Source organism: Rosa chinensis, chromosome 2 (genome assembly GCF_002994745.2).
Source record: "Rosa chinensis cultivar Old Blush chromosome 2, RchiOBHm-V2, whole genome shotgun sequence".
In the NCBI taxonomy this organism is placed as follows: Eukaryota; Viridiplantae; Streptophyta; class Magnoliopsida; order Rosales; family Rosaceae; genus Rosa; species Rosa chinensis.
Window position 1 is genome coordinate 70,435,112 of NC_037089.1, and position 140,462 is coordinate 70,575,573.

The 140,462-nt window shown below is 38.9% G+C and overlaps 5 protein-coding genes and 2 long non-coding RNA genes across 11 annotated transcripts; 3 read left to right on the forward strand and 4 right to left on the reverse strand.

Moving 5' to 3' along the window:
- Positions 1 to 23,191: 23,191 nt before the first annotated feature.
- On the reverse strand, positions 23,192 to 23,668 carry LOC112184897. Its single transcript, XM_024323134.1, has 2 exons — positions 23,591 to 23,668; positions 23,192 to 23,524 (listed from the first exon to the last, which is right to left on the reverse strand). Exons 1-2 carry the CDS (start codon positions 23,666 to 23,668, stop codon positions 23,192 to 23,194), a joined length of 411 nt encoding a protein of 136 aa, XP_024178902.1.
- Positions 23,669 to 39,162: 15,494 nt separating this feature from the next.
- On the forward strand, positions 39,163 to 42,104 carry LOC112190293. Its single transcript, XR_002932340.2, has 3 exons — positions 39,163 to 39,386; positions 40,281 to 40,357; positions 41,885 to 42,104. It is a non-coding gene; the product is annotated as an uncharacterized LOC112190293 (long non-coding RNA).
- A 7,776-nt stretch (positions 42,105 to 49,880) lies between these two features.
- Positions 49,881 to 51,847, reverse strand: LOC112190292. Of its 2 annotated transcripts, none has more exons than XR_005805642.1 (5): positions 51,595 to 51,847; positions 50,677 to 50,731; positions 50,475 to 50,587; positions 50,175 to 50,274; positions 49,881 to 50,045 (listed from the first exon to the last, which is right to left on the reverse strand). It is a non-coding gene; the product is annotated as an uncharacterized LOC112190292 (long non-coding RNA). The 2 variants fall into 2 exon arrangements; XR_002932339.2 differs by having other exon boundaries at positions 49,881 to 50,048.
- A 389-nt stretch (positions 51,848 to 52,236) lies between these two features.
- Positions 52,237 to 54,520, reverse strand: LOC112190291 (WAT1-related protein At5g07050). Of its 2 annotated transcripts, none has more exons than XM_040515705.1 (7): positions 54,228 to 54,520; positions 54,011 to 54,073; positions 53,784 to 53,897; positions 53,448 to 53,688; positions 53,202 to 53,357; positions 52,963 to 53,114; positions 52,237 to 52,875 (listed from the first exon to the last, which is right to left on the reverse strand). In XM_040515705.1, the coding sequence occupies exons 1-7, from the start codon at positions 54,467 to 54,469 to the stop codon at positions 52,746 to 52,748; spliced, it is 1,098 nt and encodes a 365-aa protein (XP_040371639.1). In that variant the 5' UTR covers positions 54,470 to 54,520; the 3' UTR covers positions 52,237 to 52,745. The 2 variants fall into 2 exon arrangements, with proteins under 2 accessions (XP_040371639.1, XP_024185494.1); XM_024329726.2 differs by having other exon boundaries at positions 53,784 to 53,900.
- A 21,000-nt stretch (positions 54,521 to 75,520) lies between these two features.
- On the forward strand, positions 75,521 to 79,386 carry LOC112188389 (RCC1 domain-containing protein RUG3, mitochondrial). 3 transcript variants are annotated; one of them, XM_024327493.2, is made up of 7 exons: positions 75,521 to 76,169; positions 76,666 to 76,805; positions 77,040 to 77,234; positions 77,759 to 77,887; positions 77,998 to 78,153; positions 78,504 to 78,684; positions 78,764 to 79,386. In XM_024327493.2, exons 1-7 carry the CDS (start codon positions 75,655 to 75,657, stop codon positions 78,792 to 78,794), a joined length of 1,347 nt encoding a protein of 448 aa, XP_024183261.1. In that variant the 5' UTR covers positions 75,521 to 75,654; the 3' UTR covers positions 78,795 to 79,386. The 3 variants fall into 3 exon arrangements, with proteins under 3 accessions (XP_024183261.1, XP_024183262.1, XP_024183260.1); XM_024327494.2 differs by having other exon boundaries at positions 78,776 to 79,386; XM_024327492.2 differs by having other exon boundaries at positions 79,002 to 79,386.
- A 1,518-nt stretch (positions 79,387 to 80,904) lies between these two features.
- Positions 80,905 to 82,536, reverse strand: LOC112189558 (LRR receptor-like serine/threonine-protein kinase RGI5). The gene has a single exon (XM_024328903.2). It carries the CDS (start codon positions 82,323 to 82,325, stop codon positions 81,087 to 81,089), a length of 1,239 nt encoding a protein of 412 aa, XP_024184671.1. The 5' UTR covers positions 82,326 to 82,536; the 3' UTR covers positions 80,905 to 81,086.
- Positions 82,537 to 114,330: 31,794 nt separating this feature from the next.
- Positions 114,331 to 118,564, forward strand: LOC112189432 (ABC transporter G family member 1). The gene is made up of 8 exons (XM_024328769.2): positions 114,331 to 114,758; positions 115,371 to 115,450; positions 115,543 to 116,010; positions 116,105 to 116,191; positions 116,837 to 116,962; positions 117,060 to 117,251; positions 117,456 to 117,542; positions 117,676 to 118,564. The coding sequence occupies exons 1-8, from the start codon at positions 114,419 to 114,421 to the stop codon at positions 118,393 to 118,395; spliced, it is 2,100 nt and encodes a 699-aa protein (XP_024184537.1). The 5' UTR covers positions 114,331 to 114,418; the 3' UTR covers positions 118,396 to 118,564.
- Positions 118,565 to 140,462: the final 21,898 nt, after the last annotated feature.

The following is a 140,462-nucleotide window of genomic DNA, read 5'->3' on the forward strand; positions in this document are numbered from 1 at the left end:
CCTTCCATATATATGTTTATAAACACACACCGACACACACACACAGATATATATATATATATATATATATATATATATATAGGAATTTTCTCAGGTGCGGACATCCGTACCGAATTTTCGGTACGGATTTCCTGTTTTCGACCACTTTCCCGCCACATTTTTACATCTTAACCGTTCAGTTTTTAGATCCTAGTGTATAGATCACCTCTACAAAATTTCAGCCAATTTGGTGATCGTTAAGGTATCCAAAACTGCATTTTACACTAACGGACCGAATCTGTCGAACCGGAACCGTTCGTATTTATAATGGTAAATTGCAGTTTTGGATGCCTTCACGATCACCAAATTGGCTGAAATTTTGCAGAGGTGATCTATACACTAGGACCTAAAAACTGAACGGTTAGTTAAGATGTAAAAATGTGGCCGGAAAGTGGTCGAAAACAGGAAATCCGTACAGTCCGCTCGGTACGGACGTCCGCACCTGAGACGGACTGTATATATATATATATATATATATATATATATATATATAAACACACACACAAATATATATCTATATGTGTGTGTGTGTATATATATTTATAAACACACACACACACACACACACACACACACACACACACATATATATATATATATATATATAACACAAACACATATTTATAAACACACACACAAATATATATATATATATATATATATATCTATATGTGTCTATATATATATATATATATATTTATAAACACACACACACACATATCTACATATATATATAAAATATTTTACGGGCCGGGCCTAGCGGGCCTTTGGAGGGCTGGGCCTACGGGTCGGGCCAGGTTTTTGCGGGCTTTTTGCGGGCCGGCCCACTACCCACCGAGGCGCACCTTTGCGGGCTTTTTAACGGGCCGGGCCGGGCTTTTAGCCCTCAGGGCCGGCGGGCCTCCATCGACCCACTTGATCCGCGGGCTTTTTGATGAGGCCTAACATATTCCAACGACGTGGCCCTGCACGCCAAAATATTCTCAAATTCATAAACCAATATGCGAGGTTAAAGTAAATCCATGAATCCCAAAGAAAATCCCATTTTTGGAGATCCTTTAGGAAACTCAAAATCGACGAATGAAAATAATAATTAATTCCGCAAATCACCTCGGAAAATAATTCGTCAAAAATCAATATGAATCATAAACCAAAATGATAATCAAAATAAATCATAATTTTCATAAATCAACAATACAAGCAAATGCATAAGATATCTCGAAATCAATTTCCCAAAAACAAATTATAGCAAAAATGATAAAATGATAAACAAATAAGTAAAGTGTTATTTCGGGAAAATAATCGCATGCATCAATTCTTAAAAACAAAAGTTCACTCACAGTATACGGCTAACGTGGTATCCAAGCATAAGGATCCTCGTCGAGTGATGAGTCGGTACCTCGTCCTGTACACAATCATTCGTACATAAATAATTATTGGACGGAAAATAATTTTACGATAATTAAAATTCAATCCCATAATCTCAACTCCTTCAATCCTCTTCGATATCCATCCAAACTTCACCAAACTTCAAATATAAGTTCTACGACATTTCTAGGATTTAACTAGCCAAAAATTGCAATTAAAAAGTTGCCCTACGCGCCGCCGCCGCCACCAGCTCCAATGGCCACCAAACTTTGGTAGCAGCACCTACCCAACAAACCCAACAACTTTCTCAACTGAAACAAAGTCAGAAAATGAGTAGAAGTACCTCAACAATTAAGGAGAAGGTTGAGCCCGATTCATGAATAGTGACCCAGAATTTCAAATCTTTGATTCTTCCTTCTCGCGTCAAATCGCTGTAAAAGGTTCGAGGAGCATCATCTACGTCCCAAGGCGCTTCCAAAGAACCTAACTTGATCGTCTGGGGTGGCTGGAATAGGAAGAAACTAGCGTTGACTCAAACTACTACAGTAAACTTTCAAGGCTCGATGCGTCGTTTTCCTGCCAAGCCGCCGTGAGCCACTACTGCCAGCGCTGAGAAGAGGAGGAGACGAGTCCAAAGGTACTAGCCTTGCGCCACCAGGTGGCCAGAAGAGAGAGAGAACGCCGGAGTTGCAGAGAGCGTCGAGGAGAGAGAGAGAGAGAGAGAGAGAGAGAGAGAAAGAGAGAGCCACGGGAGGGAGGAGAGAGAAGGAAAATAAAGAAATTACCATGCAACAGTAAAAATTCAAATTTATACTATCAACCATGAATATTAACTTTGTATTTCGCTCATAACTTTCTCATACGAACTCCGATTTTTACGTACCATATATGCACGCGCTCGCTTTAACATCCTCTAAAACTTTCATGAAGGAAATTTTCTCAAATTTTGACCTGAACAAAAAGTCAACTTTTAGGGCAATTAAAAGTATCGAAACAAAGTAAAAAGTGAAAGTAGTTGTCGTTTACCGTCCAAATAACTAGTAAACAGGTAAATTGAGATACGGGACGTTACACTTATAAACTCATTTGCATCCAATGGGTTGTTGGTCAGCTGGTAAAGGACCCATGTGTTATTTTTCTCTAAAGCCTGAAGTTCAGCAGCCATAGCTTCTTACCAACGAGGATTGTGTTCAGCTTGCGCAAAGGTAGTAGGTTTTGTATGTACTTGTTGGATCATAATTTATATATGGGCTAAATACTATTTACTCCCTGAACTTTCCCCCAAAAAAACACTTCAGTCCCTCGCATTTTAATTTGACATGTTTACTCCTTGTTCTTTCAATTTTACACCCAATAGATCCATTCTGTTACTCTAAGTTGAAAAGCTCCGTTAACTCCACATTTTTAAGGCTAAAATTACTATAATAACCCTGACTTTCTCATTCTTTATTTTTTTAAAATTGTTTTTAGTCTCTCTTTTTTTTCTTCTCTTCGACATCAGATCTTCATGTACCATATCGAACCCTAGATCCGACATTACTGATCCATCTTCTAGCCATGGCATCACTGAATCACTCTTAGCCGCTGACTCCTTAAGCCAACCCCAGCAACGATCAAACTCATCCTCCCCTTCCTCCTCCCCAGAATCCAAACCCAAGCAGGAAATCCACTCGTAATTCGACCCAAAAATCAACCCCTTCAAACTATCAGTCTTCGATCAAAACTCATCAAAATTCCACAATACCAACCTCAAGACTAACCCTCAAGACCTTTCTTTTTCTATTGATCTCTTCTTCTTCCACGGTTCCACCTCTTTCTCCTTCAATATCAAGATTTCTAAAGCTATCAAAGAATCAGTCAAACAAAACCTCTTTTTTTTTTTTTTTTCCTGAAAGCATTCAAATCAGACAAAGAAAAAACCTCTGTTTTCTGGTCTTTGAATTTCAAGCTTTTGATCTGCTTCAGTGGTGGCCAAGACTGAAGGAAAAGCAATAGGCATCGACCTCGACACCTCTCTCTCCTTCTTCACCGACTTAATCTTCCCCACTTCCTCCTGTGAGACTCCTCAATGTCGTGCCCTCAATTCCTTACTTCCTTACTCTCTTCTTAAACCCCTATCCTCCATTTCTCTTCCTTTCTCTTGCTACAGGTTTTTTGACGAGGGTGGACGAGTTGATCTCCCCTCTGGTTAAGAGCCACCCAATTCCAATAGCCATGGCTGGTGGGGACTTGTTAGCTTGTGCTCAAATTAAGTCTGGAAAGACAGGCGACGTTTTGCTTCCCAATTTGTAGCTTAAGGCAGGTGCCGTAGTCCTTGACCTTGTTGATGAAGGAGAGGACGTGTTTGGATTTTGGGGCTGATCCAATTCATTTTTGGATTTTGGGGCTGTGCTTTGTATCTAGTTTCTGATGTTGCTGAGAAAGGCTAGGTTTGGAGTTTGGTGACTAATTGCTTGTTTGTTTTGTCAATTTTGAGTTTTTGTTTGTTTATTGCTCTATCTGGAGGAAGAGAGTTTTACTGGGTTTTTAAAGAAATTAGTCTTGTGTTGAATTATGACTATTCTGATTCTAGTGTGTGAACTGTATGTTTGGTTGAATGGAATCTTTATCATGATATTGGATTCATATGTGTTAATGATTTGTTGGAAACCAAAATTGAAAGGAGAACAATAGTTTATGCTCTGATGGGGTTTCACTACGTACCCTTTTATCTTAAACACATATGGCGAAGTTGAAGGGGAGAGAGATGGAAGAAGAAGAGATAAACAGAAAAAGAGAAAAAAGAGAAAAAAAAATAAATAAATAAATTAAGAAAAAAGAAGAAGATGAAATGAGGGTTCAATAGACATTTTAACGGGGTAGGGATTGCCACGTCACCTAGTTAACAGAGCTTTTCAATGGAGAGTAATGGAATTGACCTATTGGGTGTAAAATTGAAAGAATAAGGAGTAAACGTGTCAAATTAAAAAGCGAGGGACTGAACTGTTTTTTCCGTGAAAGTTCAGGGAGTAAACAGTTGTTGATACCCAAAAAAGCACAAAGCATGTCGTACGCGTATTTCAACCCCAATAAGGAAATACACATGCAAATTGCATTTGAAAATACAAAAATTACATATCTTCTAAAATCGTCATGCCACGCATGTGGACCTAAGCCACAACTACTTTCTTGGGGCTTGCAGAAGTGGCTATGGTGTGGAAGGTTGCATAAACACATAATGCTCGTCTATTGATTTAGCGTCATCGTGGTCTCGGTCTTGGGCCTGACATCCAAGCCCGATAACTTGAATCAATAGCGAATTGGTGAATATGAGATTTGGGCTAACCTCTTTTCCTTAAAACTCAAAGCCAAAGAAAATAGGCAGCCCAAGCCTTCTTTATCCTTCTGCTAGCTTCAACTTCTTTCCCTGCGGCTGTCAAATACACCGCTCAACCCAAAGATCCTTGAGAAATATCGATCCCTCCTATTAGTTGGCAAAGAAGAGACTTTCTGACCAGTAGATAGATATCCTCTTCTTCCTTAAATGATGGGCTCACAATTCTCAAACTTCCTCGTCAACCTCGTTCCAGGTTTTGTGCCACTGCAACTGTTTTTGCTGCAATCTTTGTCGACGGCAACAACGACCTTCTCTCTCTCCCAAAGCTTCATCTCTCAAGTAAGCTTTCTTTTCCCAGACTTTAAGACATAAATTGTGTCTAGGTTGAAGAAGAAATGTTTTATCCAAAAATCATGTGTTCCCAATGAAGCCTATATAAAGGGAGATTTGGGACTGTAATGAGGAGAGCTTTGCCAGTGTAAAGAAACAATCTAGCATAATCGAGCAATACCCAGAATACTTAGAAACACCTACAATAAATCAAGTTCTCAAGCCTTTAAGAACAAAACCCAACTCTTAGCCATTTTCTCCCAAAACCTCCTTCAAATCAGATTATTGGGTTGATTTTGGCCTAGTCAATTTTAATTCAAAAAGACCCTCACAACAGTATTTAGCCCTTCACACACATATATATATATATAGTGTCCTAAAACATAGAAATTACTTGTTCTAAAAGTTCAATTTAGTGTTGAGTAATCTAATTCCATGTTTTGTAGAAAATCTTGACAAGAGGAGAAAAAAGTGAAATTCCGGCGATTTTTACATGCACCACCACTTTTGGTGGCATGAGTACTTCGTGAAGCAATCTCAGAAAAATAGGAGTTTAAATGGAGCAATGAAGCCATGGACCATGAAGTACTAATGCAAAGGACTAAGTTTGATCACTCATTTGGCCTGGAATTACAAGGGAAGTATACAAAAATAGTTATGCAATACAGTTGCTGCAAAGCAGGAAACTGCAGTTTCAGAATCAACTTTTCGGGAATAGTATTGGAGAGCGTTTCTTGCATTCTTCCAACTGCATCTTTACAAAAAGGGCTAAAATTCTTTAAAAATATGATGTTGTACTTCAACATGAGCTAAAAATCAGGTCAGAATCATCAACGAGGCAGCATGAAATCAAGTGCAAATTAGGCTTCTCGATATGGTAGAAACTGTCAGCTTTTCACGAAGCTTTTTGGGAGATCTTTTCCGGCCACTTACTTGGAGTTTTTCTAGAATTATATTTATCATTCTTGAATATATGATGTCATAGATCATGGATAAGTCAAGAACCATCCAGAATCACAGCAATATCAAGTCAATCCTTGTCCAAGAAGGAAGCTTCAGAGAAAGAAAACGTATCCTAGTCAAAATAGGGCAGTTTGGCCTAGAACCTTCTTTGGGTGGATTGCTTGTGCATTTTTGGAAGGTCTATGATGCTGCAATTATCAAGGAGAGTCCTAGAAGAATCCTACAAGATTATGGTAAGATTAATCCATCATATTATCCTTTGGGTAATAGGCATCCCTATGCACATTCTCTCCTTTGGTTGTCACATTGACTTTGTTGACCCAAAACCACCCCAACACTCTTCATTTTCATTTTTTCCATGCACAATAAAGAGAGCTAGCTGCTCCTCTCTTCTCCTAAGTCATCATTTTCTACTCCACACTCTCATAGCTCATCATTACTTTCCTCTGTTTACTCCATCTCTTCCTTACCTTTTTCTCTTGTTTTTGGATCTATTACCACCCTCATACTCGACCTCCATGCTTCTTACAATGCTTGAGCTGCTCCATTTTGCTTCCATTAATCATTTTACTCCTCTCTTTCTTCTCTATATAAGCATCCCTTCATTACACTCATACCACCCTATTACATCTTCTTTCTCTCTATCTCCACCATAAAACGTCCATCTCCACCTCCCAAAATCCAAACCCATACTATCCATACTACTCTATCTCCCCCATCACCACCACTATTTCTTATCCTCTACCTCCAGTAACATCACCACTACTACATCATTTTTCCACTCTCTTTTCTATCATCATTTTCTCTATCTACTCCACCTATTCACACAATACATAATACAATATTCACTATCTTTAATCATCAAATCTTCAAGAGCAAGAAGGAGAGGGATTCACCACCACCACCATCACCACCAAGAAGTGAGCATGGGGACCATCCGACACACCACTAAGCCAACTCTATCCCTTTTACTCTAAATTATATTTTGGTGTTTAATTTGATTATGAAGTTAGTATATGTAATTATGAGTGAGTAGTACCTCGTTGGAGTTAGGGTTGAAAGCTCTAGCTAATCTTGCATGAATTGATGTTATAATATGATGTGATGCAATTTTATTTAATATGCCTACATGCTAGTTCAAGAGTTGAATGCACACTACAAGAGAAAATGTATCGGCGACAACCCAAAGTTGTCGTAAAAAATCTAAATTTCTTGCTGAATTGAAAATGCGATGACTTTGGGTTGTCGTCTTATGTGTTTTACTGATTGTCAAAAGTGACGAAATTACATGATTGTCGCTTTTTAATATGTAACGCAATCGGTTCCTGGCATATCAGAAATTGTGAGACACACAAGTGTGTTACCAAAAATTATATGTGAGACTTTATATTTGTTACTATTTTTAATATACAAAGCTTCATTTACGTCACATTTTCCACGTACGGGGCTTGCATGTTTGTCGCATTTTCAATAAGCGACATAATTCGTTCCTCGCATATGACATCTTGCGAGACACGTAAGTGTGTTACAAAATGCTATATATGAGACTTTACGTTTGTTACAATTTGTAATATACGAGACTTCATTTACATTGCATATGCCGTCTGCGAGGTTTATAAGTTTGATAAAAAATTTATATGCAAGACTTCTTTTTGTTGCAAAAAATAACTGCAAGGTTTCATTTTTGTTGCATATATTAATCTGCGACACATATATATTTGTTGTAGAAAATTATATGCTAGACTTTTTGTTTGTCTCTTATAATATGCGCATATGCTTAGACTTTATCACTTTGAGTATGTGTGTTTGCTATGTCATGATATAATGTTTAGAGATTGATAACCTTTGAATGTTAAAGCATGAAAGCACCCTAGGTGTGCATGTAGGGGTTGTGAATTACAATCACTTAGAGATAATCTTGGTTGGTTTGTATGATTTCTTCATCTCCAAACTTTATGCACTCAGGGTAATGCACTAGATACCTAACTGGATTGAAATGCATGACTTAAGTAGTTAAGGACTACACTCGAGAGGGGCTACTTGATATTACAAAAGGAGCATGTCCCTTGTTATACCCAAGAGGGATGCAAGGAGAAAAATTGGTTGATTAGTTTAGCATCATTCATATTGAAATGTATCAATACTTGCAAGGGAGGTTAGTGGTAGACACTTTCATCCATTTGATCACTAGTTTAGTTTAAAGTAATTTAGTTTACATTTGAGCATCTAGTTGTTTTCAATTCAAAACTATCTTCAAAAACCACAATGATCAAATCACTACTCTATCTTGCACATACTCGCCATGAGCCTAGATTTTCTTGTGAATTTAGGTTTGTGATTGTACATTTGCATATTCTAGCTCTCCTTAGGTTCACACCCTAGCTAGTGAAATGAATCCAATTCTCGTGGATTCGACAACCTTTCTTGAATCCCTATACTATTATTTGTACCTCTTATACTTGAGGGTGGCTATTTGGCTAACAGTACTGAAATGACGGCTAGAAAGGAACAATGCGAAGGTGATAGACGAGAATACAAAGGGTAACGCGTACCTTTGACATGGTTAGGTTCCGAGTCAAATAATGGACCTTGAGTATGTAGCATGGACTTGGATATGTGGTAATCCTTATGCAAAACAGGAACTTGGCCATTACACGTGGACTAACGTGTGGGAACAGATGGAAGAGAAGATTGGGGAATGGAAGTCTCTAGCATTGATGGTAAAGAGACTGGTTATGGTGAAAAAGGGCTTATGGAGACACTAGTGTTGATGTTGGGGTTAAAGAAGTGGTGGCAAACTGGCAACTTAGTATTAGATGGTGACATAGGAAAAGATGGGACATGTGGTATATCTAATTGTGGAAATGGAAACAGGTAAATCAAGCTGGGTGTTACCATCTTGAATAGAAAATGCCAAAAAAAAATGTTTTATGAAAGACAACACCATGACTGATGAAATAAAACGCTTGGATGTCATATCACAAAGACAATAACCCTTATAACCAAAAGGATACCCAATAAAGACACACTTTTGTAGTCCATTGATCAAATTTTGTATGGGATGGACGACAGATGCATAACAAAGAGATCCAAAGACACGAAGATGATCAAAGGTTGGAGGACGATTGTAAAGAAGTTCATAGGGTGACTTTCCTGCCAACAATAGAGCAGGTAATCTATTGATGAGATAAACAGCAGTTAAAACACTTCACCATCACCGCTACCAAAACCAATATCCCCATTCTCTATTCCCCCACCACCATCCAAAATGACGGCGTACCCACCACAGTCCTCCAACTCCTCTCATGGGGCTGAGGCACCTTCGACCTTAACCCAGTTGATTCCATAGGAATGTTGTTGAAGAAGATCAATGACAATGCTTATATTGTTGCACTTCTTGAATCCATAAGTATTTCTAACACCTTTAATATTGCTGATCTGCATGAGTTTCGTGAAGATGATGTTCTTTATCATGATGAGAACTCGGCATCGAGTTCTTCGAAGGTGGTGGAGACTGATGTAAAGCATTTGGCTGAAAGGATTGAAGAGCAGATTGATCGAGGAAAAGGTAAAACAAAAGCACTACAGATTTGACATTCGGTGTCAGAATTCTAATTATTATATCTTTCCTAGAAGAGAACGAGGTTAGGGAATGGGGTTAGGAGTCAAACTCGTTGCTTTTTCACGAGGTGTGGGCTTTTCCAAGCTTCTGAGGTCGTTTCGTTCCTCAAAACTGCATTTTACTATTTTTCCAACAAATTAGGTTTTCTAGTTAGTTTTGGATTTGTTTTGTTTTCATTCGTGGGCTTCTAGGCTTGATTGTTAGTTGTCTAGTGTTTGTTTTCTAGTATTTAAGCAACTTTAAATGGCTGCAAACTGCTATCTTTCATATCATTATCAATCAAAGTGAGAGTTTTCTCATAATCTCTCGTGGACTCCAAATTTATTTGTTTTAGGGTTTATAGCTTGTAAACCCGGTCACTTTTGACTGCGTCAATAATATTCAAACAATAGTAACTATGTACTCCTGATCGTCCTGCTACAACAGTTTTGGTGAATGGTGGATTGGATGATGATGATTTCCCACAACAGGTATTATACTACAATACATAGTACAACCCTACTATGAAAACCAAGAAAAATGAATGAAATCATTTTGTCACCTTATACAGATTACAGATACTGATGTACTTGGCACTGATTAATTTTTGTATGGTAGGATGGGAGTTTTATGTGGAACGCCGTGTCGCACTATGCAACATATATATACCAATATCTTTCCATTGTGTGCTCTCGGAGAGTATCTGATAGGGTAGTAACCCTTAGAGCTAGAAGAAGATAAGGAAAGAAATGAAAGAAGTAAAATAAAAACAGATTTTCATTCAGTGTATCGGCAAAGGTTACAAAGAGCTCTAATATACCCACTCAGGGTTTCCTACGATTCTGACACTTGTCAGCCATCTAACACGTTAAACTAACCCTAGCAATTACACAAAACAGCCACGTGCTAGCCATGTGCACGAGCCAATATTATTAGATAGATAGATCAGTTCCAAACCACAACATTTCACCCCCCCCTGCAAAGAAACTTGACCTCAAGTTGCAGAATCAAAACTGGGAAATCTGAGGAGAATGTCATCAGTGTATTCCCACGTGGCCTCCTCCGGAGTTGTACCTAGCCATTGTACTAGCCACTGAGTAGCCACAGCACCATTGCGTTTCACCATTCTTCGTTGGAGCACAGTAGCTGGTTCCCACTTGGGGTTGGCTGGGTCCATGATGAGAGGTAAGTGGTCGCTCACTTGAACATGCTCTCCTACTCTCTTCTTCAAAAGTGAAACATGGAATACATTGTGTATTCTGGCACTAGCTGGCAGCTCCAGCCTATAAGCCACAAAACCAATTTTCTCCAACACAGTGAAATGACCATAATATTTAGGAGAGAGTTTATGAAAAGAACCTTGATGATCAGTTTGTTTTCGGTAGGGTTGGAGTTTAAGAAATACCATGTCACCCACCTCAAAAGTCCGGTCAGAGTGTTTTTTGTCAAAGAAACTCTTCATTCTAGCTTGAGCTTGCGTGAGGTTTCGCTTTAGCACAGCTAATAACATATCTATGTCCCTCAGTTGGTGGTCTACTTGAGCAATAGATGAAGAACCTGGTATGTAGGGTATGACAGATGGGGGAGCATAACCATATAAAGCTTCAAAATGGGTCATTTGGATAGCAGAATGGTGAGCTGAGTTATACCACCACTCTGCCCATGGAAGAGCTTGCACCCAGTTTTGTGGTTTTTCTCTAACTACACATCTAAGGTATTGTTCCAGGGTCCTGTTCAGATTCTCAGTTTGACCATCCGATTGGGGATGATAGGCGGATGATTTACTGAGTTTGGTGCCCTGTAACTTAAAGAATGCTTCCCAAAAGAGGCTTAAGAATATGGGGTCCCTGTCAGATACAATTTCTTCTGGCATGCCATGCAACTTAAAGATGTTATGTACAAATACCTGAGCCAAAGTGGCAGCTGAATATGGATGGGATAATGGTATGAAATGAGCATACTTGGTCAGCTTATCTATGATCACCCAGATGGTGCTCTTGCCTTCAGATTTAGGTAAAGCATCAATAAAATCCATTGAGATAGTACTCCAAGCCCTGTCCGAAATTGCCAACGGCTGTAATAAGCCTGGTGGTTTGATGGTCTCATAATGGTTCTTTTGACACACCTCACATTCAGCCACAAAGTGTTTGATATCCAACAACATACCTGACCATGCAAAACTTCTATGAATTCTCTTGTGAGTTCGGGTTCTGTTGGCATGACGCCCCATAACTCCTCCATGAAACTCAGTTATTATCTTTTTTCTCCAACCATCAGCTTGAGGCACAAAGATTTTGTTTTTGTAAAACAACTGTGAGTTGTGTAAGGAGTAATGTTTCTTACTTGCAGGATGGTGTTGTAATGTCTGTATGATATGTTGATCTTCAGTATCGTTTAAACAAGCTTGCTGAATTTCAGACACATAAGTGTGCACAGGCTTAGAGATTCCAGTGATACCATAGAGATGGGGTGAACGAGACAATGCATCCAGAGCAGCATTGTTTTTGCCCGACTTGTAATGTATGGTATAATTATATCCCATCAACTTCACTAGCCACTTTTGTTGCACATGCGTTGTAACTCGTTGGCTCAAGAAATGTTCTATAGTCCTGTGGTCTGTGAAAATCTTGAAATGGTGGCCCAGAAGGTATGGTCTCCAGTGTTGTATAGTTGCTACCACTGCAAGCATTTCTTTGTCATAAACTGAATGTGCTAAATGCCTCTAAGACCGTGCCTTACTCATGAATGCAATGGGATGTCCTTCTTGGGAGAGGACGGCACCAATGCCTAAATCTGAAGCGTCGTATTCGACCATAAACTCCTTGGAGAAATCTGGTACAGCTAGTACAGGAGTAGAGATGAGAGCCTTTTTTAGCTCTTCAAAGGCTGCCACTGCCTCCTCACTCCAGTAAAAAGCATCCTTTTTTAATATGTCAGTTAGGGGTTTAGCTATGACCCTAAAGCCCTTAACATACTTTCTGTAGTAGCCAGCCAATCCGAGGAATCCTCGCAACTCCTTGAGAGTTTTTGGTTTTGGCCAGTGCTTGATACATTCTATTTTTGCCGCATCTACAGCCATACCTTCAGCCTTGATGATGTGGCCTAAATATTCCACCTGTGGGACTCCAAAGCTACACTTGCTAGCCTTGATTTTCAATGAATGTTGCTGCAGCCTTTGGAACACTTGCTCTAGGTGGTTTAGGTGCTCAACCACAGAAGTACTGTAAATCAAAATGTCATCAAAGAATACTAGGACAAATTTCCTCAAGAAGTCTCTCAAGACATCATTCATGACCGATTGAAATGTTGCAGGAGCATTTGTCAAGCCAAAAGGCATCACTAAGAATTCATAGTGGCCTGAATGAGTTCGAAAAGATGTTTTGTTGATATCCCTCTCATGCATTCTTATCTGATGATATCCCGACCGTAAATCTAACTTTGTGAAGATTACAGCTCCATGGACCTCATCAATGAGCTCGTCCACTACAGGAATGGGATACTTGTCCTTGATAGTAGCAGCATTCAAGGCTCGATAATCTACACAAAGCCGCCATGTTCCATCTTTCTTTTTGACCAGTAGAATTGGAGAGGAGAAGGGACTCACACTGTGCCTGATAACCCCATTGTCCAATAACTGATAATTCGTTCAATCTCCCCTTTTTGGAAATGTGGATATCTATATGGCCTCACGTTGACTGCAACAGTGTTTGGCAAGAGTTCAATTTTGTGATCCTGCTCTCTAGTGGGAGGTAAGTGTTTTGGTGCTTCAAAGACAATTGAGTACTTATTAATCAACTTCTGAATATCTGGGGAAGTGTTGAACTCAGAATGTAGAGTTGAAGGGCCCTGTCCCTGCAAGAAATGAATAGTTTCACCACACATAAATTTCATGGTCAGAAATTCAAAGTTCTAAGTAATATCCCTGAGTGTTTTAAGCCAACTTCCTCCCAAAATGATCTCACTGCCTGAAATAGGCAATACATAATAGCTGGCTGTGAATGAGTACCTTGAAGGTTTACCTCCAATTCAACTACTCTGGAGGTCTGTAAGATATCACCACTAGCTAGTCTCACTCTCATTGGTGTAATGTTCCTCGTGACAGCCCTCACATTTTTAAGTAGTATAGGGTGGACAAAATTATGTGAGGCCCCTGAGTCAATCAAAACATGAACCTTCTTTTTGTTGCAGAACCCCTTGAGTTGCATTGTATTATTGCAAGAGCCATCTCCCATAGTATTGAGTTGTGCTTCAGGAATTTCCACTCTTTCATTTGCATTGGGTACCTCATCTGCCTCATCCACGTTATGAACATCCTGTTCTATTTCTTCCTGTAAAACTTCCATCACCATCATAGCTTGTCCTCTCCGGCAATTATGGCCTGGTCGAAAAATCTCATCACAGAAAAAGCATTGATTCCTAGCCCTTCTTTCTTGGTATTCCGCCTATGTTAGCCTCTGATTTCCTCCCCCCAAGTTATTGCCACCACCTTGAGCAGGATGTCTAATTTGAGCTGCTGGGTGGGTAGCTTTAATTGGGATAGGCTGAAAACCACAAACACATTCCAAATTCCAAAAGCATGTCTGTAAACCACAAACACATAACGGTTCATGCCCTTGTCTAGAGCGACTTTGGAGTCCATAGTGTACCCTGCAAAGCATACATTAGAAAATATACAGAGGATGTAGGGTTTCGACTCTTCAATAACTGTATCCCTCCTACTGCTTCTTTTCACTCTCTCTTCTTGCTCTTCCATCTGCATTACTTTTTGCATATTGTTTCCAACTGTTTCCATCCTCACTTCCTTTCATTTTATATCGACTTGGGCGTAGTTTGGGATGCAAATCATCTAACTAGTGCATATATTTAGTTCTCTTTCTCTCGCTCCTATTATCTCACATCCTACTCTGATTCCACTTCATTTAAAACAAGGCAAATGCAAGGTGACTAGGACTCGTATGTTGTAGTCACCTCAAGAACTGCTTTCTTTTGCCAATAATGGCCTCAGTTATTGTCATATGAATCGTATGTCTACCATATATAAATACCTTGGTGAGCTAAGTAGGTTGCTTTTACAAACTCCAAAGTCTCCTTTCTCCATAGAAGAATAGACGAGGTAGTCTCCATTTTCCACAATACTGAAATCGTTCAAGAGTCTGTAAGACACCAAAGTATCGTATTAGCTTCTTCTTCACTAGAAATCATACATATACTTTTCAGTTTGTTCTTGTTGTTAGCCTCTTAACCAATTAAAAGCAATTTGGCACAAAACTCATTCAAATAAAATAGTTAGAATCTCATGGTGCAATTGTTCAACCGAAATGTAACAAATCATATGTCTATGCTATTCAAAAAAAAAAAAATCATATGTCTATAATGGAGAATATACCTCCTAAGTTCTTCACTTGCTTATTGAATCTTTAGGCATTCGACTCAAGAATGTTGACCATCGCAGTGCTGCATAGACCATAAAGAATATGTGAAAATAATCAAAATATAAACGACTAGTCTCTCATGAAAAATTCTACAGTACTTCAAAGTATTATAGATTAGTCAATATTTGCGATGTGTCTCATGAAAATTCAATAAATTCATACCACTATAGAACACAATGTCTTTCATGGACACATGATATTTCAGGTCTTTTGTATTTTCTTTGTTCTCTTTTTTGAAGTAATTTGCTATAATTATTTGGCGGCGTGACCAGTTATCCAATTTTAGCCCATTATTTCCCCAATCACTCCACCTTCAACAGTTTGTGCCCACTTACCCAATTCAACATTGTGACGACTATTATGGGCTCCGAAAAAAAAAAGTAATTATGCTAGTGCCATTACCCACTAACGCACGACTCGTCAGTTTCCTTCTGTCTCAAAAGTCAAATCGATTCAAAACTCTTCCTCCCTCCATACCCAATTCTCTCTCTCTCTCTCTCTCACACACACACACACACACACACACACCTCGATACTCACCGTTCGACGGCGACGACGCTTCAAGGTCCGGCAACAGTTTTCCCTTTTTTGGCTTCGAAGATATCGATACAGGTAAAAACTCAATTTCCGACTCCTTTTTTCAATTTTTCATGTTCTCTGCGGAATCTATTACATAAATCTTCGCTTTAAACTTGTTAATAGCTTCATTTGGTTCCATGTCTGTGAAATTTGTGATACGACTTTGCATGTGCTAAAATCTCTGAAATCTAGGGTTTTTGGTTCATACTTGTGAAATACTGTTACGAATGTTGTTTTTCGATTATAAACTGTTAATTAAGTGAGAATGAGGACTGATTGAAAGCCTATTGTGGAGTCCTAGCCATAAAAGATATCACATTATTGACCCCTAGTAGACTTTGTATTGGGGGCCAATGATCACTGCGATGTTCATTGAAGTACAGTAATCTGCCATTCCAAAGTAAATGGAGAGTTTTCTTGTTGGTCTACTAGGGGCAATAGACAGATTATTGGCTCCCAGAAATGTTTGGACTGTGGTTCATAAATCACTTTTAATTAAGGCTTTGATATGTATTCTATTTTTGAGTTTGTTCTGGTTTTTGAAGTTTCTTAAATAGCAGTAGTTGGTAAATGAAAGGACTTGTGTGGTTTTTGTTGGTCTAGTGGGAGGCAATAGGTAGATGTGGGCTTTGAGACATTATCTGTTGTTTTGTGTGTAAAGAAGTGCAATAATATGTGAAACCTAGTTAGTGGTGTAATTTTTGATGGTCTACTAGGGGGCAGTAGACACATTGGCAATAATGTCTTTAATAAGGTCAGTAATCTTCTCTTGTTGATTATAAAATGATCATTTTGGTTTTGTTTGTGATAAAGTGCAATACTCTGTGAATCCTAGAAACTAGTGCAAACCCTGATGGTTTAGTAGGGGGCAGTAGACATATTATTATCCCCCAATAATGTCTTTTTTATGGGTCAGAAATCTTCTATTAACTATTTTAAAATGATCATTTTGATTTTGTTTCGGTGCAGAATGGGTAGACCGAAATTCACCCTGATGAGTGACTTGCAAGAAGATGTCCGAAGTTCAGAGAGTTCGGATATCAGTAGTGAGTTCATGTTTAACCAGCTCTTGCAAAAAAAATTTGACGAAATTAGAAAGAGGAAGCGACAATAGGTAGAAGAGATTTCAGATGAAGAATCTGCTGAAGAAGAAGTCAATGAAGATTCAAAACAATCGATTGAAGAAGAATCAGAATCAGAAGGCGAACAGACAACGAAGAGGTTTGTAATCAAAACACGACAACAGCCGAAAAGGAAAACAGTTCAAGAGGAAGAGGATTCACAAGAAGAAGAAACAAAAAGGAGGAAAGCCAAGAAGCCAAAGAAAGGGTCAATTAAGAAGGAATTGCATAAGAAAGAGACCCAAAAAGAGAAGATTAAGTAGAAGCAGTAGAAGTGCAATCTCAGTTCCTTCTGGAGAGTGGTCGACGCACACAAGGATAGAATACCGGACGAAACAAAGGAGATATTGAGGGGTACAGACTTTGGTGAAATGATCAAACCATTCTATCAAGACAAGATAACCGAGATCCAGCTCCACAAGCATGAAGCGGACCTGGAGATAATCATGAGGCACTTCGACTGCACAAACAACAAGTGGAAGTTTAGGGATGTTGTTATGGAAATAACGGAGGAGGATGTCACGGCTTTATTTCACCTTCTGGTTGAAGGAGAAGTGTTCAATGTGAACAGGAGGGTGGTGAGGGAAGAGATGGAAGACTCCCCAATATTTGGCAGCCCTTTAAAGATACAGACTGTCCTCAGAACAAAGGTGGAATCGAATCTGGTAATTGAGTTGACAAAGCTAGCAAAACAGAAAGATGCTCGGAAGATAGCCGTGCTAATGATCACGTATCTATTCAGCACATTCTTCTTCAGCAGAACTGGAGCTCAGATTACATGGGGGTGAACAGATTGAGACCATAAACATGTACAACTAGCCAAGACTGATTCTGGACTTCTTGATGGAAGGGCTACAAAAGTATAGGAGAAACAGTCCATCTATAATGAATGGATGCCTTCTTCTCATCTATTACTAGTTCCTTGAGAAGACCAAGGCAAAGATCTGGATAACTGGAAAGCAGAATGAAACTCCACGATTCATCAAATGGTCGATAAAGGAAATATTTAGCCTGGAGCAGCTGTACAGGAATGAGAACTTAGCCGTGGTAAGAAAAACACAAAAACATTACATGGATGTACATATCTGATTACTACACCGAACTGACTTGTTAAATGTAACGGGTGATAGGAGCATTTTAATGCGATGTTTTAATAGTTATTTCCTCATATTTTACTTAGTTATTTCCTTAAATAAATAAATTTTAATTTAGTTTTTATTTTCTAGGTACATTGGAATAAATGAAGAGAAATGGCAAAAAATGAGGAGTCCTGATGACAATAGGATACCTGGGTGGACTAGGAGAGCTCAAGAACAAGGTTAAGATGTCCTCTACAAAGGTGATATGGATTGGGAGTCATTTTTGGCAAGAAAATATGGTTAAAAATCAGATTTTGGGTCCGTATTAGATGCAAACTGATTTTGGCCGAATTTCAAGAATATATATGGATAATGACATCTCAATTAAATCCTAAATGCATGATTATAACCAAAGGGAGACTTCGACAGATAAGGAAGGAGAAATTCAAGGGATTACAACAAGCAGAAAGGTTGAAAACAGGTCCAGATACATTCTTTGATGTCCACATTCATTCTTGGCCAAAATTGAGGAAATAAATCATAATATAATCATGTAATTAATTCAAAATAATCTCCCTAAATCAAGGTGTTAAATTGGAGGCTTCTCATTGGTTGAGTGATATGGCAGAGCTGATGTGGCATTATTTGATTGGTTAACGTTGTGTGGATCAATCTTGAAGACTTGGAGATTAAGTTGTCATCCTCCTATAAATAGGAGCATCATTGAACACCACACCACCACAACACACCTCTCTCCCTCTGAAAATAAACATCAGAAAAATTCTCTCCATTCTCTAGTCTCCAGAAGCCCTGCGTCTCAACCAAGGAGGAGAAGAAGTCATGCAATACATCAAGATCCTATCCGCATCCACCCTTGTGTCGTCCCTAGAAGATTGCTTGCTTTTAAGGATCTTCGATTTCTTCGTCTCAAGGCCATGTCATCCATCTTTCACGGTGTATTTCATACTTTCTTCTGTTTTCCTTTGTTTGATTAGTAGAGTTATGAATTCTAGTTAACGTGACGTTAAGGGCAAAGTTTAAAGCTTGTTTATATGTTTTGAAATAAAATTGTGATTTCTATATGTTGATTCATATGTTGCTTATGTGAGATTGCTTGATTGATTTTGTTTTATAGAAAACTTTTATATGTATGTGTTCTTTGGCGGCCAACTTAGGATATATGCATGTAATTGGAGCTAATTTAAGTAGTAAAGGCTTTGGACAAAAGTCCAAATCAATTAAGGAGGATTGCAAATAGGTGAACTTATTCATAACTAGGTTGTGCACTTTGGTTGAGATCATTTCTTTGTTCTTCATGCATTGAATGTGTTCTTGAGTAACTAGCTTTCTAGACTATGATTGCATGTTCAATAGGATGGATTTAGGTATTTTTACTTAGATTAATTATTGAAGGAAAGTAAAATATGGGAAATCGTTTTTGCTTTCTAACGTTTCACATGGTCAACTTCTTTCTCATAACATAGAAAATCAACTATAGGAATTGTGATTGGATTTCTTGCATACGAATGTGGTTTTGATCTTTATTTCTTGCGTTCAACCGGTCTATATATGTTTTTACATTTTCTTTATTTTATTTATTTAATTTTTAATTTAATAATCCTAAAACCCCATTGTGTTTGTTTTATTTTTGTAAATAATACTTTATACTTATTTTAATTCTTTATTTGTTGTATAATGACAGGTGTACTCTCAATCCCCGGAATAGAACGATCCCTATTTACTATATACTAACGATGGCATTTTATAGGGTTAAATTATATGCTTGCTTTAAGCGTATCAACATGATCTAATAAAAACTGGACCTTGGTCTGCAAAACTTGGACGGGAAGACCTCGAGCTGGGAGATGAGGTGTAGGACACACCAAGCTTTGACAACTGGGTGAGTATCACGGCTGATCTTGTCTACTGCCAATTATTGGGGGGCAATAGATACATTATTGGGGACCAATAATGTTTTGACACTTGTTCAGTAATAACTTAAACTAGGTATTGGAAGTGAAAAACTGATGTTTGTGTGTTTATTTAATACATTGGCTTGTTTTCCATGGAAATATGAGCTTTTATGGTGGTCTACTGGGGGCTATAATATTATTATGGGCCCCCAGTAAACACATTATTGGGGACCAATAGCTTACAGGTTTTGGTTATATTTTTTGTAGGTGCCACAGGCAAGCCAAGCGGAGGAGGAACAAAATGAAAGGCTGACATGGAATATCAAAAGACTAATCTGGGAGATAGAGGTAGCCATTGGTGAGACAAAGCCCAACAAAGAAATTGAGGCAAAGCTAGGAAGGCTTGCTAAAGCAAACAAGGAACTGAATGCACAGAACAAAGATCTATGGGCCAAGCTAAAGGTTGCCGATGAGAGGATTAAAGATCTGGAGAATGAAAAGAAAGTGAAAAATAACCTCACCAGGGCGTTGTACATTGGGCTTGGAAAGGAGAAAGAAGAGGTCCCCCTACCACAAAGATAGCTTGAGATAGTTCCTTTCATGCCCAAAGTGGCCCCCCAATATGAAGTTTTGGATGAAAATCCAAACTTTGGACCAAGCGTCAGAGAGGAAACCCATTATGCAACCAGTGTGGGAAAGTTGACGAACACTGTGATGTCAATGTTTCCTATTGCAATGGAAGTACCTGAACAACAAGAAGAAAGCCATTTATAACCGGGGCAACTAGAAGGTGGGAATCAAGAAGAAGATGAACAGCTTGATAACATAATAAGGATGATTGCTGAGAAAGAAGTGATGGTAGTAGTTGGAAAGGAAAAACAGAAAGAAAGGACCCATGCCGAACAACAAAAACAGAAGAAAACTCTGGAGATACATTCTATAGAGAAGAACGTGAAGACGTACATGAGGGCTGCCAAGAAGGCCAGAGAAGAGGAGTGGGAGTATGACACTCCAGAAGAAGCAAAAATTAGGAAGAGAGCTGCACCTAAGAAAGCTGGAATCATGCCGCAGACCCAGAGAAAAGTGGAGAACAAGATCAAGATGGAGGACACTAGACCCAGCAATGGCAAGGCACTATCGAGACTTCTTCAACATTGCTATGAAAGACACGTAAGTACACAGCCTAGTTTAATATGGTACAACAATTCAATTTCTGTATTTCATACTGATTACATCTGCATCAGTATTGAAATCAAATGTTCCTATTTGAACATAACCGAGGACTGGAAAAGCATCGATCTTCTAAGCTGGATCACTAAGCACGACCTCAGAGTAATCATCCAAGAGAGGGATGTTGAAACTGATATAAGTCTTCCAATGAAGGGATCCATTTAATGTATTATTGGGGGCCAATAGAAAGATTATTGCCCCCCAAGAAATATGGTTATTTGGGCAATTTGCTTTAATCTTGTTCACTGATATGGTTCTGATGGAAAATGAAATGACACACTTGTTGAAGTCTGATATGCCGCAAAGAGAAATGCGCAAGTGGGATTTCTGATTGTAGACGCTACAGTAAGTAGCCTAAACCCAGCACATCGAATTTTCAGTTTATTAAAGGGTAGTAGTGTGTAAATAGGGTTAAAATGGAGGGCTTTTGGTTGGTCTACTGGGGGGCAGTAGGCATATTATTGCCCCTAGTAATCTATTGACTCTACATTATTATTCGTCCGAATTATGTTTTTGATAGCTGATACGTTTATTTGTGTTTATAGAGTGGAAATGAAGTGTACCATGTTGGTCTATTAGGGGGCAGCATTCACATTATTGCCCCCCAGTAATGTGATTTTTTGGAGTCATAATGGCTCATTACCCTACAGTTTTTAGTTTTAACTTGAATTAACTTGGTTATGTTGTCTATACTGTACTATACTCTAAAGTATGAACAAAACAAAGAAAAAGATGAGGATACTAGACCATTTGAGTGTGGTGTCGAGACAATGTTTTATGAACCTTTGTGGACAATCTTCCGTTTCAAAAAGGTCCTAGTACCAATTCACCATAGTACAAGCATGCACTACACTTTGCTGGTAATCGACAATGAAAAAAGGAGCTTCACTCATATGAATTCAATGAGGCCATCAATCGATGAATTCACCAACAAGGAGAAGTACCACCTGAATGTAGCAAGAGTGGTATGTAATCATTTCACAATGCTTGTTTATGTTGTTAATAATGTTTAGCATGCTGTTGAAGAACTAAACTTTTATATCTGCCAAAAAATAGGCAAAGCATATCAGGAAGTTCAAACATGTTGTGAACTTGACTAAGATGAGAATCCCAGGTGACAGCCAAGATCTAGAGGTAACACGAGAAAAATGCAAAGGCGAAGATGACAAAGAAAACCTAATTATTGTTGAAGAAGAAATGACGGAGGAGGAAAAACAAACCAGAAACTGGATATTGAAGAAAAACGTTATGGAGACAGACTATGAACTCTATGAAGACTTTGAGTGCCCGCAACAGAACACAACATCCTAAGTAGCTCAAACAACAATGTTTGACGTTGTAGATGTGAAACATGTTGTTATTGACAAGATTTCTGAATGCTGCAAAACAATCTCTCTGTTTATTGCCCCCCAATAAATTTAACATAAATTTATTTACTTATTTGCAGTGTTGATTGCGGACCCTTTATGCTATATTTCAAGGAGAGCATAGTAAATGGCGAAGAACCTGCCAAGGAAGGCGGGGACAACATGAGGAAAAGAATGCTTGAGAGGTTCATGCACCTTCTATTGGGGAGAAAGTGAAGAGAGAAATTAGGGATAACATATGTAGGAATTTAACTTTAGCATTCGAAAAGTAGGGATCGTAAAGTTCTCGTACTAAACTTATTTTGAAATTATGGTCAGATGACATGTAGTATTGGATGATATTTTGCTGACATCAATTTATAACAGGTCCTTTACAGGAATTATGGTCAATTTACATGCAGTATTCGATTCATGCTCCATAGTAGTCAGGATTATTGCCCCCCAATAATCTTCGTAATTTTGGACAGAAGAGTGTTGGGCCCCAAAAATATTTAACAAGATGGCAAGAGGTATCTCTGTAGGTAATTAAATTTGTTGGCAACCGATCAGTTGGGTTTCAAATCACATGAAGATCTAATGTTCTTGAAATAGTCAGACATTATTGGGGGTAATAATCTTTCTATTGCCCCAAGAAACCTCCCGTAAGCAATCATTGGAACTTAAACCTGGTCAAAATTAAACTTCATTCATCTAAAAGCAATTAAAAATCAGTCCAAAAGTAAAAATCTGTCATCCTGAAAAGAATAATTGTTGTTTGAGCCTGGATATCAACAATTATGGCCTCCCAATAAACCTATTACTGCCCCCCCAATAGAAAAATGTAAAAACTATCAATCCTTTACAGACACATATACTACTGCTGAACAAGAGGTTCTGTGCAGCTCAACTTGTTATGAGTGCCCATTTTGCCGCAACGGCCACAACGAATCATCTTCTTTTCAACCTCCCTAACCGACTTGAACCGCTTCACGCTAGGCCTCCCGGGTGGCCTCTTCGCAAGGGGAGGTAATATACAGTTAGTAGCAGATTCAGAATAAGACATATCAACATTGGTTATCGGCCAGATGGGAAAACTGTAGCTCTTCTTGAACATATCAACATGAAAGTACTTATCAATATAATCATAGACATTTTTAGAGGCAGCTTGTATTGCAGCAAGGCCTTGAGGACAAGGAAAACAATTGATCTACCATTTCACACATGAACATGAATGATCAGAAATGTTGACTACATAGGAAAGGTCAGATCGAACCTCGTAAACTCCAAGGCTAGAATAATGGACACTGAAACGACGAGATTTCTCCATCTGCACCTTCAATCTTTCCTCCATTTTGGGAGTTAGTTATGTGGTCCAACGTTGTGCCTCATCCCTCCTCTCACCTATCTGCTCCATTTGTTTTATTCTAGTCTGATCCAGCATACAATAGACCAGCATCAAACGCTAAATTACAATCCAAGAGTTGAATGATTTAACAATCCCATTTACCATAATTCCATATCGGCAGCTAGTATAAAATGCACGGCACCAATTTTCCACAGGGATTTCAGCAAGAAAATGGTCAATAATATCGGCACCACCAAATGCTCTTAGCAACCGCAAATTGAAACGATATTCCTTCTCAGTAGAGGAATATGCAACCTTAAAAAATTTCTGCTTAACATCTTCTATCAAGACAGAATTACCTTCACTCCTATATTTACTGGCAAGGTTCGCCACCAAATGCTTGTAAAAAAACCTTATCGAAAGCACTCAACAATCCAGTACCCCAATCACTAATAAATGTGATGTCTCTTCCTGAGGTTCAAGCAAACTCTTCAAATGCTTGAAAAAGAATGTCCAATTTGCATATGTCTCAGAATCACAAAATCATATGGCTAGAGGGTAGAAACCCGCATAAACAAGATAATAGAAAAATCAGTCTACTGGGGGCCAATAATGTTTTAAGGGTTAAATACTTGTTACTCCCTGTACTTTGCACCGAAAAACAGTTCAGTCCCTCACATTTTAAATTAAACAATTTAGTCTTTATTCTCTCTAATTCTCACACAATAGGTCCCAAAATGACCATTATACCCCTCACTTTCTATTTTTTTTCCTCTCTTTTTTAATTTGGTTTTTATCTTTTCTGCTTTTCTCCCTCATCTCTCTCTCCCCCCCCTTACTCCTCGGCGTTTCTCTCCACACCGGCCAGTATCCACTTGCAACAACCCGGTGGCATTAGTCAGATTTGGGGGCTGAGGATCCATCTTCGAGCTTGGATCCAAGCTTCTCGATGTCCATGTAGGTGCAGAAGATGTCATCTTCAGAGCCGAGATCCTTGGAGCTGTTGGATGGTCGTCGAAGGGATTCTAGAGCAGATCCAGGTCATCAGGGATTCGGAAATGGACCTCTGATTGGGCGTGGTGGTGGTAGGAGACTAGGGATTCGGAAATGGACCTCTGACGAATGGGATGGAGGCCTTTTGCATTGGTACGATTGTCCACCACTTTTTGCACATATTCTACGACCTCACCCTCCGTCGCTTCGCGCTGGAGGTCATCAGGAAGAATGGCTGCCTCGTGGTTGTCCACCTCCCCAGAAACCTTCCGGTCAAGCTCGATTTGCAAGATCTGCTTCAGCTTGGGGATAAAGGGTTTTACTTTTTGTTGCCGATAAGGAGTACTCTGGGTGGACCTATTAAGCCCAGGCATTAGGCGGTGGCGGTCGAGGGCGGTGGCTGTAGTGGAAAGAAAATGAGGGAAGGGTATGATGGTTATGGGTATAGTGGTGGGCTGGGTTGCGGCGATTGTGTTGCTGCAGGTGATAGGTCTCCACAAAGGAGAAGGTTTGGGTGCCCAGAGAAAATTCTGGGTACCTGTGTATCGGCACGTGGGCCATTTTCCGGCATCGCCGGATGAAGCGGAGGCCGGACCAGACTCGTCGAAGGCCGGTGAGTACACTAGTAGTAGAGGTGAGCTGCATGGTGGTGTGAGAGACTAGTCATGTAGGAGAGAGAATATGGGAGAGCTTCCGAATTGGAACTCCAATGCGCGGCTTTCGGCTGTCCATTGTTGCTTTTGGGTTGTTTGCTTCGATTATAGCAGCCATTGATTCCTAAGGTAAAGCTTCTGAATTGGAAAGTTCAGAGCAGAAAATTGATGAAGTAACAGATATGTAATCCTGAGAGAGAGGGAGGGGGAGAGAGCTATTACAACAGAAAGGCTTTTTAGCGACTAAGTTTTCTGCGAGGAATTTATTTTCCTTAGTAAATGTCACTTTTTAAGAGGAATATTTCGATTTCTCATTAAATGTCATTAGGTTTTCTGCGAGAAACATATTTTCCTCACTATACACCACTTTCTACGATGAATATTTTAGTTCATCACTGAAGGTTACCATAATTTGGTCTTCTAAATCATCATGTTATTAGCAAGGAAATATGAAACATAGGTGAGGAATGTTTTCATCGCGAAAACGACATTCAACGAGGAAATAACGATTTCGTCGTTATTAGTTTGGCGCAAAATTATGTAAAACCCGCCAAATTCAATAGCGACAAAACTATGGTTTCCTCACTAAATGACAAACTTTTACGAGGAACTATTTCCTCGTCAACAGAAGTAATTAGGGAGGAAATAACGATTTCGTCGTTATTTGTTTGGCTGAAAATTATGTAAAACCCGCCAAATTCAATGGCGACAAAAGTATGGTTTCCTCGCTAAAAATCTGTCTATTACGAGGAACTATTTCCTCGTCAAAAGAAGCAATTAGGGAGGAAATAAAACTTTCGTCGTTATCTGTTTGGCGGAAAATTCTGTAAAACCCGCTAAATTCAATGGTGACAAAGTATGGTTTCCTCACTAAAAGACAGACTTTTATGAGGAACTATTTCCTCGTAAAAAAGAAGCAATTGGCAAGGAAATAACGATTTCGTCATTATTTGTTTGGCGAAAAATAATGAAAAACCCGCCAAATTCAATGGCGACAAAAGTATGGTTTCCTCACTAAAAATCCGTCTTTTACGAGGAACTATTTCCTTGTAAAAAAGAAGCTATTAGTGAGGAAATAACAATTTTGTCGTTAATTATTTGGCGGAAAATTATGTAAAACCTGCCAAATTCAATGGCGACAAAACTATGGTTTCCTTGCTAAAAGTCCGTGTTTTACGAGGAACTATTTTCTCGTCAAAAGAAGCATTTAGCGAGGAAATAACGATTTAGTTGTTATTTGTTTGGCGGAGCATTATGTAAAACCCGCCAAATTTAATGGCGACAAAACTATTGTTTCCTTGCTAAAAGTTTGTGTTCTGTGAGCAACAATTCCCTCATCAAAAGAAGCATTTTCATAGGACAATTACGATTTCGTCTTTGTTAGTTTTGTAGAGAAAATTGTATAAAACCCTCCAAATTTAATAGCGATGAATGATTTCCTCGCCATCAATACATTTAGCGAGGATCTATAATTTCGTCGTTGTAGATTTTGGTGGGAAAAAAATATAATTAGGGGGGGAATTGGCTGTATTAAAAAAAACAGACTACCATTTTATTTTTTGGCGGGCACCAAAAAAAAAACATAAAACAAAAACCAATATTATAAATAGATAACGACCAAACCCTAACATTAGTTTTCTCTCATAGCAGCTTTCTTTGTTGATCCAAAAAATAATTTTGCCACAATTGATATAGAATCATAGAAAGTTACCCAAAAAAAAAAATACATAAAACAAAGCTAGACAAAAAAAATTCTATTCTACAGGTAAAAGAAATAAAAAAACTGCACTGTTTATAAAAAAATAAAATAAAAGACATAGAAAATGTCCACGAAGACAGAAAAAAAAATAGAGAATGAAAAAAAAAATCATGAAGGTCTTCTAAGTGATTCGAACACTGAAGAATTGTGCAGCGGTCTTACTAACTGAACTAGCAAGGCATTCGTTATACATAGCTTCTAATATATACATATATGGCTCTTCTATTGATGGATCCCTTTTTTGGGTCATGTTAAGGGATCACTTATTAGACCCACTTTTCGAACATAAATTCATATCTTAACTGTTCAGTTTTTAGATATATATGAGTAGATCATCTCTGCAAATTTTTAATCAAATTGATAGGCATTAAGGTATTCATAACTACGATTTACAATTATGAACACGAACGGTTCAGGTTGACAGATTCAGTTCGTCCATTGATTTAATCTAGTTCGATATCTTAATTATAATCGATTTGGCTGAAAATTTGCAGAAATGATCTATACATTAAGTCCTAAAAACTGAATGGTCGAGATATCGAAATACGATCGATAAGTGGGTCTCATAAGGGATCCCTTAGTGGAAGTGCCCTGTGTGTGTGTGTAGGGCACTTCCACTAAGGGATCCATTTTTTAGTCTTTTCTAGGGATAAGGCATTAGAACAACTTTTCGATTACATTTTGCAATCTCAACCGTTCAGTTTTTAGGTCCTAATGTGTAGATCACCTCTGCAAATTTTAAGTCAAATCGGTGATCAATAAGGTATCCAACTAGATTAAATCAATGGACGAAATGAATCTGTCCAACCTGAACCGTTCATACATAGAATTGTAAATTGCAGTTTTGAATGCCTTAATGATAATCAATTTGGCTGAAAATTTACAGAAGTGATCTACACATTAGGACTTAAAAATTGAACGGTTGAGATGCCAAAATATGATCGAAAAGTTGATCTAATGCCCTATCCCTAAAAAAAAGACAAAAAAGAGAGAGAGAGATATATATATATATATATATATATATATATATATATATATATATATATATAGGGCTTCCACTAAGGGATCCATTTTTTTGGTCTTTTATAGGGATAGACATTAGACCAACTTTTAGATCATATTTTTACATCTTAACCGTTGAGTTTTTAGGTCCTAATGTATAGATCACTTCTGCAAATTTTCAGCCAAATTGGTGATCGTTAAGGCATCCAAAACTGCACTTTACAAGAACGGACCGAATCTGTCAAACCGGAACCGTTCGTGTTTATAATGGTAAATTACAGTTTTGGATGCCTTAACGATCATCAAATTGGCTGAAAATTTGCAGAAGTGATCTATACATTAGAGAGAAAAAATAAAAACCAAATAAAAAAAGAGAGAAAAAAAAAGTGAGGGGTATAATGGTCATTTTGGGACCTATTGTGTGAGAATTAGAGAGGATAAGAACTAAATTGTTTAATTTAAAAGGTGAGGGACTGAACTGTTTTTCGGTGCAAAGTACAGGGAGTAACAAGTATTTAACTCATGTTTTAATTACAGAGCAGTATCCTATTGCAACGTGCCACTGCATAGCAAAAATGATATCAATAACAATGAAAGAAACTAAAACAAGAAATATTAAACACAAAGATGAAGAAACTATAACAAAAGTCAATATTACTGGGGGCCAATAATAAAATTATAGGGGGGGGCAATAAAGTATACAACTACCATGATTTCCATTCCTTCCAGTTGCAGAAAGAATCTGACCTTTGTAAATGCTTTTACCAAACGTTCCATCAACATACAACACAGGCAAACAGAATTGGAAGCCTTCAACACAACCTCCGTAAGCTACGAAAAGCCTCTGAAAACGATTAGTAGATGGGTCAACTTCCAACACAAAAGAAGAGCCCGGGTTACTATACAAAACAACTTCCTTATACCAAGATAACTTGCTGAACGAGTCTGCATCGGAATCATAAATCGCTTCCTTAGCCCTATGCTTTGCTTTCAAGGCAACCTTGTAGGAAATATCAAACCCATATGTTGATTTGAACATGCTTATAATCTCCCTTGGCTTCAATGAAAGATTATAGCTAACATCAGCAGCAATGCAAGTCTTGACAACCTTGGATCCCAAAAGCTTGAGCTTTTGAGTCCTAACTACACCCTTGCAAGTGTGAATATTATTCAACTCTATTATATAAAGGCAACCATTGACAGATGATGAAAGAGCGCGAAGATGCCAATCACAACCTTCGGTTCCAACATTTGAACAGATTGCATGAATACGGTCCAAATCATTTCTCAAGAATACAAACTCGAAACCAACTGCAATTGCATACTTCCTGAGCTTCTCTCGGAGCTCGGCAGCACCATGAAACTTCTCCCCGACATGATGAATATAAGAAATCCACTCATCAGACAAATACGTCTTGTGAACTTCAGTCTGAATGCCTCCTCCAAATAATCTTCTTTATCAACAACTTCCGAACAACTATCCACTGAACAAGCTCTGCTGCACCTTCCACCAATCTTTAAAACAGAAATCTCAACACATTCTAACTTATGTATTCTAGCAGCACAAAACATCATCTGAAAATCACGATCGTTACGAAGAAAACAAACTTCACAACCAGGAACTGAATACTGAAGCTCAATAACTTCACTTGGAAAAAACTGGAATGTACGGAAAATGTCTTCATACAACTCAGAGTAGGTCATACATTGATTCAAAGGAATCACATAACCTTTGCCAGAGTAAAGGCACCTAGCAACCAGAGGCTCAACCATAATCCTGGGGGAAAAAACACTGGAGAACGAATCTATTATTGACCCCCAATAAACAGATTACTGCCCCCCCCCCCCCCCCCCCCCCCCCCAAAATGATTTAATCAAAACTACCAAAACACATTAGAAGCAGTACCAAAGTACTTTTAAAATAATGAAAAGGATAACTAGACAATAATTACAGCGACTTAATAACACATAATAAACATTACTGCCCCCCAATACACAGACTATTGGTCCCCAATAATATAGTCAAAACTACAAAAACACTTCGGAAAATGTAATAAATTGCTATGCACACAAATAAAAATATCATTAAACAACAATTATAGAGACTAAATATCATTTAACACACATTATTGGCCCCCAATAGAAATATTATTGCCTCTCAATAATATAATCAGAACTACAACAACACTTCGGAAACAGCTCAAACCCAACACGAAGCATGAATTCACCAAAAACAACATGAAGTTAATATAGAAATTCAAAACTAACACAATGCACTCAAAAAGACCTGGAAATTCAAATCAAAACTGCAAAACCAATTCAAAACCAAAACAAACATAACACGAAGCTCTGATTCAGCAAAATCAGTTCGAAATTAACACAACAATTCGTACACAAAAAGACCTAAAATCAAAAAGATTAAATCGAGCTAAAGTCAAACAAATTAGATCGAGCTACAGAAAAAAAAAAAAAAAAAACCGCAATGGAGGAACACAAAGAAGATCTCCATCTCGCTCCATGTGAAAATCGCAGTAGATCTTCTCTCTCTAGGAATCGCAAGTCTTCTATCACTAGCTCTAAATACAAATGGCAGAGCTTCACACACTGAAATCGCACAGCTCCTTTCTCCAATCTCTAGAAATCGCACAGCTCATCTTTCTCTCTAAAATGGTAGAGCTCCACTCTAAAAAAACCAGGGAGCTTCTCTCTCTACAATTCCAGCTGATCCTCTCTCTCTCTAAAATCGGAGAGCTTCACTCCCTAAATCATGTTTCTGTTACAATTTGAAAGCGTTTCAGTTATAGAAGGGAAAAACGGTCAGAAAAAATGGATAAAAAAGGCACGTTTTGAAAATGTTGGGTAATTGGGGTTTAAAAATGAAAACTGTTGATTAAGTGGGAAATCTCTTAGAGTGTTTGGGTAAGTGGGGTTAAATAACCCCAAAAATGGGTAAATGATCATTTCCCCTAATTATTTTGTAGTCATGGTTATAACTTATAACCTTTTTTTCTTTTTCTTGGTCAGATGGTTAAACCATTTTCTAAAACCCTCCAAATCAAGGCCCTGGCCTTCACTCTCTCACTCTCCCCAAACCAAAACTATTCGATTCCTGATCAAACCATCAACAATGATCGATTAAACCACCAACAATGAACCCATGTCTCTCTCTCCGACACCGCTCTCTCGCACACCTCACGCGCCACTTCTCCACCACCGTCACCAAAACCAAAATCCCCACTCTCTATTCCCCCACCACCACCCCAAACGACACTATACCCACCACTGCCCTCCAACTCCTCTGATGGGGGCTGTGGCATCGAAGAAATCCAGCTCTACCCATCTCCGGTGGCCAACCTCGCCGTCCCCTCCTCCTCCTTCACCCTCTTACCTACTCCAGGCGAAATCCAAACGCCCAAAGACGGTAATGGCATTTTGGAGGTGGGCATTTCTTGTGGGTTGTTTCACCCTTCTCTATTGGTGGACAGCAAGGTTTGGATTTGGTTTTGGGCATGAAAACTCTGCGTTTCTGCCCACATTGAATCCCTATTTAGAGTCGATACGGTGCGTTTCGCTTGGTGGCCGGGTTGCATTATGTTTTCCTCACCTCTCTCGGGGACGTCTATAATTGGTCGGTACAATAGTAAAGACTTCACATTTCTAGCATTTCATCAATTACATTCTCTTGTTTGTAGAAAAGTGTGTTGCTTTTATCATTATCACATTGGCTTCATGGTTTGCATTTATAGAAAATATAACTGCATAGCAGAAAAGATGCATGGTTGAGTACGACTCAAATTTGAATCTTTAGTGACTTCTGATGTCAGATTCTTGTAAACAGTGGCGGAGCCAGAAATTTAAGTCTACTGGGGCGCAGAAAAAAACAAATATAAAAACATACAAAATCTTTAAGTGTAAGTTCTATCTATTATAATGATAATTATTCTCGACGAAATTTCATATTTTGAAATCATTTCATGATAGTCTCATCATCTGTACTAGTAAAAATATCTTTCCCAATATGTGAAATCAAGCAATTATTCATAAACTCGTCACCCGTTCGACTATGTAAATGAGTCTTCACAATGTTCATAGTAGAATCTGAAACCAAATTGTGATTCTTTGCCACTGCTACCAGAGTTAATTGTAGTTGATGAGCAAACAATGCACATAAAAGGCACATTTATTTTCATTCAAAATAGGAGTAGTGAGAATCAACATAAACTACTGCGACAATATTATTTGGAAAAGAATTGACTGAGAATTGTTACTTAACAATATATATACATGTTATTGATGTTAAAAATATGTAAGTAAGAAGAAATAAGAATCATTAATTATAATTAATTCTACTATATTAGAAAATAGAAATATTATATAATATATGAAATGATTATCGAGAAGAGGGACACCATTTACCGCTCAAACCGCAGCCAATAAGGGGAGCACCTCCAAAAAAAAGAAAGAAAAAAAAAAAGGGAGCACGTGAAGTCGTGAAGATTGGGTCCATCAGGTGAGAATTAGTTTAAAAACATATATCAAAATCTACATTTAATATAATATTAGTAAATTATATGTATACATATTATTTTATTTTAGAAAACAAAAGTGGGACATGGGACCCAGTAGACCCCTGCGTCCCTCCGCCTCTACTTGTAAAGTTCGCATCTTGTCAAGAATACTAGTTTCTAGTCTCAACTACAGGAAATAACGAGTCGCATTTGTTATTTGCGAGGAAACGATGAGATTACATTTACATATTATCTGTGGAAGGCTAATTTGCTATTTAACTCTCAAAGCCACATGAATGCGACCGCTGTTTAACGCCATTACATTTAGAGCAACTCTAACAGCTTCCCCATATTTTGATTTTTTTTCTCTACTTTAGGGAAAAATGAGTCTCTTTTGCTCCAACAGATTCCCTATAATTATCCATATTTTAGAGAAAGTAAGTAAAGAGAAAATCAAATTCCTTATATTTACAGCAATCTCTAAAATTTAAGGAAGAATATGAAGATTTTAGAGATTGCTATAAAATAGAGAATCTGTTGGAGTTGGAAAATAAAAAGATGTTAAAGCTTTGACTTTTGCTTCCCTATTATACAAAAATTATAGAGAAGCTAGCTATCAGAATTGCTCTTACATGTTATCTGTGGTCATATATATAATTAAGGACAAAGAATCCAGAAACTACATTATCCTATTACATATATGATATGATAAAAAAATAAATATCATGTGAAGAATTCTAAGGAAATTTGTCAAACATGTATTGGTGTGACCTACCTTTCATTAAAGGGCTCTTCCGAAATAGTCAAAAGATGGGGGGTATCTTCATCATCCTACCATCACCAACAACTTGGATAAGCAAATTAGCAGTAGACAAGGAGATGTGAAAGATATAGTATTCTTGCCTTAATAGCAATATTATTTGTCTTCACTTCGTTTCCTTTGCATGATCTAAGTTCTTATTTATGAGGATCATCTGGTCTCCTAAATATGATGTAAAACAAAATAATTAATATGAATATAATTTTAAGGGGAATTCTATTCATACTTTTTTTTTTTATCAATTGTTCTATTCATATCTCTCAAATTGTTATTTGGACCTCTCTCCATATCTTACACAATAAAGTTCCAAATTTACCCTTTTTTTCCTCTACCCCTTTCTTTTTCCACCTCCACCCCTAGCCACTAGCCACATCTCTCCATATCCAACCTAGCTTCATTCCTCGGCACCGGTGAGACACCCCACCACTTCCAATGGTGCAACATGATGCAACACCTAAGAAAGCATAGTTTCTATACGTCATCATTGTTGAAAAAACATAGGCTTGGAGAGTATTTGACTCTTCTCTACATTACATATCTTGTAAATAGTTCTAAAATCATATGTCGTTGGGTGTAATCAAGGTCATAACTAAAAGCATCACAACTGATCATTCATTTAATCTTAGTAGTGTACGCTTGCAATTCCTTCAATTAAATTCATGATTTGTTTTAATTCCCTATAAAAAATCAAAACAATCCAGTAATTTTGTTTATTAAAGACTTGAATACAAAAAACCCATATCAATGTGAGATGTAATTGGTGTGCGTGGTTGATGTTGAGATGACTAGAAGATTTGCTCAGGGGAGAGATGGAGGTGCTGAGCTTCAAATAGCCATGGTAGCCTCTCATCATCTCTCTCTGTTTTTTATATCCCACATTTTTCAAAAGGTAAAATAGGATTTAAAAAAAAAAATATGGAGGTCTACATACTAAATATGAAAGTATGAATAGAATCACTCTAATTTTAAAATCCACACGGTAGATGAATGACTTAAAAATAAATAGAGAATGCTTGTACAAAGTAGAGGAAAGAATCAATTACAGGACATATGCATGAATGAGATAAACACTATCCAGAATCACCAAGAGAGAAGTGAAAATTGATACACGACAAAAATTCAAGGGAATATTTACTTTGCGCAGAGATGTCAAAATTATCGCTTACCATGATTAAAGAACAAATGCCTATAGGAAACTAAATGGATAACAATCAAGAAACCACATAATGATGCCCACTATGTCAAGGTGATACGAGATACCCTGATGACCCTACATGATAGAAATACGAGTAGAATTTTAGGCTAATTTGTTGAAATATGTAATAATATGGCTGACCTTTCCTTGACAGGCTTTTCTAAAATCGGCAAAACATTTAGAGCACCTTCGTCGTCCTACAATTGCCAACAACATAATTACACTAACAGCAAACACAGAGAAGTAAAGGATCTTTCAGTTTCATAACTCATAAGCATGACTATTTACCTTCAATATTCTTCTTCTTTTCCTTGAATACGTTATATAATATTTTTCATTTGATGTCTCAGGATTGTCTCCTCTCCTGAATATTGCCAGTATATAAAAGTCAATCAATTAGAGATGATAGAATTTGGAATTTTGCATAGAAGGTCAATCATTACAAGCATATAGACAATACTCATCACAGTGACAAGAGCACTTGAAGACTATCATAAGACATGCAAATGTCAAATAAACCATATCCAGTTAAAACCACCAAGAGTGCAATTTGAAGTACAAGAAAAAGTCAAGGGAATGCATTGAACAATTCTCAGAATCATTGTTCAACAACAGAACAATTGCAGAGAAGGGGAAAAAATTAAATGTGCAAGAATTTAGAAAACAAATAATGGTGCCATAAGCTAATGTGGATAAGGTACCTTGATGAACCTACCATGTGTGCAAATTTTAAGGTAAACTATTTAAACAAGTATTGATGTGACTGACCATTCATAAGGGGGTTCCTCTGGAATAGATGGAAGTTCGGAAGGATCTTCATCATCCTACAATCACCAAATATAAATACACTTGTAACAGACACAGCGAAGTAATATATATCTTATTTTACCTTCATTCCTTTTCTTTTTCTTGACTTCGTATAACAAGTTTTACCATTTGATGTCTCAAGATCTACTGCTATCCTGAATAGTGTTTATAAAAACCAAATGATCAGCAAGTATATAATTTGAAATACACATGAAAGATAAATGATTAAGTGTACGCTTGTCCAAAATAGAAAGAAGATTATTCTAACACACATGCAAGAGTCATGTAAAGACTAGCTTTCAATCCCAGAGTATCTTCACAATCATGTTCAAGCCACCAAGGAAAAGTAAACTTTAAAGTGCATGCAAAAGTCAAGGAAAATTGAACAACCATGACAAACAACAAATGCAAGACCAAAGGCCTGGATTAATAATTGAAAGCATAAGAATCCAGAAACCACATGAACCTGCTATATGTCAATGTGTATATAAAGTATTCTAAGGCAGATTGCTCAAACGTAATGTACAAAGCTGTTTTGAACTTCTTTCGGAGACAATAGCTGTTATAAGAAGTTCCACTCAACTTTCGTTTTGAGGAGTAGTTCAGACTACTTCAATGCGCAACAAAACCAAGCTCACCTGAAGCTCTTGGAGAATAGATCGAAGACTGAAAGAGACCAACACTGGTGAGAGGAACGTTCAGATTTGTTAGCGTGAGTCATGGCATAACATTAGGGATGTAATATATTATAATTGTATCATAGTTAGTACTTACCTTTCCTATGTGTGGTAGAGAATAGAGATGGAAGTCAATTGTATTCTTGTAGATCTCTTTATATACCTCCACTGTGAGATGAATCAAATATCATACAATTCATTCTCTTAATCTTGTTATATCTAACTTGGTATCAGAGCAAAGATCCGAAAAGGACTTTGTCTCTTTTTTCTTTAAGTCTTTTCTCAATCTGAGGGAGACAGTTGGGTTAAAACCCAATTTTTGGGTCAGTCTCTAAAACGACGTTGTTCAGACGTCCTCTCTTTTTTGCTCGGCTTTGTCTTCAGCCAAAGACTGTCGTCCTTATCTTCACGTCAATCCCAGATCGTTCAGTCCTCAGATCGCCGACGCTCTTCTCTTACCCAGACCTGCCTCGTCTCTTGTCCAGAGCTCCTTCGTCTGCCTCCGACACCAGAGACCGATCTCTTCAGTTCGTCTCCCAATCTCTCTTCAGTTCGTCTGTGTCCAGACTCGACCCAGTCCTCGTCCGGCCACCTGATCCATCTCCGGCTGTGCTCCAGTCCACGATCGTGCCCAAACTCAACTCAGCCCGGCGTCGCAAGTAAGCCCCTATTCCGGTCGCTCGCCTCCATCTCGGTCAGCCACACTAGGTCAACTCGGTCAGCCCAGTCAACCCGCCTCACTCGGTCAGCTAGCCCAGTCAACCCCAACAGGTTACCCTAAAAAAAAAAAAGAAGAAAGAACGAAAGAAAAAGAAAAGGGTTTCTGTTATTGTTCTTTTGGAGCCTTCTGTTCTTCTTATTTTCGCTGCATACTTTGGATTTGTGTGTTTTTTGCTATTGTTGCATTGGGTAGTGATGATAGTGAAGGTCAGGGTTCCAAGATCAATGACGTCCAGAAGGTTGAGATTTCTGTTCGAAGTTCAGACGGTGGTTCTTTTGGAGGTACTAAACTCAATGGTACCAATTTTCGAACGTGGAAGAAGATTATGCCTGTCCATCTTCATGGCATACACAAGATGGGACATGTGACTGGACCAACCAAAGCTCCGAGTGAGGAGGAAGTGTATGCCTATGCTAAGTGGGAAGATGATGATGGATTTGTGATGGCTATCTTATTCAAAGCCATGACTGAAGATGTGCTACAGCTGGTGGAAGAGTGTGAGACTGCTGAAGAAATATGGAAGACATTGGGAGATTTGTATACAAATGAATCTGATTTTATACAGGTTCATGAATTGATGTGCAAAGTTGCCAGTTTGCAACAGAATGGACAACCAGTAGCTGTGTATTTCACCAAGCTGAAGAATGTATGAGCTGAAATTGATCAGAAGCGTCCTTGCAAGATCAAGAATCCGAAGGATCTTTTGTGGTACCAAAAGGAGAAGGAACTTGAGAAGGTTCATGTATTCCTGAGAGGGCTTGATGAGAAGCATAGTAGTGCCAAGGGAGAATTGCTTACAATGACAGACCCTCCTAATGTGAACACAGCTTTTACATACATCCGCAAGGATGAGTCTCAGCAGGAAAGTGTCAAACATGCACAGGTTGAAGTATCTAGCCTAGCCATTCAGGCCAAGTCACCAGCACCTTTCCTTCAGCAGCAGAGTTCAGCCCCACTTCATCAGCAAGGTTTCCCACAAGGCTTCACCAACCGCCCTCGTCCTCAATGCTTTGATTGCAACGACCTTGGGCATGTTCGGGAGACTTTTTGGAAGTTGAACCCACACCTTAAACCTAAAAAGCAAGGTTATCGTCGTAAGGCGAAAGCAGCTGCTGTTCAATTGGTCCAAGAACTAGATTTCTATGGAGTGGCTGGACAAGATCATCATACAGCAGGTGGAGCTACTCCTACAGCCTCTATAGCTGGTCGAGATAAAATTGGTATGGCTTTAAAGGTTTCTAACTTTGTTAGTTCTGATACATGTATTATTGATTCTGGTGCCTCCGATCATATGACTTATGATAAATCATATTTTACTGAATTGTCTTCCCCATCAGTGTCCTATGTAACCAATGCCAATGGTGAGGCCTTTCCTGTGTTAGGGTCAGGGTCAGTTCGTATTACTCTTACCTTAGAACTTCATAATGTGTTATATGTGCCTGACTTATCTCACCATTTGATATCTGTTCTCTAGTTGAATACTGAGTCTAAAAGCTCTGTAACCTTTTATCCTATGTATGTGATTTTTCAGGATCTTCCCACCAGGGAGAAAATCGGTCGGGGGTATCTGAGGGGCAGGTTGTTCCATCTGGATCAGACATACGCAGGAGAGAAACGAGAAGCACAGTCTCGCGCCGCTTTGACTTCGAGTTCTGATAAGCTAAGTGAAATTTGGTTGTGGCATTGCCGTTTAGGGCATCCCTCTTTTAGTCTTATAAGAAAAACTATGCCTACTTTGTTTATTGGTGTGGATGAGTCTGTTTTACATTGTGAAACATGTGTTTTGACAAAGAGTCATCATGCTACTTATTCTCCTAGTATTTCTAATAAAAGTGTTATTCCTTTTGAGTTGATTCATTCTAATGTTTGGGGACATTCTAGAGAACCCACTGTATCGGGTATGAGATACTTTGTGTTGTTTATTGATGATTGTAATACCCCGAAAAATCCAAATTAAATTCTGTGGATTTTTAGAATTGATTTCTCGGTATTAGGAGCGAGTACGAAGCTTGGAGAAGATGTGGAAGTAGTTCAAACGATTTTATTTTCGAAATCGAACGTTATTTAGGGGCCCGCGAAAGTTGACTTTTTATACGTACCGAATTTGGGAAAATTTCCTTCATGAAAGTTGTAGAGCTCGTCGATACGATCGCGTGCATATGTGGAACACAATATTCGGAGTTCGTATGAATAAGTTATGAATATTTGAAAATTGGAATTTTTCTATAAATAGCCGAAAAACTCTGATTTTTCATTAAGGACGAAAGTTTTGAGTTTTTGCGGAACAGTCCCCCAGAACTCTCCGTTCTCTCTCTTCGGTTTCTCTTCAGAACCCTCGGGTTCCGACCGACCCGACCCGGACCCATCTCCCTCCTCCGACGTCTTCCGGCCACGACCCGGCCCTCTCCGTGATCGCCGTGCTCCGCCAAGTCGCCCTCTGCCATCGATTTGCTCCGCCGCTGCCCCGAAAGCTGGATCGAAGGAGCCACAGTTCCGATCGGTGACCCGGCCGGACTTCCCGTTTTCCGGCATCTCCTCGGCCGATCCTTCCCATTTTCGTGATCTCCTCCTCATGCTGATCATCCCTATGTAAGTCTTTCATCACGATTTTGTGTATAGAACGCTAGATCATGGTTTGACTTTTTGGACGGTTCTGATTCAATCTGGGTTTGGATGGACGATCCAGATTAATCCAAACTTCAAAGCTTGATCTAGGACGATCTAGGCCAAACCAGACTTAGCTCCAGTTATGAAAGTTAATCACCCTTTAATTCTGAAGAAGTTTGTAGTTGGTCACTTTGCCATCGGAGGTGGTTGGCCCGGCGTTGACCGCCGCCGTTGACCGCTGGTTTGACCGCCGCTTGTGGCAGCGCGTGGCGGCGCGTCCGGCCGTATTTTTGTGTTCTGTTTTCAGTTTATTCATCTGTGCATCGATACGAGCGTTTTGATATATTATAAGATTATTTTAGAAAAAGTTGATAAATAGTGGATTTACGTTTTTACGTTTATCTTCGGTTTTCGATCTGTGAAGATCAGACCATCGGTTTTACTTCAAATTTTAGTATGTTGATCGTATGACTGTCCCGGTGACTTTGTGAGGTCACGGGCGAAGATCCGACTGTTGGATCTTCGTATAATTGTGAAATAGTAATTCGGAAGGCGATTCGTGAGAATCCGACCGTCGGATTTTCATGAAATCTTGTGGAGGTGTTTATAAGGACGATTCAGGAAGATCCGACCGTTGGATCTTCGTGATATTTTTGGAGGATGATCCTAAGGGCGATCCGTGAGGATCCGACCGTTGGATCATCATATAATTTCGATCCGACCGTTGGATCGTCTTTATTTTCGGATCCCACCGTTGGATCGTCTTTATTTTAGAATCCGACCGTTGGATCGTCTTTATTTTAGAATCTGACCGTTGGATCGTCGTTTAAGTTTATTTCGTGTTTCGTTTACTAAGCAGAGACCATACTTGATTAGGTACTTGACGGTTTGAGTTGACGAGCGTTTGGAATATCGTTATAATTGACTTTTTGGAAGACGCAGCTGGATTAGAGGTGAGTAAACCTCACGTGGTTCATATTACGAACTGAATAAATTTAATTACTTTATTTTTTTTGTCGTAATTGTGTGAAAATATTTGTGGGATAAATATTTGTCTTAAATCATATGGACTTGATCAACTACGGTCCATAGGTAAGTAAAATGATTTTACTATACAAATGAATTTCACGGTTTTTATGCTTGAACTATAGTTGGTATTAGTGGTCATTCCTGAGCGGATGATTACGTATATATATATTTGCGTGGAATATATATTTTGGTTGACGTGTGATTGGAATGATGAAATGATTGAGAATGGATTGGATATTATTCAAGCTATTAATCTCCTATTTAATTGTTGAATAATGAAATGTTGATCATGTGGTGTGAAAGCTATTTTATATGCCAATTGTGAATATGTGGAAATTATTTTAAGAAGTAAAGATTTGTCTTGAAATAATATGTCTCTTTATGTGAGTGTACATATACATATATACGATCTATAATTTATAAAGATTGTATGTTGTGAATTTGATTATGTCTGAAAAGTACAATTGTGAAGCCGGGTGTTATCTACTACCCCGTGCTTAAGTGAATTACTGGTAAATGTGTTTTGGTGTTATGTGGAAGTTAAGCTGTGGGCTCTAGTCCCTTCAGATAGTGTACTATTATACTCTTAGGAAGAGTGCTTACTTTGAGTATACATACTTTAATGTTTAATGATTTAGCATTTGTTGCTTTAATGATCAAGCATGTGTTGCTTTTATGTTTAAAGATCAATTAGCATGTGGTGCTTTTATGATCAAGCATGTGTTGCTTTTATGTTTAAAGATCAATTAGCATGTGGTGCTTTTATGATCAAGCATGTGTTGCTTTTATGTTTAATGATCAATTAGCATGTGGTGCTTTTATGATCAAGCATGTGTTGCTTTTATGTTTAATGATCAATTAGCATGTGTTGCTTAAATGATCAAGCATGTGTTGCTTTAATGTTATTTTACATATTAATGTTACAATATTTGTTGGTTGTGATCAGTATTCTTATATTATTGTGATCAAATATCTATCCATGATATATTTTTAATATGTGAAGGTGTTATGTGAATTTGATCAAGTATCTATCCATGATATATTTTGAATATGTGAAGGTGTTATGTGGAATTGATCAAATACCTATCCATGATATATTTGGAATATGTGAAGGTGTTATGTTATTTTGATCAAATATCTATCCATGATATATTTTGAATATGTGAAGGTATTAGTGAAAAGAAAATCAAGCATGTGTTATTTTAATGTTATTTCACATATTAATGATGCAATATTTGTTGATTGAGTTTTAAAAGAGAGTATCGAAAAATACCTACTTTTATGTTTATGAGATTTTTGGAGTTACCTTGTGAGTGTGTTGATTGTTTACTTGAGTTATAATAATTGTAATTAAATAAATCAACAGTTCTTTCTTGTTTACTCATACGGGCTGTCATGGCTTACCGGGTTTGGTGTTGTTGCATTCCCGGTACACTATTCAAATTGTGTAGCGGGTAATCTCACAGGTCAGGAGAATCAGGGCAGTGATCGTGCGGTTTAGAGTATTAGTATTGGATTTATAGCATTTGTTTTGTGAGGAGAATTTTACTCATTGAGTTTTACAATTTGATTTGGTGAGAGTGTGCTGTAATAAGTAGCTTGAGGATTTGGTTTCTGTAATATCAAGAGGTGTATTTAGTGGTTGTTTTCTGAGAGAAAAATTCAGAACGTATTTGTATTGTTTTTAGTCATGTTCCGGATTTGAATCCTTATTTCAAGATTCGGGGTGTGACAATGATTGTACTAGATTGTCATGGGTTGCTCTTCTTAAAACCAAATATGAAGTATTTCCAGCTTTTCAAACCTTTCGCACTCTTGTTCAAACACAATACCATAGCACCATTAAAGGCCTTCGTTCTGACCATGGGGGAGAATATGTTAATCATATTTTCTAAGAGTTTTTGAAAACCCATGAGATTGTTCACGAAACTACATGTCCACAAACACCAGAACAAAATGAAGTGTCTGAAAGGAAAAACCGTCATTTACTTGATATGGCTCATGCCCTTCTCTTTAGTGATCATATGCCTAAGTATCTTTGGGGTGACGCTGTACATGATTCCTCCCATCCTATCAATCGTCTTCCGTCCAGTGTCCTTCAGGGAAAAATTCCATTTGAGGTTCTTGCATCTCATGTCTCCTTACCTTCATTTCATAATCTTCCAGCTCGTGTATTTGGTTATGTTGTTTTTGTCCATGTCCCTAACAACCAAAGGTCTAAGTTGGATTCCCTGGCACTCAAGTGTGTGTTTGTTGGTTACGGAGGCTATCAGAAAGTGTACAAGTGTTATCATCCACCTACCAGAAAGTACTATGTCACTATGGATGTTACTTTCTTTGAGGACATGAGTTATTTTTCCTCTTCGGATACAACTCTTCAGGGGGAAAATTCATATTTTGAATATCTGTATCATGGAGAGGGGGGAGGAATCAAAAGGAGGAGTGGAAGTCACACAGGCAGGGAGTATTTTGACGAATCCAGTTGAGATCATTAGCTCATCGCTTCTAGCAGCAGAAGCGACAGACATCCAGACACTAGTTTCAATCACTGAACATGAGGTTGAAGATACAATTGCCCCTCCTGCCATCGCTTCTACCCCTGACCCACAGCTTCCTGGTAATGAAGATCACTCATTTGTGGTATGTCCATCTACTGGTACTAGTAGTAGTGAGTCTAATGTTGGGTAATATGTGTTACCAAATAGGACCACTTGAGGTTAATCAGTCAAAAGATATGAACCTACTCTTACTACCAAATCAAAATACCCAGTAGCCAACTATATGTCCACTAAAAGATTGTCTAAGTCATATGAATCATTTTTGAATCAAATATCTGCTATATCAGTACCTAACAAAGTGCAGGATGCATTGGGGGATCCAAAGTGGAGGAAGGCAATGGAGGAAGAGATGGGGGCATTGCAGAAGAACAATACTTGGCAACTTGTGCCTCCATCACAAGGAAAGAAGGCTGTAGGTTGTCGTTGGGTGTTTACCGTGAAGCATAATGCAGATGGATCAGTGAATCGGTACAAAGCACGCCTTGTAGCAAAGGGGTTTACTCAGATGTATGGTATAGACTACGATGAAATGTTTGCTTCTGTTGCTAAGATGAACACTATTCGGGTTCTGCTCTCGTTCGCTGCTAGTTTAAACTGGCCACTTCGATAGTTTGATGTCAAGAATGCATTTCCTCATGGAGAGTTAACCGAGGAAGTGTACATGAGCCTTCCACTTAGGTATGTAGTTGCTTCTCCTAGTGATTTTGTATGCAAATTGAGAAAGTCTCTGTGTGGTCTCAAACAATCACCTCGTGCTTGGTTTGGGAGATTTTCACAGCTCATGTGGAAGGTTGGTTACAGACAGAGCAACTCAGACCATACCTTGTTCCTCAAGCATCAACAAGGGAAGGTAATAGCTCTAATTATTTATGTGGATGATATGGTAATCACTAGCAATGATACTGTTGAGATGGGTAGACTGCAGAGACAGCTAGCATCTGAATTTGAGATGAAGGACTTGGGTTAACTTAAGTACTTCTTAGGAATTGAGGTAGCCAGGGGGAGAGAAGGAATCTATATGTGTCAGAGGAAGTACGTTCTTGACTTGCTGACAGAGACAGGTTTGTTGGATTGCAGACCTGTTGATACTCCTATTGAGCAAAACTATTGTTTAGCTGAGTATCCAAATCAGGTACCTACTGATCGAGCTCACTATCAGAGGTTGGTTGGGTGCTTGATTTATTTGGCTCATACTAGACCAGATGTTGCATATGTAGTGAGTGTGGTGAGTCAGTTCATGCATAACCCAAGTGAGAGTCACATGGATGCTGTTATGAGAATTTTGAAGTACTTGAAGTCTGTTCCAGTAAGAGGAGTATTGTTTTCTAAACACAGCAACATTCTTGAGGTTTGTGGCTTTACAGATGTAGATTGGGCTGGAAATATTACAGACAGGAGGTCAACATCAGGTTACTTTACCTTTGTGGGAGGTAATCTGGTTACATGGAAGAGTAAGAAACAGAAGGTTGTGGCACATTCTAGTGCTGAGGCCGAGTATATATAGAGGCATGGCTCACGAAGTGTGTGAATTGATGTGGCTGAGAAATCTGTTACGTGATCTGGGTTTCAAACTCAAAAGTACCATGCAGTTGTATTGTGACAACAAGGTAGCTATTGACATATCACAGAATCCAGTATAGCATGATCGTACTAAAGCATGTGGAGATTGATCGTCACTTTATAAAGGAGGAGGTAGATGCCAAAATTATTAGCTTTCCCTTTGTTCCAACTAAAGAGCAACTTGTAGATATACTTACCAAAGGAGTTTCCAGGAAGGCGTTTTATGACTCACTAAGCAAGTTGGGCATGGTTGATGTATATGCGCCAACTTGAGTCGGAGTGTTAGCGTGAGTCATGGCATAACATTAGGGATGTAATATATTGTAATTGTATCATAGTTCTATGTGTGGTAGAGAATAGAGACGTAAGTCAATTGTATTCCTGTAGATCTCTTTATATACCTCTACTGTAAGATGAATCAAATATCAGACAATTCATTCTCTTAATCTTGCTATATCTGACTAGATTCTCAACGTAGAGGGGCCCACCTCTGGGAACGGAGAGCTCCTCCACCTCCTCGGAACTGTGAGCAAAGCCATTGCGTCTTCAACACAGTCTTCCATGATCTTTAGTGGAACCGAAAAAGTCCACAATTTTGAAGAAAGTGAGAGAAGTACAAGAAGGGAAAGCAGCTCGTTTTGATTAAGATGAAACATAAACAAAAAAAAAAAAAAGGGCTTCCACGATACCTGTGAGGAGAAGGAAGAATACGGTTTTTTTGGGAGGAGTGAAGAGAGAGAGTTGGAGCCTTGGAGGGGTGTGATTTCGGCGTCGAAGGAGTTCGGGTGTTTTTGGCGCGCAACCGCAGGGAAGTCTGTGCAATATTGCGGGCAATAGTTTGTAGACACGACATGTCGTTTCATTAGTGGGAAAAAATCAATTTAAAAAAAAAAGAAAAAAAAAAGGCGTGGTGTGTAGTCTCCATATATATAGACTATAGAGTATGAACCCTAGAGTACCATACCCTAGATGATGGTTCTGGTTTTGTTAGGATTGTGGAAAACTTTAGAGATTTGTTAACTTCTATAACTAATGCTTTCTTTTCTCATGTTTTTAGGGAGTGCAACTCAACAACACATAAGATGGCACTCCGATCTGATGTATCTTCTAAGTGGAATGTTCTTGTTCGCTTAGTGCTTAGTGGATTCATTGCTACTATTTGTACGAATTGATGTCATATCAAATAAAGCTTGATGAGGATTTGTGATTAGAGACTGCTTTAGAAATCCTCTTATAGCAGCTACTCGGCATGTTGGCAATACAACAGTATTGGTCGCAGAAGTCATTGCCTTGCGTGATAGCCTTACTTGTGGAAAAGAAAGGGCTACAGGAAAGTAGAAGTGGAAGGGGGACTCAAAGTTAGTCATAAATGCAATCAATGAAGTAGTAACCCCGCCTAGCTTGGAGATTAATCAAAGTCATTGGAGACATAAAGAAGATTGTTGTTCACTTCTCATCAATCTCTTTCACACATATTTTTAGAGAAGCAAATTTTGTAGCTGATGCAGTTGCAAATTTAGGTCACAATAGTTTGTAGACATGACATGTCATTTCATTAGTGGGAAACAATCAATTTAAAAAAGAAAAAGAAAAAAAAAGGTGCGGTGTGAAGTCTCCATATATATAGACTATAGAGTATGAACCCTAGAGTACCATACCCTAGATGATGGTTCTGGTTTTGTTAGGATTGTGGAAAACTTTAGAGATTTGTTAACTTCTATACCTAATGCTTTCTTTTCTCATGTTTTTAGGGAGTGCAACTCAACAACACATAAGATGGCACTCCGATAGTCCGATCTGATGTATCTTCTAAGTGGAATGTTCCTGTTCGCTTAGTGCTTAGTGGATTCATTGCTACTATTTGTACGAATTGATGTCATATCAAATAAAGCTTGATGAGGATTTGTGATTAGAGACTGCTTTAGAAATCCTCTTATAGCCAGGGGCGGATCCACATAGAGCCCAGCTTGGGCACTTGCCTAGACTGGATTTTTGATTTTATATTGATTTAGTGTAGGCAAGGGCTGTGAAAGTGGCAAAAATAGGGCAAAACAAGGTGAATTGGAGAAGAAAATTGCAGAAATTAGACAAAATCAAGGCAAAAACATGGCAAAACTAAGGCAAAATATTCATAATTGCCTCCAAAATTTGCAGCTTCTCTCTAATTTTCCTCCCTTCCCCTCCTGCCATTGACTTGCCTTACCTGAAAAAAAATTTCAGGATCCGCCCCTGCTTATAGCAGCTACTCGACATGTTGGCAATACAACAGTACTGGTCGCAGAAGTCATTGCCTTGCGTGATAGCCTTACTTGTGGAAAAGAAAGGACTACATGATAGTAGAAGTGGAAGGGGGACTCAAAGTTAGTCATAAATGCAATCAATGGTGTAGTAATCCCGCCTTGGAGATTAATCAAAGTCAATGGAGACATAAAGAAGCTTGTTGTTCACTTCTCATCAATCTCTTTCAAACATGTTTTTAGAGAATACTTTTTGGACCAATAGGATTCCAGTGGAGGCTTCTAAATAATAAAAATGTAAATTCTGCTTGCTTCAGAGGTTTTACCGTTTAATTTATTTTCTCTTAAAAAAAATAAAGCTTGACGGATTGCAAAATCTTGCATACAGAAATCCCTGCAGAAGAGAAGAATATACAGAAGTGCAAAAGAAGACACTATTGCCAGATACCACTTTGTTTTGTGAAGTCCATTCAGAGTACCAGAAAAGTGCTCCTAGTGATCGTATCCTTAGTGAGCTAATTAAGTAGGTTGCTTTTACGTACAGACTCCAAATTAAGTTTCCTTTCTCCATCGAATTGCATAAATAAGGTTACACAGGAATATATGAATTACTTTTTGTTGTTGTTGTTAGCCTCTTGCCCAATTAAAAGCATATCAACAGTGAGAGAAATTGTTAGAATTTGAAGGTTTAATTCAGACGATATACATATAACAAAGCATGTGTCTATAATATTCACAAAGAAGGAAAAAAAAAAAAAAAAACTATCTACTCCTGTTCATCCTGCTGCATAAGTTTTGATGAATGTTCGATTGGATGATGGTGATTTCCCACAACAGGTATTATATTACAATACATAGTACAACCCTATGAAAACCAAGAAAATTAAATGAAATCATTTTGTCACCTTATACATGTACAGATTAGAGACACTGTACTTGGCATTGATTAATTTTTGTATGGTAGGAACTGATGGGCGTTTTTATGAGGAATGCCATGTCGCACTATGCAGCATATACATACGAATATCTTTCCGTTCGCACTAGAGTATACCATATAATGGTCCGGTTGCCTACAGCAAAAAGTTCCCGAGCTTTGAATCATAAGCAAATGAGTTCACTACTAGCAAAACAACAATTACCCACGGATTTTAATCTATGGGTAATAAGACTATCTCACACGGATTTCAGTGTGTGATAGCTTTTACCGACGGTGCACGCACAGATTGGTATTACCGTGTGGTTTGGAGGGGGGGTAATGCTCATCCGCCACGGATTATGTTGTCCGTGTGAAATACTTACGTGGGCCCCACTATAATTCCACAAATATAAATTACCGGAATTAGCTGCAATCCGTGTGAACAACTCTATTTCACACGGATTTCTGTGCCAAATACGTACTTATCTCACACGGATTTCTGTGTCAAATACATACCTATCTCACACGGATTATTTTGTCCGTGTGAATATTAGAAGTGGGCCCCACTATCTTTCCGTAAATATAGATCACCGTAATGGAATGCATCCGTGTGAACAACTCTATTTCACACGGATTTCTGTACCAAATACGTATCAATCTCACACGGATTTCTGTGTCAAATAAATACTTATCTCACACGGATTTCTGTGTCAAATCCTTTTACCCTAACTCTCACTGATTTCTGTGTGTAAAAGTAACAGCATGTTAAAAAAAAAAATTTCTGCTAATTAATTTGCAACCTAAACATAATAATATTTTTATTTTTTATTCAAAAAAAATACTTTTATTTTTCTACAATTTAAATATATTACAAATATTTACAATAAAATGAACAAATCCACAACTCAATCGAAAATATTCAAACTTTACATTCATAGCAAGATATTTTTTTACATTTCATACCAATGCTAATTAGAATAAAAATTAGTACATGATCATCAACAATGCAAGTACTACTAATTTCATTGTCTGCCCAAGCTGCAACATTCCAAGTGAAATGTGAAAAGTTTGGATGAGAGCTTGACATAACCGAACTTTGTCTTCGATTACCGGTATTCGTCTGTATGGCAACCAAGACAATGTCATAGAGTAACACGTCTCAAGCAAATTGAAAATCAATATAGGTAGGTAGTTTCTGCAAGACCCACATTGTTATTGTATAAATTATTGTGGGCCCCATTATGGTCATTTCACACGGATTTCTGTCAGTATTTCTATTTCACACGGATATCTGTGGCTTTTAACTACAGTAAATCCGTGTGTGTTGTTATTTTGCTAGTAGTGGTTCATGGAGTTTAGAAAAGCTAGTTCTAGTGCAGGCAAAATATATATATATGTACTTGTAAGTAATTATTATGCTAAAGTTGTTCCTCCAATCCTATATGATATAGTACTGTATGCTGATAATGATAGCATTGTTTGTCAAGCACCTGTAAGATGTAGAATCCTGATAATGAACTGAATGAACAAGCAGGGAGCCTTTATCCAGTCTCCGTCTCTGTGTGTGAATCAGTGATTAGAAATAATGGAAAATGCCCTTGTGTATGTGTGGGGAAATTCAATCTCCCTCTTCAAGGCTAACAAAAGAAAAGAAGACATTTCATAAAATCATTTTGCTCTCATTTTCCTTTTTTTTTTGGTTGAGAATGAGAAAAATAACAGTTTCCCTAAGTCGTTAGTTATAGAATGTTTAGACTCAAGTCACTCAACCTTAGGGAATAGCACTACTACACAGAATACTTTTTATGACGTTTGAAAAACGTCATGAAAAAGATTCAATGACGTTTTTCAAATGCCATAACGAACGTCGTCTCTACTGGTGCCGTCTTTTCCAAACCATTTCGATGACGTTTGATAAACGTCATTAAAGATTTTTAATGACGTTTGAAAAACGCCATAGAAAGTGTTTCAATGACGTTTTCTAGACGTCATGGAAAGATTTCCATGACATTTTTGAAATGTCATAGAAGAAGATTAACGGCATTTGTGAAACGTCATTGAAAGATCTTTAATGACGTTTTCCAAACGCCATTAAATTTATTTCATATTTAAAAAAAAAAATTGATTTCTGGTTAAATTCAGAAATCAATTATCTTTTTATTTACACATATCACAATGGACATAATACTACTAGTTTCATTAAGAAATCATCACATTTGTTTCATCATTTAGTTCCACTACATCATAAGAGTACCCAAAAAGAAGACCAAAAGTTGATAAACTAGGCTGACCCGCTCCACTCCACTGGTCTCCAACTTGCAGTTGTTCCATACTTTTGCATCTACTTTAAGATAGAAATAGGAAAGAAAAAAAAATAGTAATCAGAACTGAACATATAAGACTGTCTTCACTTTTTGGTAATTTTACTCATACAACCTACTTCCACAGTAACTTTACTCATAAAACATACCATGTTCAACCTTCTTTGTGGAGGCTTGTTACTCTGGTGTATCAGGAGCAGCTTTCTTCAGCAATGGCAACAATAGTTCAATCATGGCGCACATATGTGCCTACCACATTCAAAGAAAATTTCAACTTAAATCTGACATTTGAAAAGTTATATTTTAGTAAAAACCAATACATCATTTGAATTCACATAGGGCAAATCAATATTTTAATAAATACGAGACTGCATATATAACTTGGAAATATGGTATATAATGTTATTGTCATTCTAACTTCATTGTGATCAACAGTAAAGATGTTTTACCTCAGTTTGACCCAAACCAACTTAAGCTCTTGCTATGCTTTCACTAGCAAAATCTTTTGGCTTTTCTCTCATTGCAGCATAGTTATCGTTCTCTTGCACTGACTTTAAAGTAACTGCAGCAAGCAACAAAACTAGAATAAAGAGCATAAATGAACCACAAGGGAAAAAAGAATAAGCCATATCTTCGTGATATTAGACTTACATATCGATGTGAATAGCATTCTTCTAGACCCATGGTTGTTGTTTTCTCTACAAACCTGCTTAAGTGTTAACAAGAAATCCAGATAAGAATGTTAATATTCAGTCTATTTTAATATAGTAAAATTCAAGGACTGACAAAGTTGTGAAGGCCTGTCAAACAGATTGTTTTGTAACAAGGTTGCTGCAAATTTGAGAAAATTTCAGAAGACTGTTAGCAAGAAAGAAAAATTCACCAATGAAGAACTCTTCAGTTATTTCATTCAAAACTCTCCGGATTTGAAGTAGACATGTAAAGCTACTATTTTGCAAAATTTCAGGTCATTCGCAGTTCAAATGAGTGGTCAAACAAGAATCCAAAGTAGCAGAAAATATTGATTTCTGCAGAAATCCTGAAACAGTGCAGTAATTTCAAAATGGCATAAGTATTTCATTTTAACTCCGTTTTTCATGAAACCAAGCTCAAAATGATCATTGAAGAGTCTATTTTAAGCTATCAAAAACTGAGAGTAAAAAAAGAAGTATAGGGTTTTCGAAAATCATGGAATAGCCCACTGGTTCAGCTTGGGTGCTGTCTTTGAGGCATAACTTCAAACACATGGTGTGCAGTAACTGAACTTGATCCTTCCCAGTCCTAATCATCCTAATGGAGTCACTGGACAAAATTACCTTAAAATATGGTATACCCAAAACCAATTATACTCAAAATCAAAACCTCTACAACCTGAAAATTGTCTGAACCTGGAACCCATCGAAATCCTTAATAGAATCACAGTTCGAAAATACCAAATGAGATATCAAATAGACCCAATCACATAGGGATTTTCAATGTGAAGAAAATGTGAGAAATCTTCAATCAAATAGACCCAATCACATAAGATACTCAATAGGAATAAAACCCAAGAGATATTTCAGATTTAACCTGTGAAATTTTGACAGAGAGCTAGTCAGCCTCTTCTTCTTCTGCTTGATGCAAGAAAACAGTGACTTGATATGGGGATCGGCCTCGCCGTAACATCTTCAGGAAGCAAGAGACGATGGATTGAGACCGAGGATGAAACTCGAGTTGTTTCTGCTTCTTGCTCCAGATCGAGAAGAAAAGGGTCGAGGGAGGGAGGGACGGAGAGAGAACAGAGAAGAAAATTAAAGTTGATTGGAATGTGTAAAGAAGAAAATAGGCTGGGTGGGTGGGCAATTTAAAAAAAAATTAAATTTTTTCAAGTATGACGTTTACAAACGCCATGGATTAGCCTATAATTATGGCGTCTAACGGACGCCGTTTATTATTTCTTAGTAAGACGTTTATAAACGTCATGGATTAGTCTATGATTATGGCGTTTAACAAACGCCATCTTTTATTTTTTTTATGGCGTTTTTGGAATGTCATGTTGTTTAAAAATTTTTATGGCGTTTCAAAAATGTCACAAAGCTTTTGCTATTAAACTATTCATGACGTTTCAACCTGAAAACGTCATTAAAATGTTTTTTGATGACGTTTTTGTCAAAATGCCATTAAAAAACTGTCATTAAAGGCTATCTTTGTAGTAGTGTAGGGACCAGGAGGTACAAGAAGAACAAAGATGATAACCTCAGAGTGAACTGCAACAAGGGCAGTTGCTAGAGTTGGAAAAAGCATACATAAGAAAACATCTACACATAGGACTGATATAGATACATGCATGGCTAAACATAGTACATTCCCGTTCTTTTTTGGCCAAGAAAATACATGCCCATTCAAGTATGAAATCAGTCATCACTTACTCAATTACTTTTGGGCATTCTTGAGTCTTGCGTGTGTCTCAACTGGTGGAGAAAGTGATACGATTTGGTGCTTCGGCAGCGGATTCACGTCAAGCAATGACACGAATATTCTGGCAGAAGTTCTTTGCGGCTGACGAAGATGACATGGAGGCCGCTAGGATTTTTAGAGTTATTTATTTATTTATTATTATTTTTTTTCTGGGATTTTGTCTCGTAATTAGGCCAAGCCTATTATGAGTTTTATTTTATTCACTAAGCCTATGTGCTCTTTTTGCTAGGTTACAACTTCAATAGTGAGATTCATTTTCTTCTTTACTTTTCTAAATTGATGTCAATAGCTTGCTGAGATATACCATGATCCATTGACTTCTTCTCCTTCTCTTTTTTCTTTCCCCAAAGAGTGGCATACAGACCAAGAACTATCAAGAAAGCTCCCAAAACACTGAAGACATTTAAAATTCATAAGGTAAAGTAATTGAATAATACCTTATTAATTCATTCTGCAATCCAATCAAGCCAACAATCATACCTTCCCAAGTATATAGCTTCTCCTAAAATGAGTAGTCCCATTATAGCAACAACAATGGTAGCTAGTGGTCTAAAAGCTGTCGTGAAAACTGGGCCTTTTGTTATTACTACTAAGGTCTGAACATAAAATGTGATTCCATAAATCACAGTTCCCTGTAAATATTTCACCTCATCAAATTACTTTTCATTTACAAACATCGTAGGCCTTAGACAGTTGAAGAGGTGTGATCGAGTTCTTACACAATATATAGGAGCAAGAAGTGTGTTCCATGATAACTTCCAAGAAGATGCTTTGTGATCTAGAATTCCTGCCATGATTGTTGAGAGCAGTGTCCCAGATAAGCAGGTCAATGATGTAAGAGTGATTGGTGCTGGATACATTTTTATTGTTGATGTCTGCACGCATAGGAGCATTTGTAAGTAACTGTTATTCTTAGAAAAAGTTGTTCATATATGATATAGTATTGTTTGTGATCCAAGCAGTACCTGTAAGATATAGGATGCTGCAAATGAACTATATGAAACAATAAGGACAAGGGAGCCCTTCAACCATTCTGCGTCTGTAGATGATTTTGAGGTACCTGCAGTTTGATGGGAGCTTTTGGTGTGCATTGTTATTACAGCAACGCCCTTGTAGAGGGTCATGAGTGTTGCACCAGCAAAGGCAGCAAGAGTTCCTCCAATCTTGGCTTGGGTACCAGGCTTGGAAATATCAAACTGTTCCATCCTGAACACATCATAATGCAAAGAGTTTAAGTTACATGGACCATGTTTATTTGATTGTTTCGTTGACCATACCACAGACTAGAAGTATACTATTACCTGCACAAAACAGCTAAGATGAAGGTAATCGATGGAGTCATGTTGGCCATGGCAGATGTAAAAGCTGGTGAAGTATATTCCAATCCCATGTAGTACAGTGTACTTCCTAACGCTCCTCTGTAATTCACAAGCTTATGAAGTTAATTCAAATCTGCATTTTTTTTTTTTTTTTGCATTTTTCAAAACTTTGAGTGTGGCCTGACTCATGAATGGTTTCCTCTACTCACCCCAGCAGACCTAAGAAAAAGACATTTCGCAAGATCTGAACATTGATTTTGCTCTCATTTTTCCTGCCATGAGAAGCACAAGCAAACTTAATCAGTTTTTCTCAGAGTTGTTACTTATGAGGAAGATGTCAGCATGAAATCATGAATTTCTACACTGTTGGGACTTTAGACTCAATCTTAACGACCAATAATTCCATGAAGAATGAAAAAGATAAACCTCTCAAAGAGAAATGCAAAAAGAGCAGTTGCTAGAGTTCCAAACGCATATCCATAAACCACAAGCACATATCTGCTCATGCCTTTGTGTAGAGCGACTTTGGAGACAATATTGTACCCGGCAAAGCATACATTACAAAATATACAGAGGATGTAGGGTTTCGATTCTTCGATTACTCTATCCCACTTACGGCTTCCTTTAACTCTCTCTTCTTGCTCTTCCATCTGCATTACATTTTGCATATTGTTTCCAACCTCACTTCCTTTAATTTCTTTTTATATCGACTTGGGGGTAGTTTGGATGCAAATGATCTGCATTATATATAGTTATTTTTCTCTAGCTCTTATATATCTCACATCTTACTCTAATTCCACTTCATTTGAAAGAAGACAGGTGCTGGTTTACTACGACTCTATGTTATAGTCACCTCAACGACTTCTTTTGCCAATAATAGCCTCTCAATTATTATGAATCGTGTCTACCATAATTAAATACCCACTCAGTTGGTTTTTTAAAGTGTAATATAACATTATTGCCACATCCAGAGTATCAGTATGTGGGTGCTCCTAGTGATCGAATACTAGTGAGCTAACTAGCTAAGTAGGTTGAAGTCCCAACTTGTCGCTCAATGAGACAAAACGTTCCTATTCCAAACCCTGGGATGTCTGCCTATTGCAACCGTGAAGATACATAAGATGTAGAAATTAAGCCAGCTTGTAACGTTTCACGAACAACAAGACCATCAATGTTGATATGTTTTGTTCGCTCGTGAAACACCTGATTTGTTGCTATGAAGAGCGGCTTGATTGGTACAAATTAACTTTGCGGGTCTTGTGTGGACCATCTTTAAATCCTTCAAAATGTGACGAACCTTGTCAATTCTTGGCAAGTAACTACCATGGCGTGGTATTCGACTTTTGCTATGCAACATTGGGTTGTTTCTTAGACTTCCAAGAAATCAAAGAATTTCCCAAAAATACACAATAACTTGAGGGAGATTTTCTGGTAGTTGGACAACTTGAAAGCTTGAAGAAGAAAAGCAATAAAAAAAAAACAAGAAAATTGAGAGAGAAGAAAATTGTACTAGAATGTATAGGCTCTGATACATACGAAAAGAAGACCTGCAACTACATATACCAAGTTCATGTGGTGGTAATTACACATTTACCCTTAACACAACTTTCCTACCTGAGTCACAATAAGTTCTCAAAGTAAGATTACTATTATCAGCAAAAAATAAAAGACCCTGACTTGGTGTTCCCTTGATGAACCATAGGACCCGCAAAGCTTCTTCTAAATGAGGTTTTCTTGGCTGATGCATGAACTGATCGACTCAGAGTATGAATAGAATAAACAATGTCATGTTTTGTAAATGTGAGATAAATGAGCCTACCAACGAGTCTTCTATATCTTGTAGGATCATTCAGTACCTCTCCATCTGTAGGTGTAAGTTTCAAATCTTGTTCTATATAAAAGGAAGCTTTTCTGGCCATGGAACTGTAAAAACTGCGTTTTTAAGAATATTCATGGCATACTTTCATTGAGAAACAAAATGCCTTTCTTGGACCTTGAAACTTCTATTCCCATAAAATATTATAGATCACGAAGATCTTTAATATGAAAATGTTTATTGCGAAATGATTTGAGAGCTTGAATTTCAATCCTTCAGGTCATTTCCTATGAGTAGAATCAGAGGCGGAGCCACATAAGGGCACAGTGGGTCCCGTGACCCACTGACTTTTTAACATACATCTAAAATTTAGTTACCAAAGATAATAGATTGTGAGTTTGGTGTAGTAGTTGGGCTTCTTTATGCTACTAAATAGGTTTGGGGTTCAATTCTCCTTATCATCATTATTCTAGCATTTTTTTTATTGGTATGTTATGTGTTGTGTTGTTGAAATTTCAAGTAACTTTTCCTTTTCTGTTGTTGTTTATTTCTGGTTTGTGTTGTTTATGTTTAGTTAATTATAAAAGTTTTTACTTAACATATTAAAAGAAAATCAAATATTGTTGCGATCTGTTAAATGATTCCTTGATTTTATTTATAGATAAAAATATTTTACTAATATAGATAAAAAGACTGTTTTGAAACGATTTTAAAATATGAAATCATGTCGATGACAATAATCATTTTAATACATAGTTTACAGATTTTGTATGTTGTGATATATCCATTTGTGCCCCAGGAAACTTAAAGTTCTGGCTCCGCCACTGAGTAGAATATCATCAACATAAATCAAAAGTGCAGTAAGAGAATTGTTATGCACCTTTGTGAATAAAAAATAATCAGCCTTGGACTGTTAATATCTGCCACTTTGTATAGCTAGCACTAGAGAACTTTGAGAACTAATTACGAGAAGCTTGTTTGAGGCCTCATCAAATTACTTTTCATAAACAAACATCATAGGCCTTACTCCTTAGACAGTTGAAGACGTGTGATCAAGTACGTTCTTACACTAGACATAGGAGCAAGAAGTGTGTTCCGTGATAACTTCCAAGAAGATGCTTTGTGATCTAGAATTGCTGCCATGATTGTTGAGAGCAGTGTCCCAGGTAAGCATGCAGGTCAATGATGTAAGAGTGATTGGTGCTGGATACATTTTAATTGTTGATGTCTCCATGCATAGGAGTATTTGTAAGTAACCGTTAATCTTAGAAAAAGTTGTTCATATATGATATAGTTGTTGTAAATATTAATGTGGCTATTCATGTAATAGCAATTAGTGTTGCGTGATATACGCCAATTAAGATTGATTGGTAATTAACAGAATATAATTAGCGATTGATTGATTGTAATCAGATGAGTGATTGATGTAATCGTTAAATAGTTACCTTTTGAAAACTTGAGGTACTCCTATATAAACCTCATTGTTAGATGAATAGAATCACTCCATTTCTCACACTTCATTCTTGGTGTCTAAACTCTCCCTCTCTCAAATTCTTTTACTATCGTTTTACAACACGTTATCAGCACGAAGCTCTAACTCAAGCCCTAGCAAGAGAAAAAAACCCCCCCTGTTGCAGCCTGTTTGCACGCCCCGAAACCTCTTGATCGAGACCTCAGATCAAAATATTTCCTTCATCAAAGTTGTTCGTCTCTGCCTCTTCTATCTGACCTCCAAATTTCAGCCTTATTGGAGTCGGTTTGAGACCTGTACACCATTCGAAGTGGGAGCTATCCAGAAGAGGGGAATAGCTCTTGGATTGGCTGAGAAGACAACCTTCTCAGTTCTGCACATATAAACTGAAGATTCATCCGCTCTTCATCAAGTAATGTTTTCCAAATTCTAATTTTAATTCATGTTTTCAAACTTGAATATATGAACAATCACCATGATGCATGAACCCCCAAATTTACTTTATTAATTTATTTGGCTGATACATATATATCTGTCATATATATTGTTCATGTTTTTGGATTTGATTGACATATACCATGACACATTGACATTTCGGATTCCTATTTAATATTACTATAATGCCAGAAGCATTTATTCAAATCATTGCCATAATAATGTGCATCATTTCCTATTAATGTCGTATATTACTCTCATCACCATAATGATTTCATTATTGACTTTATGATATTTATTTACTTCATTACAATTTCTTAATGTTGTATATTAAGTTTATTGCCATAATTATTATGTAATATTTATGGGGTTAATGAAGCATTAGTGCCAGAAGCATTTAAGAAAAAAAAAAAAAAAGACAGGTTAATGGTGAATATTAAATGAGCCTGAGTCAGAAGCTCAAATCAAGTCTAACGCCACAACAACAAATCCGAGCCAAAAGCTCAAGCCCAAGTTGCAAGACCAGAACAGAAGCTCATCACACGTTGCCATGACAAAAGTTATGAATCTTCTCAAACTAGGCTCATCCAATTGGATGCGATGTCTAGGCAAGGTTCAGATGAGGCCATGTACTTAAGTGAGCCTCGCTCCACCTAAAAATCATCCTTCCTTACCTGGTCGTATTCAATTAGAGTTACCGAAAGGGTTGAGTAATAATTTTTCATTCGTTGGCAAACCAACTTGAGCCCAGCAAGCCCACTCTCCCTCCATGGGACCTAGCAGCCCAGTAGGCCTCACATACTCTTTGACTAGCACATGAAAGCCTAGCTCACGAGCCCGTAGACTAAGCTCGATAGGCTTCACTATCAAGCCCACTCCTTCTTTGGTCCAGCAGAATCAAAATAAAAGGAAAAATGATTTCATATTGTAAATAGATTCTCCATATCTAATATGTGTAATTAATTGCCAGAAGCATTTATTTACATAATTGTATGATAATTAGTCTGTTAAATTAGTAGCATGCAATTAATATCTCAATTGATTTGTGATTTTTATTTATCCAATTTGTGAGATATTATTACAATTTATTTTATTCAATATTATTGTGTTACTTGATTAAATTTTCGCACTAGAATATATGTGTAGAAAATGTAGGTACCTAATGAACTAGAAGTTCTAAATGAACCTGTAGTTCATACATATATCGAACTTGTAGTTTCGATAATGCCGTTTAAGAAACTTGAAGTTTCCTTCATAAATTCACCACACATGATAAAACCAGTAGATTTTACATGTCTAATCCGATTTTTCATACCATGTTATAGAACCTGAAGTTCTCATTACTTGCTTATGGACAATATTACCCGAAGCACTAATATTATTTGTTCCTTTCCTATAAGAAATGTCAAATCTCAACATGTTTGACTTTGTTGCTTTGGAGGTTTCCGGAAGAAACTATATAAAGTGGACTCAAGATGTGAAAATTCATCTGACTACAAAGAAGATGAGATCAACAATCGATACTCATGACAATGTCGTCACTAAGGCTTTTAAGGCGAGTGTCATAGTGTTCATAAAGAAACATATGAAGAAAGCACTCCAAGTTGAGTATCCAATGAAGATAATCCACAGACTCTTTGGGTCGCTCTGGAAGAGTACTTTAACCACCAAATGACCATTTTCTTGCCTGAAGCAAGACATGATTAGCAAGATATTGAACAAGCCCATTTGCCCAAAAGAATACAAGGAGAGTCACTTTATTAATTCTCAGAATTGATCACTATCTTGTTGCTCACTGAAATGAACAACAACCTCCTGTTGAGGAATGATCAAGCCAAGCTTATCGGTACCTGAGCAGCACTTTTGCTTGAAGGAATTGATGTTGCTCATCGCAAACCTAATCTCGAAAGGAGAGATTGTGACCGTGGAAGGGACAAAGAGTCTGATCTTTTTAGACAAGTAAAGAGAGGTGGGGCCATAAATGGCCCATATAACCTGCCCAAAACATGGCCCCATGTTATAGTGCCCCTGCCTAACAAGCCAAAGTGGAAAGGAACACTGGTTTGGCCGGTCGCCACCAAAATCAGCATGATCTTTGTTATCGATGTGTAAGAATTGACTGCTGGTCCCGCACCTGCTGTGCAATAGCCGAAGCGGTAGATGAGAATTACGCCGGTCGCGGAACTCGAAATACCAACTTTATTAAAGGGTCATTTTCTATTGATTCCACACTAGAAATCACGGATTTTCAGGCAGTTGCTGAACATACCGAGGATTAGAACTCGAAGACATGGGTATAATTGGCCCCTTGTGCCATATCTATTTCATCTTAATGAATGAAACATCTTCGGATTTTGGTGATTTATGTTTTCAATCATTTTGGATTATGAAAATGTGGTTATGTTCGAATGTATTTAATTCAATAAACTTATTTATACATGTGATCCATTGAATTAAATAAATGAATAGGCATATTTTGTGGGGAAGTTTGTTGTCTGGTTAAAAGTGCTATTACGCACACCATACTCCCAGATCGGAGATATTTTTCAAACTTATTGTCTATTCATACCTCTGTGACAACCGTATCAGGCCAATCCAACCTGATAAAGGGTTATGGCAAAACCCACTATATGTTGTCCAATGGTACTGAACCTACCATTGATGAGGCCTTATAATCTCCACGTTCCAGAAGAACGTTATTGAGTGTTAAGGATATTCGAACCAACAGTTACCACGTTGAAACAACTAAGAAAAATGAGTGGAATATCTTTGCATAACCTCTGAGTGTGCGGCCAGAAGCGTATATTGGAGAAATTGAAATCTGTTAGCTAGAAGCTAACTAATTCAAGCAACTACTTGCTATGACATGACCGTTTGGGACACCCAGGTCACAGTATGATGCACCGTATCCTCAACTCATCGCAAGTGCATCCCCTTCTGAATAAGGGTCTTGTATATAATGACACACTATGCCATACTCATTAAGAATATTTCATACTAGACCATCTTATGCAAAGACTAGTACATACACCACCATTTTTCTGCACAGAATGCAAGGGAAATTTGTGGACATATCCAACCACCATGTGGACCGGTTAAATATTAATGGTTTTGGTTGATGTATCAACAAAGTGATCACATGTTACACTATTGTCTGCAAGAAAACGCTGCTTTTGCTAAACTCTCACCCAGATCATGAAATTGAGGGTTCACCACTCGGATTATCCCATAAAGTCTATAAGACTTGATAATACCGGAGAGTTTACATTAAAGTATTTCGATGATTATTGCATATCCTTTGGGATTGATGCTGAACATTTAGTTCCCTATGTTCACACCCAAGATGGTCTCGCAGATAGAATCTTGGTAATGCGCACCAAGCTTCTAATTTCTGCATGGAGCTATGCAATCTTGCATGCAGCTACATTGGTCCCGTTGAGGCCCACTGCTACCAACCTTACTCCGCGTTACAGTTGGTGACTGGGTACGAACCTGATGTTTCGCACTTACGCGCATTTGGGTATGCAGTCTGCGTGCCAATTGTGCCGTCATAACGTACAAAATTGGGTCCTCAACAAAGGATGGGCGTGTATGTCGATTATGAATCCCATCAATTATATGCTCTTTAGTGCCCTTGACAGGCGATCTCTTTACCGCTAGATTTGCGGATTGTCACTTTGATGAGACAGTCTTCCCGCCGTTAGGGGGAGATAAGAACGTTACCGTTCCTGATGAACGACGTGAATTGACGTGGAATGTCCCCACTATGTCTCATCTTGATCCCCGAACCGCACAATGTGATAATGAAGTGCGGAGAATTCTAGATCTACAAAGTGTAGCCCAAAATATGCCAGACGCTTTCTCTGATCTAGCTAAAGTGACCAGATCATATATACCTGCTGCAAATGTGCCTGCAAGGATAGACGTCCCTGTAGGATGTGTCATCCCAGATGGACGAGGTACGACCATGGCGGCTAACCAGTCATATGTCCCTGCCCTGAAGTGAGGTAGACTATTAGGTTCGAAGGATTCTTTTCCCTAGAAGAGGGTAAACTTGGCACAAACGAATCCTCTTGACATCGCAATCTCAAAACCGATCCATCTCAGAGATAAATCCGGATTATGGGTCTGTCCTAGAAGAGACGATGTTGGGGGACGCTCCAACATTTGAACCCACTCCCGAGAATAGAGAAATTTTGGTAAATTTAGTGAGATTTGGAATTGGGTTGAGATTACCATCGATGATATATTAGTATTTGCGGTGGCCACCGAAACTATAATATGCGATGACCTCGAACCTTGCTTTGTTGATCAATATCAATGAAAAGATGACTGGCTAACAAGGAAATAAGCAATCCAGGTCAAAATAGATTCCTTGACAAAGAGAAAGGTGTTTGGACCTATTGTTCCTACACCTCCCCATGTTAAACTCGTAGAATTTAAATGGGTATTTGTAAGGAAGCGTAATGAGAAAAACGAGATTGTGATACACAAGGCTCGTCTAGTGGCACAAGAATTTTCTCAACGCCCTGTGATTGATTACTAGGAGGCGTATTCTCCCGTAATGGACGTCATAACGTTCCGCTACCTTATCAGTTTGGTAGTTTCCGAAAAACTGAATATGCAGCTTATGAATGTGGTCGTAACTTATCTCTATGGGGATCACGATACAGAGATATACATAACAGTTCTTGAAGGACTTAATATACCCGATCCAAATAGTTCTAGACCACGGAACACGCTCTTCGTTAGTTTTGAGGCATTCACTTTATGGATTGAAACAATCTAGACGGAGGTGGTATAACCGTCTAAGTGAATATTTGATCGGGATGGGATATGTGAATAATAAACTATGCACATGCGTGTTTATTAAGGAAACAAGTTCCGAGTTTGCAATTATAGCTGTCTATGTCAATGACATGAATTTGATTGATAATCCTGAAGAGATCAAGGAAACCACAAAGCACCTATAGTTGGAATTTGAGGTGAAAGGCCTTGGGAGAACAAATTATTGTCTCGACCTAGAGCCCGAACACAGTGCAGATGAAATTTTGGTCCATCAACCAAATTACATCTAGAAGATGTTAAGATGCTTTAATGAGGATAAAAGCAAGCACACCCATGGTCGTCTGAAGTCTAGAGAGAACCGTATCGTCCTGCATATGATAATAAAGAGATATTGGTGCCAGAAGTCCCATATCTAAGTGCAATAGGCGCATTATTGTACTTGGCTTAATGCCCTAGATAAGACATCTCATTTGATGTGAACTTGTTAGCTAGATATAACTCTGCGCCAACACGCCGCCACTGGAATGACATAAAAAATATTTTTCGCTACCTTAGAGGTACAGCGGATATGGGCTTATTCTATCCCTGCACATCAAGGAATGGATCAAACCCCCTTGATCCTCAGAATGATGCTCACCTTGTTGGATATGCTGATATAGACTATCTATTAGACCCGCACAAGGCACGTTCCCAAACTGGTTATGTCTTTACCATTGGGAATACTGCAATTTCTTGGAGGTCTATGAAATAGACACTTGTTGCTACCTCTTTGAATCATGCTGAGATACTAGCTCTTCACGAAGCAGTATGTGAATGTACATGGCTAAGAGCCGTTACAAACCATGTTCGAAGCACATGTGGACTGCATTCCACCACTGATGAACCAACCATTATCTACGAGGATAATGCTGCTTACATAGAGCAGATAAAGACGAGTTTCATCAAAGGAGACAACACCAAACATATTGTACAGAAGTTCTCCTTCAATTAGAAACAACAGGAGCATCAGAAGATTGAAGTTAAGTAGATTTGATTTGAAGACAATCGTGCAGACCTCTTCACCAAGTCACTACCACAGTCTACATTCCAAAAGCATGTCCAAGGTATTGGTCTACGTAAACTATCTGAATTACCTAACATGTAATTTTCAGGGGGAGTCGAAATCAGGGGGAGTATCCTGAAGCATACTCGTTTGACCATCGTATACTCTTTTTGTCCTTCGTCCAGGGTTATTTTGTCCCACTGGGTTTTGTTACCTGGCAAGGTTTTAACGAGGCACATCTTTAGCATGGTCACCCCAATTATAGTACATCCTGAAGATGCTTTGATTCGACATATATATGCATTTGCTCATCTTTTTCCTTCGACCGGGTTTCTCCCACTGGGTTTACCGGGCAAGGTTTTGGTGTAGCAATTCTAATGCATCCCTCTCGTAGACATACTACCTACTTATGGTGCTGATAAGAAGACTCCACCTATCTCTGAAGCTGTGATACTGCTACTCCACACTGACGCGCTCAAAGCAAACGCGCAATTTAACCCTGAAATATCGTTAGTAGCATAAGTAAGTAGGGATCGTTCTATTCCGGGGATTGAGGGTACACTTGTAATTGTGAAACAAATAAAGAAAAGTATTATTTACAAAAATAAAATAAAGAATATAAATATATACAATTGTATAAACAAATAAAGAATTAAAATAATAAAGTATTATTTACAAAAATAAAATAAAGAATAAATATATACAAGTAAACACAAATAAGGGGGGATTAGGATTCTTAAAATTAAAATTAAAATAAATAAAATAAAGAAAACGTAAAAACATATATACAAGGGTGGAACGCAAGGAACAAAGATCAAAATCAATTCCATGTAATCAAATTCGATTCAAACCCTATAATTGTTCTTCCAAGTCATGAGAGAGGAGTTGATCATGTGAAACATTCGAAAGCAAATGATTTCCCATATTTTACTTTTCAATGCTAATTAACCTAAGCGAAAGCACCTAGATTAATCCTATCAAACATGCAATCAAGCCCTAGAAAGCTAGTCAATCATGACATGTTCAACGCATTAGACATAGAGAAAGGCTATCAACTCAAGTGTACAACTTAGTTATGGAAAAGTCCACCTAATTGCAATCCTCTTCAATTAAATTCGATTCTTGTCCAGAACCTTTACTACTTTTGATTCAAGTTACACAAAACGAAAAGTCGATTTCATGTTCTTAAACCTAGCACCAATTACATGCAAATCCTATAAGTGTCGACCCAAATAAGATAAACATATAAAAGTTTTCTGTAAAGCAAATTTAATCGAACAAACTCACATAAGCAACTTAGAATCACAATTATAGAATTCGAAAACTTTATTTAAACATAGAAATTGGGCTTAAACTTTGCCCTAAACATTATTGTTAACTAGAATTCATAGTTTTACAAAATCAAACAAAGAAAACAAGAGAAAGGATATAATACACCTTGAAAGATGAATGATAAAGCCTTGAGACGAAGAACTTGAAGATCCTTGAAAGCAAGCAATCTTCTAGGGACGACACAAGGGTGGATGGCGGTTGGGAAATTGATGTATTGCATGGCTTCTCTTTCTCTTGGCTTGAAAATGAAGAACAAGAAAACTAGAGAATGGAAAAGAAATATGGAGAGGAAATGGAGAGACAAGGAGATGGAATGGATGAAGGAATTGGTGATTGAGAGTGAGAGGAGAATGTGTTTAAATAGGGAAGAAAAAGAAGAGTGAAATGATGAGATGAAGAAAAATAATGAAAGTGGAGTATGAAAGTGGTTTGTAAAATATGTAAAAGATGAGGTAATGATGAAAGCAAAGCATGAAGGTGAAGAAATGTGGAAGTGATGATGATGTTTTAGAGTAGAAAAATGTATCCAAGGAAAAAGAAATGCTTTCTTCATATGGGTGGGAAACATGAATATGTGGTGTTGAGCTGTTTTCAGGTCAGTTTCTTCCCCTTTATTCCTTCAATTATTTCTCCATCAAAACTTCAGAATGAGCCTTCGACTTCTTCATAAAAAATGTTCCACTATGAGTGTAGATCATCCTGACAAATTTTCAAAGCTTTATTCCATGTGGTTGGGCCGGAAATGCTGCTGGACCTCTTACAGGTCCAGTTTTCCGGTTTTACTTCTGTAGAAAATTGGGCTGATTGTTTGAAGGCCTTCCACTCATATTTTTCTCTGGAACTCTTCATAAGAAATGATCATTTGGGTGTCTAGAATGGATCTGGAGAGTTTCAGCTCATTTCGAGTTCATTTGGTCAGGTGGCCGCTCCTTCTTCCTTGCTTGGCTCTGATTCTCCTAGCCGGAGTAAGAAAATATTCAAGGTTGACTTTTTAGTGCATTTTCATTCTTCTCCATCATTTCTAGGAAATTATGGACGTAACACTCATTTCTTCTTCATCTACTCCAATGTACCTAAAAAATAGAAATTGAGTTAAAAAACGATTCGTTAAGGAATAACTAAGTAAAATGTGAGGAATTAACATTTAAAATATCACATTAAAATGCTCCTATCAAATTCCCCCACACTTAGCTTTTGCTAGTCCCTTAGCAAAACAAAACAAAAAAAAATCCAAAACAGAACAAAGACTTGACAAAAAGCAAGTAAATGACTCTATTGCTCCTAACTGTTGTCTTAGAGACTCCAAACTCATGGCTTTCACGTTAAACACTTAATCAAAATCACAAAGATAATTCCATGGTTAATAAACCTGTGACATTCATATGACTAAGCAAGATATGGAGAACTTAAGTTATACATTGAATGATAGCATGTTTCGAACAAGTCCAATCCAAACTCACAGGGCATACTCTCGATTTTTCTCTCAGAAATGGCTATGCTTAAAAGCTTCACACTCAAGTATATGCAAGAGAACAAATTGTAAGGCAACAAACAGCTTGCATATTTCATCAATAAACACATTTTGTGAAGAATTTTTTAAAGACCTCATGAAATGACTAAGTGCACAAATGGACCTAAACCATAAGCTCGACTGCGTAACTGACTCCACTAACCAAAGATTGCCCATCTCAAGGATCAAGTTAGCACTTAAAACAGGTTGTAATGGGGCTAAGCTAGGGTTTTTGAAATGAAGATTAAGGATACAAAAAATCCGAAGGACCTAGCAGAGCATATAAGGACCACCTTATGTCATCATTTTTGTAGACCAAATATCATTGTTTTGGGCCAAACCTTCACTCTAACCAACATGGGAATGGACAAAGGCATAATTTTCAACTTTGAGCCTTCTACAAATTTGCAAGTCCAAAACCACACTTCAACATTTTCCCAAGAGTTTTCTTCTCTTTTGCCGCTTTTTTTTTTTTTTTTTTTTTTTTTTTTTTTTTTTTTTTTTTCAAGGCAAAATTTTTTCTTTTTTTCTTCTTTTTTTTTTTCTTGGATTTTTCCCACCCCATACTTGTCTTTCATCGTCACCCCTACATACTATGTCATGCTCTACTAAGTCCTTAAGACAAGGGTAGAGATATCCTGTACTAAGCTCATGGTAGGGTAGTGAGGGTGATGAAACAAAGGTTTTCAACGTAGGCTCAAAGGGGTTCATTCTAAGGAGTCCCACGACGGGCACAATTGGGGACACATGCTTGTTTGGCTATGGTGGTTACCCTAATGCCTTCTATCCTATCCAAGATCAGGGCATATTATGGCATACAAGTTTTGACAGTCACAAAAGTCGAGTTCTAGTATTCTCTAGTCCATTAAAATCTATGGCACATGATCATTGGATTTTCAAAGAATGATGAGGTTTTGCAAATACAGCCATGAAATTCTAGAATTATCAATAAGCACTCGAAAAGAAAGTATTTTAGCTCAACAACTCACTTAGGGTCAAATGAATCAGACTTAATCCTAGCATGCTTAATGAACCAAGTTACAATCCTATCTCAAATCTTCATACAAGCATCACAATGTCGATTAACCACAGAATTCAATTAAGTCCTATTTTGATTGTGAAAACCTTCAGCCATGAATTCGGAGATATGTTCATCCTAGACGTTAGGAGTATCCTAAGACTCAAACACACAAAAACACTCTAAAACCAACATTTTTTTAAATTTTTGCCATTTTTCGATTTTTTTTTTGTATTTTTCAATATATATGACTCAAGATAAAAGTGTAAATCCCTTCCCCCACACTTAAATATTGCATTGTCCTCAATGTAATCAATTATTAGCATGCAATGAGACACTTAAGCATATAGGGATGAAATTTACGAAAATGACTACTAAAACAAAGGAAAATTGGAGAAGTAAAAGGGAAAGAGAAAGCAAATCTGCGTTGACGACTCCTCCATAGCTACGTTGAAATTGGGTTGCCTCCCAAGCAGCGCTTAATGTTTATAGTCTTTCAGCCTAGACTTGTACCTCCATTTACTCCTTTGGAGAAGCGGTATGTGGGCGAGTGGCTTTCGCATTTCCCTTGAGCTCAGCCTCAACTCCTACGGAGATGCAGACATGGCTTAGTATAGTGTAAATTTTTTTTTTTAATTTTATATATATATTTTATTTTATTATTATTATTTTTTAAATTTTTTTTTTAAATATAGGACTCAAAAATAAAAGACAAAATATATATATATATATATAAATATATATATATATATAGGACTCAAAATGAAAGACAAAAATATAAATCCCTTCCCCCACACTTAAATATTGCATTATCCTCAATGTAATCAATTAAAAGCATGCAATGAAATAAGTAAGCATAGATAGAAGACATTTACGAAAACAAATCCTAAAATAAAAACAATAGAGAAAAAATGAAAAATGAAAAGAAAGCAAATCTGATTATATTCTGAATTGGGTTGCCTCCCAAGTAGCGCTTGTATTTTACGTCTTGCAGCCAGACGGTACCTACATTAAATAAAGTTAGTAACTATAATTAACAAAGAAATACAAAATAAAAAAACAAGTATAACTATTAATTACAAACTACAAGTATAATTAACAAGTATATTGTACATAAGACACAAGTTAAGTACTCAAGTGAGTATAAAACGTGAAAAGTATTTTTACAAGTTTAAAGTGTGAAACAACAAAATAATTTACACGTATAGAGTATTCACAAGTATTTCTTTTATTATAAACATTATTGATATCAAATCAAATTCCAAGCGGTAAATCAAGTGGACGTGCGGCCCAAGTATAGTCGCCTAGACACAAACTCCCTTTCAAATCGTTTGGGCAACCTTACTGAAATGGCCAGGTGGGGGAGGACGAACACGAGAGGAAAAATCCATTTTGGCATGAGCTACTCCCACATAGTGGTTTAGGCCCATTTGCAAGCACTTCTGGATTCAAAAACCCGTCATGAACGTTGTCCCCTTCCTAGACACCATTCCACATAGGCTATACTTACTAAGATGAAAAAGTTCATAAGTGTGAAGACAGTTCAACAAGTGTTAATAAAGGCCGCCCTCAACCTTAAGGGACTTGAGCTAGGTACCAGTAAGGGGTTTAGGCCAATATTAACAAAAGAGACTTCACCTATTCCTCTCAATTTACAACCTACAATTAAAATTCGTGTTCAATAATATAAATAACATCCTAGTCAATTTAAACTAAGTTTTAAACAATTTATATACAATAAATGACACAATTTAACAAGTGATTTTTCAATCCCCGGCAACGGCGCCAAAAATTGACGCGCTCAAAGCAAACGCGCAATTTAACCCTGAAATATCGTTAGTAGCATAAGTAAGTAGGGATCGTTCTATTCCGGGGATTGAGGGTACACTTGTAATTGTGAAACAAATAAAGAAAAGTATTATTTACAAAAATAAAATAAAGAATATAAATATATACAATTGTATAAACAAATAAAGAATTAAAATAATAAAGTATTATTTACAAAAATAAAATAAAGAATAAATATATACAAGTAAACACAAATAAGGGGGGATTAGGATTCTTAAAATTAAAATTAAAATAAATAAAATAAAGAAAACGTAAAAACATATATACAAGGGTGGAACGCAAGGAACAAAGATCAAAATCAATTCCATGTAATCAAATTCGATTCAAACCCTATAATTGTTCTTCCAAGTCATGAGAGAGGAGTTGATCATGTGAAACATTCGAAAGCAAATGATTTCCCATATTTTACTTTTCAATGCTAATTAACCTAAGCGAAAGCACCTAGATTAATCCTATCAAACATGCAATCAAGCCCTAGAAAGCTAGTCAATCATGACATGTTCAACGCATTAGACATAGAGAAAGGCTATCAACTCAAGTGTACAACTTAGTTATGGAAAAGTCCACCTAATTGCAATCCTCTTCAATTAAATTCGATTCTTGTCCAGAACCTTTACTACTTTTGATTCAAGTTACACAAAACGAAAAGTCGATTTCATGTTCTTAAACCTAGCACCAATTACATGCAAATCCTATAAGTGTCGACCCAAATAAGATAAACATATAAAAGTTTTCTGTAAAGCAAATTTAATCGAACAAACTCACATAAGCAACTTAGAATCACAATTATAGAATTCGAAAACTTTATTTAAACATAGAAATTGGGCTTAAACTTTGCCCTAAACATTATTGTTAACTAGAATTCATAGTTTTACAAAATCAAACAAAGAAAACAAGAGAAAGGATATAATACACCTTGAAAGATGAATGATAAAGCCTTGAGACGAAGAACTTGAAGATCCTTGAAAGCAAGCAATCTTCTAGGGACGACACAAGGGTGGATGGCGGTTGGGAAATTGATGTATTGCATGGCTTCTCTTTCTCTTGGCTTGAAAATGAAGAACAAGAAAACTAGAGAATGGAAAAGAAATATGGAGAGGAAATGGAGAGACAAGGAGATGGAATGGATGAAGGAATTGGTGATTGAGAGTGAGAGGAGAATGTGTTTAAATAGGGAAGAAAAAGAAGAGTGAAATGATGAGATGAAGAAAAATAATGAAAGTGGAGTATGAAAGTGGTTTGTAAAATATGTAAAAGATGAGGTAATGATGAAAGCAAAGCATGAAGGTGAAGAAATGTGGAAGTGATGATGATGTTTTAGAGTAGAAAAAATGTATCCAAGGAAAAAGAAATGCTTTCTTCATATGGGTGGGAAACATGAATATGTGGTGTTGAGCTGTTTTCAGGTCAGTTTCTTCCCCTTTATTCCTTCAATTATTTCTCCATCAAAACTTCAGAATGAGCCTTCGACTTCTTCATAAAAAATGTTCCACTATGAGTGTAGATCATCCTGACAAATTTTCAAAGCTTTATTCCATGTGGTTGGGCCGGAAATGCTGCTGGACCTCTTACAGGTCCAGTTTTCCGGTTTTACTTCTGTAGAAAATTGGGCTGATTGTTTGAAGGCCTTCCACTCATATTTTTCTCTGGAACTCTTCATAAGAAATGATCATTTGGGTGTCTAGAATGGATCTGGAGAGTTTCAGCTCATTTCGAGTTCATTTGGTCAGGTGGCCGCTCCTTCTTCCTTGCTTGGCTCTGATTCTCCTAGCCGGAGTAAGAAAATATTCAAGGTTGACTTTTTAGTGCATTTTCATTCTTCTCCATCATTTCTAGGAAATTATGGACGTAACACTCATTTCTTCTTCATCTACTCCAATGTACCTAAAAAATAGAAATTGAGTTAAAAAACGATTCGTTAAGGAATAACTAAGTAAAATGTGAGGAATTAACATTTAAAATATCACATTAAAATGCTCCTATCACACACTCAAGCGCGTTGTGCTCTTTTTCTCCTTCGACCAAGGTTGTTTTTTCCCACAGGGTTTTTATTACTTGGCAATGTTTTTGACGAGGCAACTTAGAAGGGCATAGCAGGGGCAACACTATTGACATGGAATATCCAAGGGGGGAGTGTTGTAAATATTAATGTGGCTATTCATGTAATAGCAATTAGTGTTGCGTGATATACGCCAATTAAGATTGATTGGTGATTAACAGAATATAATTAGCGATTGATTGATTATAATCAGACGAGTGAGTAATTGTTAAATAGTTACCTTTTGAAAACTTGAGGTACTCCTATATAAACCTCATTGTGAGATGAATAGAATCACTCCATTTCTCATACTTCATTCTTGGTGTCTAAACTCTCCCTCTCTCAAATTCTTTTACTTTCGTTTTACAACAATAGTATTGTTTGTGATCAAAGCAGTAGCAATTATATCAAATGATTAATTGAATTTTTATTCAACCTTATAGAATTGTTCTTTTTTTTTATCACTAAATAGAAATAGACCTGTAAGATATAGAATGCTGCTAATGAACTAAATGAAACAATTAGGACAAGGGAACCCTTTATCCATTCTGCGTCTGTAGATGATTTTGAGGTAGTGCAGTTGATGGAAACTTTTGGTGTGCATTGTAATTATAGCAACGCCCTTGTAGAGGGTCATGACGTACTGTTGCACCAGCAAAGCTAGGCAGCAAGAGTTCCCCCAATCTTGGCTTGGGTGCCAGCAGGCTTGGAAATATCAAACTGTTCCATCCTGAACACATCATAATGCAAAGAATGTAAGTTACATGGACTGCGCTAATTTGATTGTTTCGTTGACCACACATACTAGAAGTATACTATTACTCGATCTTAACGACCAAGAATTCCAAGAAGAATGAAAAAGATAAACCTCTCAAAGAGAAATGCAAAAAGAGCAGCTGCTAGAGTTCCAATAGCATGTCCATAAACCACAAACACATAACGGTTCATGCCCTTGTCTAGAGCGACTTTGGAGACAATAGTGAACCCGGCAAAGCATACATTAGGCTAGGAAATATACAGAGGATGTAGGGTTTCGACTCTTCAATAACTGTATCCCTCCTACTGCTTCTTTTCACTCTCTCTTCTTGCTCTTCCATCTGCATTACTTTTTGCATATTGTTTCCAACCTCACTTCCTTTCATTTTATATCGACTTGGGGGTAGTTTGGGATGCAAATGATATAACTAGTGCATATATTTAGTTATCTTTATCTCGCTCCTATTATCTCACATCTTACTCTGATTCCACTTCATTTAAAACTAGGCAAATGCGGGGTGACTGGGACTCTATGTTGTAGTCACCTCAAGAACTGCTTTCTTTTGCCAATAATGGCCTCACTTATTGTCGTATGAATCGTGTGTCTACCATAAATACCCACTCGGTTGTTTTCAAAGTGTAGCATAACAGTATTGCCACATCCAAAGTACAAGTGATCTTAGTGATTGAAAATTGGTGAGCTAAGCAGGTTGCTTTTACAGACTCCAAAGTCTCCTTTCTCCATAGAAGAATAAACAAGCAGGTTATCTCCATTTTCCACAATACTGAAATAGTTCAAGAGTGTGTAAGACACCAAATTACTGTATAAGCTTCTTCTTCTTCACTAGGAATCATACATATACTTTTCAATTTGCTCTTGTTGTTAGCCTCTTAACCAATTAAAAGCAATTCGGCACAAAACTCATTCAAATAAAATAGTTAGAATCTCATCGTGCAACCAGTGGCGGAACCAAGATACAAAAGTGGGGTGAGCTAATCTAAGATTGCTTAAATTTTTTATTTTTATTTTTATCAATAATGTTTCTAAAAATTTTAAGTCACTAAGAATTAAACAAGGAATTTTCAAAAACTCTATAAAGAAACACTTATAGAAAATTTACAAGACAATGAAAGAAAATAGTAACCAAGAAGAAGGAAGGGAGAAAAAAAATAGGTGAAAGAACAATAGAAACAAGAGAAGTAAATATTGTAAGCAAAGAAGAAATGGAGAAGAAATGGGTGAGAAAAAAAAAACAGAAAAAGAGGCAGAAAACAAAAAAAATTGGGCAAATGGGGGATCAAACTTGTCATAGAAAGGTTAAGTATACAGCAACTTAGCCCACTGAACCAACTGCAGCTCCATGAAGAGGCTAGGGAAGCACATATACTATATAAAACATATGAATAAATTTGGATTGGGTTATAGCCCAAACAACCTACAACGTGATTCCGCCACTGGATGCAACTGTTCAACCGAAATATAACAAATCATATGTCTATAATGGAGAATATACCTCCTAAGTTCTTCACTTGCTTATTGAATCATTAGGCTTTCGACTCAAGAATGTTGATTATCCGCAGTGCTAGATAGACTATAAAGAGTATGTGAAAATAATCTCATGTAAAATTCTACAATACTATTATAGATTAGTCACCGTTTACAATATGTATCACACAATAAGCTAATCCAACGACTCTCAGTGACGAAAATTCAATAAATCCATACCACTAGGGCTGCCATTTGGTTTGATAAATACCGAACCGACCGAATACCTACCGAATATTTGAGGTTTGGTAAACCGAATCTTGGTAACCGAAATCGAAATGACCGAAATCGAAAAATACCGAAAAAGTTGGTTTGGTTTTGGTAAATACCGAATTTACCGAAATGCTAGGGTATATATATATATATATATATATATATATATAAAATTATGTAGTCATTTATTTTAATATGTATGAATATGATACATTGATATGGAAGATATATTTAATTTGACAAAGTATGTATTTAGTTTTATAATGAAAGACTATTATATGTTTTGTGATATTTTGGTATCATATGATTTATTTAATTTGTCAGTTTTAATTTTAATAAACTACATTTCTTAATAAGATTTTTAATTTTTTAGTTAGTTGAAATTAAATCATATACATTTTATTTATATTTTTAATTGATTTGGACGTTTATATCATTTTAAGTTATTGTATTTCTAAGGGTAACAGAACTGGAATGATTTTTCTCCCCCAAATTTTCTACCCAGGTAAACGTATATTGATCCCATGAGAGGGTAGGGGTGAACCTTGTCCTTGGTAGGATTTGTGATAGATTGACTACTGGTATTTTAGTTGTAAAGGTAATAACGCCATTACAATTGACCATGTGGATCGAGGTTAATACGAAGATGAAATCGGCTTATATTTTTACCATAGACATATCTTATCCCATTCTTTATATCCACCGGTCGGTTATCCAATGTATTGATTTTTTGACTTGTTGGTTTTGATAGGTATACATTTCTACATAACTGATGAATATGGTAGACAACACTAGTAGACATATAAACATTTCGTGCGAGCTGATAAATAAAAAAAGTCTGATGGTAAATCTGACTTCATCCACGTATTCATAGCATAGTAATAGACATGATATGAAATAATCGGTCTCGTTTGTCGTCGTTTCGGTCTCGGTCAATGCAGTCAATCTTTTTTTATAGTCATTTACCAAAATATCCTTTTCGCAAATTTGGCCTTAATAATTCTTTCTCAAATCTGATTTTTGTGCCCTTTGAAACCACAGGCTCATACAGACGAGCTCCATCTAACAATGTGAAAAGTTGCAACTCAAAATCTTGTTTCAGTGTGGTTACCCTTTAAGAACTCTAATTAATAACTATATGGACAAAAACGACTATTGTTAGTGATCATATGGATTGAAGTCGAAATGAGGACGAAAATGATCAAATTTTTAACTGTATGTTTAAAATATTTAATCATCAAATCCAATCAACGTAGGAAATTAGCATAAATTAGCATTTTTAACTCTATATAGAAGACTAAATTAGCATTTTTGTACCTTGGAGGTAGCTTTTGTTTATATCAGAAAGAACCAGGGATGCTTATATTTAGAAAGAACTTAGTATCCTCATTTCAGCAGCAGAAGCTGATCCTTTTGTATTTTGGAAAGTAGAGTTGCACAAAGATCTCTAGCTATGTATTTAAGGACAATATCTTTTGTATATGTTAGTTATGAGACTCTAGATATAAGAGTGTTATTCAGTTTCGGTAAAGTCGTATTGTTTGATTCTAATTTATATTTTGAAAATATATTTGTTGTAAAGTTTGGTAATACCGAAAACCGAAATACCGAATTTGGTAAAAATAATTAATAACCGAAAGTTTTGGTTGGTAATTGGTAAGTCAATTTCAAAACCGAAAACTTTAGTTTTGAAGTTGGTAATGCCCATAACCGATTCGAACCGACCGAGTGGCAGGCCTACATACCACTATAGAACACATCGTCTCACCTTTCAAAAAAAAAAAAATAGTCTTCCGCGGACGCAGGCTATTTCATGTCTTTTTGGATTTTCTTTGTTCTCGTTTTTTGTAGTAATTTGCTACAATTATTTTGCAGTCATGTTTATAACCTTTTTATTTTTATTTTTTTAGTCAGATTGTTAAACCCTTTTCTAAAACCCTCCAAATCAAAGCCCATTCCTTTCACTCTCTCAGTCTCTCCACACCAAAACTATTCGATTCCTGATCAAACCATCAACAATGATAGATTAAACCATCAACAATGACCGCCTATCTCACTCTCCGCCGCCGCTCCCTCACGCACCTCACGCGCCACTTCTCCACCAAAACCAAAATCCCCACTCTCTATTCCCCCACCGCCACCCAAAACGACGCGGGACCCACCACAGCCCTCCAACTCCTCTCATGGGGCCGAGGCGCCTCCGGCCAACTCGGCGGCGGCATCGAAGAAATCCGGCTCTACCCATCTCCGGTGGCCAACCTCGCCGTCCCCTCCTCCTCCTTCACCCTCTCACCTACTCCAGGCAAAATCCAAACACCCAAAGACGGTAATGGCGTTTTGGAGGTGGGCATTTCTTGTGGGTTGTTTCACTCTTCGCTATTGGTGGACGGCAAGGTTTGGATTTGGGGTAAAGGCGATGGGGGTCGACTCGGTTTTGGGCATGAAAACTCTGCGTTTCTGCCCACATTGAATCCCTATTTGGAGTCGATACGGTGCGTTTCGCTTGGTGGGTTGCATTCTGTTTCCCTCACCTCTCCCGGCGACGTCTATACTTGGTCAGTACAATAGTAAAGACTTCACATTTCTAGCATTTCATCAATTGCATTCTCTTGTTTGTAGAAAAGTGTGCTGCTTTTATCATTATCACATTGGCTTCATGATTTGCAATTATAGAAAATATGACTGCATAGCAGAAAAGATGGTTGAGTAGGACTCAAGTTTGAATCTTTAGTGACTTCTGATGTCAGATTCTTGTAAAGTTTGCATCTTGTCGAGAATACTAGTTTCTAGTCTCAAACTGTAGGAAATAACCAGTGTCATTTGCTATTTGCGAGGAAATGATCAGATTACATGTACGTGTTATCTGTTGGAGGCTAATTTGCTATTGACTCTCAAAGCGGCATGAATGCAACCGCTGGTTAACACCATTACCTCGATTATTATATTGTTCCTATGTCTGCTGCAAGTTGAAGTGCATTGAGCATGGTGCTTTATCAAATCATGCTTTTGGTTGGATGACGTAATTGTTGTCATTGAACATGAAGCTTGCAGGGGTTATGGTGGTTTTGGTGCACTGGGACATTCTATCTATACCAGAGAATTGTTTCCTAGATTGGTTGAAGGTTCATGGAGTGGGAGAATACAACATGTTTCAACTAGTGGGACGCATACTGCTGCCATCACAGAATCAGGTTTGATATTGTTATCTATTGTTGGAGTAATTTTTGCACTGGCTGGATGTATCATACTAATGGACTTGAAATATTTGTGGTTGAAGGGGTAGCATATAACATGCTTTTCTACTTTCTCACTTTCTTTTTGTGTGGCTTTGCGCATGTATAGTGGTTTCCATTTGGAGGATTTAATAGAATTTACGTGTCTATTAACTTTTCATTATGTAACTGGCTATTACTTATTCTATGTAGGAGAACTTTATACTTGGGGTCGAGATGAAGGGGATGGTAGATTGGGCCTTGGTCCTAATCGCGGCCCAAATGAGGGTGGTGGACTTAGCATTCCCTCCAAAGTGAAAGCATTACCTATGCCTGTGGCTGCTGTTTCTTGCGGAGGGTTTTTCACTATGGTACTAACTGAGAATGGGGAACTTTGGAATTGGGGGGGTAAGGTGCTACTTTTATGTGTATTTTTGTTTGCTCCCATGCCCTCTTTCTCATGCAAGTCTATTCATTTTGTTTTATGGGGAACCTAGTGAAAGAAAATATTGAAAAGAGGGATCTTATGCCCTTATAATCATGGATTTCCTAAATCATAATATGCTGTAACTTCAGAACATAATGCCTAGGCCTAGTAACTTGGTGAGTGTAATAAAGTCACTGGACAAAATAGGGGTGTTGTTATCAAACCTTCTCCAACATTCTTGAGTCTTTAGTTTGTGGAAATGAATTTAGGCTTGCAGACTAATTCGATAGGAGCATAATGGAATCAAAATGTGGATTTTGTATGTTTTACCTATGTAAGTCATTGGAAGTCTATAAAGAGTGGTTTCGCTGGTGCTTTTCATTAAGGGGCTTTAATTAATTTGTTCTCGTGGTTATTGCCGTTTTTGAGACTTCAATCTTTATCTGCTTCATTTTTTGTGAAGCTACTGCCATATTTATCTCATTTTTTTGGTGTTTTTTTGCAGCAAACTCTAACTTTGAGCTTGGAAGGGGTGATAGGGTTGGTGGCTGGCAACCAAAACCTGTACCTAGTCTTGTAGGCGTTCGTATCATTCAGGTAGCAAGCGGTGGATATCATTCTATTGCATTAACTGGTAAAGTAACAGCTGTGTTGTGATTGAAGTGGCGACAATTTTATGGTCTCTATTTCTTGAAAGTTTAAGTCTTATTTTTGGTCCTGTTTTCTTGATGTTTATTATTTCAGATGAAGGTAAAGTACTTTCTTGGGGCCATGGTGGACATGGTCAGTTGGGCAACTCTTCTGTCCAAAATCAAAAAACACCTACAGTTGTGAAGGCTCTAACTGATGAGCGTGTCATCTATATAGCTTGTGGAGGTTCATCTTCAGCAGCTATAACTGGTAAGATGATGCCTGTCTTCTTTGGGACTGTGATTTATTAGATGTTTTAGTGCACTCAAATTGGTAGACGTATTGCATTTAATTTTACATTCCCTCAGAGTGTTTACAATGAGATACAGTACTACAGTAGATGGCATTAGTAGATTTGTATTTTCATTAACCATCCAATAGGGATTTGTCATTAGTCATGTACTTTTATTTAGTTTGGTATTTGTTGATGCTTTAGGGACTGGACTGAAAAGGAGGTCTGAGTGTGAACATGCTTAGGCAGATATTGGTTCAAAGTAGTAAACTTGATATTTTCATACTTCTGATTTTAGACTCATTGAGTCTTCTTTGTTTCGTAATAGATACAGGGAAGTTGTATATGTGGGGATACACCAAAGATTCTCAGTTAGGAGTTCCTGGGCTGCCAGAGATACAATCAAGCCCTGTTGAAGTCAAATTTCTTATGGAGGATGATGGATTAGGACCCCACAATGTTCTTTCAATTGCAGTTGGTGCATCTCATGCTATGTGTTTGGTTTCAAGGTCAGGTTCACAAAGATTATTCGCACCGTGATGATTTTGTTTTTTCTTTTTCTTAAAAAAAAAAAATTAATGTATATAGATCCCATAACAGGGGTGAATCATCCAAGTGAGCTGCAATGGAGGAGAAAATGAATTTGTCTATGATTGAGAGGTTAAACTTAAACTGATACAAGACTAGAATGAGAGAAAGATGAGGACTGCTAGTCAATTGAGATTCCAAGACCATGAAATAATAGTAAACAGGGTATAAATTTTGAATACTTGATTGCAAGAAGTTGCTTTGCCTTCTCACTCTGGCACGTCAATGTTCCCTACAGAACTTGTTCACAATCAAACCCCTCCAAATGCTATGCCTCAGAGCCTGTTGCAAGATCTGATGACATTTGACAGAACACAATTATTGTACCCATGAGAGTTTTCCAATTTTTTTTTGTTTTTTGTTTTTTGTTTTTTTGGTTAAATTATTGTAGAGGTGGTAGATATCCTATTTTGTATTATTCCTGTAATGCCCCATTGTTCTTCCCTCGTTGTTGTCCTAGTTACTTGAACCAGTCTCAGACTTTTGCCCAAACTTTACTACAATTTTTGTTCAAAGTTTCCACTGAGGCTGTTCAGTTGCTGCAGTGGGGATCAATAATGAATAATCTATACTTGCTGCAGTGCAGATCAATAGAGTATTTCTGACTGAAGTGTATTGTCTTCTATATTTCTCATGATATCTTTACCATTATGTTATCTCCTCCGTGGAGTTTTTGTGGTTGGCATCAATGATTCAATGGTATGCTGCTTTAATAGGAACTTCTACCAAGAATTTTCGTGCTGTGATTTACTGATTTTCACTGTGTTTTTTAGCTATGGAGAAAATTTTCTTTTCCCTCACTTTTACCTACCGATTATCCGATAGGGTTATAACATTTACCCATGGGTTTTCTGAGTATTAAAGTACATAGACTGAGCTTGCTTTCTTTGGCTACCATCTGCTGATGTGATGAGGCTTCAGGTATTGTAACTTCCATGACAGAAAACACATCATTGTCGTCCTTGGCTACACAAGACTGTGAGCTTGGTTTCTGCAGCACACACTTATTTTGGTCCACTCTTCACTGTAAAAACAGCATTCCTATCTTTTTTGGTGGAGACCTCTCCATTAGAGCAAGTTCACCCGTTGGGTTACTGGGTCACCTACTATTCACTGTTTTTTAGTGTATATTTTCATTCTCTGAGTCACGAAATACACTGTGCCCGTGACTTAGGGCACGAAATACACTGTGCAGGTTACCATGGTGACCCAGGACACTGTACAGGGTGACTCAGGGCACGAAATACACTGTGCTCATGACTCAGATGATGAAATTAACACTAAAAAGCAGTGAATAGTGGGTGACCCAACTGGTGAACTTGCTCTTACCATGTGTTTTAAACTATCTGATAAGAAAACAAAGAATACGAACGTTGGGGTTGTTCACCCACCTGTGAGGCTGTGACCTAAGTAGGGTATAAAACTATAAACATCAATTGCTTGTGGAATAGGTTTTCTTGGTTCTGGGGATAGAGTCAAGGAGATAAAATATAGACGTGATTGTGGACCACGCGACGGCAGCCCCTCCCTCCTGTAAGTCTGTGATGATCGTTTGGTGGCGTGACAAACTTCAATTATTCTCTCTCCCAGTTCGGCTCCATCTTATTCACATCTCTCACGACAAACATTTATGAACCATGGCCCCCATTAATACTTCCCCTTCCCTTGCATGATTTCAAATCACAAGGGAAAGTTACTACTTGATTATCATAGAACATCTCTAATGCTCTAGTCACTATAGTATGTCACATCATAAGAAGTACATCGGTTGATTTTACTTCGACAGTACGAGTGATTTCGAGTTTGAATCCCTTGACGTAATCCTAAGTTTCATCGAGTCTGGTGAGTCGGTAGTCTAACGTCCAATTTAGCTACTGTTCAATCCAAATACTCTTGGAAGGTTTCACTTTGCATACTTCATGGCCTGCTTGCAATCTCCGGCTTAAAAGCTTGCTTTAAAGCGGTTTCAATGAACATACTCTGTTAAGCATCTGGCTGGTTTCAACCTTTGAAGTGTCATCGCCAAGTAGGTAATTATACGCTAAATTAGTACATTAGATCATGGGTTATACTCTCCAATATGATTTTGAAATGGAATCCAAACAATTTTATTAAGAAGGAAAAAAAAAAGCCTAGCAATATAAGGTACTTTCTTTACAATTGCCTATGGACATAAACAAATACAAGATATAAGGTGGTTGGATATATGATTATAATGATGTTATGTTGTACAGACTTTCTTAATATATTGTAGCAGCTCATGCTCATTAAATAAGTTTCCGAATATGTATGACCAATTCCCCATATTAGTATACTAATGTAGCTAGCCGTAATTAAACACCGTACACTGCGACGCCGGCCGGGACAGCTCGGTGCCCGCGCTGGTCGGGCACGCCGCCAGTCCCACCGGCGGCACCATGCAGTTGTAACTCAAGCACAACGACACCGTGTCAGGCAATGCCGACCCAGGCTCCACCGGAAACCCGGATAGGTAATTGTGCTGCAAGTACAATGTTCTGGTGGTGCCCAGGTACACGCTCTTAACGTACTCCCTCGGAACCTTCCCGATCAGACGGTTGTTATTCAAATACAGGCTCTCCACGCTTGCCAAAATCGGCGACAGCTCACCCGTGAGCGAGTTGTGGCTCAAGTCCACGATCGATCCCTCGCCGTACGATGGCTGATCCTCCGGGACCACCGAAGGGACCCACCCGGAGAGATTGTTCCGTTGCAGCAGTAGCGAAGGGAGTGAAGTACGGAACAGCGACGCCGGGAGGGCCCCGCTGAAGCGGTTCATGCTGAGGTCGAGGTGCACTAAGTCGGAGAGCGAGTCGAAGAAGCCGGAGATGGGTCCCTCTAGGTCGTTCTCAGCGAGGGAGACGTAGCGGAGAGTGGAAGGGAGCCGTTGCGGGAGGTGGCCGGTGAGTCTGTTGCGACTGAAGTCAAGATGGAGGAGTTGGGATACGACGGAGGGAATGTCGCTGGAAATGTCGTTGGAGGAGAGAATGAGAACCTTGAGCATTGGGAGGCGGGTGAGACCCGGCGGGACTGAGCCGGTGAGGCGGTTGTAGCTGAGATCGAGAGTGTGCAGTTTGGTGAGGAGAGAGAGCGTGGAGGGAATCTGACCGGTGAGGCGGTTGTTGGTCAGGGAAATAACTCGGAGGTTGACGAGCCGGCCGAGCTGGGTTGGTATCGGACCGGTGACGATTCCGGGGTAGAGAATGAGCTGAGTCAACTCGGCGAGGTCGGAGACTGCGGGAGGGAGGGAGCCGGCGAGGCCGGGAGAGTCAGCGAGGCCGGTGCCGAGTGTGAGAGTGGTGACACGGCCGAGGGAGGAGCATGTAATGCCGGAGAATGAGGAGCAGGGATCTGATGATGCGAAGTCCCACGTGGAGAAGAAGCCGGCGCGTGAGCGGCGGGAGGGGACGTCGGTGAGAGAGTTCTTGATGGAAACAAGGGCGCGGAGATCGAGGGCGTCGAGCTTCTGTTGCAGCGAAGGAAGAGAGAGATTGAGGAGAAGTAGAAAAAGGAGTAGAAGCAGTGCATGAGGATTCTTTTCCATTAGTACGGAGACACTGAGCTTATTTCAGTGAGAGCTGAGGAGGAGGAAGAAGACGAAGAGAGGTATATTACTATATTTCATATGATGACGATGTAACCGTTGGGTTTCGTCACGGTGTATTTATTTGGGTCGACGAGTGGTATTTATTGGCATTGGCTTATATAGATTTGGAAGTAGCGTCGGTTAGGGCTTATGAGTCTAGCTTGAAATGAGTATATGGTAGGGGGTCCAGTCAGAGGGGATTAATTTGGCAAATTTTGACGGTACGTTAAGCATTTTAATTTGGAGCTCCATGATTATGAGCTTTTAGTGTTAGGAGGGTGAGGGTGGTTAAAGCCTCACTGGTTAGATGATACTTAATTGGCCTGGATCATACTGCTTTCTGGTGATCGATCAATGGTGGGTTATCAATTTTTTTTTTTTTTTTGTTTGCTTTATTAAACGTGCTTGCAATTAACCGATGATGATTATGGAACCATGGATATAGTAGAGACTAAATGTCAGGAAAAAGTTCACCAACCTTGCATGCTTGGTCGTAAGGTATGGTTTATATGGAAAGAAATCAACTGTCCCCAAAACACATGTCCCAAACCTGTCCCTTCAATGATGTTCTGACACGTGTCTACGAATTTAACATCCCACTAACTCTGTTAATATCCTTTCTATAAATAATTTAAAAAACACAGCAGAAAAATAAAATTATAATTTGGGTTCCCATTCACCCCAATTGAGACTTTCTTCCCACTGTTTTAGTCTCGTCTCCCATTCATTGATTCAGGGTCATTTTCTGGAAGTTCTATCTTTTACACCGAATTCTTCTTCTTCTTCAAAAATGTCCAAATTTTTTTTTTCTTTTTTTCTGGCTTCTCATGCTCATCTGGTCCTCTACAAACAAAATTTTCATCTGGCCTTCTGGGTTCATGACCTCCACCATCACAACCATATTTCACCCATACAATGGTATGCAACAACCTTCCGATTTTCCCTTTGCTACTCCACCTACCTCCCCTTCTGCTTTTCTTCATGACCCATATGACCCTTATAATCTTCTCTGATCATCTTTAGATGTCAGATCTACACCTCAAAAGCATCACGAATCGTCAGAGAAAGATGAACCACAACTGTTTGCGAATCAGTTGGGACCAAATTGATTTGGATTTGGTTCCCAAGAGACAAGGTAGAGACCAGCATGGACTTGCTTTTGTTGATTTTTTTTTATCTTTCGCTGATTTATAGTTTTTAATTGAACAAATAATGGAGATTAAAATAGTTAACAGAGTTAACTATCCGTTAAGAGAGATGACAGGTGTCAAAGGCTGATGAAGTGACAGAATAGAGATAGGGGAAAGTTGGGACAGCTGATTTACTCCCGTTTAATATACACCTTGCTCTTTCATGATGGAATTATGCTTCATCATGAGTAGTTGAGTACAGAACTTATACTTTTTGTATACAATTATTGAGGATGGTAGTCGATTATCTTCTATTACTTTGACTTGTTTTATATTTCACCGTTGGATTTAAATCTATGAGTGGTTAAGCATACTTAATTTTCTTGTATAATTAATGAGTAGGTGAGCAACACTGTATAAGTATGAGCCGCCTCCAACTTCTCTCTAAACCCTAAAGGCCGGTTTTTCCCAAGTGCAATTTCGAGCTCGTCCGGCAGCTCTCTGGCGTCGGGGCTGGCCTCAGGCTTGTGCTGACGTCTAGGGGTCTGCTGTCGGACGGGTATCTACTTACATGAATGTCTAATGGGTATGTCTATTTCTATGTACCACTATGGGTACTACCACTACATTCTTGTCTGTCTGTAGATGGCAGCGGAATGACATGTAACGATCTATTTTGCTTTAGATGAATATATTAGCACACGCCCTATGAGTTTGGGTTTGATTAAAAAAAAACACTATTAATAAATTATTATAAAAAAAAACACCCGTTAATAAATAAGTGTTTTACTCTTGTCTGAAAGTGTTGGCTGAAATTACTTTTTCATATATTTTTTTTCCAAATTATTACATAAGATTTTAGCAGTATCAAAAGTCAATCCTACATCATTTGGCATGTTTATCAATATGCTCGGGAACTTATCCGTCTAGGTATGGATCCACATTATATTAAGGGTTTTTATCATAGGTGGGGTCTGAACTATGTCTGACCGGACTGAATGGTACCTGGACTTTTAAAATGATCAAATAGGTACCTGAACTTCCAAAACCACATCATTAAGGTACTTCCGTCTATATTCCGTTAATCATTCGTTAATTGCAGGGATAAATCAGACATTTCACCCAAATTGACCACTAAAATGACTGTTATAACCTCATCTGACATTTTGTCCATTTCCCTCATTTCTATCTTAATTTCCCTCCAAAAAAATTGACTCTTCCCCCAACACTATTCATGTAAAACTTTTCATCAAATTTTACCTCCAATTATTGTCTTTCGATAAATAATAATCAACATCTCAACATCAAGTTTTCTTGAATAATTTTTATTGTTCTTCAAAAATTAGCCTAACATAATGAAATACCAAAATAATTTTATTGTCTTTCGATAAATAATAATCAACATCTCAACATCAAGTTTTCTTGAATAATTTTTATTGTTCTTCAAAAATTAGCCTAACATAATGAAATACCAAAATAATTTTATGTTAGGCTAATTTTTGAAGAACAATAAAAATTATTCAAGAAAACTTGATGTTGAGATGTTGATTATTATTTATCGAAAGACAATAAAATTATTTTGGTATTTCATTATGTTAGGCTAATTTTTGAAGAACAATAAAAATTATTCAAGAAAACTTGATGTTGAGATGTTGATTATTATTTATCAAAAGACAATAATTGGAGGTAAAATTTGATAAAAAGTTTTACATGAATAGTGTTGGGGGAAGAGTCAATTTTTTTGGAGGGAAATTAAGATAGAAAGGAGGGAAATGGACAAAATGTCAGATGAGGTTATAACAGTCATTTTAGTGGTCAATTTGGGTGAAATGTCTGATTTATCCCTGCAATTAACGGAGGATTAACGGAATATAGACGGAAGTACCTTAATGATGTGGTTTTGGAAGTTCAGGTACCTATTTGATCATTTTAAAAGTCCAGGTACCATTCAGTCCGGTCAGACATAGTTCAGACCCCACCTCTGATAAAAACCCTTATATTAAATCGCAGTGGCAAACACTTTGGCGTTGCCTTGCCAATTTGTCACGGATCACTAAATTGGTAGGGAGTCCTAGTCCTAAGATGTATATTTAGACAAAAGCAATTAGCGAGTCTTTTATTGTAGCATATATTGTAATTACTCAATGAACTGAAGTTAGTATCAAATTCGTATACTTAATCAATTTTTCAAATTAAGCACCCTAATGTCAAATTCGTATACTTTATCAATTTATCAAATTAATTACCCTAATGTCCCAGCCAGCCACTACAAATTGGGATTCACAACATCACATGAAGATCCACCATTGTTGCACACAATAACTAAATTGATCTCACACTTCCCATTTCCCAATCTATAGTTAAACTTGGCCAACCAAGCAAAATCAGTATCTTGACTGTTATCCATTTGACTCTGGCATATCAAAGATTCATGTGAGTCATCACTTATTGATAAAAACCTAGTTAAACCCAGTAGTTACAGTATTACACTGATCCATAAACCTGAAAGACTTGTTTACTGACCAATGACCTGAACTTATTAATCTTGACAAAACTGACTCAAAAACAAAAAACAAGAAAAAGACAACAGTCTTAGCTAAACTCCACTGCTACTCTAATTAATCTAATCAATATGACATGTTCTTAGTCAATTAGATTCAAAACTCATGCACATGGAACCAGTGTGGGCAAACATGCATCAAAATCCATGTATGAATAATTATTCATAATACAATAATGGTAAAAACATAAGACTATCTATGACACATTGTTAAATGGAGGACTACATGTAGATCCACACAAAGCTGAGATAGAAACTTCGTGACGCCACTGTTTGCTAATTTAAACAAATACACTTTTGAAGGCCAAGAACCACATTAGATATTATCAAAAAGAAGAAAAAAAAAAGTGCAGAACGAGGTTTTAATAACTCGGTCAGCTTTACGTGGGTGGTTTGCTTTGTTTATAAATGTCGACAACCCACGGATGGTCCAATGCTTAAAGAAAATGTTGGTGGATTACAAAGTGGGTACGTAGGTCCAGTAGTTCTAGTCTCGGCAAAGGCTGCAAATGAAGCGCATGCGTTATGTCCAAGAGACCAAGACTATGATGAAGGAATGGGAAGCTGTTGGTTTTCTGTTATAGCCTCACACCACTACCATACACACACTACTAGAATTTTCAATTTCTTTTTTAAGAAGTGCTTTGAGGGCAAAAGGGTTCAAACAAGCTTTTCAATGCAAGTTCCCTCAGGTTTTTCCAAGCTTTAGACGCTACTGTTTCAAAGAATGGACGAGAGGCTGAGACTCGCTGCTGCATTATTGCTTAGGAAATTAGTTGAATTCGAATGCTTGTGTTTTGAAATGTGGAAGCAGGAAAAACTGCTTAAGCTAGTGCTTCACGTAAATCATCAAACTATCAAGCAAGAAAACACAATATAAGTCGATCGAGGTCATTGATCATGCTAAATATGAGTATCATGTGCAAATCCACAGAATGTATGCGCAGCAGTGTGTGATGATTTTGTGTTACAATTAGTCACAAACAAAAAATTAACCAATGCAATGACAGCCTTGGTGTAATGCCGCGGCCACGCAATAATACTCAGAGATGAAGCTTCAGCTGGTACACAACTATACATCATAGTTGGTGTGTTAGAATTAGTTAGCTGGTATCTGTTCTTTCTTATAACTCGCAAAAGTTTCAATCCCCTCCTCTATATCAGGAACATAGTACTGCATTGAGGGATCCTTCTGGATCAATACCATTCCTATAAAATTACAGCAAAATAGTGAAAACGGAACTGCAGATCGATATGAGTGTGTGATTAGAACAATGGTGGTCAATAGCTCAGGCATGCGGTCACAGAGCTTAGAGCGCAAGTTAACTGCAGATGAAAAGAGGACCATATATATGACATCGTAACTAGCTAGAAATTATGACCTGCATTCACCTCCCAGATAGCAACATTTGATTCCTAAAAGGTTCAGTTTTGGACTTTTGGTGGTAAATTGCTAATATGGTGTTTCTTAATGTTTAAGTAAAAGAGAATCGAGAGAGAATGTAGAGAGAATTGTGTGTTATTATTGAGAATAGGAGCCCTATATATAGGGATTACAAAGTACATGTTCTAATGTTACAAGTGTTTGAGCCCAAAAGTATTTTTGGCAAGATCCTTTGGTGGGTTTGACCCAATGGGCCGATACCTGCAACCCAAAAAGAAGCCTACTTGGGTTTGGGGTATAGCTTCGCCCATTCCGTAATCCATAAGGAAAACGAAACCTTATTGGAATCAAGTAGAAGAGATGGAATAGGAAATTTCAATCAATAATCTTTCTATTGCAAGAAACAGTCGAAACCCTAGGTGTATAAATACAGGGTTAAGCGGCAAGACAGAGGGACTTCTCTCGAATCTATCAATCCCAACGATTATAAAGCCTCCCCAGAGCAAACCTTCAACCTTGTTGAAACCCGGCGACCGTACTTCCAGTCCTACTCTCTCCGAGCCGACTGCGAGTGCTACTACCACAGATACTACCAGAGAAGCAAGGGTAACGCCCTCGCAACCCAGCGAAGCTAAAGTCACCCTTTAGCAAAACCCGTGCTTTCTCCAAACTTCCCAGTGATTGCTCTACTCAGCCTACAACGTTGAGTATCGATTCAGTGACGCGAAGAGATCACATCCAAAGTCCTTATCCGTAAGGCAAGAAGTCCTTTCTCGAAAGGCTAGAGAAGAACCTTGCGACGAGGTTAGTGCTCTCCTCGTCCACAGCGCTTGAAGAAGAAGTCAGGTCAAGGGACTCCCCCGACGACTGCACCCCACGGTGCTGGCACGCCCTCGCATACGCTCAAAAGAGACAGTTTGCACGCCAACTGTTTTGGAGCCAAACATTTTGGCACGCCCAGTGGGACCGGCAATAGTGTCTTTTCGTGAACATAACCATTGGGAAGTCTAGTGGAAACCCTTACCAAAAGGTTTACGCTAGCTGCTCAAAGCATAAGACCTCCAGTTACAGACCGCATTCTCGCACGGACTGTCGTGGTCTTTCTGAAGAACAAGTGACTCAAAGATTCTCTCATCATTCCCAATCACCCAACATGTCGACTGAACGGGAAGAGAATCACCCGACTGGGGGTCAGAGTGTCACTATTAATCAGGCCAGCGAGCCTGTTATCGCCACCGCTATCCCCAACACAGTGGAAAGCGGAGAAAGAGAGGCTTTCGTTGCGAAGCCTATTCCAGATGGAGCGACCTCCGAGGTAAGGTTCGCGATCATCATGGAGAACATTGAAAATCATCGCAAGAAGATAGCCGTTAATTTCGAAAGGGAGACCGCGAAGACAGATAAGCTCATACGTGAACTAGACCAGTGCATTACCCGACATGCAGAGGATACTAAACAACAGATCGCACAATCAGAGAATGCAGTAAGGGCCCATGTTGCGGGTATCGCTAGTGAGCAGAATCAGTGCCAGAGAGAAATCATGGAGGCTATCACGAACCAAACTAAGCAGACCGCGTCAGATATGGCAGGTCTTCTCAAGGATGGCGCTAACCTCGCAACCGAGGTGGCCATGCAAAGAGCAGAATTGAACCAAGCGAGAGAAGTGTGGAACAAGGCTTTAGGAGATCCTAACGCTATCCTTGGTTCTCTTGGCCAGCCATCTGGTTCGGGAAAGTACGTGCCGCCGAATCAGCGAGAGAAGGCTAGCAGCAATACCGCTACTCCCTCTACTACTGTTGCTGCTACGCCACTGAAAATAAAGAGCAAGCTCTGGTTATCGGCGGCAGCAAGGAAAAGACCACCTCGTCATGCGGACAGACCACCAGACAGAAGCATCAGGCCTCGAAAGTTGTGGGAACCACATCCAACTCTGCTACATTCGTCCAGTACGACAGCGACGGGGCAGAAAATGTATACCAGGAACTGCCAGGAAATTATTATGGGATTGACCATTCTGGCAACCCTTTAAGATAACAGCCTTGTCAAAGGAGACGCCCATGCCAGCAGTGACTCTTCAGCAACAAGCTACAACCCGCGTTGTACATGTAGGAGAGGGGCCGGCGACTGTAAACCAAGCAATACCTTTGCAGGCTACTCGCCAGACTGTGGCGACACTACCTCCTCCTCCAGGTCCAGAATATGTAAGACGTGATGAGGTAGAGGAGATGATCAGGTTGGCTAACCCTAGGGCCCAACCGGATGGGGTCTATGAGGGACCTTTTCCACCACATATCATGCTCGCACCTTTTCCCAAGGGCTATAAGAATATCATATTTTCTACTTTTTCAGGGGAAGACACCAAGGATGTAGCAACCCATCTGGCCAGGTTCAGGGTACAATGCGGCCAATACTAGAATGATGATATCCTCAAATGCATGATTTTTGGTACTTCTCTTTCAGGAGCTGCCTTCAAGTGGTTCTCCAAGCTTCGACCAGGAATAGTACTGGCGGATTGGCCCGCGATGGAAATGCTTTTCTGAGAAACTTTCGGAGCTATCGAGCCTGAGGTAGACTTGGCTTCTCTCACCCAGATGGCCCAGTAGCCTACAGAGTCCGATGTGGCCTATCTTCAGTGCTTTCAAATTCAGAAAGCCAAGCTGAAAGTCATCCTGCCTGAGAAAGAGTTAGTCAAGCTGGCGGTCAAGGGTTTGGAACCACGTCAACGAAAGAAGCAGCATGGCAGCATGATCCAGTCAATGGGGAACTCATCACAGAGGTGGGCTACTTCGAACATCTCCTCAAAGAAACAGACGCAAGGAAGAATGCATCCATAAGGACATACGTACCAGGAAAACATCGTATCGTAGCGACCCTGAGCTACCAGCCGTCTACCAATGACCCTTACTACCATCATAACAATGAAGAAGTGGTCCAGGATGACGACGAGGAAGAGGAGAATGATATCGCTGCCTACGAATTAACCGGAAGAAAGAATCCAGCCTTGAAGCAACTGAAAATTTCCAAGGAACCTGTCAAGCTCAAATCGATGGCCTTCACCAAACCAGAGTTCGCGACATATACATATGATGCCAATAAGGCGCATGAAATTCTAGACGAAATTATCGCCGCGAAGATGGTGAAGACTGATTTTAGACCTTTTCCTCAACCAGAACAGCTGAAAGGGAAGAAGTACTGCAAGTTTCACAATTTGTGGAATCACAACACCGCAGACTGTGTGAAGCTCAAAGACCAGATTTAGGTATGGCTTAATAATGGCAATTTGCAGGTGGAAGCTCCAGTCACGGCGGCAGCGCTAGTGGACCTGGACCCCTTCCCTGATACTGGGATCAATATGGTCGATGTGAATTGGACCAAGCAGAAGCAAAGGAAACCAACCTTGGATTTGAGGTCAAAGGGGCGAGATGGAACATCTACCGCGGACGAGACATCTGCGAAGGAGAAAGCTAAATCAATCAATCAAGCTTCGCCCGTGGTCCTCTGCTCGCGATGCAAAGAAGAGTGCGCCATTCAAGTATCGCATGAAGAGGTCGAGCAAACATTTTGCTTTGGCTCTCTACTGCTCGTCAAGTGGGCTTCGTCATCGTGGAACTATCAACCTTCTAGCCCAAGAGGAAAAGAAAAAATGGAGTTACCGCTATCCCCAAAGGACTTCAATCTGTTCAAGAAGCTGAGGGCAGCCGCAATTGATCAGAAACAAGAAGAGAAGGCTACGAAAAAATACAAAGACATGCTGACCAAACCCTACATCCCACCTGCGCCAGCTGCCACCATCAAGGAAGGTAAATGGTACACTAGGGAAAAGGGGAAGGCAGTGGACTTCCAAGAAGAGGAAACTGCAACGCAGGTTCGGGGAAACCAAGCGCGCGTTAGAGGCTCTGGACCAGGGCCTGATTAAGCCTTCACAATTGGTCAAATCTCCTGAGCAGTATCAAAAGGAGATGGAGGCACTAGCTGCTAAACCGTTAATGGCTCCCCATAGCCTTAGAAAACAAGCGAGTTCGCTAACAGGGGCATCTAAGCCCAGTGTTTTTTCTGGATTACTGAGGAGAGAACACCTCCGATAGCTCGAAAGGAGAGCTCAGCGACCACATGTCAGGCGCATATTATTTCGCGACGAACCGGAAGCCAAATCTTCGGTCTTTGAGAGACTGGGGGGGGGGCAAGGACAAGACTGTCGACACCTTACAGTGGAGACCAAAAAAGGTCCAGAGTGTAGTCGTCGCTGCCCCAGATGAGTGCATGGCAAGGGAACCGAAACCGGAAACCCCTAAGCAGGCTTCCATGGTACAGGAACACGAGCAATACGAGATAAAAGGCCTTACAGAAGGATCGTTGGTGGATCGTTTGGCCAAACAGTTCAATGCCGATACCCCTGTCGAGGAACCCAAGCTTAACCTGGAAGATGACAGATATCACTGACGCCTCTTGCAACATGGTTTACGTGCTCCCCGCGAGGTATGCACTACCAGTCGCCGCACAGGACTGTGTGGAAGCTGAAGAAGGGAATGCGCAGCCTTTACAGATCACATCAGTAGCCACGACACCTGTGGAAGAAGCCGTCCTTTATGAGATGGAGGATGCTCAGAACAAAGGGCCCTTCATGAACTTCTCCAAGCCAACGCCAGCTATGGTTCAACACATGAGACCGCTATATATCACAGCAGAGGTTGGCAGTACCAATGTTAGTAAGATCATGATTGATACCGGAGCCGCCATTAATGTCGTCACTACCAGGACCATGCACTTGGTCGGGATCAAGAGGGAGAAAATCTAGTCTACATCCCTCACGCTAAAAAATTTCGCGGGGACCGTAACAAAGACCTTAGGATTGCTTTTCTTACGCATTAAGGTTGGGCCAGCAGAGGAAGTTTATGCTTTCTTTGTAACAGATTGCTATGCGGCCTACAGTGCTATTCTGGGCAGAGATTGGATCCACAGAAGTTACTGCGTGCCGTCAACTCTTCATCAGGAACTGATTATGTGGAACAGGGAGACAGATACAACTGAGGTGATCAAAGCGGATCCTCGTCCATTCTAAGTCTCCGTGAATTATGTAGATGCCAGGTACTATTTGGAGCCTATCATTCCATTGCAGGTTAGTGGCATCGATGACAAAGGCCGCCCCACAGGGGTGACGGCCTCTGAATTGGCACAGTGGGGGCTTACGCTCGCAAAAGAAGGCTTAGAGAGGCCTGGCCACGCTGTGCCTAAACCCCTAAATAATTAATGGATTACGACCTCCCAGAGGAAGGAATAGAGGCCTTCCACTAGCTATACGAACGACTGTCATCATACTTAGTGGAAAAAGAGGTCTACGATCGAGTCGCGACCTTAGAGGTCGTCAATGAAGAGCTTTCTGATCAGGAGTGAGAAGATGAAATAGATATTCAGCTTGCGCCAGCGGCGCTGGACGATACACCTCCCAAGGTCAGAGACCCTACCGAGAAGGTCAATCTGGGAACAGTAGATGAGCCTATGGAAATAGATATCAGTGCTTACCTAGAGCCTAGCGAGAAACAGAGACTCACTGACTTGTTACTAGAGTTCAAAGATTGCTTTGCGGAGAAGTACGAAGACATGCCCGGCCTATCACCGGACTTGGTTTGCCATCAACTACCAACACTCCCTGACAAGAGGCCCGTGAAACAAGAACCGCGAAGAATGAATTCAGAAACCCAAGTCCTCGTTAAGGAGGAAGTCAAAAAGATGCATAAATCAGGCATTATCAAGGTAGCCAAATACAATCAGTGGCTATCTAATATAGTGCCTATTCGCAAGAAGAATGGCAAGATGAGGGTCTGCGTAGATTACAGAGACCTTAACTTCGCTACACCTAAAGATGTTTACCCCATGCCGGTCGCGGATATGTTAGTAGACGCCGTAGCAAGACATGAATTGTTGTCCTTCATGGACAGCACCGCAGGATATCACCAAATTCCGGTCGCTGAAGAAGACACACATAAAACTGCATTCCGATGTCCTGGATTCGCGGGCGTTTTTGAATATGTGGTCATGCCCTTTGGACTGAAGAATGCTGGAGCAGCATATCAAAGAGCCATGAACCTAATATTCCATGATATCCTAGGGAAGATTTTAGAGGTTTACATCGATGATTTAGTCGTGAAATCTCAGAAAAAGGGAGACCACATCGCAGATCTCAGAAAGGTATTCGAGCAAATGCGACGACACAAGCTCAAGATGAATCCCGCTAAATGTGTTTTTGTGGTTCAAGCAGGAGATTTTCTAAGATTCATTGTCCATCAGCGAGGAATTGAGGTCCCTGAAGACAAGGCGAGCGCAGTCATCAACGCATCCCCCCCCCCCCCCCACGAATGAAGAAGGAATTACAGCGTTTGCTGGGTAAGATCAACTTTCTAAGACGCTTCATCTCTAACTCCGCGGGTAAAATCCAGCCTTTCTCGCTATTGCTGAAGCTAAGGGGGCAGAACAATTTTTGGCTCGCATCCCAGAGTACGCAGTATGGTATCAAGCCACAGTCTCCTTGCAGCCCTGGGTATTGTTTTTTGATGGCTCAAGGACTGAAACATTAGCAGGAGCATGGATTGTTCTGGAAAATCCAGCAGGCGATCGTTTCTCTTATTCTTTCCAACTAGAGTTTAAATGTACGAACAACCAGGCAGAGTATGAGGCCCTTATTATCGAGCTAGAAGTCTTATTAAAATTAGGAGTGAGGGACGTTCAGATCCGCGATGACTCTCAGCTCGTGATAAATCAGCTTCAAGAAAAATACAGATGTGTCAGCTGGTTGCTCGTACCATATTTGAATCGCGCCGTTGAGCTTCTGGATCAATTTGATGATACCGGTTTGGAGTACATCCCTCGCGAGCGCAATTTCGCAGCTAATGAACTCGCTCAACTAGCCACAGGCATTACATTGAAGTATGGGGTTCACGAGCGTATTCTGAAAGTCAAGCGTTACACACTACCTTCATGGCTCGCGCGACCTGATCCACCTGATGATCCAGTAGTCGCAGTACTAGAACCTATTGATGTTGATTGGCACATTCCGTTGATCGATTACCTCAAACAACCAGGTCCTACAACCGACAGGAAGATTCGCTTTCTCACCTTAAACTACTTCCTCAAGGGTGATGATCTGCGACGGCGTGGAGAAGATGGCATAGACTTCCGGTGTGTCTATGGCTGCGAAGCAAAACGATTAATGCGTGAAGCGCACACAGGGATATGCGGAGCCCATCAAGCGGGACCTAAGATGTGCTGGCTCATTAGGAGACATGGTTATTACTGGCCCAGCATTTTAAAGGATTGGATTGCATTCGCCAAAGGGTGCCAAGACTGTCAAGCACATGGTCCAGTCCAGCATATCCCTAATATTCCCATGCAACCTATAATTAAGCCTTGGCCTGCGCGAGGTTGGGCATTGGACTTGATTGGGATGATTCACCCCCACTCTTCTCTCCAACATAAGTTCATCATCGTGGCTACTGACTTCTTCACCAAGTGTATCAGAGCATTAGGTTGTCAGATTCTGTAGACGTATTCATATCTTGTTACCGTATATGCTTGACGTTACTTAGTACCTCCCGAGTGATGGTCCGACTGTAGCGGTTCCCTATCATATGCTTTTCGGTGCTGTTGTACTCATCAAGTGTGTACGGTACATGTCTAGTGGTTTTCCTTTAGGATCTATGCCTCCTGTACGCCGACCTCATAGGGATTTCACTACGTATCAGATTGAGTACATGTCATGCACCTTCCCCTGGTAATGGTAGAGTAAGGCTACTCTACAGATTCGAGTTGTACTATGAAATATGATTCGAGGAAATGTTGTGGGTATATCTTCCTCGATGCCAACAAGTTTGTTGGGGCAAGGGTTATGGTGTGAGATCGGAGTTTGATTTTGTACCCGATGGTTAGAGATAAGCGACCATTGTTTTGGGCTGTCGCTAAGTACTATAATTCTTTCAGAATCAGGATTGTTGTTAGAATTGAAATTAGTAATAATGATGGTTCTGACCTTGAACCGAGTTTTGGAGAATGTGTTACTTGGTACAATCGGCCCTGTAAGCGGCATATGGAATCTTAATGAGATTTTTTGTGTATCTCATTGTTGGAAATCAATCATAGAGAATCCAGATTGAAATGTATCGTAACTGAACACCTTATGTATGCGTCATGTACGCATCACCCTCCGGTGGACAATAGGGAAAATTGAAGAAATATTCTGGGTTGTTATGGCTAGAAGCTACGTTTTCAAGTGGCTATGGTCACTGATGTTGATAAGTGACAAGTGATAATAGTAAATGAGAATTGAAGTAGAAGGAGATTTTTTAAAAAATTTGTTGGTTTGGGTCGTTGACCTAACCAGGGTGTATGAGCATGGTTTTACTCGGAATAAAAGAAATTAACGTTAAATACCACAACTTATAAGTTTGTCTTCCTGAGTCTTGGATGGTAACGAGTAGGGAGATGAACAAGAGTGGGCTTTTAAAGTTGACATGTGCTTGAAGTTCGAGAAATCAGAAGAATGCTTAAGGTTTTATAGTAGAGTTACGACTTTGGTAGGTAAATAATTGGGAGAGTTGGAATCAACTCCTCGTACGTGGTATTATGCAAATGGATGCCTTTGCTTATCCATTTATGAGTGAAACGGTTGTACGTAAATTTGGGGAATAGTGATAGTGACATAGTTTGGTGTTCTTAGAAGTCCAAATGGAATTAACATGTGATACGGAGTTTGATTCGATTTCCGAATCGGGGAGTCATTGGAATTGAAATGTAGTAAGTTTTTGATGGAACAATTGATGGATTGAATGATTGAGATTTTATAAGAGTAGTAAGTAGGGTAACTCTAAGGACGTGGGTTTTCCCAGTTGGTTCAGTAAGTTTTTCAAGTCATATTTGACCAGAGTCCTAAGTTACATTTTGAGTTAAACCCCTTATGGGTTGAACTTGGATTTTGATTGTTAGGTGGTGGGACCACTTTCGAATCTTGGTATCGCTGGAGGTGATACGAGATGTTGGACGGGTGTCCTTCATCTTAAAAACTAGTGTTGCTGTCAGCGGAGGATGAACTTTGTAGCGAAAGTTGGAAGTTGGAACTGATTAAAAGCACAAAAGGGAGTATTGAGGTTTTGAAAGGTTTCAGAAATCAAGGACATTCGGATCGTCTTACGACAGCTGCAATCGTTTTGTCGCACATGAGGGTACTATTAAGTGTCATTGGATATCCATTTGGGCGAATTGTTGAACTTGGGATCAAGAAATGGTCGTAGGGACCCCACAGGGTGTCCATAGTAATTCAAGCGGAAGTACTATGCGATGTGGTTATTATCTTAGTTTAAAAAGCTATAAGTCATGGCGAAGGTGGGTAGTAGTTTTCCTTGCGGGGCGACGCTAGTCAACAAGTTTCGGGATTCCGGTAGCATTCAATGACGGATTTCTCGATAAGTCTTTTGGGGACTATGAAAGAATTTCTTTCCTGTTTGTGGATTACGTCATTGCTTCAATATCTCTTTTCTTAATTCACGAGTCTATTTTCTCCTCTGCAGTATTTGAGGTGCTCTACGCTCACGTAACACGGTGCACTTTTGCTTACTTATCGAACCATTTACAGGTTGCTTCAAACATAAGGTTTTTCAGCAACGAATGGAGGTAAACCGCTCTTCTGGAATGATTGAGTTTGGCGGGTTTGCTTCGGAATCGATCAAATTATTATGACTGGCAAGGTTTCAGTTTGAGAATCGTTCATTTCAAGTATTGATTTTCTAATCTAGTTGGTCAACTCTTGGATCATATTTGGAACATCTACTAATGTTGTTGGAGACGTTCTACCTGAGCGGGGTGGAGTAGTTATAAAACAGTGCCTTCCTAGCTGATTAAGAAAGCTATTTTATGTTGGACTGATCAAATTCGAGTCTAGTATCTGATAATTCATATTGTGGTGCCCTCGGTAGTTAGAATTACCTAAGTATATGAATTAAGAATATCATTTTGGGGGCAACAGGGATCAACGAGAACGGCATGGATTCAACCGGATTTCAGATCTATGATTATTAAAGAAGTGTAGCCTCGGCTAAGAACAACTTGTGTGTGATGCATCTTCTTCCGGATTTGATTCGTTGAGCTGGAGTGGAGTTAGTAGTTATAATTTTTGCTTGCACAGGATTTCTGAAGGCATGGTACATGGCATGGTAGTTAAGTGAGTACTAACTTGGGAGAAATAGTAGTAGTTTGATTGGAGACATTGGTAATTAGTAAATCTCTTGAGACACATTTGATTTTGAAAAGTTTTTCACATTATCGTATTTATAAACATTTTCGAGTGAGGTGATGTATGTGTGGGCAGTAAGGTAACTATCAAATGAGTTTTCCTCGTTGACTTAGAACGTCTTTTCAAGGCTAGACCAATGATTTTGGTCAGGTATCAGAGTAGCGCAACGGAAGTGTAGTGGCCCCATAACCTAGTTGGTTAAGAATTTATGGGTCCTTTACGTGAACGACCTTCGATTAGGAATTCAGGCACAAACAAACAAGGAAGTTATTTGTTTTGGAATTGTCGATTAGCGATGACCATTTTGTGGTTATCACAATATTGATGGTGAATGGGTTGGTTTTTCACTAAGCGATTTATATGAGGAAGTTTTGAATGCTATAATTTTAATAGGGTGGTTTGTGACGCCAGTACCATGTGTTATCTGAGCTAACCATTGAAATGAATTTTCTAGTTTACACTCCTTTCAGATTTTGGTATCTCAGGTTATGAGTATTTAAAGGAGGAGTGGTCAAGGTTGAAATTACGGATCTCATTATTTCTTGTTTAGCTTGAATTGTTTTTCAAGGAAAGATTTGGGGTGAATTGTACACAACCCAATATTCCTCGAATTCCATACCTAGGCATATACCCACGATTTATTGGAAATTAAATTGACAGCAGGAGTGTGAACCCTCAGTTTCCTTTGATTTAATTTGTGAGGTAGGCAGCATTTGAGAAATTGTGGTGCAATATTTGTTCGCGTAGTATGGTCTTTGAAATTGTTATTGTTGAAGCAGTAATTATATTAAATAAGTGTTGTTTTTGTGGTAGCTAAGGAACTACTTGTCTTGGGCTTGTGGTTAACAGTGATCACCTAGTGGTTATCACCACATTATTGGTGAACAGAGTGGACCTTCACCATACAAGTTACATGAAAAGAGTATGGATACCTCTTTCCAACCGAATGACTTGTGATGTCAATATCTTGTGCTATCTGAGCTATATACCTGTTGTGACTTGCTGGAGTAGTTGGGATGGTCGGAGACTCTATGGATTGTTAAAGCCTTACCATCCCCACTGTAGTGAGATTGGTGTGTTAATAATGTGTACTTCGGGTTGGGGTGTACTCCTCAGCAGTATGAAATTTCGAGGACGAAATTTTTATAAGGAGGGGAGATTATAACGTCCCAAACCTGAAGTTACCGGTTTACTAGTCATTTGGACGGTAAACGGCCTTTACTTCCACTTTTACTGTCGTTTTAGTGCTTTTAGTGACCCTAAAAGTTGACTTTTTATTTTGGTCAAAATTTGAGAAAATGTTGTTCGTGAAAGTTGTAGGGGACGTTAAACCGAGCGCGTGGATATATGGTACGTAAAAATCCGAGTTCGTACGCGAAAGTTATAAGCGAAAGATTAAAGTTACTGTTCACAGTTACTGTTTATGGTAACTTTCTATATATATGGAAAGTTACTGTGGTAGGTTTCCATTTTCCCCCCAAGATTTTCTCTCTCTTTCCTCTTTCTCCCAGCGTCGGCCCTCTTCGCCTTCTCCTTCGATTTGCCGTCGTCCGGCCATCAATCGGCGAGACCCTGGTGGCTGCCGACTCGCCTCCTCCTTCTCTACTTGCCGGTGGTCGTGGGTTGTCACGATTTGGCCGAAGAAGCACGATTTGAAGCTTGGAAGTTACTGTAGCAGTTGACGTTTTCCCGCAATTTCCAGCGATTTCGGCCATTTCCGGCCACCAAACCACTGTCGAAGGCGCGGTTTTTGCCAAGGATCGTTTTGCCCCTAGCCTTGAGCCACGATTTGCAGTGTAGAAGGAGAATCAAGGAGAACCCGATTCTAGGGTTCTTGGGTTTTCTGGGCTTGTGTTCAACGGCTAAATTGGAGCTCTTCCAGGTAAAATTGGAACTTGTTGTAGTTGAGAAAGAGGTTGGGTTTATTGAGTAGATGGTGCTGCCAAATTTTGGTGGCCATCGGAGGTGGTTGCAGGTGGCGCGTGGGGCCCACGCGCTGCCACTGTTGGTGGCTTGTGGAGGCGTGTAGGGCAGTGTTTTAATTCTGGTTTTTAGCCTATTAAATCCTATAAATTGTGTAGAGCTTGTATGTAAAGTTTGGTAATTTTTGGAGGAACTTGAAATTAATTATGAATTTTGAAGTTTAGGGTTTCGATTATCGAATTACGAGAATCCGACCATCGGATATCTCTCGGTTCTGAGTTGGACCCTTTAAGATAATGAATTAGTATTAGAGGTAAAATTTGGGTTGAATCCGAGAACAAGTGGAGAGTTGTTTGGTGAGGGTTTGATTATGGGATTCGTATTAAATTGTCGAATTATCGCTTACGGAATATAATCGTGTACAGGGCGACGTACCGAGCTCTGGCTTGATGAAGGAACTTGTATACGTGATCGTCGGAATAGTACTGTGAGTGGACTTTTGTTTTTAAATAATGATGCATGCATTTAATTCTTGAATTAGTGCTCTATTTAATTATCATATTATCTTCTGAGCATAGGATTGTTTAAAATTTTGATTTATCTCGTGGAATTACTTTCATTGATAATTTTCATGAAGTGATTATGAATTATTCCGGTTGTGATTTTCGGATATTAATTTTGTTCTGCTCGGATTTGAAATTATGATTTATGTTGTTTTTCAATAAAGTATTTTCCAGGGTATTTTCCAAAATGGAATATTAGTTCATTATTGAACTTCCTTGCTTATTCATTATTGACCCGAGAATATTTTGGCGTGTGGGACACGCCGTTGATTTATTGATCTTTCCTATTTATTTATCGACTTTCGATTTTGGCATTGGGAATGCCTTGATGATGATTTTAGAATTGGTTTTGTTTCGGTTTACGGGGATTACGATTTATTATTATTTCTTGCCTTTTTGCTATTGATTTGGAGATACTTTTGGCCTGTGGGATACGTCGTTGGAAATTCTTTTACGAGAGATAGGGGAAGCCTTATGTATTTTGGATTTACTGGATTTTCGGTTATGTTTCCCTGTGCCATACTGAGGGGTGATTTTATCATGCTAGCATTGATTTTCAGCCTTTGTGGCGTGGTGATGGGATCACCGTAGCCCTCCGCCTTTGTGGCGCAGGTTACTATCTATGTGACAGTAATTCTGTAGCCCGGTATCCTATCGCTACACTTAGTGGCGTAAGGGTATATTACGGGAGTAATGGGAGTATTTTAGCTTGGGAGGCTATCACCCGAGCATGGGAGACCCGAGCCTGGGAGGCTCACTTGTATGGCTATCGCCTTCCCCTACTCACTTTACTACTTAAGCTAGCGGGGCTAGCTCGATTTTCATTTAACCTGCGGGGCTGGTCTTATTTTCCTTGAGTATCAGAGTTCCAACTTTTTCTTTTAAATAGTGTGTGACTAGCGGGGCTAGTCGGTTTTCATGAGTGGAACTCCTCTTGTTTTATTTTCGTTAATCCTTGCATGCATCGGGAATTTTTTTTAAAAATAAATAAATGTGGGAAAGTATAAAATCCATTTGGTTTAAAATTGTTTATTTTTGTCCACTCACGCTAACGTTTTTATGTACTTTCCCCTGGGCCCTTCGGTTTCAAATGCCCAGTTTGCAGGCAAAATTAGTTGAGGTCGGGCGTACATGGAGTTAAGGCATAGTCAATTGCACAGCTTCCGTGTTTGCCTTGAATTAGGTTTTCCCTTATTTACCTTTCTATTAGAATTGCTCTGATTACCTGTGGGATTAATGTTATTCAAGTTGTGTTTTGTGTTATGTGAATTGGACGATGTTTTGATTTGGAGAGCAGGGTGGCTCCAGGAGAATAAGGATGAATGACTTAGAAGTGTAAATTTCCTTTCTATAGGTTTTGGGTAGTCCATTTTAGGGGAAGTTCTGCCAAATTTTTGGAAGAATTTCATCTAAGGTGGGCCCCGCAGGGCCACCTCGGATTTCAGGGTGAAATCTGGGTCGGGTCCTGACAAAGTGGGTCGAAGCTGAACCTTTGAAGGAGGCTTCCGGTGCCACCATCTGCCAATTCATTTTTCATAACACGATCTGCAGGTTTGGTATCCTCGAGGTGCTAGTTTCAGACCGGGGGACAGCATTCATGGGAGGTCCGGTTGAGCAACTTGTTAACGATTTCGGCATCCAGTTCATCCACAGCACTCCATATTATGCTCAGTCCAACGGTCAAGTGGAAGCTAGTAATAAGATTATTGTTACCCTGTTAAAGAAGATGTTGGTAGAAAACCCTCGCCAGTGGCACGATATTCTGTATGAGACACTCTGGGCTTATCGCACCTCCAAGAGGAATCCCACCGCTACGATACCGTACGCACTAATGTTTGGCCATGATGCGGTTTTACCCTTGGAAATCAACATTCATTCCTTAAGCGTACAAGAGCAGCATCACTTGGTCAGTAAAGATTATGTCCAGGTGATGTGGCAAGAACATGAAGATTTGAGCGAGCAGCGCTTAACTGCTTTGGATAATTTAGTAATGGAGAAACAGCGTATCGCCCGAGCCTATGATAAGACGACGCGTGGTCGTAGTTACAAAGAAGGTGATCTTGTTTGGAAAGCTGTTTTACCCTTTGGCGAAAAATTGACCGGTATCGGTAAGTGGACTCCGCGATGGGAAGGACCATTTGTTGTTCACCGTATCATGGAACGCGGGGCGTTTCACCTCAAAGACTTGGATGGTGACATCTATCGCAACCTCATAAACGGCAGTTTCTGAAGAAATACTACCCTAGTGTTTGGGAGTTCGACGACCCACCTGGTCAACCTTCTTCCCAGATAGGGGGCAACCATAATCTTCATCGGCTCGCATCAGCTTTCTAAATTCAGGCCTTTTCTTGTGGCCTTCGACTCGTGTATTCGCTTCACCTATGAACATTAGGGGGGAAACACTCTATGTATTCAGACCTTAGGTGAGGCCATATTCAATTTCCAATTTATCCAATTTCAAGTTTTTTGTTTTCTGTTACATATGTATTTATCCTTGACAATTTGTGTTAAGAATGTACATGACGGCCTATATATGAGGCTTTATTCAAGCTTTATTTCATAACAAATAATTTTTGAATTGTGCTCAACGAAACATTCATTCATAAAGTGGCTTTGCGGCCAAAGGCAGTACAAAGTACAAACCAACACGGTTACATTCGCAATTATAAGGCCAAATGTGGCTTTGAAAATCATAAGGATTACAGATTCTAAGAGTTTCTGGATCTGGTTGCGGCAAGGAGGATGTGGTGTGACCGCTGGTGCTCTTCCTTTCTTCACCCACATCCTCCTCCTATCTGAGTCGTTGCTGCTATTGTCTGTACCGGAGGAAGAGGGAAGGGAATAATCCATCATACCCCTTCCAGGTGATTATCCTCCAGGATGAAGATGGTCTTCAGAGAGAGCGCGACTCATAACCACATCTACCTCCAGGGGAAAAACAGAAGCCTCGTAGTCGGATCCCGGAGGTAGACCTCGGAAGAAGAAGGGTCGGCCTCAAAGTGGCGTTTCGCCTCTCTCCCTCCTGCTCCACGCGGACAATCGGAGGAGACGGATCCCTCAAAATCTGGTTCCGCCCCGTTAGGAGCGTGAAGTGCTCTTCGGCCTAACTGAAACCAGCGAATTCCATCCGGATTTCCAGAGACCAAAGACATGCCACTGGACCTGAGATTAGGCCATGAGGCCTACCCAGGTCTTGAGATTAAACCATGTAGCCTAGGAATTTGTGGCTAAGGGTGAGATCGTGGGGAGAAGATTTTAGAAACTGAAGGAAGAGCAGCAAGGCTTGTGAGATTATCTCTGGAAAAGACATAGTTTCTTGGCTTCATTACTTCCCCCAAGTACAGGTATTTATTGTTCCAGTAGTAGTAACCTCAACCGTGTGATGGGCAGTTGAAGTACTTTCAACGCCATCAATGAGAGTATCAATGGAATTGAATGCTATAATCTTGGAAATGAAGAAAGTTGAAAACGCGTGGGAAGTGGGGCAGTCTTCAAGGAGGTAACCGCCTTATTTGGAGATTATCTTTTCGACAGTTTCAATATTAATGAAGGCGCGTTGAACTAATTGAAATTTGGAGTAATATTTGGCCCAAACAAAGTGGGCTAAATATTTAATTTGTTAATAATGATATCGTTCATACAAAAGGGGCCTAGTATAAGAGGCCTAAAGTTTTCAGCCGCATGGGACAAACGAAGTAAATGTTCGTCCAAGCAAAAACTAGCGTCGGCAGCAGCTCGCTCCGCTTGTCGGGCCGCTTCACGGGCCTGAGCTAGGTTTTGAGACAATGCTTCAAAGGCTGTTAGGGGTTGTTCTAGCAAGGGTTCCTCTTGCTCAAGCCAGGCTGTTACAGCAATCAATTGGGCTTAAAGTTCTTGGATTTGGGACCGAAGATGATTTTGCGTGATCCGCAGGTCTCTAACGAGGATAGCCCTGTCTCCCAAGAAGTCGAGAGAGGTATCCGTTTGTTGTGTGAGGCCCCGATAGTGGACCTGGGCTTGCCTGGCTTACACAGTCGCAGCCGCTCTTTCTTTAATCCGTTGGGGAAGACTCTGCAGCAGTTCGTCTATCTCGGTGAACTCGTTCTTAGTGATGATCCGCTCGCGACGAATGACCCTCAAGTACTCTAGAGCCCTAGCGGATGCACCAGGCAGTAGGATGTAGGGACTCAAAAGACGTTGGAGCCCATCCCTGGCCTCATCTATAACTCTGGGAGGGGCTACTTCAAGTACGCGAGCTAACCTTTCCAGTGTGGAAGGAGGCTCAGGCAGTGGGTCTGGGGCAGCAGCAGCGGCATGAGCTTCATGAGGCTCCATAACAGGAACCGTTCCCGACCCCGGTTCGATATTCATCCCTTCTCCCGCTTCAGAAGCATGGGGGGCAGGCTCTTGGTTCACCATATTTTCACTGGCTGGGTCGGTAGGATTGGTTCCAAGTACTTCCGCAGCGACGACCGCTTCCTTGACAGGACCAAAATTCTGTGGTTAAAGGAGAATTATTAGAATGCACAGAGAATAAAATAAGAATCAGGACATTATGCTTGTTAAGAGAACGTACCTCTGCGGCTGGAGGCTCGTGAAGGATTGCTATCGGTGCAGGCTCTTGAGCAGCCTCACCGGGAATTGGGTCAGGCGCTAGCTGTGCTAGGGGATGTGCGGCGATTGGTTCCTCAGGCGGTGCATCTAAAAGACTTGTTCTTTCTTCCAATTTAGGCGAGCTGTCATCTATGACCTGCACTGGGATTGGGACCAATTGCACGTCGCTCATGATGCTGGCAGGGGGTGGAGGATTGTCGGAATCCATGGGCGCTTGGGCCTGCGAAGCAGATGAGCCTTCTCCAGTTTGCCTGAAGGGCTGGCGACGAACCTGCAAGCCAAGATTATTATAGGAATGCACGAAATGGGAAGTAAATTCTAATGTACGTTTCCAGTCTCGTACCAGTCGATCAGCGATTGGTTCATCTTCTGTCCATGGGTCAGTGCGAGGGTCCAAGCGACTACACTTGCGAGCCAAGGCAGCGGCAACCTGCCGGAATCAAAGGATTAGACTTGTCTTAGGGAAAAAGCATGGTTCTAAGAACAAGAAGGTTCTTACCGTCTGCGGATTGTCATCGTCGGAGGAAGAATCTTCAATTTCAGGCTCCGCGATCACCGTTTTCTGCTTTCCGGACTGGCCAGTGGCTGGAGAAGCATAGACTGCGCTACTGCCAGAAGGTGGCACATTTCCCTGATGCAGCAGAGAGTGAGTTAAAGGGGAGGAGTGAAGGAAGGGATAAAATATAAACTAAGATACTTACCTCTGAAGGGGACTCGCGAATTACTATACCAGCCTGGGCCTGACGCGAGGCTCGCACCGGTTGTGTTGCCGGAGGAGGCAGAGATCATGTAGCATCTTCAGAGAAGCCAGCAAGCAGTTTGATGTCAACAGCATAAGGGTTTTTCAATTCCCCAAAGATGGCCGCAAAGAGTTCGTCATCCCGCTGACTCCAGCAATTGACAGAAATTTCTGCCCACCATTCTTCGTATCCTTCCTCAGTCCTATCCACGGCGTCAATGACCTTAGCCCAATCAGGAAGATCAACCAGTGCGAGCATGCTTTGTGCCGACAAAGGCCAGGAAGAGGGCCCGAATCTACGCCAAGAAGTGTTATAGTTCCAGGCATCGTACAGAGGGAATGACACTAATTGGACAAGGCCAAATTGGAGAGCGAAGTGGTTAGGAGAGTAAAGCTCATAACTAAGTTTTTCGGCAGCGATCCTAATGTCTGAACAGAAGATCGCGCGGCAGAAAGCCAAGCACGCGCGATTGCTGTAGAGAGAAGCGCCAGGAAGGAATCCGTTTTCAAGCGGAGTTGGGAATCTTCTACCCAATACTAAATCGCAGTATGGCATCTCCTCCAGAAGGTATAGATATGTAAAACATTCGAAGTAGGGAGGAGAGGAGTACCTTTCCTCGCGGTTGAACCATTGACCCAAGAGTTGGTCGGCCGGTGGAAGTAGTGGGATGTTATCGCGACGGAAAAATGGAAAATAAGTTTGGATCCAGAAGTCGAAAATCCAAAAGGGGCCAGAGATGCTAGTCTCAAAATGATGCATAGTGGCCTGATACAAAGTACGATAATGGGCTCCTAACACCGGTTGCCCAAGCCCGACACTACAGCCGTTGTAGAGGGCCGTCGCCAAAAGAGTCCAAGTACCAATGGGTTTGCAGGAGGAAGTGCAGAAAATGAATTTACAGAGCCAATACTCCAAGAAAGCAATTCCGCTGGTTGCATTGTGCTCCCGACTGTAATAAGACAGCCACCGTGGATAGGAGCCACTGTGAGCGCTGCGACCATGTTGGGCCATGGTTGAGGTGAAGGTGACAAAGTCAAATTGACCATGTAAATAGGGCTCGCCATCGATGGGTAGGCCAGTGATGGTGAGAATATCCAACAGGGTGATACTCATTTGACCAAATCGAAAATCAAAAGTGTTTGTGGCGGTATTCCAAAAACAAAGAAAGGCAACGAGCGGCGAACGATTGCCACAGCGTGGAAGACGAAAACAGAGATCGATAGTATGTGTGATACCTGCCGCGTTCCAGCGAGCCAGATCTCGCGTCCGTGCTTCGCCATACCAAGAAAATTCTGTCGGACTAATGGAGGATGGCCAGTGCCCTATTTTGGCTCGATGATTCTGGGCACCCCAACTATTGAAGTCTCCAGGAGTCCTTCGGAGGATTGGAATGGGCCGACGAGCAGGCAGGCCGTAGAAAGCGATGGCGTCTGCCGGAATGGAGTCTTACGGCGCTGGCCCTAGTCCGACGTGATGGTTTGGGAATTGGAGGAGCAAGGGCCTATGGATAGAGGTGTGGAGACGAATGCGGGCACCGATGCTGGTTCCCCAAGTATGGGCAACCTTTTCGTCAAGTTCTTCTTCTTGATCGATGACTATCTTCTTTGGGGGAGCCATTTCTGGGTTTCTGCGAAGGAGATGTTGGAAGAAAGTTGGTTTTTTGGGTTTAGGAGACTGAAAGAGTTTCTGATGTGACGGGTCTAGTGCGACTGCTAGTTTAAATAAGGAATTTTGTGAGGGAAACGATACGACAGAAAGGTGTTTCGCAAGCAAAAGGACGCGACTCTCATTAATGATATCGTTTCAAGCGATCGGTGCGTCGTTTTAGTCCCCTTCAATCAGTTACATCTTCACGGGCCTGGGGGGCAATGTTTGAGCCCAAAAGTATTTTTGGCAAGATCGTTTGGTGGGTTTGACCCAATGGGCCGATACCTGCGGCCCAAAAATAAGCCTACTTGGGTTTGGGGTATAGCTTCGCACATTCCGTAATCCATAAGAAAAACGAAACCTTATTGGAATCAAGTAGCAGAGATGGAATAGGAAACTTCAATCAATAATTCTTCTATTGCAAGAAACAGTCAAAACCCTAGGTGTATAGATACAGGGTTAAGCGGCAAGACAGAGGGACCTCTCTCAAATCAATCAATCCAAGCGATTACAAAGCCTCCCCGGAGCAAACCTTCAACCTTGTTGAAACCCGGCGACCGTACTTCCAATCCTAGTCTCTCCGAGCCGACTGCGAGTGCTACTGCCACAGATACTACCAGCGAAGCAAGGGTAACGCCCTCGCAACCCAATGAAGCTAAAGTCACTCTTTAGCAAACCCCGTGCTTTCTCCAAACTTCCCAGTGATTGCTCTGCTCAGTCTACAACATTGAGTATCGATTCGGTGACGCGAAGAGATCACATCCAAAGTCCTTATCTGTAAGGCAAGAAGTCCTTTCTCGAAAGGCTAGATAAGAACCTTGCGACGACGTTGGTGCTCTCCTCGTCCACAGAGCTTGAAGAAGAAGTCAGGTCAAGGAACTCCCCCGACGACTGCACCCCACGGTGCTGGCACACCCGCGCACACGCTCAAAAGAGACAGTTTGCACGCCAACTGGTTTTGGAGCTAAGCAACAAGGAATACTAATCTGTATAGGATTAGGAATTCTAAAACCTTCTCTCCTTTTACTACTCCTAGTTTGATAAGGCACACTAAGTTGATTTTCCTTCAACACTTAATAAATTTTTATTAAAGCATTTGTTCGAACGTAACACCCTCACTATGTATCTCATCGTACTGATTGAGATTCAAGTCCTTGACTTAATTAGGTCCTCCTTAGAACACTCTGTGTACATATATATACAATTCTCATATTAGACAGCTATTAGATGAATGCTAGACTTTGCTATGACCATGCACACTGATTAGTTTCTTGTCAGACCCACTCAAAACCAAATGTAACTTAGGTGTCTTCACCATCTGTTTGGTTCACCCCAACCTTCTCCAACAAGATACTTCTTAAGGATTCAGGTGGGCAAACTTATCTTCACTCTTCCAAAAGGTGAGAGTAAATATATATTCGGCCAATTCAAGCTTCTCTGGATAAAGACTACTTGTGCTATCCATAGCTGACCGATCGAGCAGCTTCAAAAGCAAGCTGACTCTCTCTTCCATATAGTACTGGCCGCTACTTAATCAATAACTCATGGCATCCTTTTTAATGCTAAATAACATTTAGAATGAAATTCTGCAGAATCTGAACCCAAATGCAAGAACTCACCAAGTGCTAAAAGATATCAAAGAGCCAGTATATAAAGAAGGAACTTGTTGAAATTTAGGAAAAATACAACCCCATGCATTGCATCAGAAACTAATAAGCTTGGCCAATACGATTCTTACCCATTTTTGCAAGCCTTCGTTCAGACGCTTAAGAAATGTTTTTTCGTTCAGACGCTTAAGAAATGTTGCATCTTCTTGTGTTGCGTAGTTTGCTCTTCTTCTTTCTACAACTGGGCCAAAACGGTAAATTATGGGCCTGTTTCAAGTTACGTAGCCCAGATGTTGTTTAACGTGTAGCCCAATATTTTTGGTAGAATTGGGGCCCCAAGTCCAATTGTAGCTTAATATTTAATAAAAAATCTTTTCTTTTCTTTAACAAGATACCCAAGAATAAAAAATAAAAAGCACAGTTGTGATTAGTTGCAGAAGTTCAGATTTTAATATTTCGTACCTATCTAGCTGTTCCAAAAAAATATAATGCTAGTCCCTTCGAAAAAAAAAATATATATATATAATGCTAGTTGTTTTCGCATCACTTGAGTTAACAGTGTAAATAAGTTTTTGAGACTTCTTCAACTTCTCTAAAGCAATAGCAGATCCCAGCTCTCTCCGTCTCTCTTTCTCTCATATTGATCTGGTTCATCTGGTTATGAAACAACTGCCACCAACTTCCATTATGGGTTTTCATCGAACAGGACGAAATTGTCGATTACTTTCTATTTCCTGGATTTTTGTTCTTATAAATTGAATTCAAATGAGTTTTTTTCTTACTGTGAGATCTTTCATGAATTTGAGGCCTTGAGTGTATATTTTTGTGTTTAAAGAAAGATGGCTGCAACTCTTTTCATTGAGAAAGTTGTTTGCAACAGTTTCAGTTTAGTTACAGAGAGGGGGGGGGGGGGGGGGGGGCTGAAGGGAAGAAGGAGAAGTCCTCTTGATGCGGTGCTTCAAGTCCACCATGCCAATGTGATTTTGTAAACTCGTCATGATTAGCCACTGGATTGGCTGATACTGATGTGGCAGCCTAATACCAAACTATGGCAGATCATAGCAAAAAGTAATTGTAAATTTGTAATAGCGAAGTCAAGTCCTTCACCTTCACGGACGTCCTCTCTAAATCCCATGTGTGTTAAATAAATAGAAGGGGGGATGCGGGCTGCGGGCTGCGGGCTGCGGGCTGCGTAGGTCATCTTGACAATGTTGTCAGCTCCAATTTTTTAACTTTCCAACAAAATATATAAACCATAGCCGGCGTTGCGCTCATGCGAAATAACTCGAAAATATTCTATAACAAAGATTTTGGATTGGACAGATACGCAACGCATTCGATGAACCTATCCTTATCATTTACCAAAGCTTGACATGTAGGCGTTTTTCTATTTTGTGATTTTGACACAGACTGAAATGGTTGATTAATGACAGAAAGTCTGAAATACGAGTTTGCATTTACAATTTATTGTCCCTTCACCAAGTTTTTTTATATGTCTGAAAAGGTACGTCTGGGCTACGCCGGGCATATCTTATGCCCTTGTGGGTCCTACACACGTGACTTATTTCTGTCCACAAAGTTTGAAATATAAGATATGTCAGCTTAACTGCCGTTATCAGTAAAAATTGATTCCGTTATAGTAAAACAAATCTTCCAAAACAACAGAGTACGTAGATGATACTGATCGAGTACTTTTCAGCACAGTCCCATTCTCTATTTCTCTGGGTAACTCTCTGCAGTCTGCATTCTTGAAAATTCTTTTAGTTTTAATTAGAGAGTTTAGCAGGAATTTATGATTGAATCATTCAGAAAAACCGCACAATTCTAAAGTTTTACCTAAGGATCATCGCCTTCTCATTCATAGAAACTGAAAACTACATGACATCAAGATCACGGATCAATACCATGATAATCATCAGACGCTTGGGATCTCGACTGTGTCTTCAAAGTTTGGATCCTTGGCGTCAATGACTTCCTTCTGAAACCCCATCTTGGCTGTAGAGTAGCCCAGATCATTGGCCTAGGTGAACTTGCCGCCATGGACACCTTTTTTGGGCGATCCATTCATGCCTGATCCTGATTTCTTGTCCTTCTTCACCTGATCCTCTCTCACATTTCCTTTGTGACTCTTCCCATTTCCACTGTTCTTCATCTTCTTCTTCTTCTTCTTCTCTGTAACTGAATGGAAATGACATTTTTGCCCCTTCTATCTCGTTTGTCGTTTATGTAAATGGAAATGACATTTTTGCCCTTCCGTTACGATTGTTTAAAGCGTATTCTACGCCCAGCGTAGCCAAGAATTGTGATGTCTGAAATACCCACAATAAACACTTCGCCAATCTTTCATGAACAATTGCTGAAAAATGGAACAACAACTGCAGTACAATCCTTCATATAATCTCTTTCATATAATTTTTGTACAATCTTGGATTGAACCATCACAACTCCGGCGGTGTTTCCCAGACATCAAATTGTTGGCCAGCCCTAAAACTCACAAATCATGCAAAAACCCTAAAGAAGAATTTTTCTCTCTCACCAACACAAGCTTCTCCAACCAATGAATTCGATCTTTGTCTTCATCTTGAAGAATAACCAGATTTGAAATTCAAACACTTTTTTTATTGTTCGTCTTCATCTTGAGAACAATGTCAAGTTTTGAAAAAAATTCAAATCCCAGAATTCATTAACTAGCGCGGACAGATAAAAAAAAAATTCAAACATTCCCAGCTATTGAAAGATTTGATCAATTAGTCTGCATAATTCTGAAAACGATAAGGATGTTATCAATTCTGATCAGCCTATATAATCATGCTCGATCTAATAACATACACTTTCTTCAAAGCCCAGAAAGCATCAAGCTAGTGAATTTGAAAGAGGAAAAGATAAAATACAATAGCATGTTTCAATTGTAAAAGATATGGTGGTGGTCATTGGTGATGAACAAGAACAAGCAGAAGAAGCATCTCCATAAGCACTCTTGCCAAAAAAAAAATAGTAACAATAATAATAGATTCTTTTTGGATTCCAAGATCAAACTGTCTATGACCAACCTCCGTCTGTCGCACGTTAATTACCCAAATACCCCACTGTCATCCAAAAGTGTGGACAGCCTTCCGCCAGCAATGCACATAACACAGTATTCTAATCATCTACTGATCTACCTTAAAAAGATTTCCACCATATAAGTCAATTTACACGATGCCCCGCTGTCATCCAAAAGTGTGGACAACCTTCCGCCAGCACATAAACCTGAGGTGACTGTATTCTAAATATCTACCTTAAAAAGATTTCCACCATATAAGTCAATTTACACGTATACATTCAAGTAAATTTTTTTTTATGACAAAATAAACTGACCACAAGAAAGAAAAACTACAAGAGGCACATCTTTCCATATAAGTCAATTTACACGTATATGCTCATATATAGAACACAAAACTTTGTCTTGCATGCATGACTATTTTGTTTATTCCCCAAAAAGAAAATGATTTGTGGCCTCTTTTTTATGACAAAATAAACTTACGACAAGAAAGAAAAACTACGAGAGGCACATCTTTCCATATAAGTCAATTTACACGTATATGTTCATATACAGAACACAAAACTTTGTCTTGCATGCATGGCTATTTTGTTTATTCCCTAGAAAGAAAATGATTTGTGGCCTCAATTTTAGATGTCATGACATGTCATCTAAACACATCACCTATTTGTCGAATCATTTCATGTAATTCTAGAGAAAATGACAATCTTATCATTCCAAAATTTAATGACTCTAAATTATTTTGGCTTTCTTCTAAAAAAAAAAAAAATTGGCTGTTTTTTTTTTCTTTTCATTACACTCATGCTTAGATTTAAACAACAAATTTTTTTCTTCAATCAAGAGTAGAAAAAAATATCATGTAATTCAGTCAATAGATTTGCATGTACATTCGATTAATAGATTTGCATAACACGTGTATATGAATTCATCCTTTATTGGGTTCTTGCAAATTTTGAAAATATAATGTGAAAAATACATATTCATATGATTATATATATTCTTTTATTCATTGTTTTCTCTTTATTTTTATTTTTTTGAACCAAACATTAATTTCAATCATACTCAAGCCAGAATGGCACGGATATATACATACCTTCCCTTGCCATACCAAGGACAAGTTTAGGACGTGGTATGCTAACACCACCCATTAGACAACGAGTGTTCACTTATTCAGCGAGCCTATGAACTATGAACAGTCATAGTAAATAGGCACATAAAAAACAAAAGTGCATAGGTCCCTAAAAATACAAGGAATTTGTTGTAATTAGACGAACTAAAAACATAGGGATGGGTTTAGAGCAAAACCCTAGCCCATCAAATTTATGTCCCAAGGAGCTCCAATAGCAGGCCTACTGAAGCCCAACAGGCCAAGATTGTCCCAGACCCCACTTCCATCTCCAAACCCGTGCATCAAGCATAGTAATCCTCAGCCACCACCATGCCCACACCCGCTCCGGCAGGATTTCCGCTGTCACGATGCAAACACCGCCACAGAACCCACGACCCATCTCTCCACAATTCTACGCCACCGCCGAAGTTGAAACCGCCACGACCCAGCGCTCCTCAACATCTGCAACGCCGTCGATCTGCAAACCGAGACCCACCATAACTACACCGCACGCATCCCAAAGAAATTCCTTCGATCTTGAGCCAAAACCACCTGCAAAGACCTTCGAGCAAACCCACACCAGAGCCTTCGGGATGTTAGCCATTAAGTCCCATCCGGCAGTAGATCATGCGTCATTGGTGAGGCCAAAAGGCCAGCCCGAATGCCATAGCCGCCGCCGGACGAGAGCAATCTCTTAGTTGAGCCGCCCCCGACCTTTTTCTCTCTCTCTCAGAGCTCTTTAAATGCTTTGAGTATATTGTTTTTTTCTTCTATTGTTTTCTCTGTATGTAGCTAGGGTTTAACGTTATATCTGAATTTATTATTTTTTGTTTGTTTTTTCCTTATATTTAGATTGTAGATGTTAACTATAGGCTGCTAACGTAAAAAAAAGTTCTTACCTCTTAATTTAGACATAAGTATTTTCCGAATTCGATTTATTAATGCTATTTTTTTTTTTGGATGAAATTAATCAATATTTGGAAAGAAAAGTTATCGTCTATTTCTTGACACATAATTCAATATATTAATGCCATTTGGAAAGAAAAATTAAAGGAAAGAATTTAATTAAACGAAGAAAAATATTGGTCAAAGAATTTATAAACATATCTCTTAAATTAATAAATAATTAATAGCTGATATGTTTTTGGTCACGTAATTAAATTCATTAATGTAATTGATTCATTCCCTAACATCTAAAAAGAAATGTAAAATTGGTGTCGCAACAGTATGATGTGGAAAGATATATTATGTGGAAATGAAAAAAAAAATTGTATTTACTAACACGGCATGACACCTAGGATTTGAGGCCCTATATCATTTGCCTCCCCAAAATTAAGTTGTGAAACTTCTGAAACACGTTTTCTAAAATCCATCCGATCCTTTAAATACAGCACTTGCTTAGACAATAATGCAAACGGCAAACCAGAATTTGAGTCAAACACTTCCCTCCAGCTATATATAGCTAGGTTTCCTTCCGTAAATGGCTTCAGGTAGATCTCATTCCAGTCTCCGACACGACATTGATGCTACTCACGAACATGAATATGGTTACCATCCCAGTAATCCTACACAAGTTCATGAGATTGAAACAGTTGCCAGAGGAGATTCCTTCCAAAATCAAAACCGGAACCATGTAGTTCCGGTCACTGAAGGTGATGAGGGTGCTTCGTTGACATGGAAAGATTTGTGGGTGACGATACAGGGAAGAACCTGCAGATCAATCCTCCAAGGGCTAACTGGTTATGCCACACCAGGACAGCTCTTGGCTATAATGGGTCCTTCTGGTTGTGGCAAGTCTACTCTTCTTGATGCTTTGGCAGGTAATTTAATTAATCATTCCCATGTATTTAATGATGTGTCACTCGATGTATTAATTAGTAGAAAACAGTAATTCAGAAGAGAACTTGCTCGTTCATGAGCAATAATTTCAACTAGTTAAAGACAAAAGCAGTTCATATATTACTAATTGGCTGTTTCGAACTTTCATTTTAATTTCTTGAAAGTGCATGATCGATTGGACGTCCGATTTGTTTTTGATATTTTCTATGACATAATTCTCTGATATTTGCACAATTTTCCTAGTATATAATTCGTTTTAGTGAAAACATAAGTGTAACATAACCACCTCATACCATAGTTGTAATCAGGACTTCTCATTTCCACAAGAGAGACTTGTGCCACTGTACATGTACCAAATAATTGTGGGCAAGTGTGACGGTTTTAATCTTGAAATCGCTAAAAGTTTTATTATATATATTGGATTTTTCAAAGCAATGATTTAATGATCGAGCTCAGTACTTTTATACAACCTTGGTTTTTGTAAGCTCCAGTTCTCTGGTATCAACGAAAATTTATGTTTAGATAAAAGCTCTAGCTAGTTATGTGTAACTTATGGTCTAATTAAGTTAAATATGTACATACTCATACTGCAGGGAGACTCAGTTCAAACACAAGGCAAACAGGGGAGATCCTAATCAATGGACATAAACAAGCACTAGCATATGGAACTTCTGTACGTACAAAATAAAACTGACCCTTACTTTATTTATCTATGTTTTTACATATATATTATTACTGCTAATAATGAAGAAATAAAATAAACAGGCATATGTGACACAAGATGATGCTATAATCACAACATTAACAGTTGAAGAAGCCGTATACTACTCAGCTCAGCTGCAATTACCAGACTCTATGTCTAAGTCGGAGAAGAAAGAGAGAGCACTAGCGACAATAAGAGAGATGGGTTTGCAAGACGCCGTGAACACGAGGATTGGAGGTTGGGGAGACAAAGGTCTCAGTGGTGGCCAAAAGAGAAGAGTCACCATTTGCATTGAGCTTCTTACACGACCAAAGCTTCTCTTTTTGGATGAACCCACAAGCGGGCTTGATAGCGCGGCGTCTTACTATGTGATGAGCAGAATTGCAAATCTTGGTCATATATCTTCTCCAAGGACTATAATTGCTTCCATCCATCAGCCAAGCTCAGAAGTCTTTCAACTCTTTGACAATCTTTGTCTGCTGTCTTCGGGTAAAACTGTATATTTTGGTCCCGCTTCTGCAGCGAATGAGGTGAGTTTGTCATTCTTTCAGAATTGATGGTATAGAGTTTGAGTAATTAGTAACCAATCAACTACTAATGCAAGCTACTTTCAATTGAATACAGTTTTTTGCTTCAAGTGGTTTCCCATGTCCAACTCTCCAAAATCCATCAGATCACTTCCTCAAGACCATAAACAAAGATTTTGATCAGGTAAACCATCTTCTTGGAAAGTCCTAGATCCTCGCTACATACAACATATACAAAGTAACCCTTCAATCACAGAATTATTTCAATAATTACTTAGAATAAACTATTATTTATGGGTTCATCTCAAAAAAAAAAAAAAACTATTATTTATGGGTCGGCTACTACCGCAATATCAATTGTGTTGAAAATATGAATTTCACATGGAAAAATGGGGACATTGTCTATGAATTTATAAGGATATAGGTCAGCTCTATTCATTGCCAATTGATTTTGGATGTGAAACCCAAATTATGGTATCAGAGCAGATTATCTCACGTGTGCATGCATCACGGCCACACAGGCTCCACATCACCCAATATTGTCCACGTGTATGACTTGAAAATTCGTCACACGTGTGGAAGCATGTTCTTGCCTATGAGTTTATAAGGATTTTGGTCAACTTCATCCATTGTCAATAGATTTTAGATGTGAAGCTCATATTACTTTATCAAATTACTCTATAATTCTTATTAATTCTAACCAAAAGTTCCATATTTGCCTTTAAAAATATCAAATAATAATTAATTGATCGATCTTCCTCTCAATATCATAGTGCTGTTGACAGAAGGGTTTTAGTACGTATTATACTCTAATTAATTTTACATACAGGACATTGAGCAAGGGAAAGCTGGAATCACAACCACAGAGGAAGCCATTGGTACTCTAATAAACTCTTACAAATCATCTGAAAGTTATCACCAACTTCAAAGACATATAGCTGAACTACATAAGAAGGTATAAGATGAGTATGAAATACAATCAACATTACCAAGCTAGTAAAATCCTCTATTGCAGCTAACATAATTATTTGATTTACATGAAATGTATAAAGGATTGCGAACCATTAGAAAGGAGAAGCCATGCGGGCTTTCTTACACAATGTTCCGTGCTTACAAGAAGATCCTCCGTGAACATGTACAGAGATCGAGGTTACTACTGGTTGCGCCTTATTATCTACATCGGTATAGCTCTAGGCTTAGGCATTGTCTTCCATGATCCTGGACATACTTATGGATCGATCCGGGTAAGAGATTGATCAATAAATATATACAGATATATATAGTGATTTTCGCACTCCATATTCAAACATATTTGGACACTAGTCTTTTCAACTACTTAAAGGCGAAGTACAAGTGGGAAATTGGAGTGCCAGAACCACCTTGCTAATTGCTTCATTTCACATGGCAAGTTGTTTACAATTTCCTTTTTTTTTTTTTTTTTTTTTCAGGCAAGAGGCTCTATGCTTATGTTTGTAGCTTCATTTCTAACTTTCATGGCCATTGGTGGGTTTCCTTCCTTTGTTGAAGACATGAAGGTAGTCAGATTCTCTTTTCAACCAATTCGAGTGTGATGGTGCAGTACGTGGTGTTTTTTTTTTGTTTTTTGTTTTATTAATGTTGTTCTTGATAATAACTTCAAAAATAAGTTTGATCTCTTGTATATGTCAGGTATTTCAACGAGAGAGATTAAACGGGCATTATGGTGTTAGTGCATTTGTTTTTGGCAACACCTTTTCCTCGGTGCCTTTCTTGATGTTAATTTCACTGATTCCTGGAGCAACAGCATATTACGTTACTGGGCTTCGCAGTGGATTTGAACACTTCCTCTACTTTGCTTGTGCACTATTTGCTTGCATGATGCTGGTTGAGAGCCTAATGATGATAGTTGCGAGCATCGTGCCGACTTTCCTCATGGGCATAATAGCTGGTGCTGGAATCCAAGGTGTAATGATGTTATGCGGTGGATTCTTCCAGCTACCAAATGATCTTCCAGATGTTGTGTTCAAGTACCCATTATATTACATTTCTTTCCACAAGTATGCATTCCAGGGAATGTATAAGAATGAATTTGCAGGAACAAGATATCCGAACGACAATCAGCTCGGAATGAGTTCCTCTGAATGGCTCAGTGGTGAACGCATTTTGAAAGATATATGGCAGCTGGAAACCGGTTACTCCAAATGGGTAGATCTGGCTATCTTGCTAGGAATGGTAGTTCTGTATCGAGTTTTGTTCTTCGTTTTCATCAAGACCGCTGAGAAAATGAAGACTATTACCTCATTTGTTCTGTCCGTGGCTCCCAAGCGAAGCACGCAAGTACTGGTGAATCCCCCCTCTACTCCATTGCATGGTGACAGCGCTTATAACAATGCACGAGAACAGAACTGAAATTAATTGGATCTTCTTTAAATTATCTCTCTTTAGAACCATGCAGTAATAATCTAGTTTGGAGCCAGATGAAGTTCTTACCTTTTTTATTTTTTATTTTATTTTTTTTATCAGATAAACAACTCACACCACAAGGAAAATTCAATCAGACAACCGCTTTTCACTGTCATCTGATATAGGTCTTTGCTGTTGTCTATCTAAATGTTGTCTGATGCTTAATTCAGACAACAGCTCGGAACTGTCGTTTGATAAAATTTGTAACAAGAGCAACAACTATGTTGTTTATTGTTTGAATACCAAGAAGAACAACAACACTTGATACGTTAACTCACTACACCAAAAAGAGTCTTTTACAGCCCACATAGTGTGCCGTAAATGTAATTTTACAGCACACAAAAGTGTAATGTAAAAGCCCGCGCCGTAAAAGACCCCTTTGTATGGCACACATTTGTATGCCATAATTGAGCCAAAAAGTGTGCCGTAAAAGACATCGTAGCACGCCGTAATAATCAAGGATGCATGCCGTAAAAGTGTAATGAATTTACGGCGCACATTCAATGCACGGTGCAAATGTTGTTCTGAAAAACAAAAAAAATATATCATATATATTCAAAAATCTAGATAAATTGATTCATAAGCAAATCCAATATCCTACAGCAATAGAATTGTAGTCATCGTACACCTCATGAGACCAAGGGACCAAATTTGGAACAGATTTAAATTAAGTTACCTAACTACAACAAAGGGAATTAATCTAGCTCTTCTTCTTCAAACGTAACTTCCTTTGCATCTGTTTCTTCTGATTTCGAATACCATGTCCTTTGGCTTCTCTAATCTCTACTGAGTTTTTGTTCTTGTCGCCCAGCTGATAACATTGAGCTTTCCTATAACATTTCAACACAAAATCAACAGCATCTGTCCATAACAAGCAATATAAATTGTGTAAATTCTATCCCATGAGTGGTAAGACAGAAAAAGTTAAGCATGACATTAGCAGTTCCATGACAATAAATTTTATCCCACAAGTGCTAACTTTCATCCCACCTATTTGGTTAGAGCACATATAAAAGCATTTTACTAGTTCTATGACGTATATAAAGTAAGCTATCAGGTGGCTAATCTTGGCAAAGTCACTACTTCTAAGTCACCAAAGCATAAACATCCCCAATTATCCTCTTTTCTAGTACCTCTTTTCCTCTTTTCTAGTAGTAAGTTTTGTATCTCAGGAAAGCAAACAATCCAGTAAATGCAGTTTGGGGGACATCAATGCAAAGAAACTGCAAGCCATGCTAAACGAAATTGTATGTCAAACTTTACATGTTATATCAGTCTAGGTCAAACAAGCACATGTGTTTCCATTTGAAACTTCATTTTCACTGATCCAACGACAAAATAAAAATATATATCAATCAACAGAGCACCAATTTAAAATTTGATCAGTATCTTTTTTCAATTCTGAGTCATGTAGGCTTATGCATGAATGGAAAAATGAAACATATAGTTATCAAAGGAAAACACTATAATAGTTGAGAAACTGAATTAGAAGCAAACTTGGAGAAAGAGGGACAACCATACATACATTGTTAAAGAATAAATATTATAGATGATCACCGAAACCAAAAACTACTCTACAACATACCTCTAAATTTCGCAAAAATTGCCCAGCAAACTTTTATTTCTATCAACTAAAGTTGGGGTCCTCTTCCTTCGGTAATACCAAGCTAAGGAAAAAATAGGCCACAGGTTCAGAAACATCCATTTATTTCCTGTAGAAATACTTTATCATCTACTTCATCCAACAAAAGGGCACTGATCTATCTATTTGATGTGGAAAGAATATTTTAAGCATGGTTAAAATACAACCCCGTAAGAACAGACATACAACTAGATGTAAAGGGCATAAACAGAATATTAGGCTTTGAAATCAAACGAGCTTCTACAAAAGCCTATGAATATTACCTCATCATTCATCACCCAGCTACCTCCAACGATTTCTAGCTGACCATTCTTTACCAGATTGGTAAACACAAGGCCGGTCCTGAGGGTTGCCCAGTGAGGCGGCTGCCTCAGGCCACCGGCCGCCAGAGGCCTCCGGTTGATATAATTGTCTGAATTACTATATATATATATATATTATTTGTGAAACACAACCCTGTATGCCAAAGTGGCATAGCGGAAAAGCTACCTTAACATGCAAATGTTGAGACTTCATAGGTTCGAATCCCTAGCTGTTTATTTTTCTTTATATCTTTCTTTTACTTCTTCTATTTTTTTCCCCTCTCCTGTTTTTTACTATCTTTAATTCTTTTGTCAAGATAACAAGTCTTATATCTATAAAGATATATATAAGAATAATAAAGCATTAAAAACTATGCCCAAAAAGATTTTAAAAAAATTATTTGATTGCTAAAATGTGAAATTCAAGTGAGGCCACAATTTTTTTTTTTTGCCTCAGGCCTCTATAATCTCAGGACCGGCCTTGGGTAAACAATTCTCTTTTGTCATCAGAGGATCGAGTCTCTCCACCACCTGTCCAGACCTGTCCAGATAAGACATCTCTGATTCTCTTCCCATATAAACTGGGCTTAATATCCTACACATTCAAATAATCAAACCCACTCTACTCAATCTCATACAAAGGCAGAAAAATTCAAAACAAAAAACCTCAGCAAATGAAAAACCAAAAACAAGAACCACACATCTCTTAACACAAACACAAAATTGCTCTAAGCCTAGCTCTAACATGCTATCCATTCATTCCTTCAAGACTCCATTCTCAAATTCGAAAGTTCAAGAATCGACGAAACCAATCACATTTCAAATACATTATACCACAAAGCTTATCAGTCTTGAACAGCAAACAGTTGAAGCAATTAGTCCATTTCGAAGCTCACAGAGTCCATTAATCATCAAATCAAAACCTAACAAATTGAATATCAAAATTCACCAAAATTGAAGCTTAGCTAAGCTCAGCTCACCTTGGAAAGTGTGTCAACAATGGTGTCAGAGTATATGCCTGGACTGCCTCTCATATTACTTGTCCACCTCGAATCGTTATGCGAGTGCGGCACCAAAATCACCTTCAACTTCTCAGAGTGTCGCCTTTGTAATTGACTCTCCAGCTTTGCTTCCACGGCCCACTGTCGATGTCGAAGAACTCGATCTTGTCATAAAGCTCCTTGGTGGTGATGTCCACGGCGGTGCCCGAAACGGCATCGTTGTTGGTCTCGCCTGGTCTTATTCGGGGCTTTTGGCCATGCGGGTAAGGATGAAGATGAGAGAGATGGGTAGCTGTAAGAGGAGATGGAGAGGTTATGAAAATTGAATGAACTCTTTTTCAATTAAAAAGAAAAAGAAAATATGGGAAGTTTAAGTTTTGGCCCAAAAAATGCGCGGGCTACGCAATTATGGCTCAACTCCATTTACGGCGCTCATTCAAAGCATGCCATAAATAGGTCTGTGTTATTTTACATTTACGGCGTGCTACCAACGCATGTCATAAATAGATCAGTCTCATTTACGGCGCGCATCAAAAGAACGCCGTAAATAACTCTATGTAATACTACATTTACGGTACACATTTGTTGCACGCCGTAAATAACTATACATAATACTACATTTACGGCACACATTTGTTGCGCGCTGTAAATGGACAATATTTTCGGCTCACATGTATGCACGCAGTAAATTTTGCGAGGTAAAAGACTCTTGTTCTTGTAGTGACTCTTGTACAAAGAAATTTCAGTTGGCAGATCCTTGAAGAATGTAACCTGTGAAGGAGAGTTAGAGAACATGATTTTGTAAATAAATTGTTGTCTGAAGGTGCTGGAGAGATTTTCAAAATATAATTTTTATTAAAGAAATGAAAAGGTGTCATTTATGTTTGCACCTTTTGGATTTGTTTGAGTCAAGTAATATGACCAAAATTCAAATGATACAAATGAAAAGGTACATTACCATGCCAATTGAAGGGGTACATATACTTCTATATAAAGGGTTCATTCTCTACAAAATGAGACAATCCCAAGGCAATCCTAGAGAATCTTGAAAAGATTTATGCCTCCAATATTCACCATTTTGTTGTTTTTTTTTTTTTTTCACAGATAAAACTCCTAGAAACTAATACTACACAATTAGTTTCTAGTAACCATGAGCCATCTTGTAAACCTTCTTTTGAGTGTTTAGGTTGATCTTCGTAAGTGCAAAACGCCGATCAACAACAGCATTGTGCTCGGCTTCATTATGTCCTAAAGGCATATTTTGATTATCCCCTTTGCAAACTTGATAGTGGGGCAAATAATGACTTAAGGAAAGCGTTGCTACAACGTGCCTCAGAAGCATAAACTCTCTCATGATCCATACCAACAAATTTGTTCTAACAATCTTAAGATATTATTTTAGCCAATGAAAATTTACATTCCAGAGAGTTTATGCCCAAGTTTGAAAACTGGTGGAGGCTATGTATTTCAAGAAAGAAGATAAGAAAGTATGCAAGCAATTGTTGATATGAACATGACGTAAGACTCTTTCATTCATTGTTAAATTTCTAAAGGCTTCAGGTACACCAATTATTATTAATGTTTCATGTTTTGTGATGTTTTATAAGAAACATGAATTTGATCTGCAATGTGTTTTAATTACTATGTTGAACATATATGCATATAAATAAGAAAGTTGAACCATGATAAAAATCTGGTAATCTTGTTTGATATGGGGTTATAGCACCAAACTGGCCATAGACTTTTAGGTTGAGATTGTTGCCATATAAGTTAATATGCATCTGTTCAAGTCGTTTTGCATTTGTTTGGTGAAGTCTCAACTTACATACTCCAATCGTTAATGATATCTTTATGAAGATCTGCATCTAAACCAATTCAAATTATTTACTTTCATGAATTTGGTCAAAAAAGAAAAGTTATTGCTGCATATTAGACGAAATGAGCATGAATATTATATTTGATCTCCTAGGAATGCATGAGACTTTTGATGTTTCTGTGTGAGAATACGGGAACTAAGTCTGAAGCATGATGGAGAGAGAGAGTGACACAAGCATGTATAGTGGTTCACCTTGCCCTTACGGTAAGGCTACGTCCACTTAGAGATTTCACATTGAGTGAGGCCAAGTAGCCTTTGTAGTATACAAGTGTAGTCTAAGAAGGGGAGGACTTCCCTTTATAGCTAAAAGAAGTCTCCTTCTAGTTTACATTTCCGATGCGTGACATAATACACATATTTACTTCTCTTGAAGCCTTTTAAAGAGCATGGGAGGGTGGGCTCCCTACAAGATACTGGCCGACCTCCACCATAGCGAGGTAGCTCCGGTGTCGGTCTACCGGATGCATGTCGTAGGCTGGACTAACCATGTCGCGGGGCCTACCTAAGAGGTCGTTGCTTATGTTTGGCGTTATGTCATATAAGTGGTATCAACAAGTCCCCCAAGTCCTCGAGTAAGGGGCGCTTCTTGGTTGGGGAGTTTAAATATGATGCCGCCAAGTATGAGTGACGACCTCGTTGAACTACATACCCATACTAGTCCCCCAACTCCATAAGCAAGAAGGGACTCTTCAGGTAGGCTGGTGCCACAGGGGCCTCATCATCGAGCTAGTACCTGCAAATAAGATAAGAGTGTACAAAGAGCATATTGATTGAGCTAGGGCAATCTAAGTGACATTTGAGTCCAATGAATCAAGGTGCATAAATGGTTATATGAGATGCATGTTACAAATTGTGTGTATGCCCGTATTATGTAGTGTTGAAATGTGACGTACAAGTATGAAATGTATGTGGTTATGATAGTATAACGAAGTGCATATGATGCATAGATGTGTGATAAACATGATGACACATACGTAATGATATGTATATGTTGTATGCATATGATGCACATATGTTAGGATCGGGAGTGTTGTTACTCGCCGAATCCCCCAAGTCATGCAAGTAAAATGAAAATGTGGACTTGGGTTAGTCTGGTAGGTTACCGGTGAGGCTGAGCATAGAGCTCCGGTACCGGAGTAACTATTGAGCATACTAGCGAGACTATGGCGTGGCCATGATAGTCCCCCAAGTACAGGTTAGAGAAAGGAACTTCGACTTACTTAACCCGAATGTATAACCCATGACTCGTTTGTTTGGTTGATATGTTACAGGAATGTAAGAGTTGAGTTCCCTCAAGTCGAGCAAGTGATAGATTATGTGAGCTTTGTCCTATGGTCTTATTAATGGGATGTAAAAAGAATTTAATTGTTGCCATCAACAATAGGTGAAAAATTCAATATTTCCATTAATAGACCATAACACGAAACTTACACACATCGCTAAGGCACAAACGTGATGTTTAATGATACCCGGAAAGCATGAGCGTGAAGCTTAATGATAACCTTGGCCGGGTACTACCTCCACTTGTGATAAGTGGTATGAATAAGTCCCTCAAGTGTAGAGAATGCTCAGGAGGTGAGATGACTCAAAAGCAAGGGATTGGACATTGGCTTATGTAAGGGAGCTACCCTTTAGTTATCCCATTGGGATACCTCGCTCGGGTAGAGGATTGAGGAGGGCTTGAGCCGCCTTAACCTGATAGAATTTGAATGAGGGCTTGTACCTCGTGACCCGGTGGGGTCATGTGAGGACATGAGCCTCCTTAACCCAATAGGGTTGAATAAGGGCCTGTAGACCTCCTTTACCCGGTAGCCTGGGTCAAGGTAGAATGAGGGCTTGTCCCTCTTGACCGGTGGGGTCATGTGAAAGCATGAGCCTCCTTAACCCAATGAGGTTGAATGAGGGCTTGTAGGCCTCTTTTAACTGGTGGTGTGGCCCCGGGTAGAATGAGGGCTTGTGCCTAGCTCTTGTATCCGGTGGCGTAGAATGACGGCTTGGGCCTCTTAACCCCGTTGGGGTACCTCGCATGGTTGGAGGGTTTTATGCAAGGATTTGACCTTGGCTTACCCCTTGAAGGTTTTAATTGGTTTACAATTAAATTAGAGCATGGCATGAACATGTAGGCATAACGGATATGCACTCAAATTATCATGTTTTGTAGGAATGCTTAGATTATACTATTATAGTAATCAATAAAGCAGGTAAATTATGTCATTAGCTCTAATTGAAAGAGTATGAACGATGACTTATCTGGAGCCGATCGGAAGTAAGCCGGAGGATACAAATTGTAAATGTTGCAAAAACCAAATCATGTTAGAGTTGTCCAAGCATGACGCTCCTTGTGGCTAGAGAGTGCCAGTAGTTTGTTCGGCTTTGTTTGTAGAAGTGGCCCGTTGGGTAAGTGTACCTCCTTAAAAATAAATAAGTGATTAGTAACTTATTTCATTTGATGTAATTGAGTAGCCATATATGAATGGTTTTCATTTGATGTAATTGAGTAGCCATACGTAAATGGTTTATTGCATGCACAATTTAAATGGAAAAATATAGCAGAATGATTATGAGAATATATAAGGCAAATTGGTGACTTTGGCTCGGTGACATGCGGAGTCCAAGTGTGTGATTAATAATCACTACTACAAAAATTGAATCAGACGACACCTCTCAGATGACACATTGTAGTTTTCCGTCGTCTGATTGATTTTTATTTTTTTAGACGTCATTTTTATAAAATCCGTCGTCTGATATAGAATTATGAATTAGTTCAGAGGACGTTTAAGGACAAAACCGTTGTATGACCCTACAAAAATTGAGCGGCAAGTTTCCCACCATGTATGTGGTGCCAAACCTGATCTCAAACCCCAAATTTTCCTTGAATGTGTATTAATCATATGACGAGAAACAATAAAACTGTGGTCTGATTAATATGTTTGACAGAAAGGAGGGAGATCTCCCACCAAAATTTTTCTCCAACTCCCCAAAGAGGGAAGCCAAATTAATAGGAGACAAACTTGAAATTTAAATGGCTACATTCAGACCGCATTCTTATACAAATCTGTTGTGTGAGCCCTTGTCCAAATTGATAGGGTCGGGCTTGAAACCCTAATGCTTGCGCAAAAAAATAACAAAACATACCCAAAACCAAAACCCTCTCTCGACAGAGCCTCACTCTCGACTTTCCTTACTCTCGACAGATCCAAACCTATAACAAAACACTCTCTCGACTCACCGTCAACCCCAAAACTCTCTCTTCTTGACAAACCCGACCTCTCTCTCTCTCTACTCGACAAATCCTTTTTCGTCAAACCCTCTCTCTTCTTCTTCTACAAACGCCAACCAAAAGCTCTCTCTCTTTCTCTTCTCGCCAAACCCCGACTAAAACCTACTGGGTTATTCAATTTGGGAAATAGTGAAGGCCTTCATCGACGACCACTTTAAGTTCACCGTCATCCTCTAAACCCAGGCCATCACCGTCGACTCCAACAACTCCGAGCTCTACTCCGACCGCGCTCAGGCTAACATCAAATCCAACAATCTCACCGATAACAACCTCCTCTCTCTTGCAATTTCCAACACATGTTCTTCATCGTCATCTTCTTGTTTTGTTTATGAAATTGAAGGAATTGAATTGCGTTTTTGTGTGTGAACTGATTGGTTTGGGGTTTTCTGGTTCAGAGGCGGATTGGATGTTGTGTGTGTAATGATTGAAGCTGCTTTTTTATGTTGTGTGTTTTACTGGGTCTGATTGTTTTTTTAGATTTGTGTCTTGCAGGGAAAGTTGGTTTAGGGATTTGGAAGGTTCTACATTTGGTAAGTGAGTTTCAGATTTGGGGTAGCTGGGGCTCATTTGTGTCTTGCAATTTGTGAAGCTTGTAAGATCTTGTGGGTTTTGGAATTTCTGGGTGGATTTCCTTTTTGGGTTCAGTGGGTGTGATGTGGTTGCTTGGTTGGTTGTTTCTGGGTTAGGATAATTGGCATAAATGGTGGTTGGTTTTGATAGTGTTGAGGGATTTTTACTTGGAATGTATGGTATGGTATGGTAGTTAATTTGCTCAAATAGATCAAATGTGGATTATGTTTTGGCATATGGTTCTTGTTTTTCAAGGTGTTGATGGTTGGAAGTTTGAAACTTTAGGCATGTTAAGATCAAAAGAAAAATGCTTTGAGGATCTCTCTCTCTCTTATTGGGTGTGTACTTTGATTTATGCAGTTCTTAGAAATGCATGCCTCATTAGTTTGTAATTAGAACAGAATTGACTAAGCTAAAATGATAAAGCCTTTTCTTTTAGATTGTCTGAACTCTGAAGTTAATACCTCATCAGTTGTCTGGTGTTATCATAAGCATCCAGAGATTGCTCTTACAGTAATTGGTTCTGGAAAATTTTCAAAAATACCATTTTATGATATTCTTCTTGTTTCTTGGAATCCATTGCATTAATATAGTTTTATCTTGTGTTTCAATTTAAATTGTGATCGTATGGAACTCTGCAGAAAACGGGCTTCAGGATTGTGTGTTATCGGCCTTCCTGCAATGGGCAATTCACCGGCTAAATGGATCAAGACTGTCATATTTGGGAAGAAGTCATCCAAACCTAATATATCAAAAGGAAGAGAGGTAACAATGTACAACTTCAAAACAAATGCATACACCTTACTATAAATAGTTTTCTTAAGTTTTCACTTTAAAAGAAACGCTTCCACTTTATTTTTCATTTTTATTCTTAAAACTGGAGTTATACCTTCAATCTGAGAAGTTTACGTACTTTCTATATCTGTATAGAAGCAGTAACATACGCAAATTCTATTCTTATGTCTAACTAGTCTTATGTCTATGGTTTCAAAGATTTGTAAATAAGAAAGAGGTGGTGGTTGCTGCCAGGGCAGCTACAACTGAATTTGTTGCAGATCCGCCTGTGGCTTATCATGAAAGCACAAACACTACAGATAAGAACAAAGGGTTAGAATTGAAGACAAGGAAGCTCCAAGTGCATTTGGTGATAGAAGGCCAAGAAGCCAAAGTACATATTCACAAGGCTCACAAGGCTCTACACTACAAAAATGCAGCGTATGATCCTGAAAAAATCATGCAAGAGCAAGCTGCAACAAAGGCACAGGCTACCTTTAGAGGTTCTCTGGTAAATCTCCTAAAGTAGTATTAAATCAGATGCTAAATCATTTCAGTCTATTGTATGTTTTTGTCTAATGCCAACATTTTTACATTTGTTGAATAATCATTGATATTGGTATACTATGTGAAGGCTCGCTGTGCCTTTTGGGCCCTCAAAGGCATAATAAGGCTACAGGCCATCTTACACTGATAAAGGTTGGCCTAGACATAAGGTTGTGAATCACTGATAGAGGTAGCGTCGCCATCAGTTGAAATCCCACCTGCTACTTATACATGTGGGAGTGGATTTTGTTTTGCGTTTTCTTGATTGTTTAAGGGTTTTTCAATTTTGACAGGATGGTAGGCATGGAAAGGCTTGGGGAGTCGTTCATAAGGAAGGTGGGTTTTACATTTCATGGAATTGGCCTTTTTCTGTGCTCGGTTTTAGTTCTATTTGCATCAGTAGTAGTTAGCTTTGTTGCATTATTTGATAGGATTGGTTTCGATACTTATTTCGTATAAGAGTTTCTAGTGTGAAGAAGTGACTCAAGGGAATTATAATTGTCTACCAGTTGGTTGGTTTTGCCAGTTGAAGTACCGGGGTCTACTCAATTAAGCTTACTACTCTGATCAATGTTTGTTTTCTGATGGGTTGTGCATTTCATTTTGATCCTCTATGTACCATTTGTCTTCTGGTGACTGAATTTTGATAATTCCATGTGGGATATCTCTTAATAATTATCTTCTTTACGTTCATTTGGAACATGTCCTGAATGGTTGGGAATTGGTGCGTCTAGGTTTTGGTCCAAAGAATTGTTTTTAAGTTACTGTTTTTTGCCCCAGACTGAAGTTCTTAGGAAAAATCCTAAGATTTATTTTGATTTTAAGTTGATGGTGCATATTGATGGTTCATTGTCTTCTAGCTTTGGACCTTTGTTATTGTGAGGTTTAGTTGGGTGGTTCTGTTTTGTTGTTCTAGTGTTGTTAGATTCATCAAGTGCTCTTGCCATGACAATTACTACTCATGAAGATTAGTGTGCTATGTATTCTGTGAGCCAAGTAGGATAAGCAACATATCCAATACTCTGCAGTCTTGTTAAAAATAAATAATGCCTTAATGGCTCTACATTACAGACACAATTAATACTTATCATGGCAAGGTTGAAAGCCCTTTGTATATGAAATAGAAGCTGTATCTCTCCATGTGTATGATAGTTTGTTGTTTCCTTTCCTAAATGATGCATTTCCTTTCCTAAATGATGAGAACATGTATAAATTCAGTATTTCATTGACCACATATGTGAATAAGTATGTTGTTTTCTTTTTTCTAATCTCAGGTACATGATCCTAGCATTGACTGATGAGAAATGGTATAATTGAATTGCAGTGTTTCTGTTTTGGCATGTGTACCCCTCAGTGAACTATTGATCCATATGTAGCTGCAACTACAGAAAGAGAGCAAAAAGCTCCTACAGAAGCTTCTAAAGCTAGACTCCAATGAGGCCATGAGAGCAGCAAAGTTAGACTCGTTAAGTAAATTTTTGGATGTATATTGCTAGGAGAGTAGTATTAGATGTACTCCTTTTGTAGATGAAAGATTATCTTTGCACAATCAATTTTGGTGCATGATGTGGATTATAACAATTTCTTCTATATATTGATCAACTACTGTTAATTCGATCATTTTTTATTTCAGTTTCAGCATAGACAATGCATTGAATCATTCTATTAGGACAACAATAACCACAAAAAAACTGTCGTATGTGCACAATATTCACAATGACCCAAAAATAAAAACTGTCGTCTGAATTTAAGATAGATAATAGATACTTTGAAAAACTGTCGTCTGAATGAAAGTCACACAACGGGCATAAAACAAAGCGACTTCTGAATTGCAATCACACAACAGTTTCTAAAGTCGCCCGTCGTCTGAAGAATAGGCACGCAACAGCTAATGCTGTCGACAAGCTGCCGGCATGCTGCTGCCATGCTGCCGAGCCCTTCACACGACGGTTCTCTACAATCGACCTTCATCAGACGGCGCCTCGATATACGACGGTTTGCCTCCATATCAGACGACGGTTTTTAGCCGTCGTCTGATTCAATTTTTGTAGTAGTGAATCAAAAAGAGAAATGAAGTAAAATCATATATGTCAACGCACATGTAGGCATTAGAGCCTATACCCATCTATTGAATATAAGGGATATATATTGTGGCTACCCCCACCATGAAGATTTGTTCATTCTTGATGAAAAAACCAAGATATATGTTTGATTGCGACTACTTACGCATGGCAGCATGCAGCCAAGAATTAATATATTTAAGACACTTGTGAGAGTGTATGATATCACATGATAAGGTTGACGCATTAATCATGGTGCAAGAATAAATAGTATAGGCTTGAATGCATGTGTGCATGGCACTTAGTGGGGGTGCATGAGAGGTGTACGTGTCTATTACTTATCATGCTGTAACCATCAAATGAATATAATCAAAAGCTTGTGTCAGTATGTGCGAACATTGTTGCAAGCATGTAAGATGAAAATTGATTATTCATCACAGCATGAACAGCTAGCACAGAATGTGTGTATAATTTATTTGGGCAAATCTGTGGAGATGCTAAACCCCATATATATGTACATATATAATTTGTAAATTAGAATTATAAACCACCTTGCTATATAATATGATATACATGTGACGTGGGGTGAAGACAGATCTCATATAGCAACAGACAGAAGCATGCATATCCAAGCATGACTGTATAAGTCTCGGTGGGTATATATAAGCGATATTTATGTTCAGTACGTAAGATAGAGAGAAGTAAGAAAACACATATCTTTTGAAGTGTTGTATTGAGACCTCCAGGAAGAGAGCCCAAACTGCATCTCTAACGAAAGCTGTTGGAGAGCCTCGATTCGATTCTTCGCTGAAGCAAGACCTGAGAGAGTACTGGTGTAGCTTGCTGGGTGTACTGAGCAATTTCTTCTTCTCCTTCTTTTTTTGTTTTTGTTTTTTTTTTTTTGAATTCCGAAGTGTCTCTACTGCTTGAGAGATCGAGCATGGGTTGGTGAAGGAGGCCAGCGGGTGCCGGAACTTATCTCTGGGTTCAGTAGCTGGTACCAATGATAGCTGACATGGCAGGGGCACCGGTAGGCTCTTGTTACCGGGAGGAGCTAGCAAGATGAGGCACAAGGGGACCTTTCGAGATAAGTTTCCCGGAGATGAAGTTGTGATGGCAAATGAAAGTATACCAAACCAGTCCCGGACAGATTGGGTGTCCAGAGTACTCTATTTTTTTTTTAAGGTAAGTGTCGGTAAGTAGTTTCGACACTCGGTGAGTCACCGAGATGTCGACCTGAGATGAGTACCGGCCGGAATGAACCTCCACTGACTCGACTCAGGATTTAAACTGTAAATTGGTAGACTGAGGTCAGTGGTACCGAGCGGGAGTCCAAATCAAATTTCCATTTTTTTTTTGTTGCTCGAACTGTCGAACAGAGTTGGCTTCCAGAAACGACGTTCCCAAGACTCCAGCTTATACATGATGCAGCTGCGTCAGCGAGAGGGTGAGAGGTTGATAACTTGATATATAGCTGATGATCTCGAACAAGCTATAGAGACCTGTCTGAGCAAAGGTTCCGGAAAGTCTTTCCGGATTTGAACCAGATGACAGCTGCACCGTCGGCAGGTGAGACCTAGCGAGTCTGCAGGTGGGATCCGGGAACTGCTGGTGAAGGGAACTCGGATTGTTTGGATTGGGGGGAGTTGAGCTTCCGGGTGAATCAACTTCTCTGACCGGTATGCACGCGGATCCGGGCATTTGAAGCATTTTTGGAGTTTGAAGTGAAATTTCTTCATTCGGTGGAGCTCGAAAGTCATCGACTGATGAGAAACAGCTCTTGGGTGTTTAAAGCAATTCTGGGTGCCGCCAGTGTAGTTCCAGTCGAGATGGCTGGGTGATACCGGTGATGGTCACCGAGAGGTGAAGGCATTACCTGAGATGATCACCGTGAGAGGAAAATGATCTGGATTGGGTCATCGAGGTGATGAAGCTGCCAACAAGAGTCACTGTGAGAGAGACCTTTCCGGGAAGATGTGGCTGGGTGATGTTGTTGAAGAGACGAACTCAATGGGTCCAAGTAGAAGTTAGCATGAGACTAGCAATGTCCGGGTCTACATGCAAGTGGGGCTCGACTCCTGAGCCGGTAGTGGTAAATTTGCATGGCAGCGTGATGCATGCATGTGGTGAGCAAGAGTTGCAGTTGGTGTTTTGGTACCGGTGATTGAGTTTACCGAGATGGGTACTGGTCAATGAGTGGAGCTGTCGGGATATGATGTATAGAGTAGTATACATGTACTTTTGTGGGCTGATTGGTGGTACCCGTACATGACTCTTGCTCAAGATGTGGGGTGTCCTACTCGTACCCGCTGACTCGTAGTACCCGTTGACTCGTGGTACTCACTGGTTCGGATCCAAGGTCGGAGGTCTGTACCCATATTCATAGGGAACCTCCTTCTAGTGCCAATGTTTCTGTGTGAGAATACGGGAACTAAGTATGAAACATGATGAAGAGAGAGAGAGTGACACAAGCATGTATAGTGGTTCACCTTGCCCTTAAGGCAAGACTACGTTCACTTAGAGATTTCACTATGAGTGAGGCCAAGTAGCCTTTGTAGTATACAAGTGTGGTCTAAGAAGGGGAGGACTTCCCTTTATAGCTAAAGGAAGTCTCTTTCTAGTTTATATTTCTGATGTGGGACATAATACACATATTTACTTCTCTTGAAACCTTTTGGAGAGCATGGGAGGGTGGCCTCCCGGCTAGACACTGGCCGACCTCCACCATAGCAAGGTAGCTCGGGTGTCGGTCTACCGAATGCATTTCGTAGGGGGGACTAACCATGTCGCGGGGCCCACCTACGAGGTCGTTAATTGCTTATGCTTGGCGGTATGTAATATAAGTGGTATCAACATTTGAAATATTCTAAGATGCGATAGTGTTGATATCTAGATTTGATTTTGTTTGATTGATTATGCATACAAACACAAAGTTGCATGAATTTTTTATCATTTCATTTTCGACGATTTTGTCATGAGCCATATTTTTGATATAAATTGAAAATGTGCATGCTCGTAAGCAAGATAAAAAAGGCAAGACAATTAAATTAATTAAGCATGTTAATATATGTAATTAGATTAAAGTTCTAGTCACTGTACTAGTTATATAATATGATAGCTTGTCAACTATTTCATTTATGACTATCAGAAAATGCAAGCTTATTGAAAGCCTTTGTGAATTAAGTTTCATTGCATGATATTCATCGAAATGTAAAAGTAAGCATTAAGCTTGAAAGCTTCTATAGCTTGATTACGGATTGTGAATACTCGAGTATTAAGAATGAGTATATCACCTAATATAAAGATGAGTTTGGCATAATACTAGTTGAATGTAAGAATATTTAGAAACATATATGCAGTTATATATTGCACTCAAGACAAGAACACATGATGTATGTACATATGTAAGAAGACTAACCTGAAAAAGACATGTTTGATCTTCTCCTCTGAACAATCTGATGAAGGCAATCTCTTTAATGGGGCAGAGAACTTGAATGCTTGTATATGATTGTTAGAGCAGGGACCAAGGTCTATAAATAGGCATTGAGGATTAGGTGCCTCCCATAAAGGTTTTCTAATCCTTTTACATTTAGGCCAACCTTATTCTTGTTCCATATGCAATTAGGTATACCTCATTAGCAAAGTAACCTCTTAAATCAGTACTGATAGCAATAGGAAATCCAACATGAATCGATTAACACTAGGAATGTCTATTTGCTTGTTCTGTAAGTATACAAGTATGCAGCTTAGTTATTGTAATACTTGATGAATATTGATAGTCCACATGAAGTCTTACAATCTCCCACTTGGACTATCAATGTTCAAACAATAATAAAAGCTGCTGCATCAGTTATAGCAAAAATGAAGTGTGCACAAAGACATACTTAGCATCATCAAATTCATTCCAATACTCAGTCATTCTGTAATTTATTATATTGAACCACAAGAAACCTAATGCTTAACCAAGCATTAGCACCCTGCAATCACAATGTAATATCTCACAAAACACAGGAGCACAATTGCATATGAAACTCAGATTTTCTTACAAAATGCAGTGCAAGAAAATGATCCAAAACATAGATTATGAAAATTAAGGAATCTGTAAATTTAGTGCTTTCAATCAAGCTCAACACAAATTTCATCAGTATATTGAAAATTTCTGCAAATAAGGCTAATGAAATAATCAATCATACTCGAGTAAAAGATCACAAATGCAGAACTTTCAATAATACTTCTTGAGTCAGAAATCTACATATTTAAAATACTGAAACAGGAACCTCAAAATCAATGTTCTGAATAAATTTCAATGAAGTCTACAGCAATGAAATCAAATAATGCAGAAAAATAAATTCTAAATCCTCCCACTAATGTAAAGCACCAAAAACTGAATAAAATTCTCATATGAGTTTGAAACAAACCAACTGCCTTAACTCCTAGCCTCCTTGTTTGGGATCCTCTTCCTTAGAAATCCCTTTCTTCATAAGCCAGTCTGTGAAACCCTTGCAATCCTTTTTGACATGTCCAGGCTTTCGGCAGAAAAAGCATTTTACAGAACCATTCTTAAAATTTTCAGAGTTGCTAGACCCTTGAGAAACTTTAGAAGATGAGGCACCTGATTGGTTTGATCTATAGTTGAATTTCTTCTTAAACTGAGGCTTGCTGACAAGGTTAATTCCGATGGTCTTTCCCTTCTTAATTCTATCCTCTTCTTGGACACATATTGAAATCAGTTCATTTACACTCCAACTCTCCTTCTGTGTATTGTAATTTGACTGCATCTGACTATATTTTTGAGGTAGAGAATTCAAAAGCAAGTGTACCAAGAAGGTGTCTTCAATACTGACATTTAGGACCTTGAGTTTTGCAGCTACATCAATACCCTTCATTATATATTCTCTAATGCTTCCAACTCCATCAAACTTCATGGTAATGAGAGTATTCATCAAGTTTCCAATTTCAGCTTTATTTGACACTTTGAATTTTTCTTCTACATTTTTAAAGTATTCCCTAGCATACTCAGACTCAGGTATACTACCTCTCACAGCTTCTGTCATAGATTTCTTCATAATTACTACAATCAATCTGTTGTGTTTGTGCCATTGATGGTACCTATCCTTCACATCCTTGCTGGTAGTAGGTGTTGGTTCAGCTGGTGGATCTTCCTTAAGGACATGGTCATAATCTATCATGCCTAAATGCAGCTCTATATCCTGCTTCCATCTTTTAAAGTTTGATCCACTTAAGCTCTCAATTTGATGAAATCCTAAAGGGAGGTTAATGGCTGAAAAAAAAAAAAAAAAAAAAAAAAACATTAAAAGGTTCCAGATTTAGTAGGGAATTTATAAATTTGAATTCATGGCATTAAACTGAAGTGCCCTCAAATAATACATAAGGTGTTTGCCTTACCTAGAGTGGCAAAAGACATATAGACACTAACTGAATCATATAAGAAGAAAATCAAAACTCAACTATAGGTTGTTTAGAACATGTCAACACCTAGGGTGGCAAGAAGACAGTTCAGTTCACCTTCTGAAGGCAAGTTTTAAAGCCTGTTATATGCTGACATCAATCTCAGGAGCCATAATCATTTAAACCTCCTATGGGGAGCAAGGATTCCAGCTTCTAAAACTAATGTCACAAGATGTTGATCCAATACTGAGGTTTAATTAAAGTTTTTAACATGGGATTGCTATTGACAATACTATATGTGAAAATTTTAACTAAACTGGATCAAGAGAATATATGAAGTTTGTGTCTTGAGTTTTGTTAGAGCGTGTTCACAAGAAATTTAATATACTGAATAGGGAGATAAACATAAAGCAGTGAACACACAATACTTGGATGCAGAAGCACGTACAAGAAACTCAAAACACATAATTAGTCACTTATGTAATCACACATATGCCAACAAAGCTAAGTTAGAGAAGGCAAAATAAATTTAAATTTATATATTTAAGATTGGTTCACTTCAAAGCTTGTCTTTAGCAATACGAAACCATACCAGAATACAAAAATTTATTTGCTTCCTTTTGATAAGGAGAGACCGATCAAAAGAACATATGAAGTTTTACATTTTTACTAGTAATACAAACAGTGAACAATGATTATGAGGAGAAGTAGACACAAAACTAATTAATCACAGAAAATACTGAGATAGAGGATAAGTACTCTATTACTGGCCAATGAACAAGAATAATCAAGACACACAAAACAATCACATAAATTTAGTAGTGAATAGGAAGATATATAGCAGAAGCTCAATAAACCCAGAATACATAATTAATCAAGTGAGATATATATGTATATACATATACACAGCAGTAAACTACAAATACTCACAAAGGACCAATTAAGCATAATCACATATAAACCAACAAAACCAAAGAGCGAAAAACATGTCTCAACAATAGTAAGGAGCAGAAAATAACGTAGAACATATATGAATTGGGATATTAGATCAATTTTCCTTCAAAATTGTTGTGCAGCAGTTCGAACGCATACCAGGATACTGTGCTTGCTTCTTGTTGATGAAGGGAGACCAATCCAAAACCCGTATAACAGCTTTTAGGGCTGTCCAATCACGATTCCAATCATAGTTCAAGAAATTTTAGGCGGAAAAACCATGACCGAGATCGCCATCGAAGAACCCTAGAAATTTAGGAATGAAATTTGGGGCTGACCGTTATGGGTACAAGCTAACCGTTGGAATGAAGGACTGTCTTACTAAAGCGGGTCTTTGGATTGTCTCCGAGTGGGTGATGGGCTTCGATAATGAAGCGAGGCCCAACGAAAACTTTATACAAGAAGCAGTTTTATTTATTTATTTATTTATTTCTTTTCATTCTGTAGACACCAAAAATTTTATGAAAATAAAATTCATTAAATAATTCGGTCAACACTCAAAATTATGACCAAACAAATTTAGTCATCATGTGGGTCCCGCAAAATGTCCATGTGGCTTGTGAGTCAGCAAAATCACGCAGACTCAGAGAATGACACTTGGCGATACATGAATGGCCCGACGGCAATAAATGAATTTGCTCCAGCTAAATCAATTGATATTAAAGTGGATCAATCAAATCAATTGATATTAAAGCGGATCAATCAAATCAATTGATTCCGAATAAAATCCAGCATTAAATCTCGTTTGCTGATTAGATATCAATTTATTTAAATTGATAATCAAGACGAAAATCAGTCATCAAATTAATTGGCTAATTCCTTAATAGTCGTGATTAAATCAGTTAATTAAAGCTAATTGATTTGATTATACTATTAATGAAATACAATTAAAATCAGCCATCAAATTGATTGGTTAAATTCCTTAATAGTCCTGATTAAATCGATCAATTAAAGCTGATTGATTAGATTATGTTATTAATGAAAATGCAATTAATTACGTGTCATCAAGGCATTCCAAATTGAGAGAGACGCCGACACTATAAATACCCCCTCTCAAATCAAGAGAAGGATTTGAGCCGGAGAGAAAAATCACTCCCAAAGTTCATAAGTCTTCAAGCGCGTGAAGAGCCTTCAAGCTGCCAAATAGCCGGTTCATCACCAACCTCAAGTCAAAGCACTCGTCACGTGTCAACCCTCGTGGCCATCATACGACTCAAGATCAAGCGTCAATCGCCCTTGAGCCAAGTATACTATCGAGGACGACGACAGACAGAGGGACGCAAGCATACGGAAGAAACCTCTCCAAAGCTCAGAAGTCTCCCAAGCTCGTGAAGAACCATCAAGCTGCCAAATAGCCGGTCTCTTCACCTCGCCGACTTCAGACAAGCACGGGAAATCACCTACAAGCTCGGAAGTCGTCAAACACGCGGATGATCAACAAGCACCAAACACACGTGCTGATTCATCCACCATCAAAAGCCATACTCGCCACGTGACATCGCTCGTGGTTCAAATCTGATCAAGTTCAAGCCTCTACAGCCCTTGATCATCCGTCGTCTTCAAGTTGTCTTCAACAAAGTAAATCCTCTACAAGTTCTTCATCAAGCTCGTGGAGAATCAACAAGCACCAAACGCACGTGCTGGTTCATCCCCTACCAAAGCCGAAGAACACTCATCACGTGACACAACTAGTGGCCTAAATCCGATCAGGATCAAGCTTCTACAGCCCTTGGTCTATCGTCTTCCTCAAATCGTCAACATAGCAACAAGCTCACACTACAACCGTTCGATTCAAGATCAAGTGCTCGCCACCCTTGGATCAAACCAACGTCAGAGATCGAATCAGAGGAGAATTTTGTGAAAGAGCATCTACAGAGATTGTAACCCGCATTTAAATTAATAAAATTATTATTTTGTACATGTGTCCTTCTTTAATTCGTTGCAGGATTTTTCGTGTTTACAAATTCTATGGTTCTTGATTGAGCACAAAGGCTCTGATACCAATTATAAGAATATTTAGAAACATATATGCAGTTATATATTGCACTCAAGACAAGAACACATGATGTATGTACATAGGTAAGAAGACTAACCTGAAAAAGACATGTTTGTTCTTCTCAAAAAAATATTCATCAAGTATTACAATAACTAAGCTGCATACTTGCATACTTACAGAACAAGCAAATAGACATTCCTAGTGTTAATCGATTCATGTTGGATTTCCTATTGCTATCAGTACTGATTTAAGAGGTTACTTTGCTAATGAGGTATACCTAATTGCATATGGAACAAGAATAAGGTTGGCCTAAATGTAAAAGGATTAGAAAACCTTTATGGGAGGCACCTAATCCTTAATGCCTATTTATAGACCTTGGTCCCTGCTCTAACAATCATATACAAGCATTCAAGTTCTCTGCCCCATTAGAGAGATTGCCTTCATCAGATTGTTCAGAGGAGAAGATCAAACATGTCTTTTTCAGGTTAGTCTTCTTACATATGTACATACATCATGTGTTCTTGTCTTGAGTGCAATATATAACTGCATATATGTTTCTAAATATTCTTACATTGAAATGTCAATAGAAAATCTGAATCAAAATTTTAGACAGATCCTAAGTTTATGGATAAGAAATCATTGATAGTCTTCACTATTAAAGGGCATTTGCCAAGTAAATAATGACAATGTTGATTACCGATTCATTGAGACATAATTATGTAGTATAAATTATAAGTGACAGTGAGAGCCGTTAATTCTAAGGTCATGATCTAAACTTGATTGACCAATTAACAAAAAGTACTTGTAAATCTTTAAATTTACAAGAATTTGATGGATGATACATAAAATAGGATGGGAAACCCCAAAATTTTGATCACCAATGATGGAAACTCAACTCAACACTTGAAACATCAAACCTTAAGTTCAATTAGCAAAGTACATCATATGTAGTGATTGCAAGCTCTAAAAATGAATGAATATATGTTTCTACATATATGTAATATCCATTCAAAGGTAAACTAGTGCTTGGTACCTGTAATGTATGGTGGAGGTTGAGTACTATAGTTACAAGGGCACTCCATGTCTACCTATATGAGTGTGAAGGTGGTGCCACCTTCTATGTGACTTGGACTAGTCTCTAGACCACTCATGAAATAGGATATAGACACAAGGCCAATCCACGTGTCGGCTTGTAAAAACACTTTAAAGGGAGTAGAAATATAGTGTGTGAAATGTGTCCGGTTAAGTCACATAGAATCTCAAGTTCAAAGCCAAGGCCACTTCGTCATTCTGACTTAACTTTGACGTGTTCTCACTAAGCTAAGGTTCAAGTCCACAAGACACCTTAGTTTATGCACTAAGCTTTCCAAGATTATGCTCAAGAATTTTCAAAATAATTTTAAAACCTTATTTGCATTTTATCTTTATATTTTGAAAATGGTGGAGGATTGTTGGAGGGATTTTCAAAATATAATTTTTATTAAAGGAATGAAAAGGTGCCATTTATGTTTGCACCTTTTGGATTTGTTTGATTGAAGTAATATGACCAAAATTCAAATGATAT

Excerpts from the sequence above, each read along its gene's own strand:
- LOC112184897 (XM_024323134.1), bottom strand. The coding sequence starts at position 23,668 with ATGGAGGAAAGATTGAAGGTGCAGATGGAGAAATCTCGTCGTTTCAGT. Across the intron at positions 23,525-23,590 it reads CTAGCCTTGGAGTTTACGAG|ATCAATTGTTTTCCTTGTCC; the intron begins GTTCGATCTGAC and ends GTGAAATGGTAG.
- LOC112190291 (XM_024329726.2), bottom strand. The coding sequence starts at position 54,469 with ATGCAAAATGTAATGCAGATGGAAGAGCAAGAAGAGAGAGTTAAAGGA. Across the intron at positions 54,074-54,227 it reads TTTGCATTTCTCTTTGAGAG|GAAAAATGAGAGCAAAATCA; the intron begins GTTTATCTTTTT and ends TTCTCATGGCAG. Across the intron at positions 53,115-53,201 it reads TTCTTGCTCCTATATATTGT|GGAACTGTGATTTATGGAAT; the intron begins GTAAGAACTCGA and ends AAATATTTACAG.
- LOC112188389 (XM_024327492.2), top strand. The coding sequence starts at position 75,655 with ATGACCGCCTATCTCACTCTCCGCCGCCGCTCCCTCACGCACCTCACG. Across the intron at positions 77,888-77,997 it reads TCATTCTATTGCATTAACTG|ATGAAGGTAAAGTACTTTCT; the intron begins GTAAAGTAACAG and ends TTATTATTTCAG. Across the intron at positions 78,685-79,001 it reads GCTATGTGTTTGGTTTCAAG|AACTTGTTCACAATCAAACC; the intron begins GTCAGGTTCACA and ends TGTTCCCTACAG.
- LOC112189558 (XM_024328903.2), bottom strand. The coding sequence starts at position 82,325 with ATGGAAAAGAATCCTCATGCACTGCTTCTACTCCTTTTTCTACTTCTC.
- LOC112189432 (XM_024328769.2), top strand. The coding sequence starts at position 114,419 with ATGGCTTCAGGTAGATCTCATTCCAGTCTCCGACACGACATTGATGCT. Across the intron at positions 116,192-116,836 it reads TAAACAAAGATTTTGATCAG|GACATTGAGCAAGGGAAAGC; the intron begins GTAAACCATCTT and ends TTTTACATACAG. Across the intron at positions 117,543-117,675 it reads CCTTTGTTGAAGACATGAAG|GTATTTCAACGAGAGAGATT; the intron begins GTAGTCAGATTC and ends TGTATATGTCAG.